The sequence below is a fragment of the Vombatus ursinus genome, unplaced genomic scaffold, assembly GCF_900497805.2.
Source record: "Vombatus ursinus unplaced genomic scaffold, bare-nosed wombat genome assembly UNPS02014973.1, whole genome shotgun sequence".
In the NCBI taxonomy this organism is placed as follows: Eukaryota; Metazoa; Chordata; class Mammalia; order Diprotodontia; family Vombatidae; genus Vombatus; species Vombatus ursinus.
The window spans coordinates 3,105,833-3,250,011 of record NW_020954751.1 but is presented as its reverse complement, the minus strand read 5'-3'; positions in this window follow the sequence as shown (position 1 = coordinate 3,250,011).

Here is a 144,179-nt window from a genome sequence, read left to right as displayed (position 1 = left end):
TGTGTTGTAAGAAATCATGTAGAAGATGGCTTAAGAAAAACCTGGGAAGATTTATGAGTTGATGCCAAGTGAAATAAGCAGGACCAGTAGAACATTGTACACAGTAGTAGCAATATTAATGGCAATCAGAGATTAGCTATTCATATCAATACAATGATCCCTGATGATTCCAAAAGACTCATGTTGAAAAATACTGTCTACAGAGAGAGAATAGATGGGTAGAGTGCATATTGAAGCATATTTTCTTTCACCTTATTTTTCTTGCTTTTCTTTTGTAACCTGGCTAATATGTAAATATTTTTTGCATGACTTCACTTGTTTACTGGGCATCATATTGTTTGCCTTCTCAAGGGGTGGGGGAAGGGCTGGAGGGAAGGAGAAAATTTGGAACTGAAAATAAAAATTAAAGGAAAAAAAAGATTCCCTTATCCTTTAGTCCTTTAGTCTAGAACCCTAAAAGAAGAGATGTATCCTGCCTTGTTCCAAAAGGGTGAGACCAGAATGCTTTTACTACATTAATGTTTATAGAAAACTTTACATACAGTTTCTTATTTGATTTTCACTTCAGGCAATATTAATCCTATTTTATGGACAAAAAAAAAGCAACAATAGATTCACTCAGAGAGATGAAATGATCTGCCAATGATCACATAGAGAGCAAATGTCAAAAAGGTTTCAAACCTAGATATGCTCTGTCTATAAGTTCAATGGCAAACATATATTAGATACCTACTGTGTGCCAGGCACTGTTAGGTGCTGGAATTATGAAGAAGAAACAATTCCTGTTCTCAATTAACTAAACATTTCTTCTACATGTTGTCCTTGAAAAACTGTTTCAACAGTGAAAAACAACTTGGGCACGCTATCCACTAAACAAATGAGGACATTGAGTCCCAGAAGGTCTAAGTAACTTTTCCAAAGTTATGCAGGTAGTAGCAGAATAAGAATGGGAGACTATGTCTTCTGAACTCAAATCCTCCAAAAGGCCTCTGGACTTTTTCTGCCATTTCTGATTGTGTCCCTGGTTCCTTTATCCCCACCAAAAAAATCCCTTTCATAAGAAAGTTAATTCTGAAGTATGTTTGTGCCAAGAGGTGAATGTTATTAAATGACTGAGCTGTGTCTGTTGATATTTTTCTCCAGGGAGGCTCAGAAATACACTTTTGGTACCCACAGAATGTTTTGACCTTCTCCCTACTCTGAGAACTCCCCAAGAAGTTAATACTATTATAAACCCTAAACTTGAGGAGAATGCTGTTCCCATGGCAGATTGAAAACTTAAGTCAATTTAGAGGAAAATTGACTGCCAGAGTTAAAGGGACCCCAATTAAGATTGCATTAGGGGAAGCTATTCATGTTAAGACTACATTAGTTCCAGCCAATTCAGCTAAAGCCAAAGGAATGAAATACCCCTGGGGCCTTGCTGAGGGGGCATGTGGGGAAGTTTGAAAGCTGCATTAGTTTTGGCCTTTTCAAATTAGCACATAGAGAAAGGCCCACTCATTTTTGACATGCTGACATAGAAAAAACCAACAAACAAACAAAAAAAATGTCACAGAAACGGGACAGTTTTGAAACAGAGCCTTTGGACTCCACAAGGAAGGAACTTGTGAGCACAGAGAGGCTATGTGATTTACCCAATGCCACACAGTGAGACAAGTAGCATAGGGTAGCACTGGGGTTGGAATTCTGTTACGATTTCCCTGAGCTATCTTTGCATGACTTAACCATGTGACACTCTGCCAAAACCCCTCTGATTACTGAGTCTTTCAATATTTGGCTTAGGATAAGACTACAGGCCTTTCGGCATCTGGCTCCCTTTTAATAAAAGGCCTTCCGTTCCAGGCTCCTACAGCTTTGGCCCTGAGGCCTAATAGCTCTTAGGGTGGGCTCATAATTTGCTGATTCAGGACATCAACAATCAGTAAAAACAGGCAGAAAATTAGAAGTCAGGAGACTTCTGTCTTCCCCTCCTGACTCTGATAATAATTTGTTGGGGGCCTTTGGAAACTTACTCCCTTTCTCCGGGTCTTAGAGCCTTAGAGAGCTTGGATCATGAAATTAGAGATATGAAAGGGACCTGAGAGGTCATTTAGTCCAACCGTTTCATTCATTCAGGAAACTGAGGCCTAGAGAAGGCGGTGAGAAATTCTTCCTTATTAGATTAGATGTCCTTGAGATTAGGAACTGTTCTTTGCTTTTCTTCCTATCCCTACCACTCAGCACAGTGCCTGGCATCTAAATATGGGGGCACAGTAGATAGAGTAACAGGCCTGGTGGGTCAGAAGTGGGGGGATAAGTGTTGTTTGAACCTTGCTCTCATCAGATTTGGCTCAAAAAGGGGATACTATACACACTCGATTTGGTATAGAAATTTATCTTACCCTATGGGGAAGTAGGAAGGGACAGTGGAAATAAAAGGGAGGGGTGGTTTATAGAAGGGAGGACAGATCGAGGGAGGTGGTGGTCCAAAGCAAAAACAGGGGGGTGGGTGGGAAATAGGATGGAGAGAAATACACAGTCAGTGATGTAACTGTGAATGTGAATGGGATGAACTCTCCCATAAAACAGAAGTGAATAGCAGAGTGGATTAAAAACCAGAATCCTATAAAATGTTGTTTACAAGAGATACATTTAAAGCAGAGAGATACACATGGAATAAAGGTAAAAGGTTGGAGCGGAATACATTATGCTTCAACTGAAGGAAAAAAAAAAAGCAGGGGTAGTGATCCTGATCTCAGACAAAGCAAAAGCAAAAAAAAAAAAAAGGAAAAGGAAAAGAAAAAGAAAAAAGAAAAAGAAAGAAAAAAAGAAAGAAAGAAAAAGAAAAGAAGATCTAATTAAAAGAGATAAAGAAGGAAACTACATCTTGCCAAAAGGTACCATAGACAATGAAGTAATATCAATACTAAGCATATATGCACCAAGTGGTATAGCATTCAAATTCTTAGAGGAGAAATTAAGTGAGTTATAGGAAATAATTTCATCAAAGAGAATGACAATAATGAGACAGTATACCAAAATTTTTGGGACATAGTCAAAGCAGTACGTAGGGGAAATTTTATGTCTTTAAATGATTACACAAATAAAATAGGGGAATAGGAAATCAATAAATTGGGAATGCAACTAAAAAATCTAGGAAAAAAAACAAATAAAAAAATCCCCAATTAAATACCAAATTAGAAATTCTGAAAATAAAAGGAGAAAATAATAAAATTAAAAATAAGAAAACTATTGAACTACTAAGAGCTGGTTTTATGAAAAAGAATAATAAGATAGATAAACCTTTAGTTAATTTGATTTAAAAGAAAGAAAGAAGAAAACCAAATTACCAGTATCAAAAATGAAAAGGGTGAATTCACCACCAATGAAGAGGAAATTAAAACAATAATTAGGAGTTATGTTGCCCAATTGTATGCCAATAAATCTGACAATCTAAGTTAAATGGATGAATATTTACAAAAATATAAATTGCCCAGATTAACAGAAGAGGAAATAAAATATATTAAAATAATTCCATCTTAGAAAAAGGAATTGAACAAGCCATCAATAAACTCCCTAAGAAAAAATCTCTAGGGCCAGATGGATTTACAAGTGAATTCTACCAAACATTTAAAGAACAATTAATTTCAATGCTATATAAACTATTTGGGGAAAAAATAGGTGAAGGAGTCCTACCAAATTCCTTTTATGACACAAATAAGGTAATGTTACCTTAACCAGGAAGAGCCAAAACAGAGAAAGAAAATTGTAGACCAACTTCCCTAATGAATACAGATGCAAAAATTGTTAAATAAAATATTAGCAAAGAGATTACAGCAATTTATTGTGAAGATGATACACTGTTGCCAGGTGGGATTTGTACCAGGAATGCAGGGCTGGTTCAATATTAGGAAAACTATCAGCATAATTGACCATATCAATAAGAAAAGAGAAATCATTTGATTATCTCAATAGATTAGAAAAAGCTTTTGACAAAAATAGCACCAATTCTTATTAAAACACCAGAACGCATAGGAATAAATGGTGTTTTCCTTAAAATGATAAGTAGTATCTATCTAAAACCATCAGGTAGAATTATATATAATGATGAAAGCTACAAACTTTCACAAGATCAGGGGTGAAACAAGGATGCCCATTATCACCACTATTATTCAACATTGTATTAGAAATGTTAGCTTTAGCAATAAGAGAAGAAAAGGAAATTGAAGGAATTAGAAGGCAATGAGGAAACAAAACTATCACTCTTTGCAGATGATATGATGGTATATTTAGGTAATCCGAGAGAATCAACCAAAAAACTACTTGAAATAATTAACAACTTCAGCAAAGAAGCAGGATATAAAATAAACCCACACAAATCATCAGCGTTTCCATATATTACCAACAAAGTCCAGCAGCAAGAGATAGAAAGAGAAATTCCATTTAAAATAATTGTAGACAGTTATAGGTACCATATTTTAGGGACATTAATAAGCTGGATAATAAGAATTCAGAGAAATTTAAGAAGACTTTTATATACTGATGCAGAATGAAATAAATAGGACCAGGAGAATAGCATAGCAATGTTAAGGAAAACAATATTCAAAGACTTTAGAACTCTGATCAATATAGTGTGACCAGTTTTGACTTCAGATGACTGATGGTGAAAGAGGTAGCATACTGTGTGTTCAGAATGAAGCTTATATTTTCAAAACCAGTCACTATGGTAATTTGTTTTGCTTAATTCTGCTTCTTTTTTATAAGGAAGTATCCTGTGTCACGGAGAATAGGACAGTGATAGCATGTAGCAAAAACAAAAAACAAAACCCATTAATTAACCCCTCCCCCTTTTTAAGAGAGAAGAGAATACTCAGGGAATATGAGATGCCTGCAAATATTTGAAAGATTGTTAAGAAGAATTATTCTGCTTGGCCCTAGAAGATAAAACTAAAGACAATAGGTAAAAGTTTCAAAGAACTAGATTTCATCTTCAGGGTAAAAAAACAACAACATAGATACAAATGAAACAAACTTTACAACACTTAGAACTATCATAAAATAGAATGGGATGATTTGAGAGATAGTACACCCTCTGGTCTACAGGCAAAAAACGTTTATTCACTCATTGGATGATCACTCTGTGTTTTGTAGGGAAGACTCTTGTTTAGGTATGGATTGAGCTAGATGGGCACTGAGTTCCTCCCAGTTTGGACAGTCAGGTTAAACTGTGTGAAACATATAATAAATGAATTTTATGTCTGGAGGACGGTGAAATCACTGATTGCCTGGAGTAAATATAGAGAAGGGGAGGGGGAAGGGTCATGAAAGAGAGTGGATAGATAGGATTGGAGTAGGCTCTAAAAGAGAAAGGAAAGGTCATCATCTTCCAGGTGAGGAAGTGATCCTTCCATTCTCCATTCCCTTTTTTAAGATTCTTCTTTCTCCTATGGCAGGGATTATTAATCTGGGGTCTAAGAAGTGTTTTTTAAAATATGTTTTGATAACTATATTTCAATATAAATGGCATCCTTTGTATTTTATGCTCCAAAAACATTATTCTGAGAAGGGGTTTCTAGGCTTCATCAGACTGCCAAAGGGGTCCATGACACAAAAATAGTTAAGAACCCTTGCCCTACAGTGAAGACAAAGGGGAGAAGAGCTCACTAGATGCAGAATAGAAGAGACTGCTGTTGGGGAAGATGGCGAAACCACTTCACAAAGGCTGGAGTGAGCTGTTTTCAGGGATCAGAATGGCAATGAGGATGACCCAGTGACCTTAGCAACAAGACTTCCAATCACTGCTAGGGATCTACTAACTTCTCAAAAGTTGGCCAGCTACATTCTTTGGATGCCAGACCACCAGGCAGAGTGTTTTGTTTGTTTGTTTATTTATTTATTTTCCCTGGGTTAAGGAGGTCAGGACTAAATCCTCTTGACCCAACCAAAGTAACAAAAATCACAAAAGCTGAGATTACCCAACCAGTACCTGGGTAACTGTCCTATTATTCTCTGGTAATATTAACCAAGCACTAGAATTTGAGTCAGAGGGCATGGATTAAAATGCCAGCTCAACTTGCTTACTCCCCTTTGTGATCATAGAGATATCACTTCTCTCTAGGTCTTAGTTTCCTCATCTGTTAAATGAAGGCATTGGACTAGATAATCTTTAAGGTTTCCTCCAGATACAACATTTATGATTCTATGAATTACACCATAGGAAGACGTTGTCCATATTCAAAATGTCTAGGGTTATAATATTTTCTAGAACCACTCCTTCCTTCCAGCACTAACTGAAAATCTGTTCTATGTCATAAGGCAGCTACGTGGCATGGTGGAAAGAGCACTGGGCCTAGAGCCAGGGAGACTTGAATTCAAATTCAGCCTCAGATACTTTCCAGCTGTGTGTCTGTAAGCAAGTCTCTTAACCCTGTTTGCCTCAATTTCCTTAATTATGAATTGGAGATAATAGTACCTACCTCACAGGGTTGTAGTGAGGATAAAGTGAGAAAATGTTTGTAAAAGTGCTTAGCACAGTGCCCGGCACATTGTTGTTGTTTCAGTTGTGTCTGACTCTTTGTGACCCCATTTTGGGGTTTTCTTGTCAAAGATACTAGAGTGGGTTGCCATTTTCTTCTCTAGCTCATTTTACAGATGAGAAACTGAGGCAAAAAAAAAAGGTTTAAGTGACTTGCCCAGGGTCATAGATAGTAGATGTCTGAGGTCAGATTTGAACTCATGAAGATGAGTCTTCCTGATTCCATGCCTAGTGCTCTTTCCACTGCACCACCTAGCTGCTGCCTGGCATAAGATAGTGTTTAATATATATGTGTTTCCTTCCCCCTTCTCTAGAAAAATCACTGCAGAGTAGGGGAAAGAACCCTTGATTTGAGACTGGAAGAGCTGGTTAGATTTGAGTCATCTTAGGAATGATATTGATAAGCTGGACGGAAATTTTAGAAAGGGAACATTTACTCAGTCTCTCAGTAAAGTGCTCTTTCTATTCCATGGAAAGTATCAAGGGCCCAGTATTTACTTTAAGGTAAAATCCATAGCTTTCCTTCTGCTGCTTCACTTAGATTAGTCACAAGTCATCAAGCATTTATTAAGTGATTACAAGTGCCAGGCTCTGTGTTAGATGTTAGGGACACATAGAAAGGTCAAAAACAGACCCTGTTCCCAAGGTGCTCACAATCTAATGGGAAAACTGATGGATTATTCTTCATCACATCTTATGAGAGTGGTGCCTAGACACATACTCCAATCAGACACAGAGAGACAGTCACTTAAGGACAGAACCAGCTCCAAGGAGAGTGACACTTGGCAGAAGAGAAAACAGTCAGATTTTGGAAAATGGTAGACCCTGGGAACCCTGCTGAGCAACCCACCCATTAGAGACATTGTACCCAAAGGATGCTTCTTGAGGACTCTAAAGAAGAGAAAGGGCTTTTAGGCCAGGAACTATTTCTTTAGCCACATGTATATCATACATGTGTCTCACTACAGTTGTACTATAAATTTGAGCCTGCTCTTACTTTGGATACTGTGTACAGCATTGGGACAGTACACCTGAGTTTTGTGGGGGGAGGGGGATGTTTTGCAACTATTGTTCTTGCTGTGCTTGAGTAATGCCTTTGCTGAGAGCTAACCAGTCTACTAATTAATTAATTAATAGTAATAATAATAATAGTTTGCACTTATGTAGTACGTTAAAGTTTGCAAAATGCTTTATAAATGTCATCTCATTATAATAACCCCAAGAAGTAAGTACTATTATTATGCCCATTTTATAGATAAGAAATGGAAGCTGAAAATTTTAAGTGATTTGTCCAGGTCATGCAACTAAATAAGTGCCTGAGGCAGGATTTGAATTGAGGTTTTCCTGAATTTATGTTGAATACTATACCCACTACTCCACCTAGCTGCTTGTGGGAAGCACACCAGTGGGGGCTTATCAGCCATAGTTTTAGAAGGGTGATGTCATAGAGTACACTCTTGAACTCTGACAGTAGCTATCCTCCTGGGCACCCAACCTGTGAATTCCAGTGAAAATTGAGGAATTATCATAGAACAGGGTTTACATATAGAATCATAGACTGGGAAGAACCACTAGAAATTATGTAGACCATCTACCTCTTTTAACTCATTATAAGGAAACTAAGATACATAGAGGTCAGATGACTTGTTTAAGGTAATATGTAATAAAGAAGACAAGAATACTTCTCCATTAGAGCTCACCAAATATATAATGAGTTGCCTAAGGAGATAATAGTTTCCCCTTCACTTGAATTCTTAAAGAAAAAGACTGAATGGCCACTTGTCAGGAATGTTGTAGAGGCGGGTATTTTTCAGATATGAATTGGATTAGATGATCACTGAGGTCAGTCCAGTTCTGAGATTCTGCTATTCTGGGCATCTTCTCTCCAACCATTTGTACAACACCAGGTGAATCATTTAACTTCTTCTTTTCTTTTTCTTTTTTTTTTTATTTTGGCTAGGCAATGGGGTTAAGTGACTTGCCCAGGGTTACACAGTGAGTAAGTGTTATGTTTCTGAGGCTGGTTTTGAACTCAGGTCCTCCTGAATCCAGGGCCAGTACTCTATCCACTGAGCCACCTAGCTGCTCCCATTTAACTTCTTTAGACTCAGTTTTCTCACCTATAAACTGCATAGAATAACCCTTGCCCAATGGTAATGTTGTGAAGCTATAGAAGCTAATGTTAGTTACATGCTTTGTAAAGCTCTTTATAAGTAGATCCCATTATTATGATTAACTTTGGCTCTGTGGAGGATAGGAACAAAGTAATCATTATTAGCTCACATTTCTGTGCTCTACTATTAACAAAGCACTTTCCTCACCACCACAGGATGAGTTAGAGCAAGCATTATTAGCCCCATTTTACAGATAAGGAAATGGGAACTCAGAAAGCTTACAAGTTTTCCTGGTCCCCCTGTCGAAGTCCAGTGTTGTTATTACAACATTCAGCAGACCTATCCCTGTCCTCCAGAAATGTGTGTATGGGGGCACAGACCTACTGAAACAGGTAAGTAATAGTGTTTGGTATCATACAATTAAGTGTCAAAATGGTATGGATAAGGATAGAGACTGGACCTGTGATTTTATTAGTAGAGAGTACTTTCATATGAGGAAACTGCCTCTACCAATGCAGGTAGACACTTTCAACTCAGGGTCTTGAGACTTGATTAGAGCAATGATGGGGTAAGTGACTTGCCTAGAGTCATACATCCAGTATGTATCAGAAGCTGGATTAGAACCTAGGTCTTTTTGGTTTGGAGGCTGGCTTTCTACCCAAAGTGCCAATAATCATAATAATAATAATGATAGGATAATACTTCAAATGAGGAATACATCAGTGTGTTCAGGAAAACATTTCTGAAGGAATTATTGGTAGAATTAGAATAGTCAAAGGATAGAGGGGAAGATAGTTTTTGTGTGTGGGGGGTGCATGTGTTTGGGAGGGGGTAGTGTAAAATAGCATGGTCAAAGATTGAACGCCAACAATTTTGTATATATGTGCACATGACGTGTGTGTATGCATAAATATCAAGATAAAATGATAGGATCTAATCTAACACAATAAGCATTTATTGCTTCCTATACACTATGCACGGCTATATAGCTAGCTAGGTGACTCAGTGGATAGAGCACTGACCTTGAGGTCAGGAACACCTGATTCCAAATCCTGCTTCTGCCACTTACTGGCTGCGTGATCCTGGGCAAGTCAATCAATTTCTATCAGCCTCAGTTTCTTCATTTTAAAAAAAAGGAGAAAATAAAAAATCAAGTATGATAATTGATGTAAATTGCTTTGCAAAACCTAAAGCATTATATAATTTAAGATATGTCACAAATATGTATGTTGTTATTTGTGTCAGTTGCGTCCAACTCTTTGTGATCCCATGGAATATAGTATGCCAATACCGTCCATGGAGTTTTCTTGGCAAATTGTATTGGAGTGGTTTGCCATTTCCTTCTCTGGTGGATTAGTGCACAAGTTAAGTGACTCACCCAGGATCACACAGCTAGTGAATTTCTGAAGTCAGATTTGAATTCAGGTCTTTCTGACTCCAGGACCAACTCTCTACTGAGCCATGTAGCTGCACGCACACACACACACACACACACACACACACACACACACACACACATCTATATGTTGTCTGTAGCATGTTAATTTCTTGAAGGAAGGGGCTGTTTTTCATTTTGTCTTTTTACACACAAATGTGCGGGGGCTAGATCTACCAAACAGACAACGCACACTTGTACACACATGTTAACATATACATGTATGCATCCACACACGTGTATGTATATATGTATATGCACATATATCTTTACATATTGTAGCCTGTCAGTAGAATGTCAGTTCCTTGAGGGCAGATAGTGTTTTTTCGTTTTTGTCTTTATATCTTCCATGTCTAATATACATACATACATACATATCTACCTATCTATCTGTTTACACATTGCAGCCTGTTGGTAGAATGTCAATTTCTCAAGGGCAGGGATTGTTCTTATTTTTGTCTTTATATTATCAGTGTGTAATAATAATTTTAATATAGCTAACATTTATTTAGCACTTTATGGTATTACAAAGTATTTTATAAATATCATCTTACTTGGTCCTTCCAACTACCCTGTGAAATAGATGCTAATATGTATGTGTGTATACACATACACACATATAGGTTATATACACATATGTGCAGTTGTTTAGTTGTTCCAGTCATGTCTAACTCTTCACATTTGGGGTTTTCTGGGTAAAGATACTAGATGCTTTGCATTTCCTTTTTCTAGCTCATTTTACAGCTGAGGAAACTGAGGCAAACAGGGTTAAGTGACTTGTCTGGGGTCACATAGGTAGTAAGTGTCTGAAACTGAATTTGAACGCTGGTCTTCTTGACTCCATGCCCAGCATTTTATCCACTGTGCCACCTAACAGTCATATGTATGTATGTATGTATGTATGTACATAGATGTATATATATGTTACATGTATATTCACAAATGTTTATTTAAAAAGGAAAGAAGAATTTACAATGAGGAGAATCAGAAAAAGCTTCCTGGAGGAGGTGCCTAGGTGCTGAGACTTGGAGAATGTTAAGAATTCTAAAAGATGAAGGTGAGAAAGGTTTACATTCTAAACCTGGGGGATAGCACTTGCCAGTCAAAGTGACCAGAGCTGCAATGCTAAGATATCTACAAAAGGCAGGCCAATCTGGTTGTACCCGAAAGTGTGAGCTGGGTCATTAAGTCCAATCAGCCTCCACAGGGAGACAGGAGACAAATCATGTTGGGCTTTAAAGACTCAGCTGAGAAGTGTGTATTTTCTCCTAGAGGCCATAGGATGACACTAAAGTTTCTTATTCAAGGCAGTTAAATAGTCAGACCTGAGCTTTGGGAATATCACTTTGGCAGCTCTGTATAAGATGGATTAGGGAGAAGAGACTAGAAGCCAGAAGTCCAGTTTGGAGGCTCTTGAAAAGCATGAGGCCGTAAGTGATTAAGCAGAGAGAAGTGGGCAGATATAAAATATGTTGTGGAGCTAGCATTGTAGCATATAAGCATCTCAATAGTTATCTAGTCCAACCTTATTTTAGATGATAGTTAACTGAAAACCAGGGGAGGAAAATCATTCAATCATACATCTAAAGCTGGAAGACACCTCAAAGGCCATAAAGGAAAAATCAAGCCCATGGACATAAAATGACTTGCCTAAAGTCACACAAGTAGTAAGAGGCAGAGATGGGAAATGAATCCAGGTCCTCCCCCTCCAAAGCCAGGGCTCTTCCTGCTATCTCCTATTGTCTTCCAATGATTTGCCCAAGGTCACACAGGTAACATGTAGTAAAGCCAAGATTTCAGCCCCAGGTCTTCTGAAAATAAATATTTCTGATGCGGTTGGGATCTAGACCCCAGAAAGGAAAAACCCTGGACTTTCCCACTTGGCCAAATCTCTGGCATTTGCCTGAGGCTATAAACTCATCAATTGGCTTTTCATTGTGGCTACACCCAATCTCCCAATTCAGTTACCTTTAACCTAGCCTGCCCTTCCTTTGTTTTACCTCTCTATGTATGGCCCCTGGCCATTTCTCACCCTTAATTCTAGCTAGGCTCCATTCTCCCTTGGCCTAGAGGTCCAGGTCCCAGGAGTTCTCTTCACCCTAGTTTACTGGCCACTCCTAGGTCCCTCCCACAGTCTTTTCTGTATATAAGGTCCACCTTGTCTCCATTAAGATGCTTAGATTCTTATAATCTAGCCAATAAGCCAATAGTTTACTAATGTTCAGACTCCTTAAGGGTCTGTCCAATATGATAGATGTTCTAATAAACCTTGTCTTTGGCTGAAAGAAGGCTTGGGTCAAATTCTTTCGGGCAGGACCCGTGTGTTGTAATTTTGGGGTCCTAGCAGCCTTGAACCCCTAAACCGCATCATTTCCATTCTAAATGTTTCTCTTTTTTTCCATTTTAAAAATTATGAACTTTTATAAACACCAAATAAAATGAGCATTTCCATATACATTATAGGACAGGGGAGGATTATAAATGAAACTGAGAATCTCCCATTGTATAGAGCTTGCTTTTCTTTTTAAGTATATAGTAAATTCAACATGGAACTTTCAAGGCTGTTCTGCCCCGAATACAACATCATTTCTGCTGTGATAAAGACAATAGCCTGCCTGGAGCTAAGGAAACAGAGGGGACAGTGACACATATATGGTGGACGTGGGACATCTTCCTATCCCAAAAAACCTATATAGAGAAAAAGGAGGCATCCCTCTGCAAGTTTCCTTAACATTTCTTTCAATGTCTCAGGGAGAGAATTGTCCTGTTAACATCCATTTGTTTTATTCTCTTCTAGCATGTACCTTGTTAACTACAACCTATAAAACACACAGTTTATTCAGTGGAACGGGACTCTGAAAGAACTTCCATTTTTTTTCTTAGCACTTGAATATTTCAGTTTTCATTTCAATAAAATCACTCCTTCCACTTAAAAAAATCCAGTAAATGAAACTCTCTAGTTACCAAACAGACAGAGGAGGAAATTATCTAATTTACAAAAGCATTCCACAGATTATAGAAGAGTCACTATGAAATTTAATAACCTACTTCTTAATAATAATGATGATATTTATAGAGTACTTTAAAATTTGCAAAGAACTTTACATGTGTTCTCTCTTGACCTTCACAATAACTCTAAGGTAGGTGCTATTATTCCCATTTTAGAGATGAGGAGAAGATAAGTGACTCACCTTGGGTCACACAGCAAAGTAAGTGCCTGAGGCAAGGTTTAAACAGAGGTCCTCCAGCCTTCAAGTCCAGCACCCCATGTAACTGAGCTGCTTGCTCCCCAGTCTATGGAAAATATTCTAAACCTGCTTTCTAGTTTCAGCTTTGCCCCTATTTGTGTGATATTGGGCAATTCACTTTGCCTTCCTTGATTCTCCCATTTGAAATATGGGGCTTTTGGACTAGGTGATGAAGAAGGTCCCTTCCAGTTCTAATATTCTTGGTTATGTCCACTTGAGAGAGAATGAGAAAAAAAAATTTAAAAAGTGAATGAATGAGTAATGAATGCATGTAGCATTTATTATGCTATATGCAAAACAACCTTCTAGGCACCGGAGACCCAGATAAAAAAGTAAAGCCTCTGCTCTTAGGGAGCTCACACTCAAATGGGGGAGAAAAACGCATGTGGAAGCTTTCAATTGCAAGTCACACAGAAAGGCTTTCTGGTCCTTAGGGTACAGCAGCAAAGCAGATGGTCATGCCTCGTCTTTACTGTTATTTCTACAAACCAATTTGTATCAGTTTTTAATGTTGAACCATTTGACAGTGCCAAGGACTTCAGTGGCAAGAACTTTCTTTTCTGGGTCTTCAGTAGTTCTGAAGAGAGTGCCTGTTGGAGCAGCTGTCAGACTGTGTGTCTGCAGGGTTTGCTCCCAAGATGATGGAATTGAAGTATTGCTATCCCAAAGCTCTTGGCTTCAGAGTCCAGGGCTGTCTTCATCAAGGTCTGAAGGCTGATGGTGATCAAAGTGGTGTTGGTGGTTTGGTGATTTCTCTAACAGCCTGCCCTTTTTCTTTAGAAGTTAGATTTACTTGCCTACCCTGTGAAAGGCTATTGTTTGTCAGTTGATGGGGATGGCTGGCCCCCTGTCCAGATGATGTGCTTACCTGGATGATGGCTCCTCGGGACTGCACTGGAAGCAGGACCTATCAGTAGTCTGGAACGGTGCTGCTACTCCCAGGGCTCCTGTATCTTTCTGCCTTTCTGGGGTAGTTGGTCAGCAGTTGTCATTAATAGTGATGAGGAACGTGGGCCCTCTCTTCACAATCATTTCTCCCCTCAATGATGGCTGTGGGGTCTGAGCTGGTGGTTTGAAGGGTGCTACTCTTCCCAAATCTCTTGGGCTCAGGGTGTTAGGCTATCTCCACCATAATCTGAGAGGAAATAGTGGTCAAGGAAGTTATGGTGATTTGACTTGCCTGGCACAGGCTGCCTCTTGACTCTCCCTGAGTGTGCAATGCTAATTTAAATAGCCAGGCTTGCCTGCCCTGTGTGTGGCAGTTGGCAGGTGAAATGAGTTAACCATGATTACATCATTCCTTAATGGAAAATCCAGGATTAGAGCCTATATCACCTCATTACCTCTCTTATTCTTTCTACTAGCCCCCAGTGGAATATCTCAGAATCTCAGAAGGGATTTCAAAGGTCATCTAGTCTCATCCATAGTTGAACCCATAACCCTTTACCTGAACCTAAGCTGTCATCCAGCCTTTACTTGAAGACCCCCTAGCACCTCCTATATCTGCCCATTCCACTTTTCAATAGCTCTGATTGTCAGGAAGGTGGAGTTAAGTAGTAGACAAGCCACCTATAAAGAAGCGTGAGAACATACTTTCAACCTCTTACTCTGTAATGTGACACTTAGGCATTTCCATTTGGCTGCCTCCAGCAGCTCAGATGTTAGGGGGAGATTGGAGTGGTTAATATTGATATTCCTATTTATTTTTATTAATATTCGTCATTTTTTATAGCTAGTAAAAAACTGAGGAACAGAGAAGTCGATATGGCTTTCTAAAAGTCATATGGGCAAGGAGTTTAGAATTAGAATTTCAGAGCTAGAAGGGACCTCAGAGGTCTTTAAGATCAACCCTCCCATTTTAGAAAAGTGCAAACCAAAGCCAAGAGAGGGTAAGTAACTTGCCTTAGGTCACACAAAAAGTAAGTGGCAGATTTGAGACTTAAACACAGATCCTCTGTTTCCAAATATATTGTGTTTTTCACTGTTATCAACACTTCACATATGTTAATAACTCATTTGATCCTCACAATAATCCTGAGAAGTAGGTGCTATTATTATCTCTATTTTATAGATATGGAGTCTGAAGTGGAGAGAATTTAAGTGCCTTATTTAGGGTCAATATAGGTGCGATTATTATCCTCATTTTACAATTAAGGAAACTGAGGTATACAGAGGTGAAATGCCTTGCCCAGAGTCACATAGCAAGTAAGTGCCTGAGGCCAGATTGAACTCAGTTCTGCCCCGCCTCTATTCACTTTCCTCCCAGATGCTTCTGAGATTTTTTTTAAGGGCGAGGACTCTTTTTTTCCTGGAATTTTATATTTATAATTTAGCACATAGTAAGCTCCCATAGACCTGGACCATGTCTTATACTTTTTTATGTATCCCATTGTTCCTAGCACAGTGTGAGACTCAGCAAAGATATTAAAAAAAAGCTGGATTTTTGAAATGCTATTTCCCTATCCAGGTTCAGTGCTCCCTACTCCCATAAGTTTGCTTTTCTTCTCTCATTTACATTGCAAACCTATTCATTACTAATATTATTCTACATTTATTGAGTTCCAACAATATGTCGAGTATGATTCAGAACACGGAATGAGAGATGGCCCCTGCACAGGGGGTTTAACAGCCTAAAATGATGTGAGATCTAAGAAGTGGTAGGAAATAGGGAAATTGCCGAGGGAATTTGCAGTGAATACTAGTGGTCTCTTGGTCTGTCAAAATGAAAATGAAATGATGGGGCAGACACCCATACTCGCTTTTCCCTTGCAAAGGTAGATTATGTGGATTGAATTCCTCCTTGGTCTGCTAATGATAACCAAATACAGAGAGCCTACTCATTAAACTGATGTGGTTTTTCAAATCCTTTTATTAGCAAATTGAGAGCATGTAAAAATGGCTAAAATCACTGGAGGTGATCCAAACGCTAAAGAATGAAGGCTGGTTACTTATTTACGTATTTATCCTGAGAGCGAGGGCAGGCTGGCAGCATGGGATATAATGGAATGAGAGTTGGGCTGGAAGTCAGAGTTGAGTTCAAGTCCTACCTCCTATTCACTAAAACTTTGTGGACATGGGCAAGTCACTTCAACTCCCTTAGCTTCAGTTTCCTGATCTGTAAAATGGGGATAGTACTATCTTCAGTAAGTTACCTATACTATACAGAACAGTTGAGAGATTCAACACATGTCAAGTGCTTTACAAATTTTAAAGCGCCATATATATGCCAGCGATTATTATTTGATATGAGGGTTTCTACTTTACAGGAACTTAAAACATCAGCAAGAAGAATGAAAAGATGTAAATTTCCATCACAGGACTTCTTTTGTTCTGTCCATGAAGGATCAAACACATATTTGGCTTTCCCTTGGTCTCAATTTCACTTAAAAATATGCCATATGAGGCACAGTAGAAGGTACTGAGGATGCTGATTATTACTGATATTTTGGAGCTTCCTTATGCTTATGTATGATCCGAAGTTCTCAGAGGCTATACAAGAAGAGTACAAACTCTGGCTGAAGAGGCTTCAAATACTGACCAAGTGACAGCCTGTATCTGCTGTTTAAGGGCAAGCCAAGCTAATCACCAAAACAACGGCCTCTGAGGAGGCCATTTTGTCTGTAGTAACCCTGGAAACACATCTTTCAAAAAAAGTAATACTAATAACTACACATTTGTAGAGCACTTCAGAGTTTGCACAATTTTTCCTTCCCAAAAATTCTTGTGGGATAGAGAGTTGTAAGAATAACAGACATGGCCCCTGTTCAGTGGGTCTAATAGCCTGAAATATATGAGATTTAGGTGGTAGGAAATAGGAAAATTATGTAGAACTTTAAAGTTTGCAAAGCTCCTCATGTATACTGTCTCATTTGAATGACAGACCAAGGTAGGAAGGTAGATGCTATTATAATCCTCATTTTTATAGATGAAGAAACTGAGGCAGACAGAGATTAGGTTACTTACCCAGTGTCCCACAGCTAGGAAAAATCTAAGGCCAGATTTGAACTCAGGTCTCCCTGAAGCTAAGTCCTGAGCACCACTCACTACACTGCCTAGCTGTCTATTACTGCACCTATTTAATAGATGATAAAGGGGCAGCTAGGTGGCACAGTGGATAGAGCACTGGCCCTGAAGTCAGGAGGACCTGAGTTCAAATCTGGCCTCAGACCAAACATTTAACACTTACTAGTTGTGTGACCCTGGGCAAGTCACTTAACCCCAACTGCCAAAAAAGAAAAAGAAAAAAAAAGAACAGATGATAAAGCTGAGACTTAGTGGGGTTAACTGATTTGCTGAAGTGGACATGGTTGGTCTCTTAAGTGGTAAATGCTAGAACTAGGTCTGCTGACTCTAAATCGGCTGTTCTTCCTTCTGTCTTACAAACCTGGAGATGTGTTATAAATAGTTGCTGATAAAAGGTTGGGAAAAACTTTTTAAAGAAAAAATCAGTGTATATATTCACATATATGTCTCTCTACATATATCTATACACATAGTTACATGTATGTATATGTATATAGATATATATGTATATATAAAGAGGAAGATCAAAGAAGGAGTAGTACCACTTCGGGGTGGTTGGAATTACACTTATAGACAACAGAGATCAGGCAGATTTTCTCAATTCTTATTTCTCTTCCATTTTCTTTGCCAAGGAGAAAGAGCTTTGAACTGAAAAGGAAAGAATGAAAATGGCCACTACAGTGTTGATAGTCAAGATAAGTAGGGAGAAATAGTAAGAGATTCACAAGTGCCCTTGGTGAGTTCAAGTCTCAAAGCCCAGATGACCTATATTCTAAGCAATTGAAAAACCACCACAACTATTATGTGACAGCTGAGCTATTTTTGGTGACATTTGAAAGATCTCGGAGAATCGGGGAGGTAACACTGGAAAGAAGGGCAAATATTCTGCTTTTCCAAAAACAGAAGAGAATGGAGTTTTCAAACTAAATGCCAGTAACTTTGATTGACTTTGATTCCTTGCAAAATTCTAGAACGTAAGTAAAAAGATGGCTAGTGAATATTTAGGAAGGAAAGCAGTAGTCACAAACTCATTAAGTACAAGGAATGCCAGACCACCCTCGTTTCCTTTCTTTAATAGGGTAGGTCAGGATAATATTGTAGATCTTTATAGGATCATACGATGATAGATTTAAAGAGTTATCTTAGAGGTCATGTCGTTCAATACCTTCATTTCTCAGATGAGAAAAGAGAGGTCTAGAAAGTGACTTTACCAAGATTTTGCAAAGCATTTGATAGCATTCATCCAAAACATTCATGATATTCTCTGGAGAAGGAAATGGTGAACCATTCCAGTATCTCTGCAAAGAAAACCAAAATGGAGTCATGAAGAGTCAGACATGACTGAAAACGACTGAATAGAAACAATAACTTACATTCTTATTAAAAAATATGAAGATATATGGCTAGATGACAATTAAATTGAGTAGTTTAGGAACTGGTAAACTTAGACGATGGTCTCTAGCAGAGTACTCCAGAGATGTATGCTTAATTCCATGCTTTTAACATTTTCTTGCTATCCTGGATAAAGGGATAGATAACATGATTATCAAGTAGTCCAGAAACACAAAACTGAAAGGAGTAGATAACTGTAGCACTGAGTCAGAATTCAAAAATATCTTGACAAACTGAACTGGATGAGATGAATTCTGATAGATTAAATGTAAGTTACAGTTGAGTTCAACAGATGAGGGAGGCATGGCTAGATAGAACTTAACTGGACAGAAAGAGGTGGAGGTTTTAGTGAATTGCAAACTCAATGAGTCAATATCATGATATGGTGGCAGGAAACCTGATGCAATTTTAGATTGCAGGAGGAGAGGTTTAGTTTATAGTAATTAAGAAGGTGATGAAAAAAAAAGATGATGGTCCTGCTTTTTTTCTCCCTGGTTTTAATGATATCTTCTGTTTCTTGCATCATCATAGTTATCTCCAATATTGCCCCCTTCCTCTTCCAGAGAGCCATCCTATATAACAAAAAGTATTTTTAGAGAGGAAAAATAAATCAGCACAACTGATCAATACCTTGAAAATGTCTGAAAAAAGTGTACAGTGTGTAAGACCTGTGGACATCTGGCATCCATGGCTTGGGTGTGTTCTCTCATATCTCTTCATTTGACTCCTGTTGCACCTTGACAATCTTGTTACATTTATTTATTTATTTTGGTGTGCGGTTGTTCTTTCCATTTACATTGTTGTAATACTGTGTATATTGCTTTCTTTGGCCAGGCTTTTTCTGCAATGCGGTTTTTTGGTTCTGGGTATCAAATTTTAGGAAGGACATTGATCAACTGTAAAGCATCTGAAAAAGGAAATAAGGACAACAAAAGTCATTTGAAGATTTTTTTGAATTAAATGGTGTTGCTTATTTTGGAGAAGTGAACTTAGGGGTGATACTATTGCTGTCTTCAAATATTTGAAGAACCATCACTTGGGAGATGAATTAGAACTGTTCTGTTTGGCTCCAGAGGACATAGCCAGGTGCCTTTGGGGCAAGTGGTGAAGATGCAAATTTATTCTTTACATAAGGAAAAATATTCTAATGAATAGAACTACTCAAAAGTGGAAAGGGCTGTGTTAGAAGATAGTGAATTTGCCCTCATTTGAGGCCTTCAAGCAAAAGGTGGTTTAGCACCTGAAAGAGATGTCAAGAGGGATTTCTCTTTGGGTTGAGGGTTCAACTAGTTAAGCACTGACTGAGGTCCCTTCCAACTTTGAGATTTGTTGATCCTTTCATTCTGTGATCACCATCTCCACATATTTGATGGGCCATCATGTGGAGAGCAATAAGATTTGTTCTGTGCAGCAGTGGCTGCAGAGCTCTGGGAGTACTGGAACCAGAGGCAGATTTTGCTTAATTTAAAAATAAAAGAATTTCCTAATGACTAGAACTGTCCAACAATGCAAAGGGCTGTCCATTCATTCCTTAGAGGCTCCAGTTCAAATTCTGCCACTAATTAACTCTGTAACCTGGGACTAGGCACTTGTCTTTGGGTCTTTGCTTCCTCATTTATAAAATTAAGGACTTATAATTCATTATCTCTGAGATCTTTCCCACTTCTAATATTCCATGATCTGAGGTTTTTCACCTTGGAAGTCTCTTCTAGATCTAAATCTGTTGACTATTAGCTTGAGAAGGGATGCAATATAGTAGAATTGTACTAAATATGCCTTATAAGAAGGGAGATGGCTCAGTGGAAAGAATGCTGGAACTGGGTCCAGGAAAACTTGAGTTCAAATCTGGCCTCAGATACCTACTAGTTATGTGGCCCTGGACAAATAATTTGACCTCTCTTGGCCTCAGTTTCCTTACCTGTACAATAGGGATAAAAACAGCACCTAGCTTCCAAGTTTGTTATGAGGATCAAATGAGATCATATTTGTAAAATATTTTGTAAACCTTAGAGTTCTAAATAAATGCTTAGCTATAATCATTGCTCCATAATGGAGGAAGCTGTTTTATGGAGCTGATCACACTCTCTGAAAGAAAATAACCAAACACAGTCAAAGCAGTTATAAATAACACTGTTGGCCTTTATGGTAAGTGCTAGTCTTATTCCTCTATCTTTGCCTCATAAAATACAGATTCTGTTGTGCCTGGTGCTTGATGAGGATGGGAGTTAAGAAGGTAATAGTGATGTAGAAATACCAGTAGATTGTCCCTTTCCTTCTATGCTGATCATATCGCAGTCAATCTCTCAAAGGTGCACAGGAAGTTGGTTTTCCATGTTCTTTCCTAGACTACATCTCTCAGTTCCAGCTATTTTCTCTGGCTGTCCCTCATTCCTGGAACACTTTCCCTCCTTTTTTCCAACTACTGACTTTCCTTTAAGTCTCAGCTAAAATTCTACCTTCTACAAGAAGCCTTCCCTAAGCCCTATTAATTCCACTGCTTTCCTTCTTTTAATTATTTCCTATTTATCCTATATGTAGCTTACTTTGTCTGCATTTGTTTGCACATTGTCTCTCCCATAAAATTGTAAGCTCTTTGGGTTCAGGGACTGTCTTTTGCCTTTTTCTGTATCCCCATCACTTAGTACAGTGACTGGCACATAGTAGACACTTATTAAATCTTTACTGAATTGAATTGAACTCCACTCCAACTATCATTCATGTTCTCTCTCCCTTTTATGTCTGCCGTGTGCCCTTCCAGAGGCATAGCATTTAGATCCTGTGGGGATTGGGATGGGACATGTATTGTTGAAGAAAGGGTATTGCATTGAAAGGATTAGTTAAAATTCATTGAGATGCCAATGACAAACCTTGGCACCCTTGGCACCAACTCCCTTCTAGTCCCCCAATCTCTCTTCCTTAGAGTTGTCTCTCCCACCAACACCAACCTTAAAAAAAAATTAGGTTTACTTGGATATTAATTGAATTACATTGGAACAGAAAGCAGGAAAGTTGTATCTCATTAAAGTCTCTTGTGTCTTATTAAACAAAGAAAATTAGAATTGGAATACAAATTAGCTTGAAGTTTTAGATGAAAAGATACCATAATTCTAGTTGATTTTTTTTTTTTTTTTTACTGAAGGGAAGGTTGATATCTGCTGAGAGGTGTTTCTCAAAACATGATTCAGTAGATAGTATGAAAGAAGTTTGATGGATAGAATATTTGGGCCAGAGACCTGAATTCAAATCAGTCTAACTTCAGATTCTACTTCCAAGATCCTTAGTTTTCCTATCAATTGAAAATGAGGATAATACTTGCATTATATCCCTCTTGTAATTGTAGTAATGAAAGCATGTTGTGAACCTTAAAGTACTTGCTGGATGAATAATTGTTATTAGTGGAAAGAATATTGGACTGGATATAAGAAGCCATGGTTCTAGTCCTGACTCTATGTTAGTTATGTAACCTTGGACAAGTTATATTTCTTGTCTGTGCCTTGGTTTTTTTCATCTGTAAAATGAGATATTTGGACAAAAGACCCTTCCAGTTTTGAACTTAAAAGTGCTTCCCCAGAAGTCTTCCTACCAATGACTTGTCCCTTGCTATATGCTGGGGTGGGTAATCCAGCTAATAAGACTTTGAAAATAAGTGGTCAGAATAGCCATTCAACTGTTGAGTCCTGGAGATCTTCCTTGGGCTTGTTTCTAATGAGTATGGTTGTTGGCTAATTACTAATCTTTAAACCTTCCTAGTCACACCTGTAGAATTTTAACTGAAGAGATTTTCAGTACAAATGGATGTTTGGCATGAATCAGATAAACAAAGCCTCCTTCTAGCCAAGTACACCTGAAATTCACTAGCACTGGACCTCTGAGAAGTCAACTCTACTAGAATCTTCTAGATGAATACATTATCAGCTTGTGAACCAATCCCTATAAGCAAGGAGATAAGGAATAAATAAATTATCATTTCTAAATAGTTTCCCTTTTAAACTACTTATCAGTTTATTCCCTTTTATCCCTTCTTCCTTCCAATTCACCCTAAACTTCCACTACTATCTTTTAGTCAATCTTTTAAACTTCCACTACCATCTTCCACTTAATTTTTTAAAAACTCTGCTTTGTACACCACCCTCCTGCCCAGAAACCATCAGTGCCTCCCCACTGCCTACAGATTAAAGTCCATGTACTGTTCAAAATTCTGCACAATTTGACCTTCATTTGTTAAATTATGTTTCCCATCACTTCCCTATACTAATACTACACTTCCTGGGACACCCCAGAGGTGTTTTTTCCTTCCTCTGGCTGATTAGGGTTTAGACCCGACTTCTGAAGTCCCTCACAATTCCCCAATACCATAGTACTCTTCTTCTTCTGTTCTCCTAAAATAGTTTCTGTTTGAGCTATTCATCTGCTCTGAAGCCTCTTCAATTTTGTATTCTGAGTTAGCTTCTTAATGTGTGTATTTTGTCTTACTGCCTTTTTAAGTTTATAAATGACAAGAGTGGTGTTATATGCCGCTTAGAATTTAGAATCCTCATCACCTAGCACAGATTTGGAATCAGGAAGACGTGGGTTCACATCATGCCTCAGAAATCAACTAGATGTGTGAGTTTGGAAAAAATCACTTAAGTGGGGTTTCATTGGAAAGAAGGCTGGATTTAGAGTTGGAGGACTTTGTTGTTGGCTATTTGTGTGATCTTGAGCGATCAGTCAACATCTACAGGACTCTTTTCTTCATCTGTAAGTGGAGAGGGGTAGACTGGAGTAGTAATTCTCAAAGTGTGGTCTGGGGACTCCTGGGGGGTCTCTGAGTTCCTTCCAGGGGATTGAGGGGAAAACAATTTTCCTAATAATACTAGGATGTTTTAATTTCTAACACAGTAAACATCGATAGATATAATCCATGTAAATGAAAGCTCTTTGGGGGCTCCTAAAATAATTTTTAAAAGTGTAAAGGCTATCTGAGAACTGAAAAAAAAAATTGAGAACCATTGGACTAGAGAAACAGTAAGGTCCTTACCAACTCTAATTCCATGATCCTGTAATCCTTTGAACTTTTCCCAGCGTGACTTTCCTCATCTGTAAAACAGGGGTGGCACTCTCTATAAAACCTTGTCACACAGGGTTATTATGAGGGTCACAAGACATAATGCATATAAATACTTTACAGACTTTAAAATGTCATTTAAATGCCAGCTACCTTTAATGTTGTTTTTGGGTGCATATAAAATACTTCTAAAGTCCCAAAGTGCTGGATGAACACTCAGACACCCAGCTGAGTCTGAGATCTCCTCCATTTGGGTGCTTTCTCCAGGGGTGACCACAGCCCATCTTTGCCTTTCTTCTGTCTCACTCTCCTTGTCTTATACATTCACAGCAGGAGGTCTACCTAATGTCCTGGAGATCTTTCTCCCTTTCTCCTCATATTGAGAAGGTACCAGAGGGGCACTTGAGTTATCTAAATATAAGTTGTTATGATTACAATTATTAGGGGCAGCTAGGTGGCTCAGTGGATAGAATGTCAGGCCTGGAGTCAGGAAGAACTAAGTCAAAATCTAACTTCAGATACCTCCTAGCTGGGTGACTCTGGGCAAGTAACTTAACTGCTGTTTGCCTCAGTTTCCTCATCTGTAAAATGAGAATAAGAGCACCTGCCTCCCAGGATTATTGTGAGGATCAAATGAGATAATATTTGTAAAGCACTTAGAGCAGTATCTGGCACATAGTAATGTTAGATTTTTTTTTTAACATTTTCTTTTCTTTTTCCTTTTTTTTTTTTATTTGGTGAGACAATTGGGGTTAAGTGACTTGCCCAGAGTCACACAGCTAGTGAATATTACGTGTCTGAGGCCGGATTTGAACTCAGGTCCTCCTGGCTCCAGGGCTGGTGCTCTATCCACTGTACTACCTAGTTGCCCCCTAGATATTTTTTATTATTATAGGAATAATTACAGTGGTGGTAATGGTCTCACCATGGTAGAAGTAGTCCTTGTCAGTCCAGTAACAAGATTCTTGGCACTAAATTGAGACTGCTGGAATCTGCATCCCTAAAGGAAAAAGAGAGTTTGCAAACTGATTATAATTAACTGGGTTTTGCAGAGAATCAAAGTTGTTTTTTTTTTTTAATAGCCTTTTCTCTCTGGACTTTAGAAGAAAATGACAATATTTTAAATTTAATAAAAGCAGAAAAAAATCCGAAAGGAAGCAGGCAGGAATATGAGAGATTCCAGTTCCAACTCAAAGGGTGGCACTGATGAAGAATGAGGTGTGCTGCCACAGGTCAGTGGATCCTGGTTTTTGTTACATGTGAGTTCCACCCAACCCCCATAGATGGAAATCTATTTCCTTAAAAAGGCTGCGCATTCTGAGCTGCAGGGTTTTAACTGATAAGGGAGGTGGGAAGCATTGAACAGAGAAACTTGGAATTCATGAGGAAGGCTGTTTCTTGTCTCCCTGGCATTTCTTCCTCACTTAACCAGGGCAAGGAGAACCAATAGTGGTTTGTGTGTGGGAAAGGGTGGGGGGTGGGGGAGTCACATATATGCATGAAAAGAACATGAACATCTCCAATCCCTTCCAATATAATTGGATCATCTCATAGAAGGTCAGACAAACATGAAGAGATTTTTAATCCAATAATTGTGGGCAGGGGATCTTAATTATTTTGGGGCCAAGGAGCCTTTTGGCAGTCTAGTAAAGTCTATGGACCCTTTCTCAGATCATGTCTTTAAATGCATAGACTGAAAAACTTAGAATTACAAAAGAAACAAATGTTATAGAAATATAATTTTCAAAATGTGTTTGAGATAATATTAGTCTTTTTTCTTTTCATCTTTTTTTTGATATCTTTGATGGATGGACCTGAGAGGGGTATTTCTGAATCAGAAGGTATGCATGGCTGAGTGACATAGGGGTTGAGTTTTTCCACTATCAGTGTACAGGGAGGAAAATAACTGCTTAGGATTTGTTTGGGTGCTATTTGTTCAGTTTTGCTTTTCCCTTTGGCTGACTGAAGTCAGAGAAAATTCTTCTGGATTCTTTGCTAAAAGGAGATTGTGTCCCTGGCTTAAGGCCAGTAGCAAAGCTCTTTTTATAACAGCAAAGAACTGGAAACTAAGTGGGTACCTATCAACTGGGGAATGACTGAACAAATTAAGTTAAATAAATGCAGTGGAATACTATCATGTCATAAAATAATGATGAAAGGAATGGTCTCTGAGAAACTTGGGAAGGCTTGTACAAACTGATACTGAGGGAATTGAGCAGAACCAAAAGGAAAATTTTTATTGTATTTTGTATTGCAAAGAAAATCAACTTTGGAAGAGTTAAGAATTCTGATCAATGCATGAACCCAACTATGATTCTAAAGGACTAATGATAATCTGTGCTACTCACCTAAAAGAGAGGCAATGAATTCAAGATGCAGAATGAGCCATACAATTTTGGATGTTGCCAATTTGGTAATTTTATTTTTATGACTATACATATTTGGTAAAAGGGTTTTATCTTTTTTTTCTTTTAAATTGATGGGGAATATAAGGGATGGCAAATAAATGTCTGCTAACTGAAAAATAAAAGAAATGAAAAGGAAAACAAACACCAATATGAAGATTTTCCATAGCAGAGAAAACATTATCTCCAATGTCAGCTTCTGTGCTTCATTTTAGCTTTCTAAAGCTAACCACAGTAAAAGAAGTAGTTGGCATTTGGAGTTAGGCCATTGGTGAATGAAAGCTACTTTCAATTTTGCAAATATGTTTATTTTCACAAGCTTTTCCATTCTCCAAATTCTACCTAGCAATAACTGCACAATAACAAGAGAAATGCTGCATTTCTATCACATTTCAAAATGTGTAAAAGGTTCTTGCAATCATCAGGTGAGGTTGGTAATAAAAAAAGACTGAGTATTGCCCCTCCTGCTTCCCCAAAGTGGGCTGCATACATGGTAACCTTGATTAATTCTTACTGACTGATAGAACACTGCTCATGAGGTGGGTGTTAGAGCTGGCCCCAAATGCCAGTGTTGTCAAAGCTGTCCCAATGTACTTTCATGGGGCACCACCATGGATGAAGGCAGATGGCCTTAATAAAATAAATAATTGTCCTCTAAACTGTACTCAAAAGTACAATAGATGAATTTGTTCATTGCTCCTTGCTGAGGTAAATAAAAATTACTTGGTATTTTAGCTGTAATGTTACTCACTCTCTTAAATATATGAGCATTCATACATACACACACACACACAATTAAACCTCCAACTAGTCTGTTGGAGCCCTCCAACTACACCACTCTGATAATAGGCAATTAGGCAAAAAAAAAAAAATCAGTCAAATCTAGATTATTATCTGTGAGGCAGCTAGGTGGTACAGTGGGCAGAGTGTGGAACTTGTCATCAGGCAGATCTGAGTTCAAATCCTGCCTCAGATACTTACTACCTATGTGACTCTGGGCAAGTCGATTAACCTCTCTCAGCTTTGGAATGGATGTACTTTAAGGTCCCTTCTGGCTCTAACCCTATTATGCCTTCCCACTCTAATTTTAGACTTCCAACAAGAGAAGCAAATGACCAGTGTATAAAAGTTGGATATGAAGGCCAGAGGCTGTGTGTGTGTGTGTGTGTGTGTGTGTGTGTGTGTGTGTGTGTGTGTATGAAGCCACATATCTTTTATTTTGATGTACTGGACCTCTCTGCCATTTCATTAGAAAACATAATCGATAGTCGATAGTTGACTTTAAATATTTTTTCCCCTCTTTTATTCTGAACTTAAGAAATAAAACACACATTTCCATAACAAAGTAGAATAGAAAAAAAGATGATTGCACAGGAATATGCAGCCTTTAAAAATTGTTAATATTTACCAAAACTAACTTTTACCAATTCATTTTAGACAGATACCCCAAATTATGTAATATGGGCTCATATGAAGGAAATGGGGATTCTTAGCCTATAGAAGCAAAGTTTTAGGAGGGAACATAATAACTCTCTTCAAATATTTAAAGAGATGTCCTATAGAAGATGGGACAGACTTGTTCTATCTGACCTGAGAGAGTAGAACTGGGACCAACAGGTGAAAGATACAAGAATATAGATCAATCAAGCAATAAGTAATCATTTATTAAATACCTATTGTACCTAAGCACTGTGCTATGCTAAAGAGATTGGTTCAATATTAAGACAAGTTTCCTAGCAATTAATATCTGTTAAAAAATGGAATGGGTTTCCTTGGGAGAACTGGAGGTCTTTGAGTGAAAGTTGGATGGCTATTTTTAGGAAAGGGATGAATGTTTCAGGGAGAATTAGATGATGTCTTTTCAAATTTAATGACTCAATGACTTTCCACCTGGATGTTTCACCTTCACTTCAAGTTTAACAGTTCCAGAACTGAACCAGTCATTAATTTCTTCCCTTACAATACTCCCTTGCACAATCTTATTGCTTTATGAGAAAATATTTTATAAAAACTTAATGTTGAACATTCCCATAATCAACCACATTTACATCATCACAACCAACTATATTTGCTTATATTTCTATCCAAATGAATTAATTTAAGTATATCAAGTATCACAACAGCCATGCCTCATACCTAGAATACATTTTTTCATCACCTTTGACTCATAGAAACCTTCTCTTCCTTAAAAATACAGTTCTGGCACTATTTTTGACGTCAGATCTTTACCGATCCTTTCAACTGCAATGTCTTCCCCTCAAAGGACCATGTATTTAACTGTTTTGTATTTGGGGAGATTCTTTATATTTATTATGAATATACATATATATGATATACACACATACACATATATATGTGTATTTGTTGTCTCCACCATTAGAATATAAACTCCTTTCCAATAGCTTAATATTTATTGGTCATATAATTGATTGATAATCTTTTAGTCACTCCTTCTAAGTACCTATCAGGATTCTTTCTTTGTCTATCCATTCTCTTCATGTTTTCCTCTCACATGACCATAATAATAGAGATTGATTTAATGTATTGTCTCTTAATTATTATTATGAGGCTGCTTGGTAACAGTGGATAGATAGAACATTTAAAACTAATTTCTATATGCTAGGCTTTGTGCTAAGGACTAGGGATACAAATGCTAGCAAGAAGACAATCCCTTCCATCAAGGAACATGTCTTCTAATGAAGGAGACAATATATAAAATGGAGCTGGAAAGGAGGAGAGGGTGGACTATGGGGTCCATAGCTAAGCAACGTGGTTTGAGGCTGTAGACCTAGAAGCTGGGCAGAGCTTTGATTTGGGGCAGGATAAGACAAAATCTCAAAGGTCAAGCCAAAGGTGGTTACTTGGGTGGAGTCCAAGTTTCCTTTTTGGGAAGAGGTGGAGATGATAGCTAGAGGAGAGGTGACGTGTTAGCTTTGGCTAAATGGGTTGTATATTTTTATTTAAGATTTATTTTGCTGGGTATGGTGGTACATGTTGATGGTTCCTGCTATTGGAAAGGCTGAGGCTGGTAGATCTCTTGAGCTTGGGAGTTCTGAACTTTAATAAGATTAAAGCTGATTGGTTGTCTGCACTAATCTCAGCACCAATATGAGAAGCCTCCCTGGGAGTGTGAGGGGGATACCAAGCTGCCTAAGGAGAATAGAATTGGCCCAGGCCAGAAATGGAACAGATCAAAGCTTCTCTGCTGATCAGTAGTAGGATTAGACCCATTAGGGGATGCAATACTTCTAGCCTAGGCAAGATAGAGACCCAGGTTTGTTTTTTGTTTTTTGGTTTTTTTTTTTAGAGAATGATTTTCAATTGATAAGTCCAAATAATATTACTTAACTCTATCAAATATTATGAGATTTACATTTTGATGGTAGAAGAGTATAGGATGGTGAAGGACTCAAGACAATGCTCTTGATAAAAAATACTCATTGATTATTGATTGATTGTTGAGCACATTGGTTGAACAAAAAACAGATATTTATCCTAGAGAAGAAAAGATTCTTCTGAATGATGATGATGATAACTAGCATTTATATAGTGCTTTAAAGTGTGCAAAGTACCTTATCCCATTTTATCCTGATGACAACTCTAGGAAGTAGGTTTAATCCAATAAACATTTATCTAGCACCTACTATATGACAGGCACTGTGCTAAGCTCTGGGGATACAATTGATTAAAAAAAAAAAGACAATCCCTACCCTAAGGACTTTACAATCTAAAAGGGGAAACAACATGCAAAAGGATGCAGAAAAGAAAGGGTGAGGGTGGGGATGGGGAAAGTACACTGGTAAGTACCCAGGAAGGAATCAATCCAACTTCATCTTGTGAACAGTACCCATTTTACGACTTAAGGTTCTGTATTCCTATCAAAGTTTTGTTCATAAGATTTTAGGGAAATTAGATAATATATTTTGCAAGATGTTCAGGAAAATACCACAAAGTGTTCTGTATAACTTGTGGTTGTACCCTTTGGTTTTGTCATGCTTCAGTTAATAAGAATGAAGAAATACCCTTGTTGCTTAAGATTATGTAAATTTTATTTGTTCCTCATTATTAACTATAAAAAAGCTCCATTAACTACCAATAAATGTCCTTGTTCTTACTGAAGGGCTTTGGAACCAATTTGTTATGCCTATGCATGCTTTGCTATTAAATTTGTTCAGATATTGGTCCTCAGTTTCTAATCAATTTTATTCAAAACAGTTTTGGCAAGACATCCAGGATGCTTAGAAGGGACCAATGGCCCCAAGACAGCCTCTCAGAAGAATTCCCTAAAGTGCCTGGAGGATGGACTTCTTCTTGACCTTGATTTTAATTCTTCTGAGCTAAAATAAGCTCTGGGAGGACCCTTTAAGGAACAGTGGAATCTGGTATTAACATACTGAAGGAAACTCTCCTGGAAAAACTTCTCATATCTTGAGAGCGGGGAAGCTCCCGTTCAACTGCGAATGACAAAAAAAGCTGTGCTATTGAATCATGTATAATTTGGCCTAAAACTGCAAGGAATTCAGCTGATAAATTTTTTTGGCCTAAATTTGGCACTTTTGATTATTGCATACTAAGAAAACTTAAGGTTGGCCTTTGAACAACCAAACTCCTACCTAATGAATTATTGGTTTTGCTGGGCTGCATTGTCTAAAAGATCATGCCTACTACTCTTGCTTCTGTTTATCCTGTTCTGCTTTCTACCTCTTTAACTTCTTTCCCCAGACCTTCTAGTCCTCCATCTTACTCTCCTTCTACCACAATAAAAAAATTTAATTACTTTTGGGCATGAGGGACTGTCTGAAGGTCTCTTTCCTCTCTAAGAAACATTTATACATGATATCACCCACCCTGAAAACATGGTACATTTAAGATTCTATCAATCTTTTAGTCCTTCTAATCTCTCCACATGAAGAAGAGATACTCCTAAATTTGAGGAAGACCTGTAACTGTTATAGTTCAATTTCAGGCCATATTTAGAGGTTATGATCCTACTTGGGGAGGCATAATTGATTTAATGGAAACCTTGTGCTCCCTAGGGGAAAGAACTACCATTATACGGGTCGCAAGTAGACATGCCCCAGCCAGTGCTGCTCCCTGCTGGACCAGGGGATCTTTCTAATTGGTCTTTACAAAACCCACGTTGGAACCCTAATATCCCAGCTAATCATGTCAGACTGTTGCAAGCTAGGGCATCTTTAATCAGGGGAATGGAGGCATGTACTGTCTGTCCCAAAAACTGGAGCAAATTTCAAGAAAATTTTCAAGAGGAAAATGAAATCCCTAACCACTTTTATGATAGATTGTGCAAAAGTACTAAGTGGTACATAAGATTAGTCCCACTCAATCCATGATATTCTAGGATAATTAGTTCAACGTTTGTTAATCATAGCCAGAGATAAAATGGTATTTTGATAAGAGCTGTCATGGATGGCTTGAAAAGACCATTTGTTGTTGTGATTGTTCACTTGTTGTTCAGTTGTGTCCAACTCTTTGTGACTCCATTTGGGGTTTTCTTGGCAAAGATACTGGGATGGTTTACCATTCCCTTTTCAGCTCATTTTATAGTTGAGGAAACTGAGGCAAACAGGTTTAGGCGACTTGCCTAGGGCAACCCAAGTAGTAAGTGTCTGGGGCCAGATTTGAACTCAGGAAGATGAGTCTTCCTGACTCCAGGCCTGGCACTCTATCCACTGCAACAATTATGCTAAAAAAGCCATAGGTGAGCTTAAAAAAATTGCCCCATATGTTTATGAAGAAAACAAAACAAAACAAAACAAAACACAGAAAAGACAGAATCCAAACTAAAAATGTAAACTATTTTCATTTCTGCTCAGGTAATATTGAGAAACCATGTTTGTATTGTCATAAAAAAGGTCATTTCACCAAAAAATGCAGAAAAAAAGTAAGCTTTACAGATTAAGAATAAGAAGAAAGCTGGGAGGACTAAAGGAAGATTTATAGTATGAAGGTGCAGGGCAGGGCAGGAACTGAAAATTCTGAAGAAAGTATTTTTGTTTTTCCTGATCCAAATATCCTTGCCCCAGTTATTCCAGTCTTGGCTTCTCCCCTCACTGGTGTACTAACTGTTATTCTAGAATATGTGATGACACATTTTATAATTGCTTATTAGATATTGGAGCTTCTAGTTCAGTTTCAACAAGAAAGTCATATTCTAATTGTATGGCTATTCAGACTTTCAATGTTATTAGAGTCTCCAGTAAACCCCCAAAGTCCCCCAGTTGGATCCTCGAATGGTAACTGTTGGTCCCCTTTACATTGAAACATACTTTTCTACTTATGCCTCAATCTCCAAAGAATCTATTAAGACGAGGTCTTCTCTGTAAAGTAAGAGTCACAATTTCATGCTCCCCTGATGGATCCATTTATTATGCTTCCCTGAGGACGCCCTCTCCTTGTTTCTCATTTTGGTTCAAGATGCCCAAGAAACCCCAGAGGATGGCCCTGATATTCCATGTGAAATCCCTGACTCTCTATGGGCTGCCTGATCCTCAGATGTAGGGTTGTTATTCTTGTCACTATCAAAAACTAAGAGAGGGCTCCCACCATCTGTTCCTTGATATCCCTTATCCAGAGAAGTCATTGAGGGCATTTTACTCATCATTGACTCTTAGAGACCAAGGTATTATTGTTCCATGTAAGTCCCCTTGTAACACTCCTGTCTTGTTTGTTTAAGAAAACAAAACAATGGGGCAGCTAGGTGGTGCAGTGGATAAAGCACGGGCCCTGAAGTCAGGAGGACCTGAATTCAAATGCGGCCTCAGACCACACACTTGACACATACTAGCTGTGTGACCTTGGGCAAGTCACTTAATCCCAATTGCCTCACAAAAAAAAAAAGAAAGAAAACAAAATCACATCAAAAACCTAAGCCATGTCCTGATGATAAACCTGTTTTTTGCTTTGAGCAAGATTTATGCACCATTAATACTTATGTTATACCTAGACATGCAATAGTTCCAAACCCACCCTCTATTGTTTCTTCCATTCCTTGTATGGCTACCTGTTTTACAGTGACAGATTTGTGTTCAGTTTTCTTTAGAAATCCAATTCATACAGATACTCAGTACCTGTTTGCCTTTACCTGGAAGAACACACAATGGACATGAGTTCTTCTGCCTCAAGGGTATGTAGGGAGCCCTACACTCTTCCCTCAAGTCTAGCTTCTGTCACTTTTAGGGGCTTTGCTCTGGCTCAGTACGTTGATGATGTCCTACTAGCAGCACCCAGTGTCAAGACTTGTCAGGATGACAGCTGTCATCTTCTCTTCCAGCTTCATCAAACAGGCCAGAAAGTCTCCAAATTAAAAGTATAGTGGTGCCTTCCCCAAGTAGAGTGTCTCAGTTTCATTTTATCTGCTGGTGCCCTCTCTGTTTCCACAAAGTGTGTACAGGTTCTTCAATAGTTGTCTGTTCCTAAGACCAAAATACAATTACATGCTGTTTTGGAAGCAGTTGGGTATTGCTCCCAGTGGATTCTATCTTTCAGCGAGACCATTAAATCTTTAGTTTCATTAGGACTGTTCCAGAACCCTTGCAGCTTGAACCAGAACATATTGCTTCCCTTGTGGGACTCAAGAAATCCCTGATATTGACTCCAACATTGGGACCTAGATTACAGTAAGCCTTTTTTCTTTTTTTGTACATGAACATAAGAGGGTGGCTTCAGGGGTCCTCCTTAATCTCTTGGACCCTCTACTCATCTTGTAGCATATTTCTCCACTCAACCAGATTTCAGTGGCTGTAGGGGCTCCATTCCACTTGTGAGTGGTAGCTTAGTTGAAAGGGAATGTGATTTGGTTTTAGGGGCCCCACCTATAACACAGTCTCCCCTTGTGGTTGAGACTTTTTGTTGAGGTATCATATTTAAATTTTCTCTAATTAAAGACTTACTAAATATGAAGTGACTTTTTTGGACAAAGAAAATGTGACTCTAAAGTGATGTTTGATTCTCAACCTGGTTACCTTACTCCCTGACTCATCTGTCTCTGGGGAGCCTCTCCATGACTGTTCTTCTATTGTGAACATGGCGAAGAGACCCTGTGATGACCTTGACAATACTCCCCTCAGAACTCAGATCATTTCTTCTATATTGATGGATTTTCTTTTATGAGAGATGGCATCTGGTACATGGGTGCTACCATGGTCTCTGACCATGATACCATTTGGGTAGCCTCACTACAATCTAACCCGGGTGCTCAAGCTGCTGAGCTGGTCGCCCTCAATCAAGCCTGCTAGCTCACCACTGGCTGAAGTGCAACCACATACACAGATTCTTGTTATGCATTTGGAGTCTGTCATGCTCATGAAATGGCAATGAGGATTCCTCACCTCTTCTGATAAGGTTATTGCTGATGCTAACGATTTTAAAAGTCTTCTATCATCTCTTCGGTTACCTAAAGCTCTGGGCCGTGTTTAATGCTCCACTCATACTGGTACCATTGACACTTTCATAGGGTTAATAACTGAGCGAATTTTGCAAAAAGTTAGCCACACTAGAAGGACCTTTCACTTCTCCTCTTCTACTACGGATGACTGCTCTCCTGCCCCCATCCTTGTCTCAGAGACTGAAAAGTGGAAAACACATTTTAAGGCAAAACAGGTCTCTGGGGTCTGGATGACTGCAGAAGGTAAGTCATTCCTTCCCCAGAGCTTTTATCACCAGGTATACATGTCTGTTCATAAGGGGGGACATTATAGTACTCAGGTAATAGTCGATAAAATACAACCAGCATGGGTGGCCCCAGGCATTACTACAGTTGCAGCTCACATTTGGGCTCCTTGTCTCACCTGGCAGGCATTTAACTAACATGCCTTACAAAACATTGCCTTTGGTAGCCACCTTCTTGCTTCTATCCCATTTGAACATTTGCAAATTGATTTCATATGTATGCTGAAAGCTGGCCACTATAAAGTCTGTCTTGTTATTGTAGACCAGCTTACTTGTTGGTTTTGGGACCACGCATTTCCTGGTCCTGAAGTTACAGCTAGCTTTGTTGCTAAAATTCTTCTTAAACAGATTGTGCCCCAGTATGGCCCACCAGTGCATATAGATTCAGTTAGGGGCTCTCATTTCACTGATTCAATACCCTCAAATGTATTCTTGTCTTGGAAAAATTCTTATGTTTCATACTCCTTATCACCCCAGAGTTCAGGCCAGGCTGAGTAAATAAACAAAGAATCTGGTGTTCCTCCTTTCCCAGTTAATTTAGGAAATGAAAAATGGTCAACTATGGGAAACTATACCTTTTACATTACCATTTGCTTTATGCCTCACAATCATTCTTAACATATTTTAAATCTTTCACATTTCCTTGTTGTTTAATTTTGATGTTGTTCCCAGTTGCTCTTTTCAAATCTACATCTATGCCTCTGAAACTCTTTCTCCCAGGAGGACTGGAAAAAACCTTAATACTATTAGTAGACTTCATGTTGAAGTAGGCCATGTTTTATATCACCTCAGAGCAATTGGACTTCATGGATTCTGGGTATGCTAACGAATTCTCCACAGTGACCTTGATTGATGGGTAATACTCTCTGTTGGTGAAAATAAAACTCTCCCACAATCAGCAGATTACATTGCTCTGAGGATCCTAAAATACCACCTTTAAAAGGACTTTTGCACCTTTGCTTTAGCCACTTGTAGTTTTAATGCCTTCAGAAGGAAATTAGATCATAACAAGCCAAGACTAATATCACTGACCCCACAATCTCCTCATTTTAAGGATGAGGAAACTAAAACTGAGAGAGGCTAATTGACTTTTTCAAGGGCACACAGAACATAAGTATCTGAGGCAGGATTTGAATGCAGGTCTTTCGGACTTCAAGTCCAGCAGTCTATTCATTTTGCTACCTAGCTGCTATCTAAAAGCTTTAAATAACCTGGTCCCAGAGTACCTTCCCAGCTTTATTACACATCCCAGCTTTATTATAGGCCCTTTACCCACTTGATCTTTCAGACAAACTGTTTTTCATACAGGATATTCTATGTGCTTTTTCTTTCCCTTTGTACTTCTCACATGCCTAGATAGTATTCTGTCTTCACTCCTGCTTCTCAGAATTCTTCAAGACTTAGGTCAAGTGTCGGCTTCTCCATGAAACCTTTCTTGATGTCCTAGCTACTCATGCCTCCCTCCCCTTGCATTTTTCTTGTATATTCTCTATACAGACCTATTTGTATACATGTTGTCTCCTCTGAAAGAATGTGAGTTCATTGAGGGCAAGGGCTGTTTTACTTTTTTTTAGTATGCTCAGTGCCCAGTATGACGCTGAGCACAAGTTGTATTGTTGTTTGTCATTTTTGAAGAGGACCAATGACATCACAGGGTAATGTCTTGACCTGTGCATGATTGGATTTAAATGAGACAGAGTTTCACTAAGTCATCAACCTCATTCTCTCTTCCAGAGTCATCAAAATCCAGTAGCAAGAAAAAATCAAAAATAATTGGCAATGGCCTGGGATGCAGTGTCATCTATGGAGTCTTCTATGTCTGACCAAGCTCTGAGCCCTCCACAGCACCTGCTTCAGTCACTTTCCTGGCCATTGGAATAAATTGTTTTCATCTGTCCATTATGCCAGGGGAAGTCTTCACATGCTTGGGATAGACATACTCCTACTCACCAACGGTTTTGAGGCCCATCGGTTACCCTCAACCTGGGTTAGCCTGTCTGCTGAAGTGGTTTATTGGGGTGTGGACACTATGCATGCTACAGCTTCTTGGAGCCACAGGTAGATTCTTAATAAATGTTGATTGGTTGGTTGGTTGGTTTATTGACTTCAAATACTAGAAGGATGTATAAGATGTATAAGATGGATGTATAAGAATGATTAGACTTGTTCTTTATGGCCCCATAAAGCCACAAATGTGCAGATAGCGTAGGGAGGAACATTTTGCAAAAAAAAAAGGACTAACTTTCTAACAATTCTAATGTCATCATTGGATGGAGAATGGGACACTGGTAGACATGTTGCGTAAGAGGGTTGATGCTACCCCATAGCTGAAATGATGGTGGATTGATGTCACTGGGGTTTCTATGAGTCTGTAAGGGAATCAGATAGTAGGAAGGGAGCTGGTGTATTTTGGATTGAGCCATCATTGAGGAAGAATGTGTGAGTGATCAGAATGAGAATAGGGGAGAAGAAAATTGAGACTGGGAGACACATTGTAGTTGTGACATCTAATGTTTGGTTCTTGGTCTTTATTCTTTATGCCATCATTGTAATAAGTGTGTGTGTGTGTGTGTGTGTGTGTGTGTGAATAGTACCTCATTCCTTTCAGGGTCATAGCTTGTGCTGAAGAGCACACCTTGGGTTCAAACATAAACTCAAACGGTAGAATATGATAAAATTGACAAAGTTCCAATTTAAAGCTACCTACCAGACTTGCAGGAGCTAAGCCTATACCCAATGTCCTATTTTTTTAGATTGGGCTCTAGCAGCAGCCATCCAGCAAATAACAGACCTGCCCAGCAATATTATGGTTTGAGCTTGAATTGGCAAGCTTGAATTAGTAAGTGCCTATCAGTGGGGATATCCAAATAAAAGCTAGATGCTCACACATTAAGGCAGCATGGTAAAATGGAAAGAATTTTGTTCCTGGTACCAGGATATCTGGGTGTAGGGGTATGGGATGTGTTGGTAAATGTTTAACAGCTGCCATCCCCTCCCATGCGCTCATGGAACACTTTGAAGTTTAATTTACACAATTAACATTTTCTCCAACCACTTCCTTAATCTAGACAATGAACAAATTGATAAAGCAGAGATTATCTAAGCCAGCTCCAGCATGTCCCTCTTTATATTGGGAGTTCCAATTTCAACAATCATGAACTGAGTTACCCTGGGCAAGTCATTTACTTCTCTGAGCCTCCATCTACCAAATGAGGATGATGATTGAATACTTTATGTCACAAGTTTCATGTGAGGAAAATGTTTTGTAAATCTCAAAATACTATGACAATATGAGCTGTTATTGCTTTATGGAAGATATTTATGAAGCAGTTAGGAGACTAGACAAAAGGAATGCTAAGTAAGTTCTTTATGCTGCTTTGAACCTGAATGCTTTCAGTCACAATCTCTCTGGGCCTCAGTTTTATCAATCATGGAATGATTTCCACAATATTGGACTGATTGTCTGATTGAAGGGGGGAAGAGAAAGGAAAAAAGAGGAGAATAAGAGGAGAGAGGGAGAAGCAGAAAGAGAGGATCAGAACAAAGCTGAAGGAGAGATATCAAATCAGGCCAGTCTCAGTAGAAGAGTTGAAGGATTGAGAAGGACCTGGCAATCTTTTCTCAGGAGGGTATTTAGGCCTGGGAGGACAGAAGCTTGATCATGCCCAATTCCTGGAGTGTAATAAATGCTTAAAAATGCTTGTTGATTTGATCTGATAAGTGCTGGTGGAACAATTCTATTGGTAGACAAGGGATGTGGATCCCATACAGACCATGGCTCCTTAGCTGCAAAAAGTGAAAATAAGACCTGAGAGGAGAATGGCAGTCAGTGTGAAATAAACAAATTTGCCAAAGAAACACTGTCCTATTTCCTAATATTATACAGAAAGTTGGATACATCCTGATATTTATAGCTTGCCAGGTCTCCCGCTGAGAGAAGCTTCTGCAGCATGCAGTTGCCTGTGTAGCAGTTGAATCAGCTCAGGGACTTCCCTGTCCATGTTATACTCTAGTGATGAACTCTGAAGTAGACAATGGATGCTTTTTCTGCTCTGAGTGGGACAGGGAACTGTGCCAGGAGAGAGGAGACAACTTTTCTTGCCAGACATGGACAGCCTGAGGGTCAGCATTTATTGAATCTTTTTATTTTCTTATTCGTTCAAACTACAAACGTGTTTTCAAACAAAGGGATTCCTTTCAATAATGAGGTGATGCCTGAGTGATCTTGAGGCTGGTTTTGTTTTGTTTTCACTCATCCAGATAATAATAACAACAGATCTCACTGTTATGGCATTTTAAAAATCTACAAAGAATCTGCTTTCAAATAAACTTGTAAGGTAAAGCCAACTTTCTTAATCTTTTTTTCTTTCTTTATCTACCTACTTACCTATCTTTATTTCTCTTTCTTTTGTCCTTTCTTTCATCTTTCCTTCCTTCCTTCCTCCCTCTCCCCTTCTTTTCTTCCCTCTCTTCTCCTCTTCTTCTCTCCTCTCCTTTCTTCACCTGTCCTCTCCTTCTTTTTCTTTCCCTCCCCTCCTTTTTTTTTTTTTTTTTTTGTGAGGCAATTGAGGTTAAGTGACTTGCTCAGGGTCACACAGCTAGTCAGTGTCATGTGTCTGGGGCCAGTTTTGAACTCAGGTCCTTCTGACTCCAGGGCCAGTGCTCTGTCCACTGCACCATCTAGCTGCCCCCCCTTTCTTTCTCCTTTTTTCTGCTCTCCTCTCTTTTCTCCTCTCCTTCCTTTTTTTTCCTTTCCTTTCTTTTCTCCTAGATCTATGATGTCATCTGAGAGAGAAAATCTCTCTCTACCAAGGCCAATCATTGAGAGCAAAAGAACACTTAAGAGTCATCTTGTCAAATTTCCTCATTTTACAAATGAATAAAATGAATCCCAGAAAGACTGTGACTTCCTATATGACAAAGTCATTTAGTTAGTGCTGAGAACCCATCAGTCAGTCAGTCAGTGAGCAAATATAGTTAAGCAATTCCTATGTGCTGGGCATTGAGCTAAGAGCTAAGGATGCAAAGAAAGACAAAAGACAGTCTTGCTCTTGAGGAGTTCACAGTCTAATAGGGGAGACAACATGCAAACAACTATGCACAAACATGATATAGACAGGATAAAGAGATTATCAATAGAGCTAAGGCACTAGAGTTAAGAAGCACCAGGAAAGGTAAGACTTTGGCTGAAACTTGAAGGAAGCTGGGAATGCCATAAGGTGGAGATGAGGAGGGAGAGAATTATAGGCATAAGGGATAGACAGTGAAAATGAAATCAGGCCTTTATCAGAGATATTTCTTGGAAAAATTCTCCCCCTCCCAATTTTCTGCTTTCCTTTTAATTTTGATTGCATTGGTTTTGTTTATGCAAAAAATTTTTAATTTTATATGATCAAAATTGTCTATTTTACATTTTATAATGCTCTCTATTTCTTGTTTGTTCCTAAATTCTTCCCTTATCCATAGATCTGACAGATAAACTATCCATTCTCTCCTAATTTGCTCATGGTATCACACTTTGTCTGCAAATCATGTACCCATTTTGGCCTTATCTTGGTATATGGTGTGAGATGTTGGTCTATACCTAGTTTCTGCCATAGTGTTTTCTAGTTTTCTGCCATAGTGTTTGCTGGTTTTCCCAGCAGTTTTTGTGCTCAAAACTTGGATCTTTGTGTTTATCGTATACTAGTCTACAATGGTCATTTACTATAATGTATTGTGTACCTAATCTGTTCCACTGATTCACCATTCTATTTCTTAGCCAGTATCAGATTGTTTTCATAATTACTGCTTGATAATATAGTTTGAGAGCTAGTGTGGCTAAATCACCTTCCTTCACATTTCTTTTTTTCATTGATTCCCTTAATCTTCTTGACCTTTTGTTCTTCCAGATGAATTTTGTTATTATTTTTCTAACTCCATGAAATATTTTGGTAGGTTGATTGGTATGGTGCTGAATAAATAAATTTAGGTAGAATCGTCATTTTCATTAATTGGCTTAGTCTACCCACAAGCAATTAATATTTTTCAAATTGTTTAGATTTGACTTTATTTGTGTGAAAAGTGTTTTGTAATTGTGTTCATATAGTTCCTGGGTTTCTCTTTCCATGTAGACTGCCAAGTATTTTACGTTTTCTACATTTATTTTAAATGGAATTTATCTCTTGCTGCTGGACTTTTTTTTTTGCAATATATGGAAATGCTAATTATTTATGTGAATTTATTTTGTACCCTGCAACTTTGCTAAAGTTGTTAACTATTTCCAATAGTTTTTTTTTTTTAGTTTATTCTCTAGGATTCTCTAAGTATACCATCATATTACCAAGAAGGCTATGTCAATAATCCAGGTGTGAAGTGATGAGGGTCTGCATCAGAGTGGTGGCAATGTCAGAAGAGAGAAGGGGGCACATATGGAGATATTATGAAGGCAAAGTTGATAGACCTTGAAAACCTTGGATATGAGGGGTGAAAGAGAATGAGAAGTTGAGGAGAACAGCAAGGTGGTGAGTCTAGGTGACTGGTAGGATGGTGGTACCCTAGGCAATAATAAGGAAGTGAGGAAGAGAGAAAGAATATATAGGAGGAAGATAATGACATGGTAGGACATGGTAGGTTTAAGATGTCTATGGACATCCAGTTTTGGACATGGTAGGTTTAAGATGTCTATAGGACATCCAGTTTTAGATGTTCAATGGAGATGTGGAAATGCAAGGCCAAAGGTCAGCAAAGAGATTAGGACTAGATAAGTGTATTTGACAAATCATTAGTATAGAGATGATAACTGAATCCATGGGTGCTGGATAGCTGGATAGGGTGTTAACAGGATAGAGGGAGGAGAGAAAAGGATCCAGCAGAGCCCTTTTGGATACCCACAGTTAGCAGGCATGACCTGGATGATGATCCAGAAAAGGAGATTGAGCAGGTATATGGTAATATAGGAGAACCTGGAAAGGGCAGCGTTCCAAAAACCTCAAGGGAATAGAGTATCAAGGAGAAGAGGATAATTGACACAGTCAAAAGCTGCATAGAGGTCAAGGAGAATGAGGATCAAGAAAAGGTTATTGGATTTATCAATTAGGATATCACTTGTAACTTTGGAGAGAATACTTTCATTTGAATAGTGTCAAAAGCCAGACTATAGAGAATTAAGGAGAAAGAAAGAGGAAATAAGTAGAGGTACTTATTTCAGATAGCCTTCTCAAAAAGTTTAGCCACATAAGACAGGAGAGATATGGTGATGGATAGATGAAATGAGAGCTTTTTTAAGTATGGGAGAGACATGGGCATGTTTAAGGTCAGTAGGGAAGCAGTCCGTAGACAGGAAAGATAAGTGGTAGAGTGAGGAAGATAGAAGGAGTGAGCTATTGGAGAAAACAGGATAGAATGGAATTATATTATGCATGTAGAAGAGGGTTTTATTATTTATTTATTTATTTATTGGTAAGGAAAAGGAATACCTCTTCACATAAGATGAGTGAAAATAGAGACAGTGACAGAAGATATCTGGGAGATGTAATTTGGGGAGGAGACGGAAATGTCCTCATTTTTTTTTTTCAGTGAAATGTGAGGCAATGTTCTCTGCTGAAAAGTTAAAGGGAGAAGGAGCTTTGAGAGGTTTGAGGAGGGTGAAAAAGTTTTGAAATTCCTCTGTGATGAGTGAGATATGAATTAATTAGAGAGGTGTAAAAGAATTGCTTTGCTGCAGTGAAGGTCCAGTTGAGATTATGTAACACAACCTTGTAGTGGACCTAGTCAGCATGGTTTCATACTGCTTTGTTTAGTAGTGCATAAATAGGAGTGAAGACAGCAGATGACAGGAGTAATCCAGGCCTTATTCCATATTCTTTAGAAAATAAAATTCCAATGTTATTAAAATAACTTCTTGTACAGGGCACTCCATGTTTTGGTTATGTGTTTTTATACTTGCTGCCCCCCACACCTGGGATGAGCACCATCTTTATTTCTGACTTCAGGCTTCCCTAGCCTCCTTCAAGACTCAGCCAAAATCCCAATTCTCCAAGAAGTGTTTCACACTCACACAAAGACTGAGGACCAAACACTACTACTCCCCTTTCCCCCACTTACCCCCTACTGTCTTCTTTTGGAAACTATCTTCCATTTGAACTATATAAACATGCATATAGTAATTTGAGTGGTTTCTCCCTCCTTAGAATATTAAATTTCAGGGCATAGACCATGTTTTTACTTTTTTTTTTTAATCCTTAGTGCCTGACACAGAGAGAGATCTTAATGCTTGTTGATTGACTGACTAAAATAACAAGTTTGATAAAAAATAATATTCATTCAATCAAGATTTCCTAGTGCTTCCCATATACAGAGTGCTATCCAAGGAACTGTGAGGTGGGATACAAATATAAGACAGAGAGAAGGACTGAACCTGTGACTTTATTGGTAAAGAAAATTGCCAGATGAGGCAACTCCCTTTACCAATGAAGGTTGTCACTTTTTCTGCAATTTACATTCTTAATGGGTTGCTTAGAGCACTCAGAGGTTAAATTGCTTTTCTAGGACTACACAGCCACTATGTGGCAGAAGCAGGGCTTCAACCCAGTCTTCCTGGCTCCAAAGCCAGCTTGCTTTCCACTACACCATATTGCTTCTAGATGAGACTCAACTCCCACCTCCCCTGAGCTTGCGAGAATAATAACTTACATACATTATAGGACTTCAAAGCTTACAAGCTAGTGAGAAATGACAAACACAAATAACCATAAAGCACAATAAAACTTAAGTGCATTAGGGAGGAGTAAACAAAACACTATGTGAGATGTAAAGGGTAAAGTTATTAATAATGATAGTCAACATTTATATGGCTCTTTAAGGTTTGCAAAGGTTTACAAATATTTTCTCCCTTTATTCTCACCACAATTCTGGGAGATTGGTGCTATTACTTTGATTTTAAAGATGAGGAAACTGAGGCAGATAAAGATTAAGTGACTTGCCCAGGGTCATACTACTCATAAGTGTTTGAGGCTAGATTTGAACTCAGATCTTTCCCCCGTCAAGTCCAGCCCTCTATCCATTGCACCACAAAGCTGCCTTAATTACTGACTGGGAGATCAAGGAAGGCTTCCTAGAGGAGATTGCATATGAGGTGAGTTTTAAAGATTGTGTAGGAGTTCAACAGTTCAAGAATGGAAGAGAGGACATTCCAGGCATAGGGATTAGAATGAAGCAAGGCATGAGGATAGGCAAATTCATGGTATACCTAGGGGCAACAAAGTTGTTTGAATAGAGGGCAATAGTGTGAACTAAGACTATAAAGACAGAGAAGGGTAAGATAGTAGAGTGCCATGAATTATGAACAAGTGAACATGTTAAAATCTTCACTTGGAAAGCAATTGGGAGCTACTGTAGACTTTTGAGCAAAGGAGTGACATGAACAGATAGATCTATGCATCAAAAAGATTAATCTCCCATTTATATGAAGCACAGATTGGAGTGTAGAGGGTGAAAGTAGGAGAATCATTATCATAGTCTAGACCAGTGGTAATAAGGCTATTAAAATAGTCCAGATGACTAGTAATAAAAACCTGATTAAGGTGATATCAGTGGAAAGAGACAGTCCTGGGACATACTTTGAATGTGGAATGAAGAGGACTTGCTGACTGACTGCACTTGAAAAGTAAGGGAGATAAAATTGGCAAATATAAGCCTGAGATTTTGCACACAGAAGACTCCATAAATACAGTAATTCCGAAGATAGAAATAAGAAAGTCTGAAGGAGCAGTACTTAGGTAAAAGGACAATGAAGTTAGTCTTGGACATATAAAGTTTGTAGTTTCAATGGGGGAATCTAAGTAGAGATGACCAGTAACTATTTAAAGATCTGATAACCAGAAATAATTCTTCGAACTGGCTTTACTAACTCTAAACTCTTCTCTCTTTCCAATACATCCTTCACACCACTGCCAAAATAATCTAACTATTGGACTAAGCTTGCCACTTTTCTGCTCAAAAAATTTCACCGATTCCCTATTGCTTCGATGGTAAAAACACAAATCCCTTAGTATGGCATTTAAAGGTCTCCACATTTTGGCTCCAACTTAACTTCCCAGTCTTATTTCACTGATGCTTATCATTCCCTTTATATTCCAGCTGAAGTGAATTACTACCTATTCTCCAAACTGCTGGCTATCTCCTGGCTCCATGAATTCTCATAGGTAACAGTTTCCCCAGCCTGGAATATACCCTTATCTCTTCTTCTTATCTCTGCCATCCAGAAGCCTTATCACCTTCAGTTACAGCTACCTCCTCTGTGTAGCATTTCCAGATTGCCCTCCCTGTTTACCTCACTCTGATCAGTTGTTATCATACTGTTCCCCCTCAAATATTCCTGACAAACTTTGCTTGACTCTCTCCTTTGTCTCTGTCCCTCCCTATTCAGTGGACTTAACCGAACACTTGCTATATTCTCTGCTGTTCCCAGTGGGTTCTTGTGGGACAGGCACTTTTTTTCTTTTTATTTTTTTATCTCCAGCAACTGTCATAGATTCTTGCACATAGTAACTGTTTAATAAATATTTGCTATTAGACTGCATAGAGGTCAAGAATAGCAATCTAGAATTTGGAGTCATTTGAAAAGAAGTAGCATCCATGAAAGAGACCATCAATAGTCGCGTTTCTTATTTGGACAAAAATGGTGGACACATCAAACTTAAAAGTTGTTTTAATAAATTAAGTCTACAGGGGGCAGTTAGGTAGTACAGTGGATAGAGCACTGGCCCTGGAGTCAGGAGGACCTGAGTTCAAATCTGGCCTCAGACACATAACACATATTAGCTGTGTTACTCTGGGCAAGTTACTTAACTGCAGTTGTCTCATCAAAAAGGAAAAAAAAAAGAAATTAAGTCTACCACTAATATTAACTGTGTTCAAATAGGAGTCTAGCCTATATGACTATAGGTACAAAATGGAGTGAATAATTTAGACCAGAGGTTCCCAACTTATTTGGCCTACTGCTCCCTTTAAAAAAAAATTCAATGCCACCCCTCAGAAATTCACTTTCCTTAAGCCTTTAATTTTTTTTGAAATTTGAGTCATTTAAAAAAATATAAAATATATTTTTAAATGATGCACCTTAAATTTAATAATTTATTGTAAATTTGTGTTTTTTTCCTGCATTGAAATTTTGATGATGCAATATTGCATCATATAACCATATAGTATCATATTGTAAACAAGTCATTACACACACACACACACATTCCTGCGGATGCATGCTGTGTGTGACACATACTAGCTTGCCAACACTTGCTTGTTAAGACCTGTTGGCGGACTTGACCATTGATGGGTTATTATAATTTATATTTTTTGTGTTAATTTGGAAAATAATGTAATCACTACAATTTTAGCTCTATTACACAACAGATGAAACATGTAGTAACAGTTTTTCAAAATTTTCTGATTTTCTCTTCTTTCCTCATGCTTCCACTGGCCCCTTATTTTTATTCAATGTCTCACAATTGCACCAGAGGCTACTACAGCCTCTCTGGATCATTCCAGTGCCTACCAGAGGGTGGTATTGCCCACTTTGGGAACCTATGAAATATCTGGGTAATTCAAGTTCCTAAATGCATTTTTTTTCTAATGACTGTGTCAAAAGTCAAATTAGGGTCTGAATTTTCTAGATAATTGTCTCAATTTTATGTATGCAAGAGGAAATAGTGCTGATCAGCCTAGCTTAAATATCTAGGCACTTGGGATGATTAAAAAGAAACAGCAACTTTTTCCTTATTGAGTGGTCAAATTTCTGGTAAACTTAGGTTTCTAGAACAAAATGGAGGGTTAGAAATAAAGGGAAAAAAGGTCTCCAAGTAAAAAGTATGTCACAGAGCTCGGACATTAAAATTTTCTCTATATCCTCAGAGTTAAGCACAGTTCCTGTTAGTAAGAGTAGTAAGAGTAAAATGCATTGGTTTCCTTCTTGTTCCACAAACAAGCCATTCCATCTCTCCCCTCCAGGCATTCTCTCCTTTGGTCTCCCAAGCCTGGAATGCTGTCCCTCCTCTGTCCCTCCTGCTGTCCTTTCTGGTTTCCTTTAAGTCCCAACTAAAATCCCAGTTCCTACAAACCTTACTTAACCTCTTTTAATCCCAGTGCCTTCCCTCTGTTCATTATTTTCTAGTTGTTCTGTATATAGCTTGCTTTATGTTTGTTTGCATGTTATATCTCACATTAAATTATAAACTCCTTGAGGGCTCAAGGACTGTCTTTTGTATCTTTTTGCAACCACAGCACTTAGCACAGTGCCTGGCACATAGTAGGTACTTAATAAATATTTATTGAATTGGTCAATGGAAAACCATCTTTTGGGAGCCATGGGTAGGATTATTATAATGGATTTCAAAGGTACCTTCAAAGGAGCATACTAAGTCCAGCCCAGTTTGCTGCAGAATACTTAGAAATTTTGTTTACTCAAAGCCATTGAGGTGTATAGGGCATTAGCCTCTACACTTAAGGACCCTGGTTTGGCATGTTTTTGTTCTTTAAGAGAGGGAAATGGCCTTAGTAGAAAATATGCTGAACTCAGGTCATAAAGACTGGGATTCAAATCCTACCTCAGATACTTGCTTGCTTGTGATCCTAGGTAAGTCACTTAACCTTTTTGAGCTTCAGTTTCCTCATCTGTAAAGTAAGAATAATGGTAATACATATTTCCTAGGTGTTGTGAAGATCAAATGAAATAATGAACAGAGAGTGTTTTGTAAACCTTAAAGAATTATATAATTATAAAAAGAATTATGTATATATGTGTATATATATATATACATACATATATATACACAACATAAAAACAAACTAATATTGTTGCTACTATAGCTCCCCCTACTATTGATGGTAACTTTTCCTGTTAACAATTTTTTTTTCCCTAAGCTGATGCCTCATTTGCCACACAGAATTCTGGCTGACCTTCACCAACTCCAGTGTCTAATAATTCAAAGTTCAGCATTATCTACAATACCACTCTCTTTTGGACACTATTTGTGGGACTCCAGGTGCCAAAGAAAGTACAGAAATGAGGTGATTATCCAAATAATGTGATCCCAAACACCTTTGTCTGCTAGACACAATGAACATTGAGACTGGAATTTTCCAGATTATTGTTTGTGAAGAAGGAAATAATGTTCATTTACAAGAATCTTGGTAGCAAGTCTCTTTCTCATTGAGCTTGTAGACATGTGCCCAGGAGCATCTCATAAACAGGACAAGTAGCATAATTGGAATCATTCCCCTATTCAGCTCTGAGAATACCAGGTTATCAAGCAAGCAATAAGCATTTATTAAGTGCCTACCCTTGATGGGGATGGGATCTGAACCCCTAAAAGGAAAAGACCATTTCTTTGGAATCTGGACCCCAAAAAGGAAAAACCCTCTGGCATTCTTGAGGATATAATCTTATCAACTAACCTTTTATTGTGGCTACACCCAATCTCTCTATTCTGTTCAGTTTCCTTCCAATTGCCCCTGGCCACCTCCTCTTAATCTTATCTAGACTCCATTTTTCCTGGGATCCCTAGATCTCTCCCAGTCTTTCTGTATATAGGTTCCATCTTGTCTCCATTAAGGGACTCAGTTTCTTAAAATCTGGCTTGCTTGCACTAGCGATACAAATGCTTAGATTCCTTCAGAGACTGCCCAATATGATGGATGTTCTAATAAACCTTGTCTTTGGCTGAAAGAAGATTTGGGTCAAATTCTTTCGGGCAGGATCTGCATGTTGTGATTTTGGGGTCCCAGCAACCCTAACCCCAAAACCTCAACACCCTTTGATAGGTGCTGGGCAAGTTTTAGGGGAATACACAAAGAATGAAAGAATTCTTATTCTCATAGAGTTGCATTCTCATAGAGAAACAATAATATTTATAGCATTTATGTAGTGCTTTAAGGTTTGCTAAGTCTTTTACAAATGTTATCTCATTTTATCCTCACAATAATGCTGGGAACTAGGTATTAGTATTTTCTTCATTTTATAGAAGGAATTGGATAAGAGAGATATTGAATGACTTGCCCATGGTCATACAACTAGTGTCTGAGACTGAGGATTCCCTGACTCTAAGTCTGATGCTTTATTTATTGAGCCACCTAGTTGCCTATGATAAAAATATTATTATAATCATAAGTACATATATAGATCAGCATGACTATATACCCCATGTAGTTTCATTTATGATTTCTTGAAATACAGCATTGGAAAACCAGGCTTTGATAAAGCCCATTGAAATTAAAATGAAGCTATTTGACCATGCCTTAAACCCAATTCATTCTGGCTCTCACAGATTGTCTAACAATAGGTCCCAACTCATGTCTCACTTGGTCTTTGTTTGGGTTTTGATGACTCAGAGGGAGTGTAAATGGCAATTGTTTCTGTTTGGGCCAGAAACCCTGAAGGTCTTCCCCTCCCAGATTGATTTTTTGTTTTGACTAGGTAAAAGAGGTCATTTTTTTCCCCCTCATTTCTTACCTAGCCATAATCACTGAATGCAAGTTGTCTTAGTGAGACCTGGGAAAGACCTTAGCTTAAAAAGGTCAAGTTCTCCCACTGCATCTGGGGCCATATCTAGTAGTCCTGACCTATGTCTTGCCACTGGACCCAGATAGCTCTAGAGGAGAAAGTGAGGCTGGTGACTTTGTACAGCCCTGCCTCACAAATCCAATTCACTTGTAAGTCATGGCATCACCTTGCGATGCCATTGGTCCTTTTCAAGAACGAAGGACAAACAATAAGTATGTATATAGGTAAAGGGGACTGGAGTGTGCTCAGAATGCATTAGCATGCTCCTCTGATTCAAATTCCCCATTTAAGAAAGGCTGGGGAACCTGCTTCTGGCTGAGTTATGATGACATGTAAAGGAAGTGCTCTGAGGGGAAATCGGTGTTTGTATAGACAGTCTACAGACTTTCTGGTCTGCTTGCTATGTGGCGAGTGGCAACATTTTGTTTGGTTTCAGTTGTGTATTGAAATCAGAGACACCTTCAAATGTCCTTAGATGGTCTAGACCATCTCTTCTAACACTGTTTGACTTGTTTTGACTTGGTTTGACTCCTTTGCTGAAAGACAGTTCTATAAAGGGAAAGACCTTGGACCCCTTCCCTTTGAGGTAGACATTTGGCCCTGGGAAACTGGCTTCAGGTTTTTGTTTGTTTGTTTTTTCTCTGTATTTGTTCTTTTTCATTTTAGATGAAGGGATGGGAGACTGATCTGTGAGCTTTGAAAGGTCAAGAGTCTGAGTCTCTGGGTGTCTGGGCACCCCAGCATCTGGGTTTGGTAGCCGGTTCAGCATTGCTGTCTTAAGGAAGGAGTTACCTGTAGAACCCAGCCCAGTTGTAGATGAGCCAAGGACTCATCTGGTAGTCATGCTCCTTGTGGATGTGACTTTAGTGGACTCTTGCGGTCTGAGAGGTTAGGACTCCTCAAAAACTAGAGTACAGGACTGGGTTGTCTGGAATGAATTCACAGACTCAAGCATTCTTTAAGTCAAGTTGGCAAAAAGTTTATTGTTATGCTTTTCAGTGAGCAAGGATTCTTAAGGAACCTGTGACTTTAGAGGGGTACAGTTAAAGTTTATATAGGATAAAATACAATAAAACATGTGCCAAATATGCTAACTATGTGATTCAGGGTGGGATCAGGGAGTGGTTACGGAGTGGTCAGTTCTTAAAGGAACATGCACTTTTTGTATCTATTGCGCAGGCATCTTCACTGGAAAAACCCACAAGGGGGACCCCATGGAGGTGTGGTTTTAGGGCTGCTACTTCACTAAGTTAACTAGAAGTCAGGGGTAACTGAGAGTTGTCCAGTCTGCCACAAGTCAAGTCTTGTTTGACAAGACAGATATAGGGAATATACATGTGTCTTAGGTCTAGAATACAGATAATGAGGAGTCTAGGATGTAGATAATGAGGTAGGGCTGTAGTATAGATAGTCCAGTGAGTAAGAATATCTTTATGACCCAGTGCAAAGCCAGTTCAAACTAATAATGCCTTTAGGTGCTGTTTGTAACTGCACCAGGGAAAGAGATAAGTGTCTTGCTGGGGCCCACTCATGAGTAATTGCTAGGCACAGTGTCCTTGGGCTGGGGAGAAACTGCCAGAGACAGTGTTTCTGAGGCTAGGGAAAAATTGGGGTCCAAGTACCCAAACACAAGCACCCAAGCACCCCATCAGGACCAGTGCTATTTAGAAATTGTGCCAAGTTTGAGCCCACTTTCTGCTGAATCTGGGAAGGAATGGGGAATAGAGTAATTATATGCAAAATCCAAAGGACATAAAAAGTAACTAGGCACTAGCATCTGGGGGTAGCTCCTCAGAAGGGAAAAACTCTGCCTATCTCAGACACAGAGAGCCTCGGTGACTGTGGCCAAGATGATTACTCTCTATTCTAGCCAAACTGTCTTGAACTTATTGAATTTATTATGAGACGGTTAGATAGAGTGCTTGATCTGGAATCAGGAAGACTTGAATTTGACCTCACTTACTAGTTGTGTGATCCTGGGCAAGTCACTTAACCTCTATTTGCCTCAGTTTTCTCATCTCTAAAATGGAGAAAATAATAACACCTACCTCATAGGGCTGTCATGATAATCAAATGAGATTATAATTTGTTTTTGGCAAATAGTAAGCACTATATGTATTGTTGTTTTGTTATTATTATAATTACTGCTTCTACTTTTGTTCAGCATGGTCAACTCTTCATGTCCCCTTTTAGGTTTTCTTGGCAAAGATACTGGAGTGGTTTGACATTTCCTTCTCCAGCTTATTTTACAGATGAGGAAACTGAGGCAAACAGGGTTAAGTGACTTATCCAGAGTCACACAGCTAGTAAGTGTTTGAGGCCGGAATTGACCTCAAGAAGATAAGTCTTTCTGATTTCAGACCTAGCAGTCAAATCACTGCACCACCTAGCTTTCTACTTCTGCTGTTGCTGCTGCTGCTACTACTACTATTACTACTACTACTACTACTACTACTACTACTACTACCACCACCACCACCACTACTACTACTAGCTATGTGATCCTGGTCAAGTCCCTCAACCTCTATTTACCTCAGTTTCTCCATCTATAAAATGGGGATAATAATAGCACCCGCCCCCAGGATTATTATGAGGATCAAATGAGATTATCATTGTAAAGCACTTGGTACAGGGTCTAGGGCAAAGTAGGCTTTGTATAAACGTTGGCTATTATTATTCAGAGTCAAAGAGGTGTTGTTTTTGTTTTTTAGTCCTTTTTCAGTTGTGTCCGATTCTTTGTGATACCTTTTCTTGGCAAAAATAAAAACTGTAAGGTTTGCCATTTCCTTCTCTAGCTCACTTTACAGATTTGTCCAGGATCACACAACTAATAAGTGTCTGAGGCCAGATTTGAACTCAGGAAGATGAGTCTTGGCTGCCTGTTCAAAGAGGTATAGTCCTGGATGAAAGAGAGGCTCAGTAGGCAGAGGTTGTTTTCTGTCTGTCTTTGTATCTTCTATAGTGCCTGGTAACTAGGCACACAATAAATATTTGGTGATTGATTGATAAGTGCAAAGTACTGAGCTATACAGGGAAGCAAAGATCAAAACTAAATCCAAATAAAGCAAAACATAGAATCTGCCTACATTGTAGTCACCACTTACTATCTGTACTTTTATATGTTCAAGCTTTTGTGTATACTTACTATTTTGCCTTAAGAAATTAAGTTTCTTTTCACTTAGAAAGTATTTTTTTAAGTTCAAAAAATGTTTTATCTGAAAGTATTTTTTTGAAGCAAAATAATTTCTCTTTGTAGACAGTGTTCCTTAACAAGGAGGATTGGAGATTGGAGTGGTGGAAGGGGTGGTATGGGGAGGGTGGGAGGAATAGAGGTAGGGGTAAATGTAGAACATAGTAGAGGAAGCCAATCTGTTCTGTTTACTTTGATCGACACTCTATGGAGAGCCAAGCCCATAATCATTAATTGCTATGAGCATTATAATTGAGACCAATTAGACTGAAATCACAGACTCAAATGAATGTTCCACATAGAGCCTCCTTCAGTGAGAATTCAGACTTGGCTTTTCCCTGAGACACAGCTCGGTTCCATTTTGATTGTCACCATAACTCCAAGTTGAAGATACAACAAAGCCCTTTTTCTGGTTAGCAGTGAGGACTTCATCTGTTCTCACCATGTGGAAAACAGCAAAACTGCAAATGGTAAGAAGACAAACAAACCCATACAGACGGTATTTGTCAGTACATAATTCAAGAATAAACAGAGAGGGAAAGATCACTTCTGGCTGAGAGGATCAGGGAAAGCTTCATGGAGGAGGTGAGATGTGAAATGGGTCTTGAGGAATGGGTAAAGATGAAAGGGAAGAACATAGAGCATAGCCTGAGGGGCCCTTCAAAACAATTAAAAATAGGGCAGATTGAGTTGTTACTAATTTCATATTTATAATTTATGTTTTTGATGTTGTTCAGTCATTTCAGTTGGGTCTGACTCTTCATGACCCTATTTGGGGTTTTCTTGAAGAAGACACTAGAGTGGTTTGCCATTTCCTTCTCTAGCTCATTTTACAAATTAGGAAACTGAGGCAAACAGGGTTAAGTGACTTGCCCATGTTCACACAACTAGTAAGTGTATTTGAACTCAGGTCTTCCTGATCCCGAGCCTGGTGCTCTATCTAAGAAGAAACATGGTATATATACAGCTAGCCTTGGAGCCAGGAATATTTGCGTTCAAATGTCGCTTTTGATACACACAGGCTGTATGATTCTGGACAAGTCACTTAACCATTTAACTTTTCAGTGACTCAGGCAACTCTCTAAGGCTACCACTCAGTCAAGGTGCATTTATTAAAGGCTTCCTATGTGTTGAACACTATGCTAATTGGTGAGGATACAGAAAAAGGCAAAAAAAGTTTTCTTGACCTCAAGGAGCTTACATTCTAATATGGAAAACAACACATTAAAAAAAAAAACCTATGTATATATAGGTATACTACCTGTATATTACCTGAGATTACTTCCTATTTACACTGCATATTATATAATAATACTATTTATACTATATGTAATGTGACAATAATTAAGAATAATAATAAAAGTAATCTCTGGTGGGGGGAGAGGGGCAGTCAAGAATCAGGAAATACCACTCATAGAAGGTAAAATTTAAGCTGAATTTTGAAGGAACCCAAGGAAACAAGAGGTGGAGGTGTTGACCTCTATTGGTAAAGACAGTTTTCTCATCCAGGAATTCACTATATCAATGAAATTGAAGGCTCCATCCTTATCCATATCAAAAAACATTGCCTATATTTACAAAGAGGGATAGTAGAACCTGTAGGGCTAGTTGGATCAGTTGAAAAGTCAGTATTAAATCCCTACTGAATACCTTATTCCATGCTAGTAGAACACTTGTTTCCTTAGAATTCTCAGGAAATATGAGGATGGTCCCTGAGAATCCTTCCCTTGTGTACACCTTATATGTCTTATATCAGTCAGTCAATAAGCATTTATTAAGCACCTGCTATGTGGCAGACACTGTACATCCTTTTTTATTCTGTTCTACCTTATTGTGCAGTTATACAATATTAGATAGTTTTTGTGCATCCCAGTAAGCTGCTAGATTACAGTCTCTAAGAGGGCAGGGATCATGACTAATTTACCTTTGTATCTACTCTAAAACAGAGAACAACGGGTTTTAGTTATTAGCAACTTCGTAAATGCTGTTCAGTGAAAGACTGATTATACTTGACATTTGTTCTTTAAAGTATGCAAAAAACTTTACATATGTCATCTAATTTGAAGCTCAGAATAACAGCAAATACAGCAAAAATCCTGAGAGGCAAGCACTGCAGCTATTATTATCTGTATTTTGCAGCTGAGGAAACTGAGACCCAGGGAGGTTATTGACTTGTCTTAGTCATATAGCTATGGAAACAGATTTTGAACAGAGTCCTTGTCTCTAATACTCTAACCATTGTGTAACATTGTCTCTATAAACAAACATCTATGATTCTTGTTCTCTGTCTCTCTCTCTCCACACATACATACATACATACAAGCATACAAGTATATATAAACACTGTAAGTTTAAATTCATTCAAATTAATAAACAAAAACGAGTGCTTAACAAAGTGATAGAGTCCATTAATGGTTATCAGAAATTCAAGAAATGTCTGTCCTGTTGAATATTTAGATCTCTGTCTTTCCCTATCTCAGAGAATATACAAGACAAATACAGGGGAGACTGGGGGAGGGGAGGCACTAACAGTTAGACTATTGGGAAAAAGTTTCATGAAGAAGTTGACACTTGACCTGAGTCTTGAAGGAAACAGAATTCTGAGAGGCAGCAGTTAGGACAGGGTAGATTTCAAAGGATTTGTTCTGTGAACTCAAGTGGGAAAAAACAAATCTTTGTTTTTATATAGTTGGTTTTCTTTGTAATCCTACATATCATATTTATGCATTTAAATATTATTCTAAGAAGGGATACACGTGCTTTACCAAACTGCCAAAGTGGGGCATGAGAAAAACAAAACAAACAAAAAACTGCAAAAAACTTGCACTAAATGGAAGGCAGTTTCTGAGCTCTTTTGGCCTCCATAGTGTATCAATTGTTTTTTTTCTTCTGTTAGGTATATAAATATGTAAAATAGGAACTCTGTCTTTCTAAATCAGTCTAGTTCAGGAGAATATAAACACATATAATGCTAATGGAGAAAAATGCATACTTTCATTCAGTTGATAAGTATTTAATTTCCCACTATGTACCAGGCCCTGTGCCAGGCACTGGGCACAAAACAAAGAAAGACAATTGCTGCCCTCAAAGATCTTATATATTCTGTGAGTGGAGGAAGGAGGAATATGCCTTGCTCATGGATAAGTATCTACATAATAATTTGAGGAGAGAGGGAGATGCCACTGACAAGTAGGGGAAGCAAAAAAGTCTTTCTTAGGAAGTGGTATGTGAGCTAAACCTCAGTGGAAGCCAAGGATTCCTAGGATGAAGATCACAGAATCATCCTTTCCACATCATGTCTTCCCTTCTTTTTTTTTTACATTAGATTCTCTGTGATGATGTTGAAACTTATGGAAGTTTAATGAGAGGCTTTCTTTCCTTTATAATTTAGATGAAGTGATGGAAACATCCTGAGGATTCCATTGGGGTTTTCCTTTCATTAACTCTACCAGGAACCTGGGGCAATGTAGGAGTAATTCACTTAATGCCACCCTAGGGATCTGAAAGAGTTAATATCCAACTCACTACCAGGCATTGACTTACGGCCTTTGGGGAATAGGACCTTATCATACTTAGAAGCAAAAGAATTTTCATGATATTGAGAATCTCAACCCAGACTCCAAGTTCATTGAGCTAAATTCTAAAATGTGAATTAATATCTTCACACTCTCCCCCCTCTCCCTGGCAGTTCCAGAATCTCAGAATTGCATTAGTACTATTTATGGTTGCAAGAAAAAGGGACCTGGCATGGGCCTCTCAGACCTAAATACTTATCCTAGTTTTGCCATTAATTTCCTGAGTAACCTGGTACAAATGACAACTTCTTTCTGGACCTCAAATTCTTCTTCTGCAAAATGAGAAAGTTGGTATCTATAGTCTCTGTGAGATTCAAGTGTAGTTTAACGGCAAATGGGAATTCTTTCTATTTGATGGAGGCATTACAGACCCAATCTTAGGGCTACAAAAGTCTAGAATTCCAGTTCAGCCTTTCAATTGGGGTGAATAAAGGGGACCAAAGTTTCTTATGTTGTTTTAATCTTTGGTTCCCCAGTGATCAGAATGCAGGAGAAACATTAAAGATTTAGGTAAACTAGATTTAAATGCCACCTCTTCTAGGAAGTCTTCCCTGGTCTCTAGTTGGAAATGTTTTGTCTCCTTGGACTTTAGATAGTTCTTTTTCTGTAAACCTTTCTAATATGTTAATCATGTAGTAATAAGTTTATTGTTAATTTGTTTAATTTGAAAAAAAAATCTGAAAGGCTGTCATGTGGAAGGAGCAGTAAATTCATTCTGCTTGGCCCCAAAGGATGTAATTAGGAAAAAAAAAAGATGGGTGGAAGCTACAGAGACAGATTTTGGCTCATTGTAAAGAAAAATTTCCTAATAAGAGCCATTTAGAAGTGTCCCCCACAAGGGGGTAGTGGGTTTTCCGTGACTAGAAGTCTTTAAATGGATGATCAATAGACATTTTCAGAGGATCTCAAAGAGAGAGAGTTCATGTTTAGGCACACACTGGATTGTCTAGAAGATTCTTAAGGTCAATTCCAACTCTGTGATTCTGTGGCATAGATCCTTGAACTATAAAGAATTTGGAGATCATTCAAACTCACCCACTCATTTTTTAGGGAGGAAATCGAATTCTCAAAAGGTAAAACCCAAGGTCATCTAACTATTGAGTGGCAGAGCTGTGACAATAACCCAAGGCCTTCTTGTTTCTAGCCCAGGGCTCTTTGCCCCTACACCACATTGCCTCTGGCTTTTTATTTTTTTCCAGCTTTAGCCTTGAATCCCCACCTGCCAGGTCTAGTTGGTTTTCCATCAATCATCATTGTTCACAAACCAGAACTACACCATCAAAAAACAAAACCCAGCTGTTGCAAAGGGAACAGAACAACAACTGAATATTTCATTTTTATTTATCTCCATTTATTTGGCCCTTGTTAATATTGGAAGAATAATCAGTCTAAATAGAATTTGTGCAGCCAATATGCAAAAAAAAAAAAGAATTGGAAAAAGAAATTAAGCCTCCATTATAAAAACAAACGAAGAATTCTGGGACACTATGAGAAGGATGGGGTGAGGGAGAATATGATGTATAGGAAAAATGTGGGCCAATGTTTAAGTGATGATGAAGCTTTCAAATGAAGCTATTCTTAGACTTTTTCTTCATTCATGAATGCATTCCTAATGTCACTAGTGGGGTGATTTCTCCCATTGTTGCTGATGGTAACCCTTCTGTGCTGCATGATTTCTAGCCATTTTTTCTCCCCATAAATCTTCAACAGAGTATCTATCCAAAATAATAATGGGAACTTCTCTGGATCTTTTAAGCTTTTTGAGGTGCAATGAAACATTAGAACTATCTGACTTTCATTTTTGCTACCCAAATCCTTTTTTGATGACCAATAATACCTATTTGCACACTTGTTGTTGGTAATAGGTGGGGTCATTAATTCTTGGTATTAGACGAGAACTCTGATCCAGCCTGGACCTGAGAAAGAATCCTCTTGACAATATCAATAGCATGTGGTCAACCAATTTTTTCCTTGAAGAAAGGAAAAGGAAACATTAAGCAGTCCATTTAATTTTTGAACACTTCTAATCATTAGGAAGTTTTACCTTATAGTAGGTTAAAATATGACTCTCTTTGACAACTACCCATTGTTCTATTGCTACTCCCTGGGGCCAAATCTAGTGGCCTTTTCTCAGTCCTCATCTTTCTTGACCTTGATTTTGACATTCTTGATCATCACACGGCCACGCCAAACAATTCTAATATTTGTATGTGACAGTCCTTCAAATACTTGGATTTAATGTCTTCCCTAAGTCTTCCCTTCTCTAAGCTAAAGATTTCCCAATTCCTTCAATTAGTTTTTGTCTGACATGGTCCTGCACCTTTCACTATCCTGGTTAATATTCTCTGAATGATGCTCACATTGTCAATCTCCTTCCTAATGTATAGTACCCAAGTTTTAACAGTACTCCAAATACATCTGACCAGAGTAAAGTCTAGTGAAGTTATTACAGCCCTAGTCCTAGATACTATTCCAGTCTAAGTTTAGCTTAAGATTGTAATAGATTGTTTTTGACAGTTATTATATTGGGTTTGTACTGTGTACTAAAACTTCATGATCTTTTTCACAGATATTTGCTTAGCCATGCCTCCTCATCTTGTTCTCCTCTCACTCTCTTCTTAACTCTCTTTAGTCTGGCTTTTGATCTCATCATTCCACCAAAATCATTCTTTGTGACATTACCAATAGTCTTTTAATTGCCAAATCCAATCCCTTTTTCTCAGTCTTCATCCTTCTTTACCTCTCTGCAGCCTTTGATACTGTCAATTACCCTCTTCTCCTTAATATTTTCAATCCTAGTTCTCCTACCTATCAGACTATTCCTTCTCAGCCTCCTTTGTTGGATCTTCATCCATACTCTCTAACCATGGGTACCATTAAGGTTCTGTTCCTAGGCCTTTTCTTTTCTTCTCTACCATCTCACTTAGTAACTTTATGAACTCCTATGGACTTATTTATCATCTCTGTGCAGATGACTTCCACATTGATTTATCCATTTTTAGCCACTCTCTTGACTTCTAGTCTCACATCTCCAATTGCCCATTAGACATGTCATATTGGAAGTCTCATAGACATCTCAAACCCAACATAGTCAAAATTGAACCCATTCTTCACTCCTCCTCCAAGCCTCTCTCTTCCTAACTTCCCTATTATTGTCAAGGGCACCACCATTCTTCTAGTCACCCAGCCTTACAACCTAAGATTTTATCCTTGACTCCTCACTCTGAGTCTCTTATCCTCTACATATAATCTCTTGCTATTCCCATCTTTTCTACTTTTGAAATACCTTTAAGCTTTAATAGCTTAAAATGATACCAAGACTTTTGGAACACACTATTCGTCCCCTTCTCTGCTCAGATGCTGCTGTCACCAAAGACCAGGTCCTCATCACCTCTCACCTGAACTATTGCCACTCCATCTCTTGATATCATATCTTTGTACTGGTTGTTCCCCATGCCTGGAATATTTTCTTCCCTCACTTCTGACTCCTAGCTTCCTTGGCTTCCTTCATGACTCAGCTCAAATCCTATATTTTTCAGGGGACCTTTGCTCAGGGACAACATGCAAACAACTTTTATAAACAGGAGATAATGAGCAGAGGGAAGTCATTAGCATTCAGAGCATTAAGGAGGATTTGGAAAAGCTTCTTGTAGGAGGTGGGATTCCAGTGGAATTTGAAGGAAGCCAGGAGACAGATGAGAAAGGAGAAAGTTCCAGGCTTTGGGGACAGCTGGTGAAAATAGACAGTGTCAGAAGATAGAGTGCTGAATGTGGGAAACAGCAAGGAGACCAGTGCCAATGTATCACAGAATACATGGAGGGGGTTTAAGGTATAAAGTGATTGGAAATATAGGAAGAGGCCAGGTTATGAAGAGTTCAAATAAAGGATTATATATTTGATTGTGGAGGTAATCAGGAGATACTATATCAAATGGGGATTGATATGATCAGACCTAAACTTTAGGAAGAGCAATTTGGCAGCTGAATAGAGGATGGACTAGAGTGGGGAGAGATTTGTGGTAAGGATACTGACAGAGGGTTATTACAATAACTTAAGAGTAAGGTAAAGGCCCGTACTAGGGTGGTGGCAGTGTTAGAGGAGAGAAGGGGGCATGTATAAGAGGTGTTATGAATGCGTAATCTACAGGACTTAGGGCCTAAGAAAGTGAGGAGTCGAAGATAATACTGAAGTTGTAAGCCTTGGTCAGGATGGTGATAACCTTGGCAGCAACTGGAAAGTAAGCAAGATGAGAGGGTGTTGGAGGAAAAGATAATGATTTCAGTTTTGGACACACTGAGTTTAAGATATCGATGATGTATCCAGTTTGAGATGTCCAAATAAGCAGTTGCAGATATGAGAATGGTTGTCAGGAGAGAGGTTAGGGCTAAATCTGACAATTATATGCATAGAGGTGATAAATTAATCCAGGGTCACTGAAGAGATCACTACTGAAGGAGAAGAAAAGAGGATTGAGGACAGAACCTTGGAGGGAAATTCATCATTAGCAGATGTAAATAAGATGCAGCAAAGGAGACTACGAGGGAACTGTCAGCCAAGTGGTAGAGGAATGAGGAGAGAGTAATGCAATAAAAATCTAGAGAAGAAAGAATCAAGGAGAAGAGAGTAATTGACAGAATCAAGGGCTGCAGAGAAGTGAAGGATGAGGATTAAGAAAAGTTCATTATATTTGAAAATTAGGAGAAAACTATAACTTTGGAAAGAATAGTTTTGGTTGAATGATGAAGTTGAAAATCAGACCACATAGAGTTAAGAAGAGAGAGAAAAAAGGAAATGGAGAAACCAGTTATAGAGATGGTTTTCTCAAGGAGAAGAGAGAAGAGAGAAGAGATGTAAGGTGATAGCTAGTGAGGATAGATGGATCAAGTGAGGGTGGAGGAGTAGGTTATAGGAAATGGGAAATGATAACCTGAGGAACTAAAGATGAGGAGTGTTTAGTAGAGGAAAGAAGGATAGTGAGCCAGAAGTTGAATTCCTTGAGGAGAGAAGGATAGTGTCCTGGGATTCAGTAGATAACAGCTACCAGAAACTTGATTGGGTGATAAATATGGATTGAGTTACCTCTCAAAGAAGGTTTCTGAGTGATGATGGTATAAGAGAGCTTGAAAGGGCAACAGGGAACAAGGTATATTCCAACTCCTCTACCTCAACCAGTGAGTAAAGGAGTATGAGTGAAAGTGAAACTAGTCCTGGAAAGGGTAGTCGAGGAAGCTGCGTTATCAGGATGAAGTCAAGAAGAGGTGTGTTGGAAGCAGCTCAGACTAGCTCTTTAGAGCTGATTGTTAAACTTCCAGTGAAAGCCTTTGCCCTTTCTGAAATAAGCAAACACTGCAAATCAGGGCATGATTTATTGTTTTGTTGGTTGTCTAGACTTGAGAAAGCGATGGAGAAAATGTTAAAGATACAGATTAAACTTAAAAATATGTCCTGCATACATTCCCCCCTACTCCAAGAGTTGATGGTTAAATATTCACCAATATACTCCTGGAACAAGGTCTAAGTGAGTAAAAGAAGATGGAAAGAGTGACAAAGGAAGAAGTTTAAGATGGAAGCAAATTTGTTACTGAAGAAGCAGGCATTCCAAAGGGCACAGTGGAAAGAATGGGTAGTTTTGGAATGTCACAGTGGGATGAGGGGTTAGGTTGAGGTGAATGGGAATAAGGGAGCTGGCAGGGTTGGGACAGATAACAGGTTTTAAAGAATGACAGGAGTTCAAAATAACTGGGATGAGGAACATGTAATCAGGTAAGAGTTTGTTATAATCATTGAAGACCAAGTTAAAGTAGGTTATCAATTTCCTTTGGTGGAGTCTCCCCAAGATATTAAGCAGCAAAAAAGCTGGAAAGTTGGAAGGGAAAAGATGGGGCAGCTTCAGGTGAGGCAGCATTTTAGTAAATGTGACAATAAAGCTTTGACAGTTGTAAATATGTGCCTGGCACAGCTTTGAGTATTCTTGTAGTTTCCTAATGAGAAAAGAGAGTTCCTGGATGGATGGAAGTAGACACAGAGCCCACATGGAAGTGTCTTTTGGGAGGTGGTGATTCCATGTTACTCATTCTGATTTTTCCAAAATCATGGCATTCTGTTGTTTCATAGATGTGTTGCTTTGCTGGAAGAATATTCATGTTAAAGAGATTAACTTTTGCATTCAGAGTCATTGAAAGCATTATAGTTTCCAAAATGTTATCTGCTCTGATTTTGTAGTCTTATTCAATTCTGGTCCCAGCTCATTATTCATCTGGAATGCCTAACCCAAGTACTAGAATCAGTGGACAAATTTATAGGTTGTCCATACAGCTGTAAGTCAAAGTCCAGGTAATCCATTTTTTATAAAATCCACTTAGTTTTCTGATATAGATGATAAGAATGATCTTTTTTTACATTTCTACAGATTTCACTGAGGTGACTTTGTCTTATTGTGGGCCTTGATATCCTAATCTTATGTCATCTTTCTATAGAAACATTGCCACTGATGGAGGCTTCTGTTTGGATTCTTCCTAGGATATCTTTCATGAGACTAGTAAGCATCATGGATGAATAAATTTCCTATTTTATATCTCAGTTAATATTAGTACTTATGGGATGGCTGAACAAAGTTATCCCCATAGTCACATCTGTCATGGAGTATTATATTGTTTTAATATATATATGGGAGACATTTTGCTTAAAGAGAGATTTTGAGACAATTTTTTTGTTCTTACTGAATCAAATGCTTTTAGTAGATATTAGACACATTATGGTCTTATATTCTCTGCACCTTTCAGTTAATTGTATTATTTTATAGATGTGTTCTGCCAGAAACAATCATCTTCAAAAGCCCACTTGCCTATTCCCTTTGCATATTTTCAACAAGGATACCCTTGATGATGGTATAGAATGCTTTTGAAGGGGTTTGTAATTGCATTGTCCAGATTGCCTTTCCAGACAGATCAGATTATCCTCAGATGATCTCAAATCTTCATTTCTTGATTTTAATTCACAATTTTGTCTTGCCAGTAGAATCAGAGCCATAGGGTGGTCCCTATAAAGGCTGGCTGATTTCATGTTCCCAGGGCACGAAATGGGGCTGCTTTGAAAAAGAGGCTGTTTTGGAAATTTATTTAATGGTTTCTCCATCTGCTCTAGCATTTTACAAAACCAATTTCATCTTTGGCATTTAGGAAATCATTATAAGAATTTCTTGTCATCCATCCTAATCAAAGCCACGAAGTTGAAATGCTCAGTGCCAACTGTGAGACATTGTTAAGAATTTCTACATAGGCAGAATCTCTGCTTTAGTGTGTGGGGGGGTGTTTAAAAAATGAGAACCAAAACCCCACAAATTCTATTGCAGCATGTTTGCTTTTCAGAGTCCAAATCGTTCCCATCAAAATGAGAGAGAAACATGAGCAATCTGTTCCACTTGGTATGATGACGCCTCCAGCAAGCACCCTCTGCTCCCAGTGTCTTCCAAATGCAGTGACCCTTGATGAATGCCAACAAACCCATCTGGTCTGCTGGAAGAAAGAGTGCAACTTTCCCACACTTGCCCAGGAACCTCTGTGGTTAGAACTGAGGGTGGAGACCCAAAGCAACCTTAAACTGCTACTGTGGTTAAAGTTAAAGCTTCTTGCAGCTCTAAAATCCAATAAGCCTCTCAAATCAGTAAGCCATCAAAATCTAAGGGGCTGACCATTTGGCTTGGAGTCCACCCAGAGGTATGAATGCCAGCTCCCGTCAGTCTTCCCCAGTAGGAAGCAGCATGGCCTAGGGGAAGAGCACTGGATTTGTCTTTAGAAGACTTGGATTTGAATCCATGGCTCTCCTACTTACACTTGTGCAACCTTGGCCAAGTTATTTACTGCCTCTGGGACTTAGTTTCCTCTTCTGTAAAATGAGGAAATAAGACTTTCTCTAAAGTCTCTTCCGACTCTTCACATGTGACGTTCCTGTTCCCTATCACTGCTCTCATAGAATGTTAGAACTAAAAAGAAATTTATGGATTATCTAGCTCAACCAGCTCATTTTATAGAAAGACCTTGAGACCTTAAAGAGATAATGAAGCTTTCCTAAGGCCTCGCAGCCAAGCAGAGACAGGATTTAAGTTCAGGTCTTCTGCATTCTTTCCTTTATTCCATTCTGCAGCAGAGAAACAGTTTGTTAGTCAGTCTTAATAATAATAATGCTTAATAAATAAGCATTTATTAAGTACTTACTAGGTGCTAGGCACTGTGCTAAGATCTAGGGATACAAAGAAAGTCTAAAATGGTCCATGTTCTTGAGGATTTCATATTCTAATAGGAGAGACAATATGGCAATGGCTGTGTACAAAAAAATACACAGAGAGAAGATAGAAAGCAGTCTTAGAAGGAAGGCAATCGTAGTGAGGAAAGGGACCTAGAAAGCGTTTGTGGAGAAGAAAGTACTTGAGCTTAGCTTTATGGGAAACTAGAGATTCTCAAAGGTGGATCTAAGAATGAAATGCTTTCCAGATACAGCCAGTACAAAGACATGGAGAAAGGAGATGAATCATTAACAGGTTTTTGGTTAACTTATGTTGATTCATAGTAGACTTGTTGTTGACTAAAATCCCCAGGTCTTTTTCACATAAACTGTTATCTAGGCATGTCTTACCTGTCCTATTGTTGTGCAGTTGATATTTGGAACCCAACTTTACATTTTTTCCCCATTAAATATCTTTTTTTTTTTTGTGAGGCAATTGAGGTTAAATGACTTGCCCAGAGTCACACAGCTAGTAAGCGTTATGTGTCTGAGGTTGAATTTGAACTCAGGTCTGCCTGACTCCAGGGCTGGTGTTCTAGCCACTGTACCACCTAGCTGACCTCCCATTAAATACCTTATTTCATTATATGTGTACTTAGGTTACGTAGCACAGTGGATAAAAAGCTGCTCTGAAAGTCAGAGTGACCTGGAGTCAGGTCTTGCCCCTTGAAGGTAATAAATACATGCTAGCTATGTGATCCTGGAAAAATAATTTGATGTCTCAGTATTCCAGTATTCTCTAAGAGTAAAATGTGAAAAGCAGGTGCTGTTCTTGATTTGCATTGGTGGTTTCTTCACCAGGAGTACCAATGAAATAATCAAACTGATGAAATTATAGGTTTGATCAAAAAATAAGTTGTTCCAGAATACTAGAAGTATACTCTGTCCTGGTAAGATCTCACCCATGGTATTGTGTTCAGTTTTAAGTGCTATGTTAGAGGAAGTATTTTTTTTTTGATAAAGTGTAATACAACCATAGTGATAAGAAGATTAAAAACAATGGCGTAGGGCAGTTGGTTGGTTGGGTGAAGGAACTGACATTATTTAGCCTGAGGAAGAGAAGCTATGGTGGAGATATGATAGCTGTTGTAAAATATTTGAAGGACTGTCATGTGAAAGGGGGTTTCAAGTTTTTGTGCTTGGTCCCAAAGAAGAATGGGTAGAAATTTCAGAGACAGACTTCATTCAGGGTAAAGAAAACCTTTTAAAAAATAGAACTGTGGAAGAATGTGATGGGCTGTCTCATTAAAGAGGAAACCCTGGAGATCCTAGACAGGGTTATATAACCATTTACTGAGGATCTTGTAAAGAGTATTCTTCTTTAGCGACAGATTGGACCTTTGAAGTCCTTTCCAATTCTAACAATCTGTGATCTGTGAGCCTTACCGCGATTACACTGTCAGTCAATAAATATTTATTTATTTATTTTTTTAGTGAGGCAATCGGGGTTAAGTGACTTGTCCAAGGTCACACAGCTAGTACGTGTCAAGTGTTTGGTCTGAGGCCACATTTGAACTCGGGTCCTCCTGACTTCAGGGCCAGTGCTCTATCCACTGCACCACCTAGCTGCCCCATAAATATTTATTAAGTATCAGTAGATGCTTAATAAATATTAAGATGCCAGGTACTGCACTAAGTGCTATGGATACAAATATTAAAAAAAAGGAAAAAAAAAGAAAGACAATCCCTGGCCTCAAAGAGATTATATTCTAATGAGGGAAGACATATAAAAAAGAAGCTAAAAAGAGGGAGGAATGAAGGTGGAAAAGAAGAGACCCAGCACAGAGCCATGATGAGATTGAATCCCTTCCTAGAAGTGTAAGGTGGTGGGAAAAGAAGAGATGGTTGACCTGAGATCTCTTTAAATGGAAACTTAGGAAGTTTTTTGCTCCACCTTCCAGACCTTCAATCAGTCTCAGTCTGATGAGAAAACCACAGACTGAGGATGTGAAATAGCTTTCCCATGGGCACATAATTTGTTAATTTGTTAACCTACATTGGGTGTGACACCTGAACTCAACTGTTCAGGGGATTGTACTGCTTTTCAAACTAAATTGTCAGTTCCTTGAGGGCAGACTTAGACTTCTCAAACTCTTGTTTGAGCCTGTCTGACCCTGGAATTCCCATGGCATTCAGTAGTGTTTTTGATAGATTTCTGTTCTGTTCCACTTGGGGTACAACAAAAGATTATGGTCTTAAACTGCTGTCAGAGGCATGTGAGTTAAAAATATCACAAAATTACAAAAAGGGAAATTCTATGACTTTGTGTTAATGTGGAGTCTGGGTTAGACATGAGAAAGCACTTTCTGGCTAAAACAAAAAACAAAAAAACGGTGAGCTAGGAGAATATATGGCCATGGGAAACATTAGTTTTTCTCTTCAGATTTTAATTTACTCTTAAAATTAGTCCTATGGATGCCTTTTGCTTTTACATCATACATATTTCCAGATGCAGAGAATATTACCTGGAGAATTTAACCCTTTCACTTCTGAGACTCATTCTCTATGCCCTGCTGATTTTCCCTGCAACCATCCATCTCCAAAAGGAGGAAGCTGTTTGGTTGTCTCTTCTCCTGGGCCAAGACAGATCTTTACAATTATTCATTTTGCCTTCTTTTAAATACTATTTTCAATTGCATTATTTTTAATAATTTTGCATATTGAATGAACGAAAAAAATTTTTATGCACTTATTATGTGCCAAGCACTGGGAATACAAAGCTCCAGCTCCAGAAATCTTCAAACTGTACTTGAATTTTATTTTCTTCTATTTCCTCCAGGAGCAAATACAAAATACTCTGCTTGGCATTCAAAGCCCTGTATAACCTAACCCCTTCCTACCTTTCCAGTCCTCTTATATCTTATTCCCCAACATGTATTATTCTTTGATACAGTGACATTGGCCTCCTGGTTGTTCCAAGACACTCCATCTCTCATCTCTGGGCATTCTTTCTGGTTGTCCCTCATGCTTGAAGCAGGACTCCCTTCCAACTACTGACCTCTCTGGCTTCCTTTAAGTCCCAAATAAAATCCCACCTTTTATAGGAAGCTTTCCTCAGTCCCTCTTAATTCCAGTGCCTTCCTTCTGTTAATTATTTCCTATTTATTCTGTATATATTTGAATATTTTTGTTTGCATGTTGTCTTTCCCATTCAATTGTAAGTTTCTTGGGGGTAAAGACTGTCTTTTGCCCCCCCTTTTTTTGTATTCCCAACACTTAGCACAGTTCCTAGCACATAGTAGGTGCTTAATAAATGTTTATTGACTAATTGATTCCATTAAAGAAAGTAGCATCTCCCGTAGTCCAAAGAGAATCAAAAGATTTACTTGTGGTCTATTCAGACTAAAATTTCACTGGATGGTCGTTGCTTCAGTCAAACTAAGAACTCTTAAACACCTCAGCTTAAAAAGGCCAAGGTCTCCCACTACATCCAGGGCCATCTCCAGTTGTCCTGATCTATATATTGTCATTGGACCCAGATGGTTCCAGAGGAGAAATTGAGGCTGGTGACTTTGCACAACCCTCCCTCACTTTAATCCAATTTATTTGCATGTCATGGCATTACCTCCCTGATGTCATGGTACTCTTCAAGAATGACAGACAAACAACAATACCTAGCAGTAAATAATACTCATAAACCCCTGTACTCAAGGAAACTACATTCTAATAGATGGAATCAACAAGGGGTAGATAGGAATAGGTACTCTGATTCTTGAAGTTACAGGGATGGTGAGTCCTTGCCAGGGCAATAGTGATTTGATTATGGTTCAAGTATGCAAGCACTGGCAAGGGGCTGGTAGGAAGGTAGCTAGGGTAAGAAGTCAAAGATATCTGGATCTGCTTAGAAATAGTAGATTGCATGAGGCACTCACCATTTAGCATATGCAGCTCCCTGGCCAAGTTACAGATGTGAAAAAGTTGAGTATTACTGGGCATATTCTCTGGTCCTTATAGAAAGATAGCAGATGGGAATATGGCTAGGAAGTAAAATGTTTTTTTTTTTTTAACTGTTGTGTATTTTATTCTCCCAATTTGCTTTATTCACTCTGTATCAGTTCAGATGAGACTCTGGCTATTTCTCTGAATTCCTCATACCCATCATGTCTTGCTGCACAATAATATTTAATTGCCTTCTTACATTATAGTTTATTTAGCCAATTGATGGCACCCATTTTGTTTTCAATTCTTCACTTCACTAAAAAGTGTTGATATGAATATTTTGGGGTACATGGTACCTTTCAGTCTTTGACCTTCTGGGGTGTAGATGATTCTTAAATTTTCTGTGTGAACTTTTACACTTCAGAAATCTGTGAATGTTACAAATCAAGGCTTGATTTGTTGTTCTATTAAAGAAAATTATGATGAAAATGTTAATAATGTAGATTAAACTTAAAAGTATGTATCATACATTTTTTTTGGGGGGGGTGGCTAGCTGTTAATCATATACCAGCATACCTGGGCATGGGCCCATTATTAGGATGGCCAGGTCTAAGGTTATGAATAATTTAGTTACTTTCTCTTACATAATTCCAAAATGTTTTCAGAAGCCTGTCTTCCTGTATATCCTCCAACACTGACTTTCCAGTTGTTATGATCTTTGGCAATTTACTTGATGTGAGATGAAACCTCAGAGTTGTTTTGTATTTGCATATCCCTCATTATTATGACCAGGAACATTTTAAAATCTTATAATTATTGGTAGTATGTAATTCTTTTGATTTTTAATTTATTGGGAAAAAATTCTTGATGTTATCTATGTTTAGGAATTAAAAAAAGTAGATAGCCTCTTACAATGCTTTGAGTATTCTCTAAGAGTTTGGGGATTAGGGGAGTCCTAAATGAGTTTTCAAGGGTTCATCCAGTCCTGAGACTACTCATCCCAACTGAAGGAAAACTGGAGGTCTAGAAAGGAAATACTTTGACTTGTAAGACAAGCCAGATTGTCCATGTCCCAATCAGAGGGGTGTCAGTTGAACTATAAAAATCAGATGAAATGGTGCTATTATGTATTTATATGACTTGATGACATTCTCCAGGCAGAAGGATAAAAATCCCCCTTAGGTTCCCTCTGAATAATACTATATTCTTTGGAACTTACAATTATATTAGCTCCTTTTTGTGTCAAATGAAAATATGTTATAACATATGTATTCCTCTTTATGGCCTGGCTCTGGTCTGTGACCTGTGGCTTGGTTCTGGTCTGTGTCCTCATGGCCTGAGGGAATTCACTGGCTCCCTCAGAGATTACATGATTAAAAAAAAAAAGGCACATATGCTTTTTAGTTATGAGACTTTATGAATTTATCACCATGCCAAGAGAAGCAGCAAAGGCCTCTGGGCCCAGTTTACTCATAATGGGGACAGATGGTACACAAAGATAGGGTTACTAGGAAAAGTGGGGAGGATGAAAGGGAGAGAACGATTGGGTAGTCCAAAGGCAAACTTTACGTTCATAATTGGGGCTAAGGCCAGTCCTTCTTCCCTATGAATGTGAGGGTCTTGAAGAGGGAAATTTGGGATCATTTGAGGTCTCAGCAGTAATGTAACTAGCAAGAAACTTTAGCAGGACATATGGAATTTACAGAAAGGTTTGGAAACTGGGTTACTTTGGGAGCCTAGACAGAAGACTGTATGTTCTCTGGGTCTCTGTGGAATATGTACTTTGTGCTCCTGCGTCCTGGAAAGTCCTAGGCAGCTAGATGGTACAATGGATAGTGCTGGACTAGAGTGAGACCCAGTCCTTTTTCAGACATTAGCTAGGTGACTCAAGGCAATTCACTTAAACTCTTTCAGCCTCAGTTTCCTCCTCTGTAAAATGAAAACAAAAACAGTGCCTGTTTCACAGGGGTGTTGTAAAGATCAAATGAGAAAGCATAAGGGCTTTGCAAATCTTAAAGGCTGTATAAATGCTAACTATTATTTGCAAAGACTCTACGTGCATTATCACAATGGATTTTCACAACAATATGATAATATGGTAATGGAGTTAATACAGAAGTTAATATTCTACTTTGTCATTGTTAAGTTGTTTCAGTTGTGTCCTACTCTCCATGACCCCATTTGGTGCTTTCTTTGCAAAGATACTGGAGTGGTTTGCCATTTCCTTCTCCAGCTCATTTTACAGATGAGGAACTGAGGCAATCAAAGTTAAGTGACTTGCCCAGGGTCACACAACTAGAAAGTATCTAAGGCCAGGTCTGAACTCAAGCCCTCCTGATTCCAGGCCTGGTGCTCTATCTACTGAACCACCTAGCTGCCATTATTTTGCTTTACAGGTGATTAAACTATAGCCCAGAGATGTGAAGTGATCAGTAGCCACAGTTAGTATCAGAGGCAGGATTTGAGCCGGCCCTTCCTAACTCCACATCCAGCCTTCTTCCTAGTAGAACATGATGATCCCTTGACTGTACTATACTCCTCCCTACGTAAACTGTCTGTCTTCGTCCAGGACCTAACACAGTATATTGTACCACAGCAGGTGGCACAGTTTGATAAATGTTTGTTGTCTTATATTATAAAAAAGAATTTTAAAGTCCACTTGCTGGGAGCCAAACAGGCTATTTTTTTTTTCCCTCCAGTAACTGGACAATCCCTGTAGGAAAGGTTGTTTCTCCATAAAGGGTGACTCTGGTAATTCTTTATCCTAGAGCTCTCACCAGTTCCAGCCTCCATTTGGGAAGGGTTGGGCCCTTTATTGGCCTGGGCTGCCCCCACATTGTTCTAAGTCTTAGCGGGGATTTGGCAGCTTGCTGTTCTCCACAACAGGCCCTGATGAAGAAAAGAACCAGCAGGTTTCTGATGCACCTTAAGGGAGGAAAGGAAGTAGCAAAAGAACATTTTAAAGGTCTGTCTTAGGGGAAAGAAAATATCCTCTAGGCCAAACCTTCTGTTCCATTTCCCTTTGATCCCCAAATAATAGGAATTAGCTAAGGAAAAGGGCAAGGAGGGTACCCTCACTGCACATTCTTAAAATGTCTGTTGAGTCAAAGCATTGGAAAGCAATTCTTTAGGGTCAGTTAATTCCATGGGCTTTTTTGATAACATTCACTCCATCCTCTCCAAGGTGGTAAAGTTCACTGGTCCTCCCTGGGAAATAGAATCTATTTGATTCACTGGTACTGAAATGATCAAAACCTTCTTTGGGTATAGGGGCTTTATGGGCTTCTTTCTTGAAACAAAATCTTTAAGCACATTGTTTTCAGTGATTTTCATTTGAATGAAGATATTCTAGCTTGCCAAGGGACAGTAATTCACTGGTCATATTGTCTCAGTGACTGTTACAATCATGGAATCCCATAATCACAGAATTGCCTGATTCCTCCAACAGTGGACTGGGTAATCTCTAAGGTCCTACCCATTTCTATGGCAGACCCTATTATGGACCCATGATGACTGAATTCCTGTAACACCTAGAAAATCTCTCAGGTACTTTTCACAGTGTATTTCCTATGAAAATATAGGAAGAATCTGTGATTTCTTCAGGATCTAGGACATGGTCTCAAAGTTAATGGGGCCTAAGGCTTATACTTGCCCAGAGTCATATAACAAGTAAGTGATAGAGGTGGTATTAGAACCTAGGTCTAGCAGGTCAACAAGCCCAATACTCTACTCAACAATCTATTGTGACACAATGCCTCTATCATTCTGTTTCTTTTTACAGACGTTTATGAACATGTTTCATCTCTTTAGGCTTTTTGAGAGCTAGGACTATACTATATTTATCCCTGTAACTCCTTCTGGGCTCAGCACAGTATGCCTCACATAGTAGGTACTTAATAAATTCATGTTGAATTGAATCAAAAGGATCTTAGAATTGGAAGGGACTTGGCAGAAATCAGAGAATTATAGAATCTCAAATTTAAAAAGGGCCTTATTGATCATGCTTCTTTTACTTTACTTCACCTTTAATCCATTTTGCAACATCAAATACCAAGCATTTATTAAATATCTTCTATGTGTCAGGCATTGTATTAGGGCCTGGAGATATAAATAGAAAAGTAACTAGTACCTGTCCTCAAGGAGATTATATTCTAATGGGGGTAGGGGAATAACACATATAGGGAATTCAACTGAGGATTATGTGAAGGGAAGGGAAATGGCAAGATGTCCAGCTGGGTAGTCTGTGGTATCTTGGTAGATAGCTGGATTAAACTCCTGATAAGTGGGCATTTTAGGCCTCTTCTTGAATACCTACAATGATAGGGAATGCTATATATTGTAGCCACAGATTCCAGTCTTTTGCACATAACTAGGCTTTTGACCAAGCCTAGGGAGTTTTGTATACTGCTGTGTATACAGAAAGAGATGTGTTTCTGGTTAGGTGAATGCTGAGCACACAGTGATGGCTATGTGCCTTTGTAAAGGATGGAGTTGGTTCTGGAGACTTTTTAGGAGGGATACATGGCTAGAGATCATGCCAAGGAGAAGAGAAGAAAGACTTTGGAAGCTGAAGATATGTTTGGGAAGCTGACCCCCTCATCAAGACCCTGATTTCCAGTTTGCCTCCCTAAAGGCTTTAGAGACTTTCCCTTAGGTGAGATTAGACCTTCTTTCTTGTTTTGAGCTGAGATTTCATCTTGATCCAATCAATCAATCAACTTTTATTGAGCAGCTACTATGCTCCAGGCTCTATGCTAAGAGCTGGGGATACAAAGAGAGGCAAAAGACAGTGACTGCCTTCAAACAACTTGCATTCTAATGAAGAAGACATCATGCAAATAAGTATATACAAAACAAGCTACATACAAGATTAAATAGTAGAAGATGGGATTTTAGTTGGGGTTTAAAAAAAGCCAGGGAGGTCAGTAGTTGGAATGGAGAAGAGTAAGCATTCCACGTAGGAGAGATAGCCAAAGAAAATGTTTGGAGGGAGTGTCTTATTCCTGCAATAGTCAGGAGGCCGATGTCATTAGATTGAAGATTGTGTATTGGGAAGGTAGGTGTAAGAAGAATGGAAAGGTAAAAAGAGGCTAGGTTATAAAGGACTTTGAATGCTAATCACAGCATTTGATCCTGGAGGCAATAGGGAGCCCCTGGAGTTTATTGAATAGAGGGATGTTACGATTGGATCTGTGCTTTAGGAAAATCACTTTAGTGTCTGAATGGAGAATGAGTTAGCTATACTTTTCTATTTTTTGGTGCATTCTGATTTGTAGAACTTTTCCCATTTTTGATTGCTGTTTTGCTTGGATAAATTAGTTTACTTGCTATTTGTTATTTGTGACAATCTTTTGTATAATCAGCATTTGGTGAAAAGGGGCTAAGCAGTGTGTAAACCAAAAACTCCTCTCCTCCTTAGAAATGACCAGGATGTGGTTTTCTTTCTGAACCCCTTAAATCACCCTCTTAGATCAGAGACTTTTGAGGGGGGCTGATAGATATAGTTCTTCTCTGATATTTTCTCTTGAAGACTGAAAAGAAGAGCAACAAATATCATGACACTCTTGGACCCTGCCCAGCCCTCTCCCCAGTTAATCCGCATGGTACTCAGGCTCTCCTCCTCTCTGCATTGGCAAGATCAGTGATTTCTGTCCTTGCTGCCTATGAGCCCTGTCAATTCATTTAGATTACTTATGTCGTCATATGTCTTACATGGGCACACATATCTTAGATACAGCTCTCTAATCTTTAGTAATTTCTTTCACAGAAGGGCTGTGAGTAGCTGAAGAGCAATCCTGCAGAAAAGGAGGTGGAGGGACCTGGAAAAAAAACCTCACCTACCTAAAAGTTTTGTCTTAGATCCTAATTCATCCTGCTATCAAGGCCTGGCTGTCCTTCATTATCACTGGTTTTTCATCTGCTATTCTCCCTTAGACTCCCTCATTTTCAGCATCTTGCTCTACCTCTCCCCCACCTTCCCCTTCTTTTATGTCTTTCGTTTTTATCTGAACCCTCCAGGATCCCTCCTCCTCCTCCTTCTCCTCCTCCTCACCCTAGGGAGGGTACCAGGCACTGTTTCCCCAGCTTGCTGGTTTTACTCATGCTTCATCTCCTCCTGCTGACTAAGGTGCCTTATTTTTTATTACCGCCCTGTGATAAATGCTCTTCTCGTTGGCCAAGCATGGGACAAGAGGAGGGGAGAAAGTACATTGCTCGCCTTGTGATAAAAGTGAAATATTCTTCAGGATCGCCATAAATGCTCTCCTACACTCTGAAAAGATTAGAGCCAAAGCTGCAAACAGAAACCTGTCCACCACCTCTTCTTTGACCTCCCTCAGAAACACAGCATTCCAAAGAAAAGACCCTGTGACCCTTTCCTAGACAGATATAAAAGGAAGTGACTCTCTCCTCTCCCTTTTGTTTTAAGGTCTTCTTCCTCAAACACCTAAATTCATCCCTGTACAGCTGATGTTTCTCCTCCCACATGTCTGTCCCCTCATGAGTATTTGCTTTTGACAGGATACTTGAAAATAAAAAAGCTTCAGAGATCCAAAGGAATGCATCTGAAATTGTGGAATTTAAGTCACTATGGGACTCACCATTGGGAAGATGAAGAAAATGATAACAATGATTATTTTGTAAGAAGAAACTCTACTTTTGGGATCCTAGGCAAGTTAAGCTCTTTATTCCTTGTCTATAAAATGAGAAGGTTAGACAAGATTCAATTAAATTCAACAAACTTTTGTTTTTTTATTTACTTCATTTTTAGGCAATTAGGGTTAAGTGACTTGCCCAGGGTCACACAGCTAGTAAGGGTCAAGTGTTTGGTCTGAGGCCAGATTTAAACTCAGGTCCTCCTGACTCCAGGGCCAGTGCTCTATCCACTGCACCACCTAGTTGCCCCACAACAAACTTTTGTTAAACCCATACTATGTATAAAGCATTGTGCTAGGTGATAAAGATAGAGACACAAAAATGAAATAATGCCCTCTCTCAAGGTGTTAATATTCTATTTTTTGGGGGGTGGAGGATGTAAGGTATACAAAGATAAATACAATATAACAATATTATATGTTATAAATATAATCAAATACATTCAGATTTTTTAAATGGAGGAAACAAAATGGTGGGTATTAAAAAAGACTTGTGGGAGATGGAAACAGAACCAAACTTTGGAAGCAGTTAAGGAAGTCTACAAGATAGAGATGAGGAGAGAATGTTTTTTCAGGTATGAGAGCATAGGCATGTACAGACATAACTCATTTCATCAGAGTAGGCATCTAGGGAATTGCATTTATTCATTTTCTAAAAGTGAGCATCAATTTTAGAGAACCTTATTTTTATTCATTAAATATTTAGCTAAATATATTTTTAAATTTAATTATACTAAACTTCACTTTAAAAATACAAACTTCCAAAATATGAGGCAAAATACCTTTTTTCTTTTTTTTTTTTTTTGCTGTTGTGATGACAAGGAGTACACAAAGATACAATTTTCTTGATCTTTACCTTGGATAATGAGTTAACCCAAAATTACTAAAGAAGATGAAGCTTTCTTTATCTACCTATCCTAAAAAAAAAAAATTAACCATCACTTACCAAGTGTTCCAGATTTAAATTTCTCAATCATATAATTCTAATTAGCTGAGGAAGCCCATACTTTTTTCAATGTACAAAATTGTGATTCAAGGCATTATTGGGACATTGTACCCCTTAGCATGATTTTTTTTTATGTATTATCATTGAAAAGTTCTTTTATATGAACAGCTTGTGTAAAGTAAAACTGAAAAACAGTGGAAAGACTTGAAAAAGGACCAAAACATGGAAGACTGATCTGTTCAAACTATCATTCTCTGCTGGTGGTCACAGGAACACACTTGTCATAACCCTGAAGCAATCTGACATCAATTTCCAACTCATCCAAGGACACTTTAAATTTGCTGGCAATGATTCTCACATCGTCCCTGCCAATGTTTAAGCTCAGCAGTTTTCCCCTTGAATTCACAATTTTTTAAAAACCTCCTGGTCATAAAGATAGTCAATGTTGGTGACCTCATAGACTCAATAGTCTATGAGTTAGTTTTTGTTCAGATGTTTTTCAATTGTGTCAAAATCTTCATGAACCCATTTGGGGTTTTCTTGGCAAAGATACAAACAATTTGCCATTTCCTTTTCCCGATCAATTTACACATGTGAAAACTGAGGCAAATGAGGTTAAGTGACTTACCCAGGGTCACACAGCTAATAAGTGTCTGAAGCCAGATTTGAACTCAGAAAGATGAGTCTTCCTGACTCCAGGCCCAGTCCTCTATCCACCGGGCCACCTAGCTTCCCCTAGGAGTTAGTAGATTGAAGTTTTGTTTTTGTTTTTTTTTTCTCTTGCTCTTCTTTTTGCATAAAAGTCATGTTGAGATTGAAATATGTCGTCGGTAAGAGTAGACTTTTTTTTCTCTTTTTGATAGAGAATAGATTATTCCCTATACATATTTCCAAATTGTCTTTCAAAATAAATTGAAAATATTCTAGTCTACTTCAGTCAGTCAACAAGCATTTTTAAAGCCTTACTATGTGTCAGTTTCTATGCTAAATGGTAAGGATACAAAGAAAGGCAAAAACATAACTGCTCAAGGAGCTCACATTCTAATGGGAAGAAAACATGAAAGCAGTTTCATTGTTCTTTGTTGTTGTCCAGTAATTTTTCAATTGTGTCCAACTCTTTGTGACTCTATTTGAGGTTTTCTTGGCAAAGATACTACAGTATTTTTCCATTTCCTTCTCCTGCTCATTTTATAAATGAGAAACCGAGACAAAGAAGGTTGAATGACTTGCCCAGGGTCACACAGCCAATAAATGTCTGAGATCAGAGATGAAGTCTACCTGACTCTAGGCTCAGCACTCTATCTACTGTGCCACCTAGCCACCTAAGTAATGTATAGAAGCAAAATATGGAGAAGATAAATTGGAAATAGTCCACAGAGGGAAGACACAGGGAAAGGGAGGGACTAGGAAAGGCCTCTTGTAGCCAAAGAACTGCAGACATTTTTCATATCTGTTATTTTAATAAGTTATAATCTTGAGCTAGCTTGAAGAGACTTAATCACTCTCCCCACCACCTGTAAAATAGTGTTCATCATATGAAAGGAAAAAATGAATTTGAATGAATTCAGTTCATGAATTATGCCCCTGGCTGTTATTTTAGTGTCAGCAAAACAAGTTGATTCCCTAATCTCTTGTAAAACTTGTAAAATGATGGAGTAGTTTTGTTTTACAGGAGCCACTGGTTCTATTCTGCATCCCTATCTTTGACAAGTCTCCATTGGAGATTCTATTTCTTGTGAAAATTTCCTCTTAAAGCAAAAAACAAACAAACAAACAAACAAAAAACCCCAGCCAAGCATTTGTGAAATCTGCTCCACAAAGACTTAAAAAGTCCCAATAGCACCTTCCAGAAAAATCAAAGCTGGTTCTTGGTTCATTGGATGGTTCATTGAAGTGTATGCTGGAGTGAAGTTCAAATAATGAACATGGCAATGTGAATAGAGAATTGCATGGTTTCTTTATATTTTATTTGAACTCCTGAAATATTTCCAGACATAGCTGATATGCCATTAACACAGACAGATGTCACTGATGACTAGTCAATTTTAGAAATGCCAGGGTTCCTATTTATTTGGCCAAAAATACACTCTCAATCATTATTTGCTCCTCAATAGATACAAAAGATTCATCTGCACTGTTTTTTCATTGTCAAAATACCAGATCACAATGGCTACTTATTTGTGTTGTCTACAGTTAGCAGTGTTGTCCTCATTAAGATCATTTTCTATTTAATAAGGACATGATATTTTGTTGCACAGTGTTTTGCAAGCTCATAGCTAAATCATTTTGAATGTGATTACTCAGATAGCTAGAGCTTAGGGTAGATTATTGCACATAATTCTATCATTTTAGCATCATATCTTTTCAAGATATGGAGATAAATCTCAAAAACCTTAGCTTTTTCATTGTGACCCTTGAATGGGCTTCTACCTTTTGTCAAATAGGATAATGTCAACTAGTTGCTCTATTACATTTTACTTATGCCAATATTCTTTTTCAGGCAGATCAGCCTGATTTCCCCTCATTAAAACTTGGCCATGAACAACAGCTCAACATATGGGATTTTTTTTTGACAGTAGATAATTTTAAAAACATTTGTTAGCCCTTTGAAAACCCCTTTCCAATAAATGCTAGATCACTGTGACCTTTGTTTGTTGAGTCATTAGGAGAGAAGCAAGTGAGCTAAAAGTGAAATGACGAACCCTTTGAAAGACTATTCTAACCACTTATAATTTTTGTAACGATTGGAGTGAATACTTTTGTTTACTCCCTCTTTTACTTCTGGGAAACATACTTCATCTAGACCAATAAGTACCTGAAGATAGTTGAGACTTGTGTTCTAATCTATTTTTTAATATATTATAGACTGGAGCATCAGATGGAACCTTTATTGACTTTGATAAGATTGACCTTGGCCTGAGCTGAGGACAAAAATCTGTTCCTATTGGTCTTTACTCAGATTATTTTATGCCCTGGAGCTGTTGGCAGCATGAATTTTAAGAAAATTCTCAAATGAAGATTCAGATTTTTGCATTACTATCAGCAGACTTATTGTGGAGCCCATATAAACCCCGGAATTAATCTTCCAACTCATACTTGCATTAGTAGTTGGGGCCCTGGAGTTTGGCTCCATCTTTCCTCTGGACTCTAGGGGTAACCCTCAGGGGCTTTAAGTTTCTTCTGATGCTACTGCTTTGAGCTCCATTAAATGTTCCCCCAAATATTGTTTGACCAATGCACCTTATCATATCATCAGCTGAGGTCTGCCAAGCCTCAGCCCTCTAGTACTCTCAGCATCTGCTGCCTTTGCTTCTACATGTATACAGTCGAACAAAAGTGGAGAAAATCATATAACTCTTCTGACTGGGTTCACTACAATTTGTATTATAGAACTTCATTACAACATTATTGTTTCTGCATACAGTAATCTCCTGATAACTTCTCAATTCACTTTGCATTAGTTCATGTAAGTCTCTCCACCTTTTTTCCTGAAAGCACTCCACCGCATTACTTCTTAAAACACAATAGTGCTCCATCCCAATCATATGTCACACTTTGTTCTGTCATTTCCTAATTAATGAGCATCCCTTCAATGTTCAATTCTTTATCACAAAAAGAGCTGCTATAAATATTTTTACACATATAAGTCGTTTTCCTTTTTTCTTTTATATCTTTGGGGTACAGAGTTAGTAGTGATATTGCTGGGTCAAAGAGTATGTAGTTTTATAGCCTTTTGGGCATAGTTTCAAATTGGATGCCTGCAGCAATTTCTATTTGCCCTGAGAACTCTGGATTTTGGCTATGGTGCCATCAGACAAAGAACCTTGCAGGTTACATGTGTTCCCAGCTCATCCACAGAGAGGATGGAAAGTTATCCTTTCTTGGTCCTGGCTTTGTCCATAGGCCTCTTTCTTACTGTCCTTGAACTTCTATTTGACCTACTATGTACTTCTGTGGTAGAAGAATTCACTTGCTATGTTTTTTCATTATTATCTTGATCATTATTTAGTCTGGTGAGAACATTTATTCATGTAGTTAGCATTTATATAGTGATATAAAATTTTACAGGATAAGTTTATCACTTTTAAACTGACCACCATACTGCTAACTCAAACTTTGATTGACACCACCTCCTTCATCCTCCTATTTCCTCTGAATGGAGTACCAAACTCCTTCCAATGCCTTTCTTTTACAGAGAGCAGAAACTGAACTCAGCTCCCTCCACTTTGCATCTGCTGCCCGGACTGGTTTCAATTCCACTGAACAAGATGCCTCCTGGCATCCCATCTCATCCCCACAACAACTGATTTCCTGCCTTTTTGTGTGGGTTGTCTTCCCCTTTAGATTGTAAGCTCCTTGAGGGCAGGGAGGGTCTTTATATTAATTGCATCCACAGTGTGTAGCACAGTGCCTGGCACATAGTATGCACTCAGTGTTTTTTCAATTATATTTGAAAAACAACTTTAAAAGACTTAATCTGATCAATGCAATGACCAACAATGTGTCCTATGATGAATCATGTTACCAAATTCTTATGGTGTTGATGGACTCTGTACAGAAAGAGATACATTTTTGGACCTAGCCACCATGCTTATTCATTTTACTTAACTATGCTCAATCGTTACAATATTTTTCCTTTTCTGAGTTTTGAATTGGGGTGAAGACTGGGGTGGTAGTGCTTGGCAATAGTAAAGAAAAATTTTTTAAAAAGCTAGTGAAATTTTTTTTTGAAAATGCATAGAAGAGAACAGTTTCGAAGAAAGCACAAACAAGTAGGCCAGTTTTGAAAGTAATATATACTTTAAAAAAAATCATGTGAAAAGGACTGGAAATTTGTGATTTCACGTGGAATCCAATTTTTGTGTTCTGCTATGTGTACAATTTCTTTGGGGGGGGGTGGCATTTAAGTTCAGAACCATAGATACATAGATGTATCTATCTATGTAGATCCATCTATATCTATGGATATAATCTAAAAAGCCATCACCATCTTAGTCATCCTCTCCCTTTGAGCACTGACCTGACTTAAAAATGTCCTCCCTTAATATGGTGCTGAAATGATCAGACAGGTACTCTGTTTGTTTTTGTAGAGGTGCCTGTGCTACTTAAGTTCATAAAGCCATGTGGTATAGTGGAAAGAATTGAGGAACAGGAGACCTGTGTTTAATCCAAGAGTAACAAACATTTATTAAGTACCTACTATCTACAGAACATTGAGAAATTCACAGTGCCATGCAAGATTTAGATAAGACATGGACTGTATCCTTTTGAAGCTTATAGTATGAATATATGATATATATACCCAAGTAACTACAAAGCTAGATGCATGATAAAGGCATAAGAGATGTATAAACAGACTCTTTTGTGAAGTCTAAGGGGCTAAAGGTCATTACTTCAGGGGAAGGCAATGAAAGGAAATTTCATCCCTTTCTCTTTGTAATCTCCCTCTCTTCCTAAATATAGAAGCAAAGAAAAGTTCAGAAATTCTTGACAGGGAAACTGAGCCACTACTAGGAACAGCAGAGTTGGCCCAAAGATCCTTTTCCCATCAGCAGGAAGCTTGAACATCAACTAGCCTCTAATTCCCTCAGAATCTTTCCTCCCCCACACTAGCATGAGCCAGCACCAGAGCCCAGGTCCAGCAGGTTCCTTGCTCCCTTCTCCCAATGCTGAATTCTGCTAGACCCAGAGAAGACCGCTATAACTCCTACCCCAGATTTCCTGGGTGAAGGATAGAATATTCCGTTACTTCTGGGGCTCTGGCAGGGCACCTCACTCCACCCAGGAGCCCAGCAAAGTTCCCTGTGTCTATCCATACAGTTCATTTTGTGTCTCTCCTCCACGAAATTGTCTTGCTTTACTCCAATGTTCTTTCACTCTGAAAGCTTCTTTTTTCACATAGCCGTCATCCTTATGCAGGCTTTCATCACTTCTTGCCTGGATTATTAGTATGATAGCTTCCTGATTCTTATCCCTACCTCGTCTCCCCCAACTTGAAATCATCCTCCACACTGCTACCCGTGATCTCCCTAAAGAGTAATGGCTATATTACTAGTTAGTATAGTGTTTACTATGTGCCAGGCATTGTGCTAAATCAGCACTCTACAACAAATATTTCATTTGATCCTCATTTGATCCTACCTTGGGAGGTAGACCCTATTATTATCCCCACTTTACAGTGGAGGAGACTAAGGCAAACAGAGGCTAAGTGACTTACTCAGGGTCATACAGCTTTTGTTGTTATTGTTCAGTTGTTTCTGACTCTTTGTGATCCCATTTGGGGTTTACTTGACAAACATACTGAAGTGGTTTGCTGTTTCCTTCTCTAGTTCATTTTACAGATGAGGAAACTAAGGCAAACAGGGTGAAGTGACTTGCTCAGGATCACACAGCTAGTAAGTGTCTAAGGCTGGATTTTAACTTAGGTCTTCTTGACTCTAGGCCTGATAATCTATACTCTGCACCATAAGACCATAGATTTAGAGATGGAAGGTCCAGACCTTATAGGCCAACCAGTCCAACTCCCTCATTTGGCAGCAAAGGGAAAAAAAGGGTTAAATAATTAACCAAATAGCCCACAGGTAATCAATACCAGGATTTGAAATCATATCCTCCTATTCCAAATCCAGAGCTACTTCCATTATGTCGTAATGCTTCTGGGATTAAATATAAACTCTTTCTGTTTGACATTCAAAGCTTGTCACAACCAGGTTTCAACCTACCTTTCCAGCCTTCCTATATATCACTCCCCTTTATGCTCTTTAAAATCCAACAATCCTGGTCTTTCCTACTAGTCCATGTACATAATGCGCCATGACTGGAATGCTTTCCTTCCTTACCTCTGCCTCTTAGAATTCTTATTTTCCATTAAAATTCAACTCAAGTGCCATCTTCTACATGAGGCCTTTCCTGATCTCCCTAAAAGAAATAACCCATAAGGGGGTGATTTTTCTCAGGCTAGTTGACATAACCACAGAAAGTATGGGGCAGATAACAGAACCAACAGGTATGAATATGTTAAACAAAGCACACAAAAGAGTCTGTTCTCTTTTAGCCCTTTCCAGAATGTGAAAGAGCTCTCCCAAATTGAATTGGAGGGGCCTAAAATTGGTTATGCCCTTGGTGGCCCTTAAAAAAAAAAACAAAAAAACAGGCTTGACAGTCCTAAAAGGAAGCAGCTTTGTAGAGTGGGACCCCAGCACCTCTACCAGAGGGCAACAAATGAGGTAGAAGAAATTCCTTTCTACTCCCTACACCATCAGCCAGGGTATCCTTAGAGTACAACTACTTGCCCAGTAAGAAATATTTATCTATCTCTAGTCAGAGAAAGAGAGAGAGATAGAAAGATAGAGACAGAGTCAGAGAAAGACAGAGATGGTCAGTGAAAAGGTAACTCCAAGGAATCTTACCCTTACCAGCAGATAAGAGAACTATGAAAAAAAAAAAGTTATCCCTGATAGCTGTCAAGCCACAGACAGGGTTAGGCACAGAGCATTCATCTTACTGGCCTGTGAAGAAAAGGTGCCCAGGAGAAGCAGCATGCGAACATCATAAGAAGAAAAAGAATGTTAGGGTCTCACAGCACCAGAGATATGAACTGCTTTGGCCAAATGTGTTCACTCTATATATGCCTCACTCTCTTCACTGCCGCTGTATGTGTTCTCTTTATTTTGTTTTGGGCAGAGAAGGGGGAAGGAGCAATTAATTAATTAATTAATCTCTTTACTATGCCATCTCAATAAATGCATTTCCTTTGGGTTAATTGTGTCTGTTGGCTGATTTTTAAATTTAAGCACACTACTTGGAGCTTGTGAGCTATAATTTTAGGAGTGGAGAACCAAAGAGTACCTTGGATAAAAGGTGATAATAATTAACATTTATATTGCAATTTAAAGTTGGCAAAATACTTTACATACATTATATTATCTGAGCCTTCCCACAAACTTGTGAGATATCTGCTATTATTCCCATTTCACAGATAAGGAAACTGAGTCAGAGAGAAGTACTGACTTGCCAGGGCTATATAATTAGGTGTCTGAGGTAGGATTTGAACTAAGTTCCTCCTGATTCCCAAGTCCTGAGCTCTAACCACTATCTACCACACTGCCTTCTCTTGGAGAGACTCATCCTTCAAAATGTGAATGTCAGATTAAGAAGGTAGCCCCGCAGGGAGTACTGCAACACAGGCGCTTTGTCCATAATGTGTTGTGGTGCCGCATATATTTTCAAGAATTCAATAGAGAGATTCTCCAACTGAGACTCTGCTCTTTGGATATCCTAGTATGGCAGAAATCTGCAGAAGGATAAGTCATGTTTTTATACTTTTGTTTCAGATTGTGATTTAACAGTGTTTTAGTGAGCTTCCTTTATAAGCCAGACAAGTTTTTTTAAAAATATAATTTCCTAGGATTAAGAGCTTAGATACTATTATATATTGTATTACTGTATCCATTATGAGTATGGAAGCTGATATTAGTGTTATAGATGTTTTATCCTTAAAAAACTCATACTTAACAATGTGCCTTAGCAAACTTCGGGAGCTCATCCATATTAATCTTCTGTATGAGTTGAGAAAATTTGTCTGAGATCCTTATGGACTATAGGTCAATAACATAAGATTTGTCTGATAGCCTAGAAACCCTATTTAATCAAGAAATGAATCCTTTTTGGGGAGCCCCACCTCTCTTTGGAGACTTATCTGAGTAGGATTTATTTAAGCTTGTCTGCCTATCCTAGGCCTCCATTTGGAATGCCCTATGTGTTACAGAGGTCCCTGAAGCTGCTTCAAGTATTCTTCAATATGTTTTTTGGGTACCCTGAAGAATTTTCACTCAGAAGAATGTGATTTTTCAATTAAAGGGGAAGGAGACCCTATACTTGTTGGAAGTACTTCTAGGAACAGGTTTTCCCTCTTCAATGAGGGAGCTTGATTTTTTTCCCCTCTTTTTCTTTTTGTTATTTTCCTTGGTTTGAAGCAGGCCTTTGAAATCAACAAGAAAAAAGTGTGACCTATGAGAATTCTATTCTTATATCTGTTAAATTGTGTAATTGTGTATTTGAGGGTGAGTGTAAATCTCCAAGTGTGCAATCCATGGTAGGCCTAGACTCTCAAAGAAGGAAGTCTAATTTCTGGATTCTTTAAGGCCTGTGCCTAGATTCGATATTTTAATATAAGCCACTGAAGAAGGCACTGGAAAGAAGAATGTACTGTATGTAGTTTGTTTGTAAATATTTGTTTACTTGTTGTCTCTACCACTAGATTGTAAACTCCTTGAGGGCAGGGACTGTTTTTTTTTCTTCTTTTTGCCTCCCCAGCGCTTTGTAGGGTGCCTGGCGCATAGTAGTTACTTAATAAATGTTTCTTGATTCACTGACCGACTCTAAATAAAGTGTCTTCTAATCCTGCTCAGTGGTGCTACATGCTCTCAAAGCTTTAAGCTGCTCTCCCTTGAGGCTTCTTTCAGTGATATTTTCTATGACCGATGCCTAAGCAGTTGCTTAATAAATCACTTGCTTTATTATTCTACCATAGCAGTTGAAAAGGCTGTCAAATTACCCACATCTTTGCAAAGGAGGTTTCAATGTACATATGCATATTGGTGTCCAGTTCTTAATTTATGTCAAATGGTTTTGAGGTGTGCTAGGTTTCAGCTTTCCTCAAAGTCATCATGAGTCATTCAGGGCAGGACACTATTTAATTCTTTCGCTGACATTTGATACTAGTGGGAGATATGGAGATTAAAATTATCCGAGCTACAAGAAGAAACTGAGATAGAGCTCTGAGCTAATGGCACTTTATTAAAAGTTCCATAGTCTCCTCCAAAGGAGTAGGCCTCAGAACCTTCTTCAAGATCTGAAATGCCCCCTTCTTCCAGTACCTTGTTGTTATAGGGTTTGATACTCATGTATGCAAAAGAGGCATGGCAGAATACAGAATCTTATTGGTTGATAGACCTTGCTCTTAAGGGCCAAAAATGACATATCAGCAGGGGGCTCACAGGTTGGATGAAGCAGGGAGCATCTCCACTAAGTGGTCATAAAATGGTCATAAGATGGTCACCTGCTCATGTTGGGCAAGAGGGAATGGTCTGGAGGTACAAAAATAAGTTGGGGGAGACACAGCTAGGTGGCACAGTGGATAGAGCACCAGCCCTAGAGTCAGGAGGACCTGAGTTCAAATCTGGTCTCAGACATTTGACACTAGCTGTGTGACCCTGGGCAAGTCACTTAATGCTAATTGCCTCACCAAAAATAAATAAATAAATAAATAAATAGAATAGGTTGGGGGACTTTCCAAAGCATCAAAGTCACTCATGCTGGGTTTGGACATGGAATTTAAGCAAAACAGGATGGAGATATCTTTGGCAGTATTCTTGTGATTGTGCAAGTGAGCCTCATAACTTGGTAAACTAGTAGTGAACACTACACTATAGTTTGAGGCCCACTAGAAGAACCTATCTGTCCCTGTATGATTTATGTAGAATATCAAACTGCTTAGTACTGATTGGATTAGAGTAGGGGTCCAAATGAATTATTTCTCACAGAAGTTTGCAGGAAGCACGCATGTATTCCTTTTCATGCAAGCAGTCTTCAAATTATATTAACTACTCTCATTCCTTTCAATCAAGATCCCAATTTGCTGGAGACTTGGAAGCAACTATTTGTGCTTAACATTCAGCTCCATGCATACAACCTCAAATGAGGAAAAGTCTCTGAAAAAGTGGAATTGTTTGTACTTTTGATTCTCCATGGGCTTTTACTCACCTCCGATGAACATTTCAAGTCTGTACAATGGGCAACTTATGTACCTTTTGGTAGGCCCATTTGTTGCCTCTGTCTCCTACATATACAAAATAGACTTTGATTGAGACTGGCTTTACCTCTAGGATTTATTTTTTCCTGATGAAAATGGGTGTGTTGGGATACAATTAATCGAACAGAAAGAGCAGCTAAAACATGTGATGATGAAAGGAATTTCTTGAGTGACATTTGTCTTATTGCCAGCATTAGTGAAGAGGTCTTCATTGGAGTTCAAGCAATAGGATGGATACAAGTTGTCAAGGGTTCAGCTCATTATATTTCTAATATAGGGGCATCATCCATTTGGCAGAAACCAAGCACTCAACTAACCTAATATAGTATGTGCCTTTATCAGGAGCAAGGGAAAAGAGTTAGGAAATTCATAAATGAAAAGACTTTATTTACACATAATTTAAGTGGTGTTCTATATCTTAAATTTCAAGACTTTCAAAGTTCTTCATACTTTTCCCCCTAGTACCTTTTCAGTCTTATCTCTCCTGCTTCCAGTAGGTATGAGTTCTAGTCCCAGCTTCAATACTAACCTTGATTGTTAACCTTGATGCTGACTAAGATATCTCCTTCCAAGTCATTTCCCTCTGGGCCTCATTTTTCTCATCTCCAAAATAATGACAATGACAGTAATGATAGGCAGTGTGGTATAAGCATTCAATAAGCATTTATTTAGGGCTTACTATGTGCCCTATCCTCCGTAGGCCACAGTTTCCTAATCTGGACAATAAGGAGGCTGGATTAGCTAGCTTTTGAAGTCCCTTCTTGGTCTATGGGTCTGGCACAGTTAAAAGGACACTGACTGTGAAGTCCTAAGGGGGTTTACATCTCTTTTCTGCTATCAACTATTTGTATAACTTTGCTTAAGTCATTTAACCTCCATGGGCCTCGGTTTTCTCATCTGGAAAATGGAAGGGTTGGACCAATGGTTTCTGGGGTATTTTCCACTTTAGATCCTCTATTCTATGATCCTATAAGTTCAATTCCCCTTTGCTCTAGCTGGACAGTTAGAATTCCTTGTGTTTTCTCACTTTGCCCTTTTTCCCCCCTTATTCAAACTACCCAGAATGCCCTCTGCTCTGTTTTTCACCTATCGAAATCTTACCTCTATGAACCTTTCTCTGAGGGAAGTGAACAAACCTCTTCCTGAGCTGTTACCAAGCCTACTGTCTGTACCACTCAGACACTGGTCATACATCACTTTTTATTGTTAGCTAACTTTACATTGGTATGTGTTACATTTACCCATCAAGACTGTACAGTAAATTCCTTGACTTCTTGAGGTCAGGATGGGATCTTCTTTATATCCCCCTCATGGGCTAGTATAGTGTCATGCCTAGCAGATATTCAGGATATGGCTGTTGACTTGATTTGTTTATTTTACTTACAGCTATCTGCACACAAAAGTATTGACTTAGATCTCTACTGTGAATATCATTGAGCATAGAATTGGACAGACCACACATGTCATCTATTTCATTTTACAAATGAGGAGACTATGTGAAAGGGTGTGTGAGGAATATGAATATGGGGATGGGAGGAGAGGGTAAGACTTGTTCAAAGCTGCACAGCTACTAAATACCAAAGCCAATATTTGAACCTAGCAGCAACTTGTAGGTCTTATTAGGGCAGTGCTATCCTAAATGAAAGCTGCGGCACAATCCTAAGGGGAGGGTGGTTAACCATTGGGAGCATTGGAAGAGAGGTCATGTTGAGTTCTTGCAAGAACCAGCCACGTAGCTTCTCCAACATAACCATACCTACCCTTCATTCATTATCATCCCGCATTCTTACTCTATCCTCTTCTGTGGCTATGGAAGTGCCCATCTTCCCTACTTTGGAGCTGCCTCAGTGCACTTATATCAGGCAACCCTGATCAGCAGCTGCCATAGGCGACACTGGGAAAATTCCTCCCTCCTCAGCACATCCATCCGCCATTCCCAAAGATCACCTTATGACTGTAGGAAGGGCAATTTTTTTTCTACCATAGATAAATACAAAATGCCTATCAAAATATTTATTTTATTCTTATCTTATTACTTTAAATTGCTATTCTATGTATATTTCTATAATGTAAGTAATATATTAGTGGAATGGTATATATAGTATATAAATATACAAATATTGTGTTATATTCAGAAAGTTATTTACTGATACAGGTGCATTTTAAAAAAAATCTTGGGGACCACGGTGCGAGAGTTATAACCTGGAGTAAGCAAGACTAGAACCCAGGTCCCTAGTATTCTTTATACTACCTCATCCTACGCAAAGGGTTGCCTGCTTCTCCTCTGAAATTGCCTAAGTATTATCTGCTTCCCAGTTAATCACTGGATAGTGCATTGTGCTAGACACTTGGGGATAAAAGACAAAAATAAGAGTCTCTGCCCGTAAGAAGCTTAAATTCTACTAGGAGGACAGGAGTATCACGACAAATGCTCTTAAGGCTGGAGGTCCATGTAGGTAGCATAGCAACAGAACAATAGATGTCCAGTTTAGAGACTATGCTAGGGAACATTGGTGCATCCTAATGTATAAATGACTGATAACAGAATGAAGCTTTATCTTCCATGGAGGAGAACATTTTAACAGGGATCAAGGCAGCTAGGTGGCACAGTGAGTAGAGTGCTGGGCCTAGAGTCATGTGGACTCCTCTTCCTGAGTTTAAATACAGCCTTAGATATTTACTAGCTGTGTGACCCTGGGCAAGTCACTTAACCTTGTTTGCCTCAGTTTCCTCATCTATAAAATGAGTTGGAGAAGGAAATGGAGAATCATTCCAGTATCTTTGCCAAGAAAACCCCCAGAATGGGTCATGAAGAGTTGGAAACAACTGACAATGACTGAACAAAGCTTGAAGACAAGAACATGTATTGTTGCTATTACTGATTATAGTACTATTCATGGCTCATATTGCTGTTGCTTTAAGAATCAAGTAGTGTGGCATAGAGGAAAGAGTTCTGGATTTCAAGGCAGGGGACCTGAGTTAAAAATCTCATCTCTGCCATCTGATCCCTGTGTGACCTTAAGCAATTCACTTAACCTCCATGGACCTCAATTTCCTCATCTGTAAAATGGATGGCTTAGACTATATCCTCTTTGAGGTCCTTTCCAATGCTGGATTTATGATCTTTTGGTCAATCAACAAGCAATTATTAAGAACCTACTGTGTGCCAGGTACTGTGGAAGTCATTGGTGATACAAAGAAAAAAATGTCCCTACCCTCAAGGAATATATGTTCGATCAGACATAATGGCATGCACACATATAAGTATAAACAAACCACATACAAAGTAGATGAAAGAGAATTTGGGGGTAAGGTAGGCATCAGCAGCTGGGGGGCAGGCAGGGGAAATCAGGAAAGGCATCATGTAGAAAGTGATACTAGAGCTAAGCTTGGTAAGAGGCCAGGGATTCTAGAAGACTGAAGTAAGAAAGGGGTGTATTACAGGCTTGGGGGGGATGCCTGAGCAAAGGTACCAAGAAATGAAATGGAATGTAGCAGATGAGGAACAGAAGGCCAGTTTAACTGGATGAAAATGAGCAATGTAATAAGCTTTCAAAGGCAAACTGAAACCAAATGCTGAAGGACTTTAAATTCTAAATGGAAGTGCTTATAGTTTATTTTAAAGGCAACAGGGAGCCCCTGGAATTTCTTGAACAGAGGAATAACATGGCTAGACCCTTGCTTTAAGAATATAGCATTGATTTTGCATGATTGCATAAGTATGACCTGTATCAAATTGCTTGCTATCTCAGGGAGAGGGGAGAGGAGGGAGAGAGGGACAGAATTTAGAACACAAAATTTAAAATAAAAAAGAATGTTAAAAGTTGTTTTCATGTGTAATTGGAACAAAACATTAAAAGAAAATAATATCCCATTGGCAGAAGTTTGGAGGATGGTTTAGAGAGAGGAGAGACTTGAGGCAGGGAGATCAATTAGAATGCTTTTGTAATAGTCTGTGTATAGGCAATGAGGGTGTGAAGTAAGTGGCGGCTGCTATATGAATGTACAGCAGTTGACAGGCTTGAGAGATGTTGTGGAGGTAGGGAGAATTTCATACTGGAAGGGAAGGAGGGAAAGTTCTCCTCCCTCTTCTCTTGTATCCCACAGAGAGGCCAGATGCCACGCCAGAGAGGTGGTGGAAGGTAGCACGAAATCCATTAGTCCATTCATCTCCCTCATGACCTTACTAATTTGTACCATTCTTCCCTGGGATTTTCAAAAGCCCTTGTGACTCTGAAAGTTATTTTTTCTTTCCAAGTAGGGTCCTGGCAACTGGAAAACAAATACCATTTTGGGTGAATTCGATTATTAATCACTTTACTGGGAGATAAATTCTGGATCAGTCCCCTCTCCTTAGGAGTATTAATTTTTTTTTTTCTTTTGGGTGATGTAAGGCCCCTGCTTGTAATGATTCTATTACGATTATTCAATAACTTTATCACCAAAGGAAAATGTCAGTCAAGTCAATTCTATTCCTTACCACCTGCCTGTCCTTGTTACTGAAATCCTTTCAATCCATAGTCTCAGTTCCGCTGACGCATGAAGGGAGAGCTAGCTGGCATGGAGAGCTGCTGGGTTGATTGACATAGTGTTTACGTGAGAAAGCCACAGTGACATTAGAGTGAGGGTAGTGAGGGCAGTCTGCCCCATGGATAAAGAGGGGACTGAGGAAAGGCCCCCCAAAGAGATGGAGGACAATAGATGAAAACTGGCTCCCCCTAAAGCTAGAACATTTCATTCACAGCTTCCCATTAATTTGAAACAATATGATTACTGCTGACAGAACATACTTGCTGCAAAAACAAAACACTCCCAGGTTGCTTTTGTTCTAGTATAATATTGGTGTCCAAAGGGTGTTTTATCTTTTTCTCCCCCCTTAGCCTTTTCAGATTTATAATCATACGACAAATGGTACAGGGCAACTTTTGGAGGCTTGACTTTGTTTCCACTTAAGCTTCTCTTTTGAAAGATAAGAAAGGGTTTCTGGCTCCATCCCAGTCTCATGGTCACCTGACAAGGGACCATTTCCCACTAATGGTAATTGGCATTTATACGGGACTTCAAGGTTTGTAAAAGTCCTTTAAAATTCTTGTCTCATTTGATCCTCATAACAACCTTGTGAATTAGATATGGAAGATATTATAATCCCTATTTTACATAATTGGCTTCTTATCCCTACTCCCACTACTCCTAGGATTATCTCCCACTTGCACTCCATATACGTATGTAATTATTTGTATTTGGAATGTGAGCTTTTTGTGGGCAGAGGCCCCATTTTACTGTTGTTCTTTTCCTTTCTTTGTATCCCCATTGCTTAGCACAATGTATGGCACTGATTCCTATTGGTGAGTTGAGTCCTCAGAGCTTGGCCACATTTCTCCCTCAAAGGTAATGATTTTCTAATCAGGGTTAATTTTCTAATGCCTTTAGGTTGAGCTCCCATTCTATTAGGTTCTTCCTTCCACCAAATTATCAGTTGAGGATCATTTAGTCAGTTAGCCCTAAGAAGCTTTTAGAAAGGAGTATTTGCTAAAGTGATATAGTTAGAATTTTTGGCACAATAATCCCCCTCCCCCCAAAAAGAGTCTGTGACACACTCTCCCATAAGTACAAACAGAGTTTAGGGGAAAGTAGCCTTGAGCTTAGAGATCACACGTGCAGTAGGACAACTCACAGCTACTGCTTGCTGGAAGCCCCCCTTTTCCAATCATGGGGTACTCAAGAATTTCCCCTTAAGTGAGATAAATCTACTTCCATCTGCTCTTTGCTCCTGATTCAAACACTGCTGTCAGTAGTGATCCAGGGAGGCAGCCAGAACTTCAAGGGAAGATGAGAGGGTTCACCATCCTTCATATCCTTTGAAACTAGAAAGGTGGGGAGGAGACCTAGGCCAAAGCCAGAGCTAAGGACTTCCCACCCCCCAAACAATTCCTTCTCAGGGAGGTTAGTTTAATGCCAATCTTGCTCTGAACTTTTGATTGAATCCAGTCATAACTAGCTTGATTATGACTTCTGCGGAGTAGCTAAGTTTCCTTGGCTTTTCTGACCATGATTCTGTGCAAAGTCACTCTATTTCAAAGGATTTTAACACTTGCTCTAAATTCATCTAATTAAGGTATGAAGGATAAAAAAAAAGTAGAGACATTTCATCCTTTCTCTTATACTTCGATGAAGAAACTGAAGCATACACAGGTTAAGAGACTTACCTAGGGTCACACAGCTAGTAAGTGTCTGAAACTGCATTTGAACTCAGGTCCACCTGACTCCAAGTCCAGTGGGCTATCTAGCTATCTCACATAGAGTGACCATGCAACTAAATGGAAAGATAACTCACAGGTTCTCCCTGGAGAGGCAAATAAAGGATCTGGCAGAATTGGTTTTGTCATGTCCATAGATGAAAGGAAATCCGTGAAATATTTCATCATCTTTTATTCTCAATACTACTATTGATAAATATTTATTTCCAAAAGACCATCATAAAATAATGACAATTCATAAGCCATCATCTGTTGAACAAGATGAGGAGAGAAATTTATTAATAACTCAATAGGAATTAAATTAACATGCATTTTACAATCTGATTACTTTAATGCAGAGGTGGGCATTGGGAATGCTGGTAAAGCATATGTTGGAAAACATGGTTCAGGATTAAGAAATAAGAGATGTCAAAGGTTGTAGACCTTTTAGAGGTCTATATATAGATAAATATAAGTCTATACATAAACCCATCTATCTATAGACATACATACAAGGTCTACACATAGACCTTGCCTATGTATAATGAATATATATATATATATGTACGTACGCACACACATATATAATACTTTATAAATGTGTATGTATATGTATACATGTATACATACATAAATATATACATATACAAGAAGACAGGAACCTAATGAGGACCAAATAATACCTCTGTCCCATAAGAACCTGGACTCTATCCCTAAGACATTGAATTCTGAGAGGTGGGTTTTCTATTTTATTTTACCAGGAAGCAGGCCTCCACATCACTTTCTAGTCACTTCTAAATCACTCAGTCTTGTAAGGACACCCTTCCCCATTCTAACTCCTCTTTATATGCTGTCCTTTCCCAATATAAAGTAAGTTCCTTGAGGGCAGGGGCTGTCTCACTTTGTGTGGGTGTATTCTCATTCTTTAGTACAATGTTTGGAACGCAACAAATGTTTAATAAATACTTTATCATTCATTAAAAAAAAACACAAAAACGAGTGTTACCCCAAGGATAATATGGGAATATACAGTGGGTAAGAATAGATGGGGGCACATTACTAGCTAAGAATTGAGCAACAGCAGTGGCTTTAAGTGTGACATCAGAGAAATATATGAGTGGAGAAAGAAGGTGGGCCAGTCGCATCTCTGTGACTGTGATTTAAAGGAAGCCTCCCAGCATGAAGTGTGGATCCTTTACGGAAGATTTATGAGAGATCATAGACAAGTCATACAGGATGTGAGGACATAGATGGGCTGCAATCTCATTGGAGGGACTGCCTACGCTATGGGATTCCATATCTATGGAAGTATCAAAATATAACGTCTGCAATTAGGTTAAGGTGGCACTAGTTGACAAATGAAACCTGATTATTCTTTTTGGTTGTACTAGCTAGATTTCCCATAGGTGTGGTGAACTAAGTCAAATATTATAACACATTTGCAATAAATTATGATTTTTTAAATAAAAAAACCTTTATTAAATACTTAGCAAAACATTAAAATGTTAGCATAAATGTCATACTTAAATAGGGTATACCATTTAAGATAACTTTTCTTAAATTCCTAGATCCATTATTTACCTTATTCACTAATCTTCAACTGTTTTCTTCTTAGGCAGTCCTTTAATGCATGTATAAAACTTTTTTTTCCCCCAAATTCAGCTTAAGCCCTCTACTCTGGAACTTGACAGGACTTAAGAAAACATAGCTAACACATTATGATTCTGGTCTTCATGGGACCTCAACTGTTTTTGAAAACCTGGATTTCTGGCTAGAGCGTGTTGTTAAATATATGGATAACCTAGGGCAATTCATTTCACATCTCTATATACCACTTTCCTCTTATCCAAAATAAAGATGTGACATTATATGATTTCAAAGATCCGTTCCATTTTATGGTTCTATTCCCCCAGTCTCTACTCTTCTGACAGTTAATTTTTAAGTCTTCCCTTTTTTTTTAAAAAAATTTGAGATGTTCCCCTGCCTTTCTGATCAATAGCTCAATGCCCTTATCATCTTATTCTAAGCCAAAGGATTAGTTTGCCTAAATATAGACTGTTACCTGAAAGAGTTTAACTTTTTTGGGGGAACTTAATCCCTTTTCTATAAAATATGGCATTTAAAATCCATTTAAACCCCAATTTCACAAACATTGATTGAGAACCTACTATGTACAAATCATAGTGCTTAGTGGTATGGTGGGGGGGATACACAAATCAATAATAATGACTCATGTTTATATTTTTTACTTTACAACTGACAAAGAACTGCCCTTACAACAACCTTCTGAGGAAAGCAGTGTGTTATCATCCATTATACAGATGAGTTAACTGAAGTCTAGGGAGATTTAAGTAACTTACCTAAAGTTACATAACTAAAAAGTAGTGGAACCTGGGATTAAACTCTGAACCTGCTAATTCCAAATTTCATGTTCTTTCATGTATTGACTCTTATTTGGAGCTTGAAGTATTATAGAGGAAATAAAACATATTAACCAATAATTATGATATTTTATGCTGAATATGTTGATAAAAAGATGTAAAAGACGACTATATGGGTGATTCAGAGGAATGAGAGATGACTTCACCTGGGGTAAGAAAGGGGACTACTCTCCGAAATCTCAAAATTGGGAGGAATCTTTAGCTGGAACAAACCCCTTCTGTTCCCTATGCATTATGGAGGAGATGACATTTGAAATGGGCCTTAAAAGAAAGGTGAATTGTCAATAAGTAAAAAATGAGATAAGTGGAGAGAGAATTCCAAGACGTGCCTACCCCTTAGTCTTCTTACATATGATTCCCCTCCACACATTCTACAATCCAGCCATATTAGCCAGCTTGTTCTTTTTACTTTAAATCATCTTTCCCCATGGCTGGGATGTTGCTTTCCCCTCATCTCCATATCTTAGAGTTCCTGGTTTCCTTCAAAGGTCAGCTGAAGTGTTACCTTCTACATAAAGCTTTTCCTATCCTACCTTCCCATCTCTCACACCCTGGCTGCTTGTGCCTTCCCAATCCAAGGTTACCTTGAGTTTGCTTTGAATGTGTCTTGTATATACCTATGCAGGTACACATTGAGTCTTCTGTTAGAATGAGAGGTCCTAGAGACCAAGGACTGTTGAACTTTTTGTCTTTGTATCTCCTAGCACCCAGCACAGTGACTGACACATAGTAGGCATTTACTAAATGCATGAGAGAACACATATAAAGGTCTTTGAAAACTTTAAAGTGCTATGTAAATGTTAGCTATTACTCTTACTGTAATTTCATGTGAGAAGAATTTAATAAATGTTGGATGGATTCAGTTGACTGGTATGACAAAGATTTGGAGACTACAAATCTTTTATAACATTATTTTTTTCTATATCTCTCTCATTCTTATAGTATTCCTCATAATTATCTTCTATCAATGCCTTAAAACAAAAACAAAGAAACAAACAAAACCAGAATTATATCCAAACCTGGCTCTTGGCAAAATTGTAATCTAGGCAAAACTTAACTTCAGTTTTTTATCACTGTCCTTCTCTGGTCTTTCAAAATCCCCTTTTAAAAAAAAATAATGTTAGTCCTCCTTTTCTTCAGATGCTCAGTGATCTCAGGCTACCTAGAGTTGCTCAGGATCCTCCACTACAGTCTCTGACTTGGAATGGCTTAGGACCCCATCTTCATAATTCTACCCAATTTATCTTCTCAAGACCAAAACTATTCCAGCCCTTGTCTCTCCCCTCCCCAACCCTTTCCTGGACCCATATTAACAATATCTCAAATTCTTGTAGAAAGTTCAAAATAATTTCAAATATGTTGTCATGTTTTGATCAACCAATTAATGAAACAATCAACAAACATTAATTAAACACTTATTCCATGCCAGGTACTGTGCTAAACACTTGAGATACAAAGAGAAAGCAAAAACATTTCCTGCTGTCAAGGAGTTTGCAGTCTAATATCATAATGGCCCTGTAGGATAAGTAAGGAGAATATTATTGTCTACTTATTTAACAAATCTGGGGGTTAGAGGGTTATAGACTTAGAACCACAAGAATCTTTGAGATCATGAAAGTCTAACCTCCTAATTTTATAGATGAGAAATATGAGGGGGCAGCTAGGTGGAACAATGGATAGAGCACCAGCCCTGGAGTCAGGAGGACCTGAATTCAAATCCAGCCTCAGACACTTACTTGTTGTGTGACCTTAGGCAAGTCATTTAACCCCAATTACCTCACCTTCCCCCCAAAAAAAGAAAGAAAAGAAAGCTGAGGACCCAAGAGACTTGTCTTAAAGATAAAAGGAGTGAAGTCAGGACTTAGGACTAGGTCTTCTCAATCCATATCCAACTCTGGAGAGTGAATTGGACCACTTGCCCATGGTCATTATGAGTAGAATACAAGGTCATAGGGTGCCTAGTCCATTTCTCTTCTCTTTTTGCTCCATTCAGCTTCTCCCTAGAGTTGAGAACATTGCTTTTGATGATCTTCTTGTTCCACAAATCCTGTCCCTTTTCTTCAACCATGATGACTAGCTCCAAGTTGTCCCAGGAATTCTGGCCCAAAATTTGATAGCACAAGATGGCTAGAAGGGAAGCATTGATTTAGTCTACAGACAATTTTCTGATGGACAGTGGGCTGGTCACCCAGTGTCTATGTTTGATCCTACCTCTATCAGTAAATGGGAAATAATTGCATCACTGGAGGTTGAATCATCTGATCAATCAATCAATCAACAAGCATTTATTAAGTGCTTGGTCAGGTCCAAGGGGTTGTTTAATAAGAGAAATGCCTCACTAACCATTTCTACTTCAAGTATTTTAGTTGAATGAAATAAAACCAAGGAGTTCTTATTATTCGCCCCTGCTTGATATTTATTCTTGATTGTCATTCTTTTTGTGGTCCTTATGTTTGTTATAGCCTAGAAAAAGCTAGTTTTTTTTTGGAACTGGCCTTTCTGTCAATGGGCAGTCTCTGTTCTAGAGATATCCCTTCCTTTTGCTCAGTACTCCCATTTCTTCCTCTTTTCAGAAATCCTTATATACATGGAAACTTATATGCTTGAAATTCCACCTTCCTAATTGGTTCCTTCCGGCCATGGTATCACAGGTAGGAATCTTGGTGATCAGTTGGCATATGTCAGGTGAAGTATGCCTGGGCTTGACTACATACTTCAGCTTTGCTTAGCTGCTCTGATCCTGGAGCTCCCCTGATCTATGACCTATCCTGAACCATGCATGAATTAATGACGAACCCAGGAGTCCTGTCAAAGAATCAATAGGTCAATCAACACGCATTCGTGAAGTGCTTATTGTGTGCCAAACTCTGATTAGCCTGAATTTGATGTAATGTCAAGTTTTGGCCTCATTCACTCTCAAGATAATATTGAATCCCTTTTTCTGACCATATTCTGCACTCCATTGGGCTCTAACAATATCCCTGTTTGTATCTTTTCCCTGCTCTTCCTTATATGTGTTTGGAGGTATTATTCAAGGCCTCAATAGGGGGGGGGTCTGGTATATCCTATAGGTTTGCAGGCATCCACCAATACACCATTTTGGGGGATAGAGGCTGCTCTAGTAACCTTTCTTCATTACTCTTCCCCTATCCATGTTTCCCTGGTTGTCTCTACTTTAGCTGTGGGGCCATTCCTTTTATGTGCTCAATAAAAGGGCTTATTGCTTATTTCTTCAAGATCCCTTTATATTCCAGAAATGGCATATTGGATAAGGGACTGGGTTTAAATCTTACCTCTGATACATACTGCCTGGTAACCTCTTAAAGTTCCAGACAATTCTTTTAGAGAAGTGCTGACCTGTATTGATAGATGGAGTTTCCTCATTGAGGAATCACGCATTTGGTCCTTAACCTTAATAAACCATCATAACTCTGGTACATACTTGCCTATATCCCTTTACAAAGCCCAAGACAATTCCAGATATGGTGGTGGTGGTTGTCTTTTGTTCTCGAAGAGGACCAAAATGGCATCACTATATGTGAGTCAAGTTACAGTGTGTCCAACTGTGGCTGATCAGATCGATACAAATTTGGAATATTTTACCATAGGTTGGGCACAGTTAGTCCATATGAATATTTGGAGTGGAGATATCTCTAAATTTGTACATCTCATGTTTCTTTTGAGCTACTGCAATTCTACTTTGCTCATAGAGTACAGCGCCTTCTTTGATGAGGGTATGCCATGAATGAGAGCTCTTATGATCTAAGAAAAAGTTAGTAGTGGCGGGTAGTGACAGGGTTCTGACCTTGGAAGAAGTGCTTGGAGTTCAGATGTGGCTGTAGTTATATCTCATTAGCTCCATGCACCTTATGAATCAGAACTCTTTCCTGACTTAGCTATTCTCAGCAATACAATGATACAACACAATTCCAAAAGACTAATGATGAAGCATACCATTTGCCTCCAGAGAAAGAACTGATATTGTCTGACTAGATCATTCTTTTTTTTATTCTTCTTGTGTAAAATGACTACTATGGAAATATTTTACATGATTGCACATGTGTAACATATCTGATTGCATACTGTCTCAGGGAGAAGAGGGTGGAGGGAGGGATAGAATTTGGAACTCAAAACAAAAAAAAGTTATAAAATTGTTTTAACATGTTTAGAGAAAAAAATTATGTATTAGAAAAACCCGACTCCTTCCTGCTTTGTATCCTAGCTTCATCAGCATTTTATAGGGTAGGGATGGGAATATCTTCAGGAAGGGAATGACAATGTCACTTCCTTAAGAAGAATGCAACCTGGCAACATACAGATGTAAATGGGTATGAAGCACAAACCAAGCTGCCTCCCCAGGATGCTCCAGAGATAAGTGGAAGTATCAGTAACAATGCTGGGAGAGTCCTGGGTGAAAGATATTGAGCACTTCTGAGCTATGGGAGACTTTGTAGCATGATCTAGTGATTTTTAGAAGTCGAGGAGAGAAAATTAGGAGCTGAGATGGTCCTTCACAATATGATGCCAACCCACCCCTCCAGATGCATCTCATATTAGCAATTTTAAGGTTTGCAAGATACTTTATGTATGATATCTCATTTGATTGGTACAACAAGCCTGCAGATAGATGCTATTATCTCCATTTTATAAATGAGGAAACTGAAGCTAGTAAATGACTGAGAAATGATTTGTACTTAGGTCTTCCTGATGTCAAAACCAGCACTCTAGCCACCATGACACCTAGCTACTTCATATTACTCTTCTCCATGCATTTCACCCAATATCTTTCACGCAGGACTCTCCCAGCATTTTAACAAATGATGTCACTCATCTAGTGTGTCTACTTTTTGTCCCAAATTCAATCTACAGATATCCACCTTCCTTTCTTTGTTTATTCTGTTCACTAATTCTGGGATACTCCTCTCTATCTCTGCCTTTTGAATTCTTATCTATCTTTTAATGACCAATTCAAATGACATCTTTTTGGGAAGCTGTTGCTGATCTTTCTCAGAACTCAAATCAATCAGCAAGCATTTATTAAGTGCTTACTGTATTGCACTCATTGTGCTAGTCACTGGGAATAAAAAGAAGATAAAGTATCCCCTACCCTCAGGGAGCTTCTCTTATCTTCAGGGAATACAATATATTTATAGATTTAGTACAAATAAGAAATGTACAAAATAAATGGACAGCAATTTGGGGAATTGGGGTGCTAATAATTGGGTGAATAAGTTAAGACTTCTTGAAGAAATCGGTACCAGAGCTGAGCCTTAAAGGAGTCAGGAGTTCCAAGAGGTAGAAATAAGGAGGGAGAATTCCAGGCATGGGAACTGACCTGTGGAAAAGCACACAGGTGAATGTGAGTATGTTGTGAATGGGGAACAGTTAAGTAGGCCAGTATGACTAGAGACCTAAGTGTATGAGGAAGAGTAATTAATAATAAACCTGGAAAGATAATCCAGAGTGAGATTATGAAGGTCCTTAAATAAAAGTTGCTAGCCTCCATTTCTTAGGTTCCCCACTTCTTGTTTTTTATATTTATTCTAGGTTGGTCCTATTGTAGGGACAGAGTCAGAAACCCCTAAACTCAAGTGCAGATGAAATTTACACCCTCCCCCGACCCAACACACACCCTGATTCAAAGGAATATATACAGCAAATTCTTAATTTGGAATTTCCTTTCAATATGCAGTGTGGTGTAGCAGAAAGAGCTCAGGAATAAAAGCCACAGAATTTCACAGTAAGAGATAGAATTTAAAGAGAGGCAGATTTTAGCTTTCTGTAAAGAAGAAACTTCTTAAAAAATTAGAACCATTCCAAGAGTGGAATGGGCTGTTTGGGGAGGAAGTGAGCATTCCATTAATGGTGGCTATCAAGTGGAGATAAGCAAATCCAACCCTGAGCATATCCATTAGTCCTGTCTGGGAAGAGAGTTTGACGCCAAGGCTAATAGTTGTAATAACAACAATTCACGTTTTATTAACATAACACTTAAAAGGTTTTACTGAGCTCTTTCCTCCCAGCAACTTTGTGTGGTGGATTAGGAGCAGTATTAAGGCAAAGACAACTAGATAGTGTTTGACCATTGCTAAGCAACTAGTAGGGAAGTGAACATTGGGAGGGAAATAATGCAAAGGCTTGTGGTTAATTCCAAGTCTTTCATCCAAAGACAAAGGAAGCAGCTTTGAAGGAAGAAGGTTGACCAGAAAATGTACAATAGTGATCCCTGAGCATATTGTAGAACATAAGTGCATCGATATATAAAGGGAGGGAATGTGTTTAGGGGTACACGTTTGGGTCTGGGCTGAGGGAAATCTAGCATCAGGCAGTGATGTGGTGCAATGACGCAGTCTAGGAATTGAGTTAGGAAGCTTTGAGTTCAATCCTACCTCAGTTGCTAATAGCTGTGTGACATGATAAGTCACGTAACCTCTCTCATCTGTAAAATGGTGATAATCGTAAGGCCTATCTTACAGGTTTGTTGTGTCAAATGAGAAAACATGTGAAGTGCCTTGCAAACCTTAAAGTATTATATCAATCATAGTTATTGTTATTGATGATGTGAACGAAAGACCCTAGGGCAGTTGAAAGATGGCTAGTCTGGGTGAGATGATGCCCATGGGAGTCAGGGGGAAGGCGGCTTGCTTAAGTTGCATGACAGTTGGTTCATTTTTGAACAATAACCTTCTGATATGAGCTAACTGGGGTGGTGAAGATCATCAGCCCATGAGAATGGTAGTGTTGGTGGTGGTGGGAGTGCTTAGGATGTTCTGAGCCCATCATGAACTATGTCTGATAACATTACAATCTGGTTGGGCAGAGGGAGTATTGTGGGTTGCAATACAGCTTGTGGACCATGTGTTTGACAACTCTAGTTTAAACCACACATTTGGCACTTAATTTATTTCTTTGTGACATCTTTTCCTTTATCGTTTAAAAAATATATATTATATATTATATTAGATATTGATCATATATAATATATAATATAAAATATACTATACAACATACAATACAATATACCATATAATGTATAATATGTATAACATAATATACAAATATATTATATTATATAATTATATAATATTATATATTAAATATATATAAAAATATATATATATATATGTATATTTTGGGGGGGAGTAGAGAGAAGATGGCAGAGTAAAGGCTGGGACTTACCTGAACTCTCCCCAAACCCTACTAAATACTTTTAAATAATGACTCTAAACAAATTCTAAAGCAGCAGAACTCACAAAAAGACAGAGTGAAACAATTTTTCAGCCCAAGACAACTTAGAATGTTGGCAGGAAAGGTCTGTTGTTCCAGGGTGAGAGTGGAGCACAGTCTAATGCATGCCTTGCCAACACAGGATGGACCTTAGCAAACCAGGAGCGGGCCTTGAGGTGATTGAATCGGTGGCAGCAGTGATTTCTAGACCTCAAGCCCACAGGCTCCAAAGACAACTTAGAAGGTCAGCAGGAAAAGTCTGACATACCTAGATGAAAGTGGAACACAGTCCAGTGCAGACTGGGCCCCATCAAACCAGGAGCAGGCCTTGGGAGCCAGTGAATCAGCAGCAGTAGCTGCTTCTAGAGTTCTCAGCTCACAGATGGTAAGGGAGTCAAACAACTAGTGAGAAGGAGATTACAGGGATGTTTTTGCTAGCGCTGAGGCAGGACTCAGTTGCTTTGCTCCAACTCTGATCTGGGTTCCAGTCCTGGGTGGCAGTCCCAGGGTGAGGAGAAGCACTAGCATAGCAAAGCAGTAGAGGAACCCTTTTCACAGCTCCAGGGTAAAAAAGAACGCTTGTGGTCACTTACAGACCAGAGCACAGGCTAGGAAAGTAGTAAACACTTCTCTTTAGATCATACCACATTGGAAGAACTGGAAACTTACAGGTCCCTAGAAGTATCTCTGAAAACAGCTGCATAAAACCCCTGAAGCTTGGGACAGTGGGCCCTCCACCCTGCAATTAGAGCCCTGCTTTATTGTTTGTTTGTTTTTGTTTTGCTTTTTTGGTGAGGCAATCAGAGTTAAGAGACTTGCCTAGGGTTACACAGCTAGTAAGTGTCAAGTGTCTAAGACTGGCTTTGAACTCAGGTCCTCCTGACTCTACGGCCAGAGCTCTATCCCTTGCACCACCTAGCTGGGCCCCCAGAGCCCTACTTTAATGAAGACTTAAAAGTTAAAAAATAGGCTGGGAAAATGAGCAAACAACAGAAAAAAATTTTGACCATAGAAAGTTACTATGGTGACAAGGAAGATCAAAACACACACTCAGAAGAAGATAACAAAGTCAAAGCTCCTATATCCAAAGCCTCCAAGAAAAATGTAAATTGGTCTGAGGCAATAGAATAGCTCAGAAAGGATTTTGAAAATCACATAAGAGAGGTAGAGGAAAAATTGGGAAAAGAAATGAGAATGATGCAAGATAATCATGAAAAAAGAGTAAGCTTGGTAAAGATGACATAGAAAAAAAAATACTGAAGAAAATAACATCTTAAAAAAACAGACTAGGCCAAATGATAAAAGAGGTACAAAAAGTCAATGAGGAGAAGAATACCTTAAAAAGCAGAATTAGTCAAATGGAAAAAGAGGCACAAAAATTCACTGAAGAAAAAAAAAACTCCTTATAAAGTAGGATTGGTCAAATGGAAAAGGAGATACAAAAGAAAATAATTCCTTAAAAATTAGGATTGAACAAATGGAAGCTAATGACTTTATGAGAAATCAAAAAATAATGGAACAAAACCAAAAGAATGAAGAAAAAATAGAAGACAATGTGAAATCTCATTGGAAAAACAACTGACCTGGAAAATAAATCCAAGAGAGATAATTTAACAATTATTGAACTGCCTGAAAGTCATGAACAAAAAAAGAGCCTAGATATTATCTTTTAAGAAATTATTGAGGAAAACTGCCCTGATATTCTAGAACCAGAGGGTAAAATAGAAATTGAAAGAATCCACCAACCACCTCCTGAAAGAGATTCTAAAAGGAAAACTCCCAGGCATATTATAGCCAAATTCCACAACTCCCAGGTCAAGGAAAAAATATTTCAAGAAGCCAGAAAGAAACAATCTAAGTATCATGTACCCACAGACAGGATGACACAAGATTTAGCAGCTTCTATATTGAATGATCAGAGGGCTTGGAATATGATATTCTGGAGGATTACAACCAAGAATCACCTACCCAGCAAAACTGAGTATAGTCCTTCAGGGATAAAAAATAGATATTCAGTGAAAGAGAGGACTTTCAAGCATTCTTGATGAAAAGACCAGAGCTGAATGCAAAATTTGACTTTCTAATACAAGATTCAAGAGAAGTGTAAAAAGGTAAACAAGAAAGAGAAATCATAAAGAACATTCCTGCATGGGAAGATAATACTTATAACTCATAAGAACTTTCTCATTAGAACAATTAGGAGGAGTATATATAGACAGAGGGCACAGGTGTGAGTTGAATATGAAGGAATGATATCTAAAAAAATAAAATTAACGGGTGACAGAGGAATATACCAGGAGAAATGGAAAGGGAGAGGTAGAATGAGGTAAATTATCTCACATAAAAGAGGTAAGAAAAAGATTTTACAGTGGAGGGGAAGAGGGGCAGATGACAGGGAGTGATTGAACCATACCTTCACTAGAATTGGCTCAAAGAGGGAATAACATACACACTCAATTGGGTATAGAAATCTATCTTATCCTACAAGAAAGTGGGAGGGGAAGGGCATAAGAAAAGAGGAGGTGATAGAAGGGAGGGCAGATTGAGGAGTCAGATTTGAAGTCAGAAGCAAAGGAGGGACAGGGTGAAAGCAGAGAAAGAATAGAATAAATGTGGAGAAATAGGCTGGAGGGAAATAGTTAGCAATTGTAACTGTGAAAAAATTTATAAGCAAGTTTCTCTAATAAAGGCCTCATTTCTCAAATATGTAGAAAACTGAGTCAAATTCATAAAAATAAGAACCATTCCCCAATTGACAAATGATAAAAAGATATGAACAGTTTTCAGATAAAGTAATCAAATCTATCTATAGCCATATGAAAAAAATGCTCTAACTCACTATTGATTGGAGAAATGCAAATTAAAACAATTCTGAGGTACTACCTTATACCTATTAGATTAGCTAATAGGACAGAAAAGGAAAATGATTGATGTTGGAGGGGAGATGGGAAAAATGAGACTTTAATGCACTGCTGGTAGAGTTGTGAACTGATTCAATCATTCTGTAGAGCAATTTGGAACTATGCCCAAAGGGCTATAAAATCATGTATACCCTTTGACCTAGCAACACCACTACTAGGTCTGTATCCCAAAAGAGAAACAAAAACAAAACAAAAAGGAAAAGGAACTATATGTACAAAAATATTCATAGCAGTTTTTTCTGGTGGTAAAGAATTGAAAATTGAGGGGATGCCAATCAATTGAGGAATGGCTGAACATATTGTGGTATGTGATTATGATGGAATATTATTGTATTATAAGAAATGATGAGTAGGATGCTCTCAGAAAAACCTGGACTTACATGAAGTGATGCAAAGTAAAATGTACTGTGCACAAAGTAACAGCAATATTGTAAGATGATTAGCTGTAAATGACTTAGCTATTCTCAGTCATACAATGATCAAAGACAACTCTGAAGGACTTAAAATGAAAAATGCTATCCATCTCCAGAGAAAGAACTGATTGTGAGAGAATACAAATTGAAACATATTTTTTAAACTTTCTTTATTTTTCTTGAGTTTTCTTTTCTTTCTTTCTTTCTTTTTTTTTTTTGGTCTGTTTTCTTTCACAACATGACTATTATAGAAATGTTTTGCAGACTACACATGTATAACCTATAGGAATTGCTTGCTTTCCCAATGAGGGGGGTGGGGGTAGGGAGAAAGGAAATGAGGGAATTAAGAACTCATAGTTTTAAAAATGAATTTTAAAATTTGTTCTTACACGTAATGGGAAAATAAAATACTAAATGAATAATTTTTTTTAAAAATGTTAAAAACATTTTGTTTTTCCCCAATTATATGTAAAAACAATTTCAAACATTCATTTTAATGTTATAGAAAATCAGGGTGCTTACTTTATATATTGTAAGCACTCAATAAAATTTGGATGTTTCTTTGGTCTAGGAATGATATAAAATGAATTCAGGGAGGGGACAATGGGCACAGTTCATGGACCCACCTGCAGAACTTTTCTGTGACTTGACAATATAAAGCCATGTAAGGGCATGCTAGACTGCTGCTTTGCATGTCCCTATCTATATTAAGGATCTGTAGTATCTCTTCCGTGGTGTCAGTTGACTACTTATGACCTAGGAAAGTTTCTGATCCAATGATAACCTTTCTTTCCAGATGCCACATATTTAGTAGATAGCCAAAAATGTTAATAAGGAAGTTGGTAGCTTTCACGAAGGGTTTATTGAATGTCATAAGAGGGAGTTCTGTGAAAGGTTGAGAATATCTGAGAGAAGAAGAGAAAAGGGACATGAACCCACTATAAAGGTAATGGCTCAAATTTGGAACTATGCCCAAAGGGTTATAAAACTGTGCATACTCTTGGATCCAGTAACATTGCTACTAGATCTGTATCCCAAAGAGAACATAAAAAAGGGAAAAGAACACACATGTACAAAAATATTTATAGTAGCTCTTTTTGTGGTGGCAAAGAATTGGATACTGAGGGGATGCCCATCAATTGGGGAATGGCTGATCAAGTGGTGGTATATAAATGTAATGAAATACTATTGTTCTATAAGAGATGATGAGCAGGAAGATTTCAGAAAAACTTGGAAAGACTTACATGAACTGATGTTGACTGAAGTGAGCAGAACCAGGAGAACATTGCAGACAGTAGTAATAACATTGTGCAATGATCAACTGTGATGGACTTAGCTCTTTTCTGCAATACAATGATGTAAGACAATTTCAAAAGACTCATGGTAGAAAATGTGAACCATATCCAGAGAAGAACTATGGAGTCTGAATGTATATTGAAGCTTACTATTTTCACTTTTTAAAAAAGTTTCTTGTGGTTTTTCCCTTTTGTTCTGATTCTTCTTTCACAACATGACTAATGTAGAAATATGTTTAACATGGTTGTGCACATATAACCTATATCAGATTGCTTGCTGTCTTGGGGAAGAGGGAGAAGAGTAAGATAGGGAGAAAATTTTGGAACTCAAAACTTATAAAAATGAATGTTGAAAACTCTCTTTACATGTAATTGGAAAAAAAATAAAGTACGATTAAATAGAAAAAAAATTTTAAAAATGGATCAAAATATAAAGTGAATCTTCTGGTAAACAAGGAACCTTTTCTTAGATCATAAGAACTCTCATTCATTTGGCACTTTACAAAAAACACTTTCCTCACAACCACTGAGGTAGTTCAAGTATGTTTATTGCATTTTTTCAGATCAGGAAGCTGAGGCTAGAAATGATTTGTTCAGAGTTAAACAAGCTAAAGAGTTTCAGAACTATTCCAGTGATGTTATTTCTAAGATGTGATGTTTACAGACCCAAACAAAATATTCTAGATGTTAGTCAAGGGCAAAGTATAGCACGCTATCACTTCAGTCATGGATACCATGTCCCTTTTTATGGAACAAAATACAACATTTAAAAAAGTTTTACTGGCATTCACATTCTATTTGTATTGAGCTTCCCTCGCCTTCCCTTGCCTTCCATTTCCTTTCCCTTTCCTTTCTCTTCCCTTTCCATTAAAGAAAAAAAAAGATACCTCGATGGCTTTTTTTTTCATCTAGCTTATCCCTACCTGCTTTTGACCTCCCCTCTCCCACACTCAGATCTTTCTTAGATGAACTGAAAACAAAGGATCATAGAGATGAATCAATCTAGAGTTGAAAGGGACCTCACAGGCCATGTAGTCTAAGCTTTTCATTTGACAGGTGTGGAAACTTATGGAGATCACACAGGGAGTAAGCATCGATCATACCTCCCCCATTATGAAGCTGATTTGTTGAACCTAAAGATTTACATTTATAAGATAATAATTGTAAAAGCACTTAGCACAATGCTTAGCACCTAACTCTATAAATATTAGCAATAATAACACTTAAAATGATAATGATTATTATCCCTATTACATTTTTAACTTATCAGATTTGTCCCATTGTTATAATTATTATTTGATTTGGTCTTCTAGATCTTTTGGATTCTGCTATCCAGTGATTTAGCTATCCCTCCTACCTTTGTGTCATCTGAAAATTGATAAGCATTCCTTAATCCAAGTCATTGACAAAAATGTTAAATATCAGTAGACACAACATTTGGGGCACTCAACTAGAGACCTTGTTACAAACTGCCTTCAAATGAATAATGATTATTCTTTGGGTCTGAATCCAACTAACTAGACTACTGGCCAGCCCATCTGTCTCCAACTTGTCAACAAGAATAACATGAGTTATGACAAATGTGAAGCTAAATACTAGGTTAACATTTGTCATAACTCATGTTATTCACTGATTCTTTTCCTAGATAGTCATTCACCTTCCTAATACATTCTAGAATTTTTCTAGGAATTAAAGTCAAACTCACTGGCCTATGGTTTTCAGATTCTACTTCCCTCTCTGTCTTTGTCTTTGTCTCTTTCTTAACTGGGTTAATATATACCCATGTCTGGTCCAATGTCATTTCCCCTTTTGTTATTCATAGAGTCTTTAAAAAATCATTTTCAGTGGCTCAGAATGTGCATTTATCTTTTCCTTTCATACCTTATCATGTAGAACATCTGGACCTAGTACCTGGAACTCATTAAGGGCAATTATGTGTTCTCTTAAAATCTCCCTATTTATTTCAAGATTCAGCTCCCTATTAGCTCTTTTGGTTCTCCCTTTCCTAATCCAAAGTATATTCTCTTTAGCGAAGAAAATGGGCAAAACATAAGAAATGAAGTTTTGCCCCTACTTTGCCAGTCATTAGTCCATTCATTCCATGTATATCATCCCATTCTCCCTGAGGAGCAGTTCTATTCCTCTTTCATATCTTTCCTCTGGTCATAAAGCTCAAATAGCTCCCCCAACACACCTTTATTGTCCTGAGAATTCCTTACCAGCCAGTACTTGTTACATGATTTTTACATTTCCAGACACTTTTCTTATATGACTATGCCACATTTTTGTATTCTGGTTATGACTTACCTTGCCTCTATTATTTGCATGTCATTTCTCCCCCCTCTCCTCGCTAAATCTAATGTAGGGCAAGCTCAAAGTTGTAAAGATTTGTTGGATACCTAATCATACGAAAGCCAAGAATGAAGTTAATCAGGAAAAAGAAAGTGACTTTCCCCTGGGCTTAGTTTTTCTTTTTTTATGGGCTCTTCCCCCCTCTCCCAAGTTTTTTATCTCTCAAACTATGTGGAAAAGCAAATGATTTTTGGAGCTGAGAAAGTAGGTACCGTGTGATAGAAGTATAGTAAATGGATGTTGACAAGATATAGTTTAGCCATGGGGAATTAAAACAGGGAGTCGTAAGGAGTTTCTCATCCTAAACAAAAGTGAAATCTCTCAGAAAGGTTACCCTTAGTGACCAGGAAATATAGTACATAAAGCAGATTTATGCTTGAAGGCATTAGCTAGCTAAATTTGCTCTTCATTTGGCCTAAAAACAAAACAAAATAGGAGTGTGCTGAGGGTAAGGACACTCCTTCTGGAGAAATAATTCCATTTTGTCCAAGAAGTAAATAAGATGCTTCCTAGTCAGGGGAGAGGAGTCAGGCTCTGCAAAGATTTTTTTTTTATATTCTTTTATTTTTTCCTCCAGGCCAATGAATGGGTATGTTAGGGGCTCTGTTTCCTGAAAGAGTTGTAACAAGGAGGAAAAAAGCCTAAGGGCTTTAAGCTAAAAGAGTAATGGCGGACCTTATTCATTTTCTTATGAGGAAGAACTCTAGCATCTTAGTTCTAGAATCTTCAGCTAAAGCAAGGAAATGGAAGTGGAGAAAAGTTCCACAACTGTGCCCAAGGGATCCATCAATGGCAGTTACCAAAGTAGCAGAAGATAATAAGCATGAAAAGTAGCCACTGAAGACTAGCCAGAAAGAGACTGATGGAAAAAGACTGGAAAGAGATTGATGCTCTGAAAGAAATTATGTATCTCACAAAGACTACATGCCCTGAACAGACTGTAGATCATATGAGATGAACAAGGAACGGCACAATGACATCAGAAGTCGGTAGTTGTTGAGCTGTTTCAGTTGTATCTGACTTTTCTTGACCCCATTTGTGGTTTGTTTGGTTTTTTTGTTTGTTTGTTTAGTTTCTTTTTTGTGTGTTTGTTTTTTGCAGTGATACTGGAGTGGTCTGCCATTTCCTTCTCCAGCTCATTTTACAGATGAGGAAACAGAGGCAAACCTAAAGTCACATTGCTAGTGTCTGAAGCTGTATTTGAACTCAGGAAGATGAGTCTTCCTGACTGAGGCCCTGGCACCTTATTTACTATACCCCCTAAATGCTCCCCAGCAGAAGTCAGAGGGGCCCCTATAGTATTGGAAACATGAGTTACCTCTCAACACATATGCCCTAGCTAAACATGTTACTTACAACTTTTATTATATTGTGAGAGAGAGAACTGGAAACTTTGCTCTAGGACCAGCAGGAAGCTTTCCTAGTTCTACTCCCTTGAAGTCCCAGAAGCAGCTTAGGAGTTCCAGGTTTTGAGCTTTTTCTCTGTCTCTGTGTCTGTGTCTGTGTCTGTCTCTGTCTTTCTCCATGTCTCTGTCTCTCTCTGTCTCTGTTTATCTGTCTCTATCTGCCTCTCCAGAAGACTCTGGCTCTGAAAGCCAAGTCTTTGATTTCCTCTAATAGGCTGCAAGTAAACATATGTCTCTTATGGCCACAGCCTTCTGCTGGAAGACACAATTGTTAATGGAAGAAGGAGGGAGAGAAATTCTCCCCCCACCCCTTTGCTTCACTCTGCTAGAAGAGTTCTTGAGAACAGTCTCAATTCTCTTGGAGTGCAGCCAGTTTGCTTTTTATCTGAGCCACCAAAAGTGTGATTAATCTTCTCAGCCAGTTATTAGAAGTTCTTTATGCTCCATCAGTTCCCTTCATCCAATTGCCAATGGCTTGTAATACTATCAAGTTAATTGTCAAATCACCAAGCATTTATTAAATGCCAGGCTGTGAGCAAAATGTTGAGGATACAAAGAAAGGCAAAAAACAGCCCCTGGTCTCATAGAGCGCACAGTCTACTGGGGGAGACATGTTAGCAATTGTGGACAAATGAGCTACATTCAGGTTAAATAGGAAATACTCAACCGAGGGAAGAGAAATAAGGGGAATGAGGAAAGACCTGAAGGAATACAAGAGTAGAAATGTGGAGAGAGAGGGTTCCAAGCATGGTGAATAATCAGTAAAAACACAGAGTTCAGAGATGGAGTGTTATATGTGAAGAACAATCAGCAGGCCAGTGTGTGTGTGAGAGACAGAGAGTGTGTGTGAGAGACAGAGAGAGTGTGTGTGTATGTGTTACACATGCATGCATAAACACATTCATATAATATATGCATACACATATGTATATACAGGTATATGTGTATACATGTGATGTGCATGCATACACACATATGCATACAGCTCAGTCATTCAGTTGTGTCTAACTCTTTGTGATCCAGTGGACCACAGCACACCAATGCTGTACATGGGTTTTCTGGGCAAAGATACTGGAGTGGTTTGCCATGTCTTTCTCCTGTGAATTAAGGCAGACAGAGGTTAAGTGACTTGCCTAGAGTCACACAGCTAGTAAATTTCTGAGGCTGGAGTTGAACTCAGGACTTCCTGACTCCAGACCCAGAGCTCTATCTACCGGGCCACCTTGCTGCCTACAAACACACGTACACACACACACACACACACACACACACACACACACACTCACATTTACCTATCTTTCTTTCTATCTATCTATCTATCTATCCATCTATCTATCTATCTATCTATCTATCTATCTAATGCTAAGACAGTATAATTGACAGGACTTGGCAACTGATTTGACTGTGTGTGTGAAAGAGTTGAGGATGACACCTAGGTAATTAGCCTGAAGGACTGGGAGGATGATGACTTTGACAGTAATAGGGAAGTCAGGAAAAGGGGAAGGTTAGAGGGGAAAGATGAGTTCAGTGTTGGGCAAGCTGAGTTTAAGATGTCTACTAGATTACCAGTTGGAGATGTCTATCAGGTAGTTGGAAATGGGAGACTGGCAGTCAACAGAGAAATTAGGGCTGGATAGATTTGGGAATCATGTACATAAAGATATAGGAACTGATGATATCACCAAGTAAAATAGTCTAGAGGGAGAAGAGAAGAGGACCCAGGACCCAGCCCTTTGGGATACCCATGGTTCATGGGAGAAACATGAATGAAGGTTCACATCAAGAAAGACTCAGAAGGAGCCATTAGGTTGGAGGAGAACTAGGAGAGAGTAGTATTGTGAAAACCCAGAGAGGAGAGAGCATCCAGGAGAAGAGAGTGGATCAACAGTCTCAAAGATTGAAGAAAGGTCAAGAAGAATGAGAGTTGAGATGATTCTTCAGTTTAATTAATGACTAACAATTGTCTATATTCAATTATTGTATCAGTTTGTTTGGGAAACTCTTCTGCGCTCTATTTTTAGATTGTTGAGGAAACTCCCCAATTTCAGCAGGGACTTACTACCTGTAATCCACCTCTTTTACAAGAGAATTACCCATGGTGTATTTAAGGGACTACTTGAGTAGGCCAATATAACTAGATCTAAAGGCTCATGTTGTCTAATGCTCAAAGATAATGTTGGAAAGGCAGTTTAGAGGCAACTTTTAGAATGCTTTGAATGCCAAGATAAAGGATTTTATTATTTTCTTTTGGCATCAAACATTTCTGAGGTGGGAAGGGACCTGGTAAAATGGTATCCTCAAAAGACTAATCTGGCAGCCTTGTACAGGTTGCATTAGAAGGAGCCATGGCTGTAGGCAATGTGACCAAATAAGAGACTATTTTTTGAGTAGTCCAGGTGTGAAGACCAGCTTTCTTGGCAAGGGAGACAAATTGGTATCCTGGAGACTTAGAGTCAGAAAATCTGAGTTACAGTCCTAAGTCACTTAACCTCCTTGTATCTTAATTTCCATATTTGTAAAATAGAGATAATACCTATCCCACAGGAACACATTTTGTAGGTACTATAGACATGTGAATTATTACTATTATTATTAAAATTATACCACCTTCCTTACACAGTTGTGAGAAAAAAATGTTTTATCTTGTACTTTATAAATATGAGTAATTATTCTTGTAGTATAGTAGGCAGCTTGATGGTGTAGCAGAAAGAGTGCTTGACTTACAGTCAGGAAGACCTGAGTCCACATCCTGCCTCCCCTATTTATTAGCTGTGAGACCCTGGGCACATCACAACTTCTATTTGCTGCAGTTTCCTTATCTGTAAAATGGGAATAATAATAGCACCTATTTCCTAGAATTGTCATGAGGATAAACCGAGGTAATTGTAAAGCACTTTGCAAACAGCACATTACACATGCCAGCCACTATTAGTATCAGTGTCCAACCTGACAACCACAGGGCAGCATGGTAGAAAGGAACATTCATTAACTTATTCATTCCTTTCAAACTCGGTTTTTGGGTTTCCCTTATTGTTTGTGGGAAATCACTTTTTCTCCCACATCCTTCTTTGAGAACCTCAGGTGTATGCCTGTCTGTGTCTGCCTGCCATTCTTCCCGGAGAAATGTCACTGGCTGTCACTCAGGCATTGTCCAGTGATTAAGGCCACTTTGTAGCTGGAGGGGATGTTTGACTCCTGTTTAAGATGACATTTTCTTTGTTGGAGCTCTGGGAGTTTGTTTTTTTTTCCCTCACCCCCTTCTACTGTTGTCTCTGAGCTCAGATTCCTGTCACTCTGGTCTTAAAAAGAGATAAATCTCTAAAGAGGGGGGAAAGCCAGACAATGTTTTCAGCACTTCTCTATTGCCAATCTGTTTCTCCTTTGGGAAAGAGCTCGTGTTGCAACACTCGCTTTGGCTGGTGGCTTCATTAGTGCATATAGCATCTGCATGGGGCCCCAGCACAGCTCCCTCTCTTAGGATGAATTCTGTCACACAGGACAACAAAAGGAGCAAAGAGATTTTTCTGCTGGCTTTTTGTGTCTTTCTGTCTTTTCTCTGTATGTATGTGTGTATGCCATTGCCACCCCATCTTTACCTATTTCTTTCTGTAGATCTCTAGATTGGTCTACATACACACATTCACTTACTTCCTGACTTATAATCATTTACCTCACAAAACTATGAATTTCTTGATACTGAAAATCTGGATCACTTATGACATTTTAAGGGGCTGGAGCTAGGAGTGACCTTCGAGATCATCTAGTCCAAAATTCTCATTTTAAAGAAGAGGATACGAAGGTCTAGAGAAGAGAAACGACTTGCTCAAGGTCACCCACATAGTGAGTGTGATATGGTACAATAGAAAAATAAAGGATTTGATCTGGAGTCAGCACATTTGGGTTCAAATATGATTTCTGCTACTTTTTATCTGTATGACCTTAAGCAATTTACTTTACATTTATGGGTCTCAGTTTTATCATTTGTAAAATCAGGGCATTGGGCTAGATGGCCTCTTTCCATATGAAGTTCCACCCATGGCCAAGTGGCAAGCTTGGGCCTGGGGCATTGGGTATTCAGCTAGTTTGCTAAGGATGCTCTCAATTAATGCATATTTCACCTGTGATTGGAGGCCATTTACAACCTGGTTCACACATTGATATGCCAATGGAACAATGATGTGGGTATTCCTTAAAATAATGCAGTCTACAACCCATCTATGCCTGCTTATCCCATGTGAGTGGGGGCTTTCATGTTTTCTTTACATCATGAGGATACCAGTGGAGTTATGAGCTGTCCATTGAGTAGCTCTCACTCTTGCTACATGACTAGTCTGTCTTTTTTTTTCAGTTCTACATTTCTCTTCCTCTTACCTTAACAGTATACTTTCCAGGGATATACACATAGATGATGAGGTTGATGCCCTCATTGTCAGAACTACCTCAGCCTTTGGGGGGCTCCAAAACAATGTGTGGGAGAGAAGTATTAAGCTAAACTGAAGGGTCTACAGAGCCATTGTGCTGACTTCATTGTTGTAAGACTGTGAAATCTGGACAGCTACCAGCACCAAACCAGGAAATTGAACCACTTCCATTTGAATTGTCTTAAGAAGATTCTGAAAATCACCTGGCAAGATAAGCTACTGGACACCAAAGTCCTTTCTTGAGCTGAACTGCCAAGCATCCAAATTCACAGTCACTGCGGAGAGTGCAACTCTGATGGGCCAGCCTTGTTGTTTGAATGCCAAACATATGTTTTCCTAAAAGACAATTTTACAGAGAATTCACACAAGGCAAGTGTTCACACAGAGATTAGAAGAAGCAATACAAGGACATTCTCAAGGTCTTTCTAAAGAACTTTGGATGCAGATTGTGAGACATTGAAGATAATGGTAGAGATTCATCCAGCATGGCATGCCAACACCAAAGAAGGCACAGTGCCTATAAGCAAAGCAGAATTGTGGTAGCTCAAAAGAAACGTGAGAAGTGTCAATTTAGAAACACTCCCCTCTCAAATAGTCATATGGACTATTTGTGCCCAACCTATGGTAGAGACTTCTGAGTTCCTATTGACCTGGTCAGCCACAGCCAGACCTGTATGTTGACCCCAACCCCATAATGCCATTTTGGTCATCTCTAAGCACAAAGGATGAACAACAATTAAAACTCAATTGACTTCTCTGAGGACTCTATGTTTTTGCTGTCAGTGTATTATCACATCTCTCCTCCCTTCAAAAAATATTAGAAGAATATGAAACATATTGCTTATTAGACTTATGGATAGGGAAACAATTTGTGAATAAATGAGAAACAGAGCAAAGTTAGGTATAAAATGGATAATTTCAATTATATTAAATGAAAAGGTTTTTGTATAAATAAAACAAATATAGCCAAGATCAGAAGGGAAGCAGAAAATTGGGAAAAGAATTTATAGTTTATCAGATAAAGGTCTTCTATCTCAAATACATAAAGAACTTTGTCAAATCTATAAGAATATGTGAGTCATTCTCCAATTGGATCATGGATCATGACGGCTTCAATCTTGGCCCTCTTTTTTTTTTGTCTCTGATTCTTTGTCTCTCTAATGAAACATGGATTTGAATTAACCCATTAATACCTTAAGTCAAATTAATTTATGAGATTATCTTCCTTCCTAGCAAGACATGGATGTACATGACATAGAACATATAACATTGACTAGGGAGGAGAAGAATCTGAATGACAACCCAGTGGGCTGCTGCAGTAGAAAGCCTTGGGTATCTGCAGTGTCACCAGGATTAGAGAGAACATTGTGAGGATTATAATTGCCCAATGTATAAGAAAAACCACTGAGGCAGAGCTATGAGCCAATGGCATTTTATTAAAGGGTTCATGGTAACCTCTAATGAAGTCTACCCCAGATCTTCCTCATGATCTGAGATGCCCCTAGTCCTCAGGACCTTGTTTTTATAAAGTCTGATACCCAAATATACAAAAGAAACATGGCAGAATACAAAATTTCGTTGGTTTATAGACTTTGCTCTTGAGGGCCAAAAGTGACATCAGCAGGGGGTATCACAGGTTGAGTGAAGCATGGGGCATCTCCACCGACTAAGTAGTCATAAGATGGTCATAAGGTGGCCACCTGCTCATTTTGGACAAGAGAGTATGGTCCAGAGGTACAAAAATAAGTTGGGAGACTTTCCAAAGCATCAAGGCATCCCATCTAGGGATGAGTTTGGACATGAAATTTGAATTAAAAACAGGATTGTAAGCATTCTTGTGGTTGTGCAAGTGAGCTTCATAATTGGTAAACAAGTAGTGAACATTACATTAAAGTTTGAGGCCCATTATAAAGGCCTGCTATAAGAATCTATCTCATGTAATTATCCCTATATGATTTATGTAAAACATAAAACTGATTAATACTGATTGGAATAGGGTTCCAAATGAATCATTTCTCACAGCATATGCCCAAATAAAGGTGGGTGCTGAATTAGTGAGGAAAGTTCTGGAGGCAAAATTGGCCAGGGAAGCCCAAGGGTCAGTCGTTGTGACATAGAACTTCCAGGTGCTCAGGGGCTTATAGGTTAAGCACTTCTGGGTGTAAATGCATTCTCTGAATTGGTGTAAAAGCCCCTAGAAAGGGAAGGGGAAGGGGAAGGAAATGGGGAAAGGGAAGGCTGAGGAGAAGCAGAAGAGGGAAAGGACAAAAACATTTATATAGTGCCTACTACATGCCAGGTACTATGTTAAATACTTTATAAATATCATCTCATTTTATCTCTTATTAAGAGAGAGATCCGACTGATTTCCTCAAAAGGTTGTGCAGAAGGTAGGGGAGGAATGGAAGCAGAAGTCTTACCTGATTTGGAAGGAATGATTTGGAAATGCCTTTGCTATGATCTGTAAATGCATCAGGAAAGAGAGGAGAGCTGTACCTCTGGCAAGCAAATGGTAGATATTTTCAGTGGGGTGGGCGAGTAGGCTCCTTTTGTCTGATCTGTGGCTAAATTCACTTGTGTAAAAGGCAATTTCTGAATCAGAACCCTTATAGAGTGTTATCTGGAGGTGTGGAAGTCAGGAAGAAGGTGACTCCTTGTCATCTGTGGCCCTTACATATTTGATGGCCAAATATTTATGGAGCAACATGTAAAGCCCTGTGGTAAAGTTTTTATAAGAATTTTATGAATGCTAATGATATTTTCTCTTGCAGGCACCTTAAGCTGAGTATCTACTTAATAAAGTCATTGTGAAACCTTCCTGTTATTAATCTCTCAGCACAGAAATAATCCTTTATTCATTTTACTGTTGCTTTCTTACCAGCAGGCTGTGTTTCTGAGCTCCTGAATGGGACAAAACCTAAGATGGCTTTGGGTCAACTCAGAACACTGTCTGGGAGAAAAGAGGAAATGGAGTCCAGCAGTTGATACTTGAAGCTATGAGGAAGAGTGGGCAGGTGTGGACAGGCTCTCTTTCTTTTCTTTATTTTTGGCTATAAATGGATTGCTGTTGAGGCATGTCTGTTCTGAAAATACATTGGGCTTGTTTGCTGTCTAACTGCCTTCTTGTTTCAGCTAAACAACAAGCTTCCTGACAAAAAGCCAGCTAAAGTGATTGGTGTGTGTATACATACATATATATGTATACTCACATACATATATACACATACATATGTATACAGATTTACATATAATATATATTATATGTGACACTACATTGAGAGAGAGAGAGAGAGAGAGAGAGAGAGAGAGAGTATGCTCTCCTCACTAGGTGAGAGTGGGGTACACCAGAGAAGATAATCTTAAATTGTAAGATGTGAGACTTAATTTAAAAACATATTATCACTGTCTTGTTTAGTTAGTTTACTATATACTTGTCTCATTTTACCAAGCTCTACTTGGGAATTATGCATTCTGTACTATTCTTTGCCTCCTCTGTGATGAATGAATGGATGGACAAATGAATGAATGAATAAGCAGAAAATCAATTAACAATAATAGCAATTGCTAGCATTTATACAGTGCTTACTATGTGCCAGGCACTGTATTAAGTGTTTTATAATTATTATTTCATTTGGTCCTCACAATAACACTGTGAAGTAGGTGCTCTTTATTATCCCCATTTTACAGATGAAGAAACTGAGACAAACAGAGGTTTAAGTGACTTGTACAGAGTTGCACAACTAATAAGTGATTTGAGGTTGGATTTGAACTCATCTTCTTGATTCCAAGCCCTTCCTAACTGTGCCACCTGACTGTGAACAAACATTTATTAATCTCTTATTTAATGCCAGGCACTTTGCTAAGTGTTGGGAATATGATAAAAAAAATCCTTTCCCTCAAGAAGCTTACATTCAAATGACATACAACTTTTTGTATAATCATGTACAAGATGTATATAGAATAGATGCAAGATGAGCTTAGAGAGAAAGACAACAAAAGCTGAGAAAATAGGAAATACCTTGTGTGGTGTTTCAGTGAGCCTTAAAGAACGTCACAGGGCAGCTAAGTGGTGCAGCTCTCCAGGGGAGAGCACTGGCGCTGGAGTCAGGAGAACCTGAGTTCAAATCTGATCCCAGACCAGACACTTGACACTTACTAGCTGTGTGATCCTGGGCAAGTCACTTAACCCCAACTGCCTCGCCAAAAGTAAAATAAACAAAGAATGTCACAGATCCCAAGAAACAGGGTAGATAAGGTCAAGATTTCTAGGCACGGGGGACAGAACATACAAATGCACAGAGACAAGAATCAGAATGCTATGTGTAAGGGACAGAAGGAAGCAGTATAGTTGGATTATATTGTGTATGGAGGGTAGTAATAATTAGGAAGACTAGAAAGACAAGAGGGAGTCAGGTTGCAAAGAGATACAGATGTCAAAGAAGTTCATATTTGATCACAGAGGTAATAAGGACCTCCCTGGAGTTTATTTAGTAGGGGTGTGTGACATGGTCACATTGTGCTTTAGAAAGATTGTTTTGGCAGCTGAGCAGGGAGATTTGAGGAAAGCAGTACAATTAGAAGATTGTTATGATAGTCCAGGCATGAGGTGAAAAAGGCCTATGAAAGGATGATGAGAAATACCGTAAAGGTAAGAATGAAAAGAAATGGCCACAATTTAAATATGTTTGGTAATGAGAATCAGGAATTGAGGATGATGCTGAAGTTAAGGAATCTGGGTGACTAAGAGGATAGTGTTGTACTTGACAGTAATGGGAAAGTTGTTAAGAGGAGGGTTTTTTTTTTTTGAAGGCAAGATAATGAGTTCTGTTTTGGACATATTGAGTTTGAGATGCTTACAGGATATACAATTAAAGACGCCCAAAAGGCATTGGTGATGTAGGCCTGAATCTCAGAAGACAGATTAGGGCTATATGTATAGATCTGGAAATCATGAAGATTCTCATAGAAGAATAGAGGACCAATCATGATCATTGAACCCATGGGAGTTGATGAGATCACAAAACAAAATGGTATGGAGGTAGAAGAAGAAGAAAAAGTGGAAGCAGAAGAAGAAGAAGAAGAAGAAGAAGAAGAAGAAGAAGAAGAAGAAGAAGAAGAAGAAGAAGAAGAAGATTTTGAGGAGATTGAGGTTAGAAGATGTCTTAGGCTTAGAAATTGAGTTGAAGTGGGCTATGCTGAATGGATGTCCACACTAAATTTGACATTACTATATTGAATTCCTGGGAGTGGGGAATTCATCCTAAGGAGGAGTAAAACAGACCAGATTAGAAATAGACAGGTCAGGGGTAGCTAGGTGGCACAGTGGATAAGAGCACTGGTTCTGAAGTCAGGAAGACCTGAGTTCAAATCCAGCCCTAGATACATAAAATTTACTAGCTGTGTGACCCTGGGCAAGTCACTTAACCCTATTGCCTAGCCAAAAACAAACAAACAAACAAAAAAAAGTAGAAAGAGAAGAGCCCTCACCATAGAAAGCTACTATGACAACAAGGGAGATCCAAACACAAGCTCAGAAGAGGACAATAATGTCAAAATGCCTACATGTGAAGCCTCAAAGGGGAATAAATTTGGTCTCAAGCACAAAAAGTCTTCATGGAAAAGCTCACAAAGGATTTTAAAAATCAAATAAGAGAGGTAGAAGAAAAACTGGAAAAAGTAATGTGAGTTATGCAGGATTATGAAAAAAAGAGTCAACAGCTTGGAAAAGGAAGCACAAAAATTGACTGACAAAAACAACTTCTTAAAAAATGGAATTGGCCAAATGAAAAGAGAGGTACAAAAGGTAAGTAAAGAAAATAATTCCTTAAAAATTAGAATTGGGCAAGTGGAAGTTAATAACTCTATGAAACATCAAAAATCAGTCAAACAAAATCAAAAGAATGAAAAAATAGAAGAAACATAAAATACCTCATGGAAAAATAACAGACTTGGAAAATAGATCTAAGAGAGATAATTTAAGAATTATTGGACTACCTTAAAGCCATGATCAAAAAAGGAGCCTGGACAGCATCTTTCAAGAAATTACCAAAGAAAACCGCTCTGAAATCCTAGAACTAGAGGGTAAAACAGTCATTGAAAGAATCCACCAATCACCTCCTGAAAGAGATTCCCAAAATGAAAACTTTAAGGAATATTGTAACCAAATTTCAGAATTATCAGGTCAAGAAGAAAATACTGCAAGCAGCCAGAAAGAAACAATTTAAGTATCATGGAGCCACAGACAGGATTACACAGGATTTAGCAGCATATACATTAAAGAATCAGAAGGCTTGAAATATGATATTCTGGAAGGCCAAGGAGCTTGGGTTACAACCAAGAATCAACTACCCAATGAAACTGAGCATAATCTTTCAGGGGAGAAAATGAACATTCAATGAAATAGGGGACTTCCAAGTTTTCTTGGAAAGACCAGAGCTGAACAGAAAATTTGATCTTCAAGTATAAGACTGAAGAGAAGCATAGAAAGGCAAACAGAAAAGAAAAAAAAATATTATTCAATAAGATGAAACTGTTTATGTCCCTACAAGGGAAGATAATACTTGCAAATCTTGAGAACTATACCTCTATTAGGGCAATTAGAAGGAATATACATAAAGTATATGGGTATAGGTTGACTTTGATGTGATGATATATAAAAAAAGCAAAGGGTGAAAAAAAGGATTACACAGGGAGAAAAGGCAAGGGGGAAGCAGAATAGGGTAAATTACATCACATTCAGAGGTGTGAAAAACCTATTACATTAGAGGGAAAGAAGGGAGGGGGTGATCATTGTTTGAACCTTACTGTCATTGGATTTGGCTCAACAAGGGAAAAACATACACACTCAGTTGGGTATAGAAATTTATCTCACCCTATAGGGAAATAGGAAGGGAAAGGGCAAAGAAAAAGGAAAAGAGGGGGTTGATAGAAGGGAGGGCAGATTGAGAGAGGTGGTGGTTAGAAGCAACATACTACTGAGGAGGGACAGGATGAAAGGAGAGAGAAAACTATTAACAAGGGGGAAATAGAATGGAGAGAAAGACACAGTTAGTAATTGTAATTGTGAATGTGAATGGTATGATCTCTCCCATAAAATGGAAGTGGATAGCAGAGTGGATGAAAAGCCAGAATGCTAAAAGATGTTGTTTGCAAGAAACACATTTGAAACAGAGAGATACACACAGAGTAAAGGTAAAAGGCTGGAGCAGAATATATTATGCTTCAGCTGAAGTTTAAAAAAAAAAAGCAGGGATAGCAATACTGATCTCAGACAAAGTAAAAGCAAAAATGGATCTAATTAAGAGATAAGGAAGGAAACTACATCTTGCTGAAAGATACCATAAACAATGAAGTAATATAAATACTAAACATATATGTATCAAGTGGTATAGCATCCAAATTCTTAGAGAAGTTAAGTGAGAAAGAAACAGACAGCAAAACTATACTACTGGAGGCCTTAACCTCCTCTTCTCAGAACTAGATAAATTTAACCACAAAATAAAGAAGAAAGAAGTTAAGGAGGTGAATTGAATTTTAGAAAAGTTAGATATGATAGATCTCTGTAGAAAATTGAATGGGAATAGAAAGGACTATACCTTTTTCTCAGTGGTACATAACTACTACACAAAAATCGACCATGTATTAGGGCACAAAAACCTCACAATCAAATGAAGAAAGACAGAAATATTAAATGCATCCTTTGCAGATCATGATGCAATAAAAATTATGTATAATAAAGTGTCATAGATTATACAACTGGACATACCTTTAGATCCAGCAATACTACTACTAGGTCTGTATCCCAAAGAGATCATAAAAAAAGGAAAAGGACCCACATGCACAAAAATAGTTACAGCAGCTCTTTTTGTGTTGGAAAAGAATTGAAAATTGAAAGGATGCTCATCAATTGGGGAATGGCTAAATAAGTTGTGGTATATGAATGTAATGGAATACTACTGTTCTATAAGAAACAATTAGCAGGTGGATTTCAGAAAAACCTGGAAAGATTTACATGTACTGATGCTGAGTGAAGTGAGCAGAATCAGGAGATCATTATACATAGTGTCAGCAACATTGTGCAATGATTAACTATGAAAGCCTTACCTCTTGTCAATAATACAATGATCCAAGACAATTCCAAAAGACTCAAGTTAGAAAATGTTAACCACAGAGAAAGAACTATGGGGTCTGAATGCAGATCAAAACATACTATTTTCACATTTTTTTTCCTTTCTTACAGTCTTTCCTTTTTGTTCTGATTCTTCTCTCACAACATGATTAATGTGGAAATATGTTTAACATGGCTGTGCATGTATAATCTATATCAGATTGTTTGCTGTCTTGGGGAGGGGGAAGGGAAGAGAAGGAGAGATAAAAATTTGGAACTCAAAATTTTTACAAAAATGAATGCTGAAAACTATCTTTACTGTAATTGAAAAAAAATAAAATACTATTAAATATTTTTTTAAATGGGGAAAATATTAGATCTGGAAAAGTCCTGAGAAAACATTTAGATATATTCTTTCATTTTACAGTTAAAGGAACTGAGGCACAGAGAGGTGACATGAGTTATCCAAAGTCACACAACTTCTTCGTGGTAAAGGTGGTCCTAGAATCTAGGTCTGTTGACTCCCAGTCCTACTCTTTCTTTTCTAGCACAGCTAGTTCTCTGCTTTCATCTACTTCTTCTTCACATAACTGTGCTGTTCTTCATGTAAGCAAAAGCAATGCTACTTCCTTACCATTTGGCTCTGGGAACAGTAATCTCATCAACACTAATATTCCTGGAAAGATAACTTAATAAATTGCCCTGTGACTCCATTCAGCATGCCTTTGACATTTCAATCAAAAACACCCCCTTCCTGGTCACCATTCTTCAATGTGTTGTCTTCTTCAAGTAGAATGTAAGCTCCTTGAGGACAGGGACTGTTTTGCATTCTGTATTTGCATTTCCAGTACTCTAGAACAGATCCTGCCACATGATAAGTGCTTTTCTGTTGTTCAGTCATTTTAGTCAGGGCCAACTCTTCATGACCCCATTTTTTAAATTTTGTTTTGTTTAGTTTTTGCAAAGATGCTGAAATGGTTTGTTATTTTCTTCTCCAGCTTATTTTACAGATGATCAAACAAAGTTAAGTAACTTGCTCAGCTAGTCAGTGTCTGAGGTCAGATTTGCACTCACAAAGATGAATCTTCCTAACTTTGTACCTGGTACTTTATCTACTTTGCCACTTAGCTGCCCTGGTAAATGCTTAATAAATGCTTTTTCAACCATCTCTCCATTCATCCATTTGTTAAGAGACCATATGTGTTGACCGTCTTTCAGTGGGGCTTGAGCCTCATTTTCATTGAGATATCCACACCTCCTACCTAACCCCCTTTGACCAGATGCATGCTCCACATATGTAAATCTGCTGGTTGGGTTTCTGGTTCCTACATGCCAGCAAGATGCTTCCTTTTAAGAAACCAGACAAAATTAAGCCACTTTGAGACTGTTTGATACACAGAGGGGTGGCGATCTTTCTTCATGCTTACATATATATATATATATACTTGGCTAGGCAGTGGGGTTAAGTGACTTGCCCAGGGTCACACAGCCATTGAGTGTTATGTGTCTGAGGCCAGATTTGAACTCAGGTCCTCCTGACTTCAGGGCCGGCGCTCTATCCACTGCACCACCTAGCTGCCCCCATGCTCATATCTTCTTAAATTTAGTGCATGCTTGGTCCTGCTTTTCTGGCATCTGACTGTAATTTGTGCCTAGTTCTCATCCACAGAATTTAGAACTGAAAGGCACTGTCAAGCATCTTGTGAAATTCCTTCATGCTACAAGTGAGAAAACAGCCCTAAAGAGGTAAAGTGACTTTCTCAAGGTCATTCAATTAATAAATAGTACTGGGTTTTGAACTCTCAGTAGTCCTCTAATTCTAAGTCCAGAGTTCTTTCCACTGGTTCTTCATCTCATCCACATTTCTATCTTGCTCATCCCTTTGACCTGGCTTTGGTATCCTCAATATCCATTCCAAGTTACTCTGTCTCAGCATTCTTTACATCTGTGCCTGGTACTGTGTCACTGGAGTTCTTTGTCCTTGATAATAGCATTATCCTGGGATCCTAGATTCAGGATTTCTTACCCACACCTGAACTACCTAACAACATAGCTGAGACAGTGTAAAGCAGCTCAATGAACTCTGGGTTTATTGAGGGCCTGGGTTTAAATCTCATTTCTACCATTTATTGCCACTTCCTTTGCCCCATCATGGTCTTCCGTTCATTTATGTAGGACTCTCCAATCCCTTTTTGCTCTTTGCTACTGCTGCATGTTGCTTTCCACACATTATCCATCTTGAGTCATATTTTGCAGTTAATACCAGAGGTGTGAAGAACCACAGCATCCTGTGGCTGTCTATTTTTGTGGACATCAAGTAGTTTTCAATTTGTGGTTTTAAGCCCTCGTAGCTTTCCAGTGGTTTCATGACATCCTCAAGCTCCCATCTCTCACAGCTTGGCAATGCTTTATTCTGCTTCTACTTAGAAAAAGCAGTTGAAAATATCCTTTTAATCTTAAATGACTATGAACTAAAGGAATGAATATATAACACTATTTTTCCTGACAATTTCCCAACCAAACCAGAAAGTGAAGTCCAAGATTTCAGGAGAAGAGGTCTCTAAACAAATAGCCTGTCTGACTATGGTAGAAGTCCAAATTTGAGCAACATATTTCTAGACTTAATCTTGGGTCTTAATGTTTCTGAAACTCAACTTCTTTATATGTAAAATGCGGATTATTACTGATAACTGAATAATTTTTGGGAAAAAATATTTGGAACTCAATGACCAAGTCATGTTTTTAACTAGAGCATTGAGGAAAAAAAAAATCCTAGTCATCTGCATTCTGGGGTATATTAAGACTTTTCTAACCTAGTATGTATCTGATAACTAACTTATAATAGAAAGAGCTCCATATTTTTAATCAGATAACTTGAGTTTGAATCCCAGCTTGGCTAATTATTACCCAGTGGGCTTATACAGTTCATTTCTATTCTTGGGCCTTGGTTTCTTCACTTATAGAAGGGTTACTAGATGACTTCCAATTTTCTTTCCAGCTTGAAGTCTCATGGTCCTAGAGGTCATATAAATCATATGGTTATAGACCTACACATGGAAGCTATCTCAGAGGCCATCTTGCCCAGAGCCCTCAGAGGAAGTACTTAAGGAAGGGTCAAAGAAGTCAAAGAGCTTAAAGACATACAGTCTATATCCGTGTACTGTAGAAATGTTTTTGTTTCTTCTTTTAAGGCATTGAATTATTCCTGTACCATTTCATAGTAGGAAAAACCAGAAAATAGGCATGAGTAAAACTGAAGAGATGAGTATCTAAACCTGGTACTATGATCATACAGTAACTCAGACATATGACATAGACATTGTAAGAACACCTGAATTCATCTGAGCTCTTTCAATTCTTGTTGGGAGAGCTCTCAACTCAATGACAAAGATTGCCCTATTTCTGATGTGGGTAAATTCTTGTAAAATCTCAGGACTATAAGAAATCCCAGAAGTCATCTAGTTCACCTTACCATTTAAGATGAATCCCTTCTACAAGATCGTAGATAATCTAGTTTTTGCTCAAAGAACTCCAATATTGGTAAATGAACTGCCTCCTGAGTCTACCCATTCTGCCTTGGGACAGCTTTACCTGTTAAAAAAAAAATGTATCTCTTCTGAAATCTTCTTGTTAGCTTCTACTCACTGTTCTTAGTTTTGCCCTTTGGATTCAAGGCCAAGGTTGTGCTGGGGCCTCTTGCTCCCCACTAATTATAATGCCTTCCTTCAGTTGACTATTTTTTTCATACACACACACACACACACACACACACACACACACACGCATCTTGTTTGTATATAGTCATTTGTCTATTGTCTTTCCCATTAGACTGTAAGTAACTTGTGAACAAACACTGTTATTTACCTTTCTTTGTATCCTCAATGCTTAGCACAGTGCATAGCAAATAGTGGTGCTTAATAAATGTTTATTGACTTGCTGCTCATATTGTTTCTTGAAAGTTGATCAGTTTTCGGGGTAAGCATTTACACATTGCAAATTGGTAAACACTACAAATCAGTGCTTGATTTCTTGTTCTGTTGATTGTCTGGACATAAGAAAGTGATGGAAGAAATGTTAATAATGCAGATTAAACTTAAATGAGTCGTGTTATGAATCTCCTCCCTTCCCCCGAGAGTCTGTTGTTAAATTTTTACCAGCACACTCCTGGTTCAAGCTTAATAAATCTAATTCTTTGACCACCTACCCATCTTTAAATACTGGAAAACAGCTACCATATGTGCCCTAAGTACTCTCAGCAGGTTAACCACCCCAGATTCTTTGAGTAGCACAATAACAATATTTGGCCTTTATCTAGAGCTCTCAGGTTTGCAGAACACCTTATGTATCATCTCATTTGATCCTCCCAATAATCTTATGAAGCAGGTACTATTATTACCCCCATTTTACAGATGAGGAATCTAAGGAATCTAAGGGGCTAGTTGAGAGGGTTAGGTTGTACAAGGTCACTTAGCTAGCAGTGTCAGAGCAGGATTCAGACTCAGCTCTTCCTGATTCCAAGTCCAGCACTCTAACCACTGAACCATCTAGCTGCCAGTTCCCTCATTACTACTGCTCACCTTCCTCTGGACATCCTCTAGTTTGTTCATGCTTCCATACCTTGATGGACACATTATTTAATTGATGTGGGCCTTACTTTTAAAGGGTGTCAGTTGAAACGTTTTCATAGCTTCTCATCCTGAGTGACACTTGTCTGTGTCTTTCCATAAATCCCCGACGTGGAATTCATCTAAGTTGCTGTGGCTCTCCTTTCAATCTCTTGACATTCTATGGGTACCAAAGGAACAAATGGATGAGACATCTATTATGCTCTCCTTTCTTTACATAACCAGCTCATATTCCTTTTCTGTCACATATTTCCTTCAAAATACTGCTGTTGCCATTTTTTGATTATATGCCACAAGCCTAATAAAGTGGATAGGGCACTGGTTCTGGGTTGAGTCCTTGATTTCAAATACTATCCCTGCATTTTACGATCTGTGTGACCTTGAACAAGTTATTTAACCTCCTTGGGCCTCAGTTTCCTTAATTGTAAGATGAAGTGATTAGACTAAATGTTTTCTCACCTTGGGTACCTGAAGTCCCTTCCAGACCTAAATCTATAATCTTTCTCTTGCACATTATGCATTAGGTGACCTACAAATTTAATACCATGGTGACAATTATTTGGCACCTGAAGTATTCCAAACTTGGCAACCTATCTTAACACACACTTAGGAAGCTTCTGAGTATGAAAAATCTAGTACAAGAAAACACAATACAAGACAGTCAAGCAAACCTGTTTTATTGAGGGACAAAACAAAATGAAGGGAAAATAATAGAAAAAAGTTAGAGGTGGGTCCTGGGTGGATTGTGCACCCCACTGTGGACTGAGGGTAATGGGGCACCTTCTTCTAAGTCAGTGAAGTCTGGTAGATTTTTATCAGGTTCTTATCTGGGTATACCCCATTGGAGGAAAGGAGTGAGGAAAAATCTACACTTGAGGTCTGTGCTGATTCATGCTAATAGGGGTAGATGAAACTCCTCAGAATTGGCAGCTAGTTGTTATCCAAACTGCCCACTGTTAGAAGTTACTGTTGGTCTTATTCTCACAGGGGGACTCAGATGTTTAATTTCCTGAGATATCTTTATTTAGTGGGTCAGGGAGTCTCTTCTATTTTTCATACAGCCGTAAGGCATCACTAGAAGAATACTGGTGTTTAAACAACGTCCCTTGATTCAGGGAAAGCTTGCGTACATTGGTTGCTGTGAAAATTCTTCATTTGATCCTTGATTCCCTCAATACAGTCTCTGGTCTCTTTAGTATCCTGGTCACCTGCCTCCCCATGCTACCCAGTTCAGCTAATATCCTTCTAAAAATGGGGCATCTCTGGATCCTAGTTTAAAAAAATTAATTCTTTGGATGAAAAAGGCTATAAACATCGAATAAGCCATTATAGACAGGCAGAACACTTACTAGAGTTAACATAAGCCATCTGCACTGAAGAAAGGAAAGATTTCTTAAGGTCACTCTTTCTATTGCTGATGAATCTTAATAATTATGGCAGCTACTTGAGCTCCCTAGTTAATCTCCCTCCTTTCCCTTCTCTCTTCCTTCAAAGAAACAAAGCTGCTTATCTGCTAGTGGGCAAGGAATAAAAAAAATATATCTAACTATTTGGGGCTTGGAGGATATACTTTTTTCTTTTTTTTTTCATTCACAGAACTTCACAGACATTAGTCACTTCTATTATGCAAATTGACATGGAGCACAAATAAGGATTTCCCACTTTGAAAACCTCTTTCCTTGAGGAATCTTTCAGATCCTGCCAGGGACCAAATTTCTTCCACAGACTTGCCTTCCTGTTTTCCTTAATCCTCCTGGTATGCAGAATGAATTGGGGAGGGAGGAGAAACCAGGAAGGGAGTGTAAAATCTTCCAGAAAACTTATCATTTGGACTTTGTGCTAAACCGAGCCTTCTTTGAAGTTCCTTTATCCTTCCTCTTGAATGAATGAATTGCTGTAATCAATTTTGGCTATTGAAATAAAAGATTGATATTTTGCTCATAATTTATCAGTGGCTCTCTTTACCAAGGGAAAAGTCTTAGAACTAACTAGAAAAAACAGGAAAACTTTGAAGAAATGGAAAGTTTTATTACCTTGGCAGGAAAGTTTCTTGAACACATTCATGAAATCCTAGAGGGCCCTACCAGAGCTGGGGGAGACATTTGGAGCTTTGTACACTTTAAAGTGCTATATAAAATCTTTGTTATCATCCAGAACAACCATCTTTTTTAACAGAGGAGGAAAGTGAGGCCCAGAGAGAGGTGAATTGCTCAATAATGCCTGGCAATAATGTCAGAGCCTCTTTGACTCTTAGTCTACTGTTTTGTTTTGTTTTTTTTCCATTTTACCATAGATCATAGGATCATAGACCTTGGGATAGAAGGGACCAGAGAGGTCATTGGATCATAGGGTCATAGATTAGAGATGGAAAGGATCACCTCTTCACTTTAGATGAAGAAAATTCAGATGAAGAAAATCAGAGTGAGGAAGAGTAGGTGACTTAGTTAAGCTCAACAGGTAGAAAATGTTGAGGTGGCATTCAGACTCAGATCTTCTGACTGCAGAGTCAGTGTTCTTTCCCCTATACATGCTGAATCCTTCTTCCTCACAAAAATAACTGGGACGATAAACTGATCCATCAAAGCCTCATGGGATTTCAAAATTGGGAGAGGTCTTTTTGGGCAAGACAAAACTCAGGGAGTTTAAATGATTTGTCCGTGGTCTCAGATATAAGTTAGTGGCAGAGTGAGGAAGAGAATCCAGGCCTCCTGATTTTTGCTCTGCCGCTTTTCCCATTATACTATTATAGGACACAGTTATCAATTATCAAATAAGTTCAATTAAAGCTTAGTAACTAATGGAGCTAAGGGCAGGACACTTTTTCTAAGGGATCAGAACCGTTGGTCTTATATTAACACCAACTGGAGAAAACAATTAATTTTGACTTTCTTATGACCTTGCCAACTGACTAGGTGTGAACCACTAAGTGATTTTGTAGCTTGGTTTGTGCATCTGTGAAATAGAAACTGTGATGCATGAGTGATATATCCCTATAAAGTAGGCATTACTTACAGCAAAACCTAGTTAATGAAGGCTAGTTGGGAAAAAGTCAGAATATGATTAAAAGCATGCTAGATTTAGAATCTGGTTCCAAATCCCAGTTTAACCATTTACTACCTGCATGATCTTGACCAATTCACTTAACTTGTAGGGACCTCAGTTTCTCATCTGTAAAATGAAATAGTTGTACTAGATGACTTTTAAACTCCCTTTAAATTCTAAATCAAGGGTTATTAACCTCTTTGATGCCATAGATACCTTGGCAGTATGGTAAAACCTATGAGCCTCTTCACCAAATAATGTTTTTAATAATAAAATTAAATGCTTGGATTACAAAGGGAACCAATTGTATTGAAACACAATTATCACAATAAATTTTTAAAAGTTCATAGTCCCCAGGTTAAGAATCCTATTCTGCATCCATGATGAAGGAATGAATGAGCATTTATTAAGAGACAGCTATGTGCAAAAACACTGTGTGAAGCTCTTAACATACAAACAGTAAAATGGAGAGAGTCTCTGCTCTCAGGGAGCTCAGATTCTAATGGGGAAGTCAACACATAAAGAAAGTTTCAGCTGCAAGTCAGATGGAAAGTTCCTATGGTTCTTAGAGTGTAACATCAAAGCAGATGCTGATGACTCTTCTTTAATGTTATTTCCACTGATCAAATCATATAAATTTCTGATAGCCAACTATTTGTTATAGTGCCAAGGACTTTGGTGACAAGAACTATTTTTTTCTGTGTTTTCAGAAAGTGTGACTTGCTTAATCAGGTAACTAATGACTTCCAGGACCATAATTTACTTTATTGAATCTCAGTATACTTTTGCAACACAGCACACTATAGTACCATTTTTTTTATCCAGTTAGGTTGCACAGTGGTTAGAGCCTGAGTCAGGATGACCTGAGTTCAGATCTGCCCTCAGACACTGTGTTATTCTAGACAAGTCACTTAACTTCTATTTGCCTCAGTCTCCTCATCTGTAAAATGGGAATAATAATAGCATCTACGTCCTAGGGCTGTTGTGAGCCTGAAATGAGATTACTGTGAAGCACTTAGCATAGTAGCTGGCACATAGTAAGTGCTACATACATTTTAGGTATTATTATCATCAACCATGTGAACCCTGGGCAAATCACTTAGCCTTGTTCACCCTCAGTTTCCTCACTTGTAAAGTGGTGATAATGATAGTATCTACCACCCAAGATTGTTGTGAGGATCAAATGTGATAGTATTTGTAAAACACTCAGCACAATTTTTGACACATAGTAAGTATCACATAAATGTTAGCTATCATCATCATCATCATCTCCCACAGCAGCAGCTGTGTAAACTTGAGTAAATCACTTAACATTGTTCAGCCTCAGTTTCCTCAAACATAAAATGGGGATATGATAGCACCTACCTCCCAGAGTTTTTGAGAGGATCAAATTTGATGTTTGTAAAACATTTAGCACAGTGCCTTTGACATAGTAAGTGCCATATAAATGCTAAGTATGATAATGATCCCACTTTGGATAAAATCCAAATACATGCACTCTTTCATCTGTTTAGAGTTATAGGAAAAAATGGAAACAAACAAACCACAGAAAATCTGACCCCAAAACTCATCATGACAGAGAGAGATGACTCTTGGTTCTAAGAGGCCATGCTAATGGAAAGCAAGCTGTGACAGGTTCTACCATGCTAAAATCCCAGTGAGAGACATCATGCTTGCCATCTGAGACTTGGTTTAATTCAGCAAAGAGAAGACTGTTGTCAGCAGGTTGGCCAATAGGTGATAAATGCTTTGGCTATGAGGAGGCACAAAATAATGAAAACTTTAAACCGGCTCTCTATCTTACGGTCCTCTTTCCTCTTGCAGTGACGGTGGCAGAGTGATGACAAGGACACAGGGTGCTAAAAATCATGTTGTTTTTAGACCACCTATAAACACAACTTTAAATGATGCTACTCTAAATGTCATAATTTTTGCTCAGCTCGAATGTCACCTCCTTCCTGAAAAGGCCTTGTTTTAATCCTTCTTGCTATGACTACCCTCCTTCCCCCAAATACCTTGTATTTATTTTGTATTTATCATATATATACTTATATCTATACATGTTGTCTTCCCTGATAGAATAGAAGCTCTTTGAGAGTAGGGACTGTTTCATTTTTGTCATTGCTTCCATGGCACTAGTATGGGGTCTGGCGGATAATAAGTGCTGAAGTATATGAATGTTCAAGGAAGACTAGTACCTTTGCTGTGATGGATGTTGAGCCTTTTTCAGGGCTCATCCATCATTGGTGTCCACATGCCACCCAAATCTTGTCTGTTGCTCCAAGAAACGGTAACATATGCACTGGCTATACCCTGATAAACTATTTTAGCAGACAGACTAAATGAGGTTGAAGTAACCAACAAGTCTCAAACTAGTCGATGAATTAGAGGGGTGAAGCATGTGAAGACTTCCCCAGTGGAATAGGCAGATGTGAACAATTTGTTCCAATGGGACAATGTTGGAAGCAGGCACTATGGAGTGCTTGGTTAGACATCAAAGATGCCAAGGTTATGCACTCACCATTGGTACATGGAATATATGCATGCTTATAGACAACACAAAATCCAGTAGACCTGTAAGAAGAACAGTTTTTTTTTGTTGCAAGAGAATTCAGCAGATATCATATCCAGATACCAGTCCTGAGTGAAACAAGGCTGGTGAATGAAGTCCAGCTTATCAAACTTGGTAATGGATATAACTTTTTCTGGAGTGGCCACAGTGATGGGGAGCATGATGAAGCTGGCAAAGTTCTGCAATCAAAACTAATCTAGTCAACAAGCGTGTATATCTCTCAAAAGAAGAGAATGACAGGCTTATGAAAATTCAATTGCCACTTGCAACAAACACCACACCACCATCATCAGTATGTATGCTCCCGCCATGATGTACCCTGATGGAGGTCAAAGAAAAAAATTATGATGAGTTGGAGATCCACATTATCAATGTGCCTAAAGAGGACAAGCTTATAATTCTGGATGACTTTAACATCAGAGTAGGTACAGACTGTCTGACATGGCAGGGAGTCCTTGGGAGGAATGGAGTGGGAACCAGCAACAGCAATGGTCACTTACTACTGAAGACTTGTACATCTCATGGCCTTCTTATCACCAACACTTTCTTCCATTTACCTAAATGCAATGAAACTTCATGGGTGTACCCTCACAGCAAATGTTGGCATTTAATAGACTATGTCATCATAAGGAGAAGAGACAGACAGGATATGAGAGTGACAAAGCCAATGTGTGGTGCAGAATGCTGGACTGATCATAGATTTATCCTCTCCAAGCCAAACTATAATGTTCAACAAAAGCAGTAGCCCAAATGAAAGACAACTACCATAAGACTTAAGTGTAATTGAGTGTAATGCAACAATTGAGTGTAATCAGTTTGTTGATAACTTTCAGGGAAAGTTGAGCCAACACAGAGCTGGCAACAGTGGAGAAGAAAAGGAGCAAGAAGCTTTCAGAGAGTGAGCATACAGCACCGAATTTACTCATCTGACCCATAATGCTCACAAACATCAAGATTGGTTTGATGAAAATGATGGGGAAACTCAGATGTTGATAAATGAAAAACAAGAATTCCATAGGGTTTACCAGCAGAATAGTTTGTCTGTCTCTAAGAAGAAAGCCTTTAACTCCATCAAAAGTAAAGTGCAAATAAAGCTTCGAGTGATGTAGAATTCTTGGCTCGGTAAGAAGGCAGATGAAATTTCATTTTACACTGATAGTAACACTCCACAGTGCTTCTATGACGCCTTGAAGGCTATTTACGGGCCAAAGACCTATAGCACATCTCAACTACTCAGTGCTGATGGAGAAACATTGGTTAGTGATAAGGACATATCCTGGAGAGATAGGCTGAACAAGTCCATCAAATTCTCAATAGACCATCATTAATCAATGCTCAAACCATTAACTGTATACCTCAGATTGAAGTCAGTCCCTCTCTAGCTGAACTGCCAACTCAAGAAGAGGTTTTGAATACTGTTAGGCTCCTCTTGTGTGACAAAGTACCTGGTGCTGAGTCTATTCCAGCTGATATTTACAAGTCAGGGGGTCCACTGCTCATAAAAAAGGTGACTGAAAATTTCTGGCTTTTGTGGCAAAAGAAGGTTATCTCCCTCAAGTTCAAGGATGACTCTATTGTCCATCTCTATAAAGGAAAAGGAAATTGGTTATCCTGTAGCAATCACACAGGCAGGTGGATCTCTCTCTTAGTCATTCCTGGCAAGATTCTTACCAGAGTCCTCCTTAATAGGCTGATCCTTCACCTGGAAGATGGTCATCTACCCAAAAGCAAGTGTAGCTTCAGAAAGGGCTGAGGATGATAGATACGGTATTTGTTGACCAACAACTCCAGGAGAAATGCCAGGAGCAGAACAATGGTCTATACACAACATCTATCGATCTGACCAAGACCTTCGATACTGTCAGTTGTGAGGGCTTGTGGAAAATCATGGCAAAATTTGGTTGGCCAGAGAAGTTCATTACTTTTGATTTCCATGATGGCATGCTTGCATGGGTTCTGGATGCTTTCATGTTTTCCCTCTCACTAATGAAGCGAAGGAAGCAGGACAGTGTGCTTGCTCCCATGCTTTTTAGCATGATGTTTTTAGTGGTGTTGTCAAATGCTTTGAAGGAGGATGAAAATGGCATCAAGGTCAGCTACTGCACGGATGAAAAAGCTACAAGTCAAGACTAAAGTGGAGGGAGAGTTGGTATGTGACTTTTTGTTTATAGACAATTGTGTACTCAAGCATCCTCTGAGGCTGAGATGCAACATAGTATGGATCAATTCTCTGCCCTTAGTGCTAATTTTGACCTGACTATTAACATTAAAAAACAAAAAGAAAAAAACAAAAACAGAGGTTCTCCATCAGTCAGCATTGCACCATGTATACATGGAACCATTAGTTACAACAAATGGAGAAATTGTAAATAAGTTCACTTCTCTTGACTGTATACTTTCTAGGGATGTCCACATAGATGATGAGTTTGATACATGCAATGACAAAGCCTTTGGGAGTCTCCAAAAGAATGTGTGGAAGAGAAGAGGTATTAGGCCACCTATCAAGGTGAAGGTCTGCAGAGCTGTTGTGCTAACCTCATTGTTGTATGCCTGTGAAACTTGAACAGTATATCAATCACATGCCAGGAAACTAAATAATTTCCATTTGAATTCTTAGGAAGATTTTGAAAATCTTAAGGAACTAGATGCTCAGGTCCTTTCTCAAGTTAAACTATCAAGCATTCAAACTCTAGCAACTCTGATGGGCTGGCCATGTTGGTCAAATGTCAAATGTATCTTTGCCTTAAAAACTATCTTACAGAGAACTCACAAAAGACAAGTGCTCACATGGAGGTCAGAAGAGGCAATAAAAGGACATTCTCAAGGCATCTCTGAAGAACTTTAGTATTAGTTATGAAACATGGGAGACACTGGCACAGGACTACCTAGAATGGCATGCCAGCATCAAAGCAGATGCTGTGCTTTATGAGTAATGTAGAATTGTAATAGTTCAAAAAAAATGTGAGATGAGCAAAATTAGAGACATCTCCTCTCCCAATGTTCACATGGACTATTTGTGCCCAATCTGTGGTAGTCTTCAGAGATCATATTGGTCTAATCAGCCATAGTCAGACACACTGTACCTTGACCTCAACATCCTGATGTCATTTTGGTCCTCTTCAAGCACAAAGGACAACAACCAAGCAAGTGCTAAATAAAAGCTTTTTGATTAATTGACTAAATCATTACTATAAATCAGTGATGAATGAACTGATATACAACAGGAAGAGAACCACATTAAGACTGACGTCCTCCTTATGAATGAAATCAAAATACATAAGGAAGTTACAGCTAAATGGAAGGACTGTTGTTAGCTTCTTCTTGTCAGTATGAATAAAAGTTGGCAGAGTTTTGGTTTTTTTTTAATGTATGCTATGTGGTAACTGGATTCTTGGAAGATGAAAAAATTTGCTCATACAGGGACTCACAAGGTCACCATTCCATTGGACCCTTGGTTACATCACTTGGTGGTACTTATTATAAGCATAAATAAAAAGACAGTGAAGAAAATTACAATTTAAACAATCAACATCTATTGCAGAGGATGAAGAGGAAGAAAAATTCTGCTAAGAACTTGGCAACTATCTGAAGGTCAAATCAATATATGATTTCAATGTGAAAGAGGGCAAAAGGGAGGACAATGAAAGATACATTGGAAAATGTGATTTGGGATTAAGAAATAAAAGAATCCAAAGTCCTATAGACTATGAAGAAGACTTAAACATGTAAATCATGAATACTTTCTTCAAAAAGAGGGTCACATGATGAGCACTGAATGATTTTACAAAAACCGAAACTAATTATATCTAAATGAATGAGAAACAACTGCTTAACAACTAGTTAGGGTAAAAATCAAAACTGACATCAAATTGGAAAGATAAAGATGAGAAGTGTGCATAATTATTACACCTCTAGTCCAATCAATTTAACTGATCTGTTGTCTCTCTAAAGTGAAAAAATGACACAAAATAAGGTTACTGACAATTATAATCACCATTTTTTTTTAGTGAAGGTTGAGGATATAAAGCAATCACCAGAACAAGAAGGCCAAAGGAGCTGAGAAACTACCTTATCAAGGAAACATTTGATCTTGCTAGGAGGAGAAACATGAGAGCCACAGATAGCCTTGGTTTAGATTATAAGCTTAATTTGAAAGCACTGTGGAAGAGGATGGTAAAAGAATTGCTTCATGAGGCAAGAAGTTATGCCATATGATGTCCTAAAATGTAAAATATATCTTTCCCTCTCCCAATGGCCTTCTTTCAAGTTAAATTAATAAACACCATTCTAAAATCATAAATGCAGTTGTGCATTAACTTGGGATTCCTTATGACCCTATTTTATAACTGCTCAGGGATTTTCTATCACAATCTTTTTTTTGAGTAAGTCAGATGCATTTATACTATGTGCTTACAGTTGGCTGCCATCAATTCTGCTTAATACCAGTCAGCAAAAAACCTAATCAGCTTTATTTCATGCTATCTGCTTCCTTTTGTGCCCTGCTTTTAAGGCTCATACCACATTCATGCTGCCATTACCTGTGGCTGACTTTGCATTTCCAATGGCATTACCTATGGCTCTGTCAGTTAAAAGATGGTCAGCAGCAAAAGGCCAGCTGTCTACTCCTTCAGAGCCATTCCTTATGGCTGTATCCCGTGGAAACTGTCTAAGGTCAGTACTTGGTCTTCACAACCATAGATCGAAGAGCTTCATTAGTCAGTCTAGGCTAAGCAAGGGAGGTATGGCTAGACTCTAGAGTCCAGAACAAGATGTTGGTACTCAGCAAAACACAAAGAGGTTGACTGATAAACCAGACTACCGATTAGATTATTTACAATGGAAGTGTGGCACGGTTTGGTATCCTCTTTTCCTGGTTGTGGTACTGGGGGTAGAGGAGTTAGGACCTTTTAAAAGATAGGAGATGAGAAAGTTGATTATTGAATATTGAATATTAAATTACAACAAAGGAAGTCAGATGCTCTTAAAGAATATTTCTCCGAATCTAGGTTGCTTGCTAAAGAATCCTTCTATATCCTGCAGTGTTGGATATCCTGGACATACCTGGATCACAGTAATCCCCCTGAGCCTGTAGCTTCCTGTTAATACTCATTCTTCTTTAGAGGCAACACTTTCAATTTCCAAGCAACTCATTTCACTTTCTTTTATGAAGACATAAAAGGAAGGAACTCACCTCTGTGCCTGACTAGGCCACCTGTTCTGGACAGTGTTGAAAAGAGCCTTATTCTTTATAAAGATGCCTCTTAATCACCACCTCTAATTCTTTAGCTCTCCTATTTCTAAACTTCATGCAGGATGATACCCTGCAATGATAAACATTGCCATATCTTTCATACAATAGTACAATTAACTACATTACTGTTTCCCCTCCCTCTTCATCCCAATTCCCTCCAAATCAATCCCACTAGGAGATTCTGGAAGCCTTCCTGTATAGGTTGTCTCAGTCTGATACATCACATCATGGATTGTCAGTAGCCACAAAGTAAAATTAACTCTTCTCTGAGATGATTCAACAAAAATTGATTGATAGCCTATTGAGTGCAGAGCACTGTTGCTAGGCTCCGGGGGAAAATAAAGGTTCTGAAAGGTAGAGATGAAGAAGAAGTGTGTCCCAGCCACAGGAAAGAACTTGATGGAATGCATGGAACCAAGAGATAGAGTATTGAGTTTGGGGAACAGCTAGTGGCCCAATCTGTGTTTCTCATTGGATTATTGGTTAAAGGATCATTAGTAACTTTAGAGAAAGTAATTTGAGCAACAGAGTAAAACGCCAGATCTCAGGGGGCTAAGATTCAAGTGGGTGATGAGAAAGTAGAAGCAGGGTAAAGAGTAGCTTGCACTAAGAGTTTATCAGTAAAAGAGAAAGACAAAGGTAAGTAGGGTTGGGTCCATTAGGAGAATGAAGCAATTTTTTTTTCCTTTTCTTTTTTTTAATGGGGTAAATCCCAGAAGTTTCATACTATGGCAGGGATGAAGCTAACAGATAAGAGAGAAAAGGCAAATGAACAGTGCAACAGTGGAACAACCTCCTGGGGGAGACTAGAGGTGAGAGGATGCGAGGCATGGGGAGAGCACCTTCCTTGGCAGGGCTAAAAGACACTTTTTTTTCCTTAGAGAGAAGAGTAAAGAGGGGAGGTAAGTGCATTGTAGATACTTACTTTGCCAGTGCTATTTGAGGTCAAGGGGTAAGATTATAGCCAACAAAATCAAGAAAAGCTTCCTGGAGGAGATGACATTTTAATTGGACTGTGAGCAATGGCAAGGATGTGATAATCCAATCCAGCCAATAAACAGTTATTAAGTGTGTTTTCTGTGCCAGGCACTGTCCTAAGCACTGGGGATGCAATTAATAAAAAGAATGATAGTCCTTGCCTACAAGGAACTTACAATCTAACATGGGAAGAAATTCAACAGGCAAGGAAGGGGAAGGAGTACATTCAAGTAGACAAAAGTGTCAAAGGCATAAAGGCAGGGGGACATAGGCCACATTCAAGGTTAGAGAACTGCTTAGTTTTGGTAGGTAATAAAGTGTAGGAAAGGCAGCTAGGTGGTACAGTGGATAGACCACTGGGCTCGGAAGACTTCTTCTTGAGTTCAAATCTGGCCTCAAATACTTACTAGCTGTGTGACCCTGGCAAGTCACTTAATCCTGTTTGCCTCTGTTCCTCATCTGTAAAATGAACTGGAGAAGGAAATGGCAAAGCATTCTAGTATCTTCACCAAGAAAACCCCAAAGGAGGTCACGGAGAGCCAGACATGACTGAAACAAGATCAAAAAACAATGAGATGTAGGAAGGAGAGTAACTTGAGATAAGTCTGCAAAGATGATCTTAGAATATAAACTCCTTGAGGGTGGGGACTGTCATTACTTTTTGTATTTCTAGACCCAGTATTAACACAGTGCTTGGTACATAGTGAGTGCTTAATTTCCTTACTTGCTATCCACCTTCCTTCCTTTTTCTTCTTTCCCTTCTTTCCTTCCCTTCTTTCTTTCTATTTCCTTCCTTCCTTCCTTCTTCTTTTTCTTCCTTGTAGGGTGGTACTAGTATGTGGAGGACCTTACATACCAGTATTCCCTGAGTGCCAGCACAATACATTGTCTTCTATCATGACTGGGGAAGCTCTGGCTCATTTGATTATTTTGGTTTGCAGTGCACTCTTGCTTATTCAAAATGGATTTATGAATACCTCATTCACAATAACAAGTGTTGACCCATTTTTCATTCAGAGCCTCTCCCTACTATAGGACCAACTGACTTTTGTAATAATATAGCAATAATAATAATAAAAATAAATGGAGGCAGTATAGCATAGTGAATAGAGTGTTAATTTTGGAACCAGGAAGACCTGAGTTCGAATATTGGCTCTGAGACTTACTACTTGTATGACCGTGTGTAAATCTCTCATTTACTTTATCTGTAAAATGGAGGTGGGGGTGGGGGTTGGTTGCAGTAAACATTGAAGGAGGGGAAGATGTCTTTCTAAAATCATAAGTTGCAGCTATGAGCACATGGTCCCATTGAAACACTTTTTACAGGGTGGTTTGTGTCTCCAGTACGTATACATTGTTATATTTCAGACAAAGTGGTTTTTTACTTTGTTTTTGTCATATAGCTGCCATGGGAGCCTAACCATATAGCTTTTTTTTTTTCAAGATCTAGCTCAAAAGTCACTTCCTACATGAACCCTTCCCTTATTGCTACCCCACCACAACTAAAAGGATCTTTATCTTTTCTGATCTCTTAGCACTTTGTATTTCACTTAGCTGATATTAATATAATAATTTAAGATTTGCAAAATGCTTTACATTCATTATTTCATTTGTTCATTTAAAAAATAGATTTTAATTAATATCTTTTATTTTTAAACTGTTTACATTCCCTCCTCTACCCCCAATCTCATTTGATCCTTAAACCAATCTGGTGAGTTAGCTCCTATAGATATTATCACCATTTTTCTGTGACCCAGGACTCAGGACCCCCCAAAGATCTCTCATTTAGATGGCCTACCTTGGGGGATGATTCCTAAAGTTAGTTTCTCTCTTTAGTCTGTTGAATCTCAACCCTGGAGTTTATTCTTAGGAAATGTCCAAAATAAAGCTTATATACAGTTTGTATCTCGGTTTCCCCAAATGTGGATCGTTTGCTGTGAAGCTCTATTGCAAGCATACAATGTAATAAATGCATACTGTATAGGACAACCTTTATTTTACCCAAAGAGATTGTGGAAGATGCAAAGGGCTCACAGGAGCCCATAAAACAGATAAAGAAAACACATAAGGACTCACAAGAGCCCATAAATAGATAAAGACACAGATAAAACACTCAAAACAATTCCAACATTCCAGTGCATCTTTCTCTAATCCCACTGAGACACTCTGAGGGATTGAACTCTCCAGGGAAGATACTAAACAGCCATGATTCACTATAACAGCCTGGGTACAAGATAGACAGGAAAAATCCATACTTCTTGCTGCTTCGAAGACCCCCAAATGTGGCTTTAATCCTTTTGCTGTAGGAGTCATGTTGGTTACCTTTTTCTTTCCCAAAGAAGGGCATTGTTCAGGAACTCTGTGAGGGATTTTTCTTTAGAAGGCGTGATGGCTCAGCCCTCGACTTCTGAAATTGGCTGGGGGAAAGGGGAATGGAATAATTGTTTATATAGCACCTACCTCACACCAGACACTATGCTATATGCTTTGCAAATATTTCATTTGATCCTCACAACAATGAGAGGTAGGTGTTGTTATCTCCATTTTATAGCTGAGGAAACTGAGGCAAACAGAGGCTGAGTGACTTGCCTAGGGTCACACAACTAGTGTCTGAAGCTGGATTTGAACTTAGGTTTCCTGCCTCCAGGCCCAGGATTCTAACCACTGGGCCACTTAGCTGCCACCCCAAGGCAATCCTTAAGGTTGTTAATAATTGGACTTCCAGGAAATCACACTCTTCTATATTCTAGCGTTACATTGTTTAGTGAGTTGAAATCTCCTCCCATCTTCACCATGTCCATGCTCTACAGAGGGACTGGATATGTTCAAATGATTTAGGGGAATCACGCTGAATCATAACAAAAGCTAACATTTATATAGGACCTACTCTGTGCTAGGCACTTTACAATTATTATCTCATTTGACCTTCAAAACAACCCTGGGAGGTAAGTGCTATCATTAGACCCTTTTCACATTTGTTTTTACAAATGAAGAAGCTGAGGCTACCAGAGCTGAAGTGACTTGCCCAGGTTCACACAGTGAGCAGAGTCTGAGCCTGGATTTGAAATCACATCTTCCCAACTCCAGGCCTGGTGCTCTATTCACTGTACTACCTGGCTTCCTTTCTCAGAGGAAGCTCTGACTCAGCAACTTGCCCATGGTAGGTCGGTATGCAGCCTGCTTAGGACCTTCAGGCCTCTTTGCTGTGATAAGACTTTAATAGAAAGCTTTGGCCACTGAGCACAAACAGATACTAGAGCAAAAAGCAAATGTATGCCACATAAAGGAGCATGAGGGGAACCTGAGCATAGTGACCAGAAGCTGGAAGTAGGTATAGATGGGATCAGTCAGAAGAGGCATCAGCATCTGAACCAGTTTGCTTGTGGAACTAAGGATTCAACTTGCTTTTGGAGAGGAGACAGAGATGAGTCAGGGTTGCTCAGGCTCATGAATAACTCCTATTACTTAGACATTAAATAGCCAAAAGGCTTATTTGTGAGTGGAACAATACTGGAAAAGACACCATTTTCTGTCTGCCAGAACAATTAGGGGTGTGATTGATCTCTAGGTTTGGCCTTGTCTTCAGACAAAGGGGAGGTTTGGATCTAAGCCCCTGAACTGTATTTTATTTGGGAATTTTGAATTTTCTCTGTCTGGGAAGGAACCATGGGCACTCAGCCCACATGCAGTACTTGACTATATTTGGTATTATTTGTTTACTTATTTTTGATTAAGGAAATGTATAGAACTATGTATTTTCATGAGAAAATTCTCTTGAAACACAGTGGAAAAGGGAAAACAAACTTAGTTGTTTTTTCTTCCTTCCCAGCAGGCAGACACTGAGTAAGGGATCTAAATCCATACATTCAGTAAACTCCTAGACTAATGAGATAATCTGCTGCACTCATAAAAAAAGTGGAGCTAGATAAGAGAGGTAATCAGCTATTGGAGACCCAGAGAAATCACCATGACCTAGAGCACCTTCTGGTGTTGGGTGGAGCAAATAAGAACTGTGAGCACGTGACTGATGTGCCTTCATCCTGATTACTAAGCAGGCAACTGGTCAGCAGTGCTCCCTGGTGGTTAAATACACATCCACACTAATCGAATCTCAGCATTGGAAAGAAGCTCATTTAGTTAAATGTTACTT